Raw genomic sequence first — 123,770 nt, 5'->3', positions numbered from 1 at the left:
GACCCCAAAAGCCTTCTCACTGGCAAAGGCCTACAAAATAGAGGAAGGGACCTTAAGTAGCTCCTACTCTCTCCTTCCCCACTGTCCCCCAATTCTGCGGCAGGGATTATAAAGAAGAACCTCACCTCTTTGTAGGCCTGCAAGTAAGCCAGCACCTGCAGATAGTGGTGCCGGAAGCTGGGCTCCTTGGGCACACTGCCAAAACAGAGCAAGGCTGGCTGTGTCAAGTTCACCATCAGCCTAGGGAAACAACGAAGGAGGAAGAAGTTGTTCAGTTTCCTCGCCAGGCACAGACACCAAAACCCATCCGATCAAACAGCAAATGCTGGCACATGGTGAAAGTGAAAAAGCTTGGGGTGCAACCACCTGATAACGGCATCAAAGAGAGCCTTGTCCTGGCGGTGTTGGGTAAGGATGGGTAGAAGGTCACTCTGCAGGATCTGGGCGGCCCCCAGCTGCTGCCGCACATCTCGAGTCTCATCCTCGTGCCTCAAGTAGCGGATCAAATCCTTCACACTCTCTTCAGGGACAGAACAAACACTTACATGGATCCCTGGAAGAAGCTCCGCCCAGGCCCAAGTGCTTTTTATACACATGGCTTGAGAAATTCAACAGAACTCAACTCAAGCAAGTTTTTGTACCTGTTTCCTCAAAAAGGTACTCACCTAAGCAATCTGGTTCCTTGTGGTAAGTGTCTCCCTCCAAGTACCCAAGGGCACTGCATGTGGCTAGAAGTTCGCAATTCATCATGCATCAGTGGAGCAGCCAACAGAGAGGTTCGGCAGGTGGAGGCAGGGGAGATTAAAATGGTGAGTCCTGCAGAGACAGGGAAAGGTAGCAATTATAGGATCCTCTCCATGAAAGGGCGAGGGGAACAGAGCAGGGCCCTGATGAGCAGAGTATTCTGAACTAGGTCTTCAAATGCTCCACTTCAAAAGAAAAATAGTTCTTTATTGATTTCAGAGAGAGAAAGAGACAGAAACATCAATGATGAGAGAGAATCATTGATCGGCTGCCCCCGCTCGTTCCCTACTGGGGATCGAGCCCACAACCTGGATATGTGCCCTTGACTGGAATCGAACCTGGGGCCCTTCAGTCCAAAGACCAAGGCTCTATCCACTGAGTCAAACCGGCCAGGACTCAAATGCTCCACTTTTGTCAGAACCAAAAGTGCTGTTCCCAGTCCCAGGGAAAGCTTTTAGTTAAGGTTTCTATCTGATCAAAACCCAAGAGGCTCCAAGCCTAAGCATTAAGCACCTGCCCCAGGCTCTCACTTGGATCTGAAACCATAGAAACAAGAAACAGTATGTTTCAAAGTCAAGGTAACCTAGTAGAAAGAAAGGTTGGTTAGAGAAAGGCACCAATTTGGAGACTTTCACCCTAGAGAGCTCTGCAGCCTTTTGGAGGAAGAGGGGAATGAACTTCCCTCTCCCTTATAATTGCCAGACCCAGTCCCCTTCCACATCCACTGTTACAGCTCTTATATGCCACAGAAAACCCGACTCGTGCCACATAGTGACCCCACTTAGGATCTGACTTAGAGGCACTAGAATACATAAATGAAGCTCCTTCACTCTCCTCCCCAAATTTACTCTTTTTTTAAAAAAATATATTTTATTGATTTTTTACAGAGCGGAAGGGAGAGGAGGGATAGAGTTAGAAACATCGATGAGAGAGAAACATCGATCAGCTGCCTCTTGCACGCCCCCTACTGGGGATGTGCCCGCAACTAAGGTACATGCCCTTGACCGGAATCGAACCTGGGACCCTTGAGTCCGCAGGCCGACGCTCTATCCACTGAGCCAAACCGGTTTTGGCCCAAATTTACTCTTAAGTTTTGGTAACCTTCGTAGGAGCCAACATCTAACGGGATCGCTGAGGAAAAGAAGGGACTGGGGAAGTTTCCTGTCACCGGCCCCAGAAGAACCAGCTTCCTTTTCTGAAGCATGCCACTTTTTAAAAATTAAGATCCCTAAACCCTCATCAGATAATCAAGTAAGCACAGGTCCAGAACCCTGGATGTTTTAGAACCTGACACTAACAATGCTGACACACACAAACACATTACATTCTTGACCCGCTACCCGGCTTCTGTGGAAATATCCATCAATATGTCCCCTTGGCATAATCAGTCATGCTGCTCTTAGCCGTGGCAGCTTCCTCTACGAAGACCATTCTCTGTTCCATACCCCGCTCCCCCACAGGAAATGGGTAGTGTCCAAAGGAGTATGGTTTAATGCCTAATGTTATCGCCCAGATGGTGTGTAAGTGGTCTACTGTTCCAGCTGCCTGCCAGCCCTCTACCCTTACCTAGTACTAATCTACTTTCTGACTGTTCAGTCCAACAAGAGTGAACCAGTAACACACTCAATGAAAGACCAGAAAGACTAAAGGGAGACTTCCCCTCAATGCCCTTTCTCATGGGATCTGCAGGCCCTGGGACCTGGGCAATCTCTGACTCTCCTCAAGACACCTCCAGCTTTTTCAGACAGACCACTGGTACATATACAGTCTCTCTCTCTCTCTCTCTCTCTCTCTCTCTCTCTCTCTCTCTCTCTCACACACACACACACACACACAGAAACACGACATTGAAGGGCTTCCCTGTCTTTCCAAGTGGCATCCTAGGAAGCTGACAAAAACAAACAGCAGTGCTGGTTATAAATATGTGGAGTCAGCACACCTTCCTCAAAATAAGACACAGCTTCCCTCCTGCTATAGGCTGCCTCCTCCGCTGTAGACCAATCCTAAGTACAGATTAAATGTTTGTAAAATTGGCCCCAGCTACCTGTTAGCTGGCTACCAAAGGAGGGGGAGAGGAAAGCAGATAGGGAAGGAGCCATCCTTGCACATGTGAGAAGGGAAGAGGTTCTGTAAGAGACCCAGGACTTCAGGTTCTAATCCCCTGCAGTTTTTAAAAAATATATTTTTTTTATTGATTTCAGAGAGGAAGGGGGAGAGAGATAGAAACATCAATGATGAGAGAGAATCATTGATCGGCTGCCTCCTGCACACCCGCCACTGGGGATGGAGCTCACACCCAGGCATGTGCCCTGACCTGGAATCAAACTGCAACCTCCTGGTTCATTGCTCAACCACTGAGCCACGCCTGCCAGGATCCCCTGCAGTTCTGACAAAACCAGAGAGCAACAGGAAAAGCAGAGGAATAAATGGGTCTGGTGGACCTATTGTAAAACTTCCAGGCCAGGGGTCAAGAGGCAAGCTGGCAGTCTTGTGCTTATTCATTAGAACTGGAATAAAAGAACTCCCAACAGGAGTTTCAGCCCTCCCTGGTGAAAACACTACTAAAAAAGGGACAGAAAACTTACAGTTTACTCTCTTTCATGCAGCTAAACAGAAGCTCCTCACCTAGTGTGTCTGGTGGATTCCTCTCCTAGATCACTGATTATGTCTTTTATCTACATCACACATACCCACCCAACCCACCACTTCTTAAATCCATGCTTGGTTGCCTCTTCTGACCATCTACTCCTCACTCCCCAGGAAAATAAAGGTACATATTCCAAGACATAGAGCCTCCCATGCTCTCTATATCTCTGCTCAGTTTATTCCCTCTTCCTGTGAGGTCCTCCTTCCTCCCTTAACTCCAAAAGTTCTAAGCCTATCTGACCTTCAAGATCCAGCTCAAATGCCATTCCTTTTTCGATTTGTTGTTCCACTTATTTATGCATTTATTGGTTGTTTCTTGTAGGTGCCCCGACCCAAGAAAAACTCTTAAATGTTTCTTGGTGTAACAGAAAGAACAGTACAATGGTGGTGGTGGGGGGAAGGGGGGTCAAAGTCCAGGCTTCACCGCCTACCTGCCTATTATTCACCAAGTTTATCTTGGCTTCCTCATCTGAAAAATAAGGGAAAGGTTACTGTGGCAGCCATGGAGATGCCTGCTCAGACTTTTCTTCAAGAACGAGCTTGCCATTCAGCTGCAAAACATAAGGCTAGCTGACAGCACCTCCAGGACCCACCTCAGCCCTACTCTTCCCTGGCAGCCCCCAGCTAATGACGAAGCTCAGAAGTATAGGGCCTAGCAATTTCTGTCCAACAAGGACGCCAGACAATCCTTGCTTCAGAGTTTCCCATTGGGTTGGCTGAGCCTGTGAGATCTGCCTTGTAGTATGAGGTTTTCCCTGCCCCCAATCTTACTCCCCTTTTATGGTTACTGTATTGTGAGAATTCAATTAATCTACATAAAAGCACATTGTAAACTGTGATGGATAATACAAAGTTAAATTAAAAATCAGTGGTTCCGCCCTAGCTGGTTTGGCTCAGTGGATAGAGCGTTGGCCTGCAGACTGAAGGCTCCTGGGTTCGATTCTGGTCAAGGGCATATGCCCGGGTTGCGGGCTTGATCCCCAGTGGGGGGCGTGCAGGAGGCAGCCAATCAATGATTCTCTCTCTCCCTCTCTGAAATCAATAAAAATATCTATTTTTGAAAATCCGTGGTTCCCATGCTTAATGTTTCATGTACCAGTATATATCCCCCCAAACTGGGAAAACTATCTTATCTTGACTGATAATAGGGATATTAAAAATATAAACACTTTTTAAAACCCCCTCTAACATCTATTAACACCATTGTTTCGTAAAAGAAACACTTTAACATAAAGTATATATGATACAATCCCATCTATGTCCTTTCTTTAAGGTGTATGATAAACAAGTTTTCATGAAAAACTTCCCTAGCCCTGGCCAGGTAGCTCAGTTGGCTAGAGCATTGTCCCAAAGCACCAAGGTTGTGAGCATGATCCCTGATCAAGGCACATATAACAGTTAACCAATGAGTGTATAAATAAGCAAAACAACAGATCAGTGTTTCTCAGTCTCTCCCTCTCTCTCTGAAAATCAATTAAAAATTTTTATAATACAAACAAAAAATAACCCTACTCAAATTGCCCTTATTTTTCTCATTTCACTTCAGAATGATAGAAATGTTATTATAGAATAGTACTGTTCTTCTGTCTGGCATTTAGGAATTAATTTTTTTTTATAATTAGGTACTATTTATAGAATGAAAGTCAAACCAGCCCAACAAGAGGACAAGGTTTCCTTTTATTTTGTTTATTGCTGCAGTCCTTACGCCTAGAATAGAGCCGGACATACAGAGAACATGTAATACTTATTTTCTGAATGAATTCATTGTGAATCAACGTATTATCATGAGTCATATACTCTTTGGAACCAGTGAGCCCATTTCAGGGACTATAACCCAAGAAAACAATCCAAAAAAGAAAGGAAATCACTTGTACAAAAACAAAAATAATACCTCTTCCTAGTGCACTCTAGTTTATAAAATGCTCTCATAGCATTATTATACTTTGACTTGAATCTCACAACAATCCCAAGTGACAGATTCAAATATCTCCATTTTACAGATGAAGAAACAGGCTCAGAGAGAGAATAAACACCCCAATAAGATGTTTATAGATAAGTTATCTTTAATGGTAAAGCCTTGGAGACAACCCAGATATCCCAAACCTGGGGAACATCTAGGAAAACTTTGGACTATAAATAAATAATATGTAACATAAAAACCAACTATGCAAATTAAAACTCAAAAGCCTATTCTAAAAAAGGGCATATGAAGTAGAATGTTCACTATAACCACATAAAAACATGAATGATCTGAAGCAGATGAGGGATCTCAGAAATTACTAGTAAAGATATAGCTTGTATTTAAAAATAAAGTTAATTCATTGTTTTAATTCTTTGGGTGAAATGCTACTTTCCAATAAAAAAAGCAAAGGCAGCCACTGCTGTATTCCCAAGTGTTCCCTCCCATCCCCCTTCCTAGCCCAAAGGTGGGCTGGCAGATTGAGATATTATCGTTCAGTTCTTCTACCCATAGAGATGCAGAAACCAACTGAGTTTCACTCAAAGCCTATAGTCTCCTTTGGTCTCCCTCCTCAGGCCTTCATCTTTGTGTTTTTATCTCCCACAGTAAATGAGTTTTGAAACAGCCCAAACTCTTGTATTTCTGTGGACATCAAAGGCTAACCCTGATGCACAGACAAGAGAGTGGGGTCTGCCTTGGCCGATGTGGCTCAGTTCATCCTGTGCACGGAGAAGTCACCAGTTCTGATCAGGGCACATGTCAGGTTTCTGACTCGATCCCCAGTAGGGGGCGTGCAGGAGGCAATTGATCTATATTTCTATCTCCCTCTCCAGAAATCAGTTAAAAACCTGTTTCTGTCACATCGATATTTCTCTCTGTCTTTCCCTCTCTCTCTAAAAATCAATGGAAAAATATCCTTGGGTGAGGATTAAAAAAAACCCACTTTTTTTTTAAATGGTGCAGCAGCTGTGGAAAACGGTTTGGCAGTTCCTCAAAATGTTAAACACAGTTACCATATTACATATCACCCACAATCTCACTTCCAGTTATATATCTGAGAGAAACAATATGTCCACACAAGAACTTGCAGTACACAAATGTTCACAGCAGTACTATTTATAATAGTCAAAATGTGGAAAAAAACAAATGTTCATCAACTGATGAAGAAACAAAAAAGTGGTATATCTATACAAGGTAATATTAATGGACAATAAAAAGGAGTACTGATAAATGCTATAACATAAATAAAACTTGAAAACATTATGTTCAGGGAAAGAAGCCAGGCACAAAAGGACACATATTGTATGATTCCATTTATATGACATGTCCAGAATAAGCAAATCCATAGAGACAGAAAGTAGATTAGTGGTTGCCAGGGACTGGGGTAAGGAGAGTTGGGGAGTCACTGCTAGTAGGTATGTATGGGGTTTATTTTGGGGGTGATGAAAATACTTCAATATTAGATAGTGGGTAAATGGTTGCAAAACTCTCTGAATTATATCTCAATACAGATGTTATTAAAAAACACCCCCACACAATTGCTATCTATCTATCTATCTATCTATCTATCTATCTATATAAATCCTTACCCGAGGCGGGTATTTCCATTGATCTCTAGAGAGAGAGTGGAAGGGAGGAAGGAAGGGGGAGAGAGAAACATGGATGTGAGAGAGACACATCGATTGGTTGCCTCCCCACACTCCCTGACTTGGTCCAGGGGATGGAGCCTGCAAAATGAGGTACATGCCCTTGACCGGGAATCAAACTTGAGACCCTATGGTCCTCAGGCTGACGCTCTAATCACTGAGCAAAACTGGGAAGAGCTTCACTATTTAAAACACCCAAAAAACTAAGGACAAAACCTCAGGATAAAGTGCAGCTTTTTAAATTTGATAAATTTCATTTTATGGAAAAACAAACAAACTAATTACACTGCATTTTTACATTTCATCATAGATGACAACTTTGTCAAACATCGTAGACCTAGCAGATGTGGACATTTAAAAGCAATGTTACTAAAAAGAATAAAATAAAATAAATAAGTAAAAGCAATGTTACTTTTCCTACCAAGTACTAAGTAGTTCAGATGAAGCAATATTCATCCGAAATTAATATTCACAGGCTTCAAAATATAAGAACCAAAGAAAAACGAAAGATGAAATATTAAATACACTTACAATTCAAAAGAGAAAATTCATTTATTGAAAACAAAATAAAACCAAAGAAAAAACTCTGCCCCAAACTAACCCTGTTTGAAGAACCAGCTTTGAGAATCACTAGTATGAACAGAATTGAGGATAGTAATAAACTAGGAAAATTCCTTGGCAAGTGGAATGGGGAAATTGAGACAGACAGTTGAACAAACTGGCCTGACTGAGCAATTTACATCAGATACAGAAGGTCACTAGGGCAGAAAGCCCCAGATACTTAGCAATAGGCAAAACTGGTGCCAGACTCACCCCCTGGGCGGCCTTTCCTCCCCTGGCATATCGCAAGAACAAATGGCTGACCTTTCACATCGGGTCATGTGGCTCAAACCCTCCCCTGACCTTTCCTCCTTAGAGATAACATCTAGGCTAAGCATGACAAACTTGCAACTCTTGGGCCTCATGTGGCCCACAATGAGTATTTTTGCAAATAACAGCATGTAAGAAACAGTTTTAATAAAAATTCCATAACTTAATTTTTACAATATCCTGTTATACATAACTAGAGGCCCAATGCACGATGATTCGTGCAAGAATGGACCTTCTTTCCCCTGGCTGCCAGCACCACCTTCGCTCCAGACCGCAGCCGCCTTTCTGCCTTCCCACGTTGCCCAGAGGCCCGGAGTTGCTGGGGTGGTGTGGAACACCCCCGGCCGCTTGGTGCCTGCATATGCAAATTAACCTGACATCTTTGTTGGGTTAATTTGCATACACACTCCTGATTGGCTGGTGGGCATCATGAAGGTACAGTCAATTTGCATCTTTCTCTTTTATTAGTGTAGATTATTAATAACGAGCTACAACGTTCGCTAATGACTGATTACTATAATCGTGTTGCCCATTTCCCTTCTGCACCTAATGCACAGGCGCACCATTTCTCTCCACTAATACTGGCAGCGAATATTTTAGCAGCTGATTGCCACGTCATTAGTCTTGGATTGACTTGTTTGGTGTGGGCAACAGGAAATATTTCGCTTTCGGAGAACAAGAAAAATAGGTTTATGTGTGTTACACTTATTAATTTGTGCAGTTATTCAGTGTCTGGTAAGTTAATATTCAAGAAAAAATATTAATTTTTATTAAAATGTTCTATTATTTTATGTTAATGATCACTCATTTATTTCAGCCCTTTGTATTCAGCATGTCTCTATCGAAATAAACCTACGTTTCTATGAAAATTGAAGGGTTCGTTTTTTTGCAGCCCACATAAACTTAAACCTTGTTTATTTGGCCCATGTTAGCCTTTGAGTTTGACATGCTTGATCTAGGCCAGCGGTCAGCAAACCGCGGCTCGCAAGCCACATGCGGCTCTTTGGCCCCTTGAGTGTGGCTCTTCCACAAAATACCACGGCCTGGGCTAGTCTATTTTGAAGAAGTGGCGTTAGAAGAAGTTTAAGTTTTAAAAAATTTGGGTCTCAAAAGAAATTTCAATCGCCGTACTGTTGATATTTGGCTCTGTTGACTAATGAGTTTGCCGACCACTGATCTAGGCCATCTAGGCCTCAGTTGTATTTTTCTTTTGTCTTCACCCAAGGATACTTTTTTATTGATTTTTAGTGAGAGGGGGAGAGGGAGAGGGAGAAACAGTGATGTGAGAGAGAAACATCGATCTGTAGCCTCCCACATGCACCTGACTGGGGGATCCAACCTGCAACCTACATATGTGCCCTGACTGGGAATCGAACCCACAGTCTTTTGGTGTACAGGACGACGCTCCAACCATCTGAGCTACCTGGACAGGGTAGCCTCAGTTGTATTTCAGCTCCAGGTCCAGAAAAGCAGCAAAACCAGATAGGACCAGCTGCAGTGAGTAATGACCACCTGGCCTGGCACTGACCAGTTAGTGGAGACCACGACCCTGAAGGGGCACACCTGGAAAAGACGATGAATATTCCATTGAGATCTCCCCTGAAGCCTGCCCTAAAACCTCCACCTTTGGAAAGCAGATAAAACCCCTCAAGACAAAGAAGCCAGCGAGTGCCCTCCTTTGGAGTACACCCACTCGAATCTCCTCTTTGAGTGAATTTCCTTTCTTCTAAACTCTAAGGATCCCCATGAGACTTGTAACCATGGAGCAATGTATAGCGGCAGCTCCTGCCAGGCTAACTCCTGAACCTGTCCTCAAGGCCCCCATTTCTCCGACTCTCCAGTGAGCCGACAGCAGCCCTGCCTTGGCTCACTTCTTTCCCATAACGTTTCTAGAGCCAAAGCAGCCCCACCTAGGCTGTCTCCTATTGCTTCTGCTAGCCTAGGCCCTTGTTTCACTGTCCCCAGCCTTAACAAACATCCTCTAAAATCACCTGACTCACGTGAAATCTTTCCTGCAGGAAGTCAAGAACCCACACACTGCTGGCCAGCCTGAGGCAGACTCCCTCTGGGCCTGCTCCCCTTCTGGTAACAGAATGACCTTTGAATTTTCAGTTCTGTCCAGTACTGAGTTGGTAATCTTGAGCACATGGCTTAACCTAAACCTCAGTTTCCTTATCAGTATGCTGAGAAAATAAATGGGGAAGTTTAAATGAGATCATGGCAAGCAGTGCTACTTCAAGTATGGTCTGCACACTATTGCTGGTCCAGGCACTACTAGCAGTCTGCAGCAAGTACGAAAACAAAGCATAAGCATTTAGAACATTTAACAACTCAGTAATTTAACAGAGTTGGTGTTTGTTGAATCTAATAATAAAGCCTATATTTCTGCATTTTTTTTTCATACAGAAAGCTAGAACAGTTTTTCTAGTAATTTAATTTTTCTAGTAACAGTTCTAGTATTTTATAAAAGTACTTTATATGTCAATTATATCTCTATAAAGCTGGAGGGGAAAAGTACTGATCTGCAACAACTTGGGGGAAGGGAACCCTACCTGATCCTTCATCAATATAGCTTCAGAAGCACTAATATCCAGCACTTTACTGAGTGGTGAACACAAAGGAAGAGCTCTCAATATTAATTTCCTCTTCATCTACTGACTCGATGGCCAGTCACTAAATGCTTACGGAAGAGCCTTCTAGGCAAAAGGTCATGTTGTGCAAGTGCAACGGTGGTGCTGAAAACTTAACTGCAGAATAAACCCCACATAACACAGAAGATACGATGTAAAAGACTTGGTGCAGGCTGTCAATAAGTGATATTGAAAAAGAAATTCTGAAAAATGAGGGCTCTTTTCAGGATACAGTGGCCAAGGAGATTTTGTCAGAGGAACTGTGATTAGAAATGGACTTTTGAAGACTGCACAGGATTCATTCTAGGAAGCTGGGAGGAGGTGAATTTAGGCAGAGAACTGCCAGAGCAAAAGATGAGAGAGAGAGCTGCTATATGAGCAGAAGGGTCAAACAGGAGAGCAACAGAAAGGGAAGCTTGAACCTGCTTTATGGGAAAACCTTGTCTTTGTCTATCAAGTCAAGGATTTAGAACATAAACGAGGGAGTCACTAAAGATTTCTGAGCTGAAAAACAAAATGATCAAATTGGGGCCGGACAAAGCAGGGTCACATTTTCTACTATTGTATCACTCTCTGTGGTCTCAATCTGCTTTTTTTTTTTTCACTGCACTCACCCTGCAATAGATTCCAACCTCAGATAAATGCAACCATATGCTTTCTAGATTCCTAGACTCAACTGTTGACACTGATTTGCTGAAGAAAACCATACACACCAAACCCATAGTTTCCAACCTGGGCAGGGCCCTCAGCCTGGCCCAGCAAATCATTTTAGTGTTCCTGTTCCACTCTTCTTTTTCCCAAAGAACAGCTGTTTCTAACTTTCACCATTATCCTCAAGCCCCTTTACTCCACTGCTTCCGACACCTCTTACCTGGTCTCCCTACTCTCTTCCTCTTAGGAACAACTGAGGTCATCAGACATGACCTCTCTCAACTCTCTCCACCTAAGCCTAAAAACATAATACGTATTTCAAATGCCCACCCCGACTTCTTTGCTTCTAATCTAAGCCCTCCATTTGCATGACTGATAATCACTATTCTGTCCCTTAGTTGGTTGCTCCTCATTTCTCATTTGTTACCAATCTTCTCTTTATATTGACCCCATCCCCATGAGTTGCTCAGAGATCTTCTATCTTAGGGAGAAAAAACTTAACATAAAACAAAACCTTTCTGCCCAGCCAGTGTAGCTCAGTGGTTGAGCGCTGAACTATGAACCAGGAGGTTACAGTTCAATTCCCAGTCAGAGCACATGCCCAGGTTACAGGCTCGATCCCTAGTGGAGTGCAGGAGGCAGATGAGTCAACTGATGATTTTTGTCTCAGCATTGATGTTTCTATCTCTCTGAAATCAATAAAAACGTATCTTAAAAAACATACACCTTTCTTTGACCCCATACTGGCTGCTCCTCAAGAGCTGGTGTCCCACAGGTCTGCACCTTTATAGTCCTTTTCCTCACTTTACACAGCTTCTTTTCGCAAACTCACCCTCTCCCACATCTTCTACTACCATCTCTGAACCATTAGCAAGCAAATCTGTATCTCTTACCCCTGAGCTCTCATGGTGACAATCCCACTAATGAATAGCACTGTCTACCTGTACATCCTGTGTATATCTCACACTCAGCATATCCAAAATTGAACAGCCACCCCCCCGCCCCAAATTTGTCTCCACATATGTTTGGATCCTTCAGCGGCTGACACTGTCTACTCAGTTATTCACAGAAGAAACCTAGGAGTTATCCCAGATACCTCAGGTCACTGACTCAGGCCAATTCTTCCTTAAATTCTCCTATCCGACCTCTGTCCATCCCCATACTCAGGACCTGAGCTAAGACCGTCGGACCTGCCTTACTTCAGGTCCTGAGTATCTCTTGCTTAGATTATTCAACTGCTTCCTAACCTCTTTCTCTGCCTCCAGTCTTGTTCTCTTCAGTCTACCCACAATATGGTTACCAGATTTGGCCATATAACCACCTTGCCTAAAATCCTCCAATGGATACCTAAAAAACTTCAGAGTGATTGTCTCTGGAAAGACTGGGGGTGGGGAGTCTGCAGAAGAAATATTTACCTTTCAAACAGTAGTGCATGTCTACCATTAACATGCACTACTCTACAAAACAAAATTTCAGTGGCTGCTGATGCTTACAATACGAAGTCCTTCATGATCTACCTACTTTTAAGCTTCTCTCTCAAGTCATTCCTCTGTCTGGCCCTGGAGTCTATTCACTCATCTTTTAAGACTCTGCCCAAATGGCACCCTGTCCTGACTTCTCCAGATAGAATGGACATCTTCTTTTGTGCCACTTAATAGAGTTGCATCATGGCATCAGCTCATGTTGTACAGAACGCTTAAACAGATTATTGTTAAAATGTCTGTCTCCCTCCATTAGCCTTAGATGCCCTAAGAGCAGGAACTGCTTCTTAGTCTCCTTTGAATTTGCAGAGTTTAGTTTCTGAATCAAAATTTATGGGGGCAGAGAGGCTTGGATAAGAGTGTTTTAAAAATGCTCATCAGCCAAAACCGGTTTGGCTCAGTGGATAGAGCATCAGCCTGCGGACTGAAGGGTCCCAGGTTCGATTCCGGTCAAGGGCACGTGACTTGGTTGCGGGCACATCCCCAGTAGGAGGTGTGCAAGAGGCAGCTGATCGATGTTTCTCTCTCATTAATGTTTCTAGCTCTCTATCACTCTTCCTTCCTCTCTGTAAAAAATCAATAAAATATATTTTAAAAAAATAATAAAAAAATAAAAATGCTCATCAGGTGATTCTAACTCGATCCCCCTTAACAACTGCACTATAATATAAACTCCTTGAGTTCAGCACAATGTAGATGCTCAATATATGGTTCCTCATCTGAACCCAAGTAGACAAGTCTCAACGGTGCAGAAGGAAAGGTTAGGGCTGAAGTTGTGGAAGTATCAGGATGTATCAGGATAGTGTGTGAAGTTTGGAAGTAGATGAGCTTACTCAAGAGTTTGGAGTGAGGAGTAAGGAAGCCAAGGCAGACTTCTTTGTCACACTGTAACTGCAGAGGACTCATTTACATGTGTTTTTCCTTCCAGACTGTGAGTTCCTTAAAGGCAGGAACTCTATCCTATTCATCTCTCTGTCCACCTGGCACTGAGCACACTGTACAGTGCAAGGTACATGTTAGGAGCTCAGGAACATTTTACTGAGTTGTATCAGAGGTACAGTACTTAAAGGACACAAAGATGTGACTACTTTGGCCTGGAAGTGCTGGGAATAGAGGTTTTCAGAGGGATGACTGAGCTCAGTCCTGAAAGAGAAGTTCACTTGGCAGAGAAGTGGTCAGAACTTCAAGTAGAAGGAACAGCAGCAGCATAGGTACCAAGGCATGAAAGGGCACAATGCAGGCACACCCTTCCCACGTGGCTGGGAGTCAAGTGCATGAGACAGGAAACATATTAGGGAGCTTTGGAAAATGAGGCTTAGAGGGTCAGGGTCAGGGTCAGGGCCACACTGCGAAAAGCCATGGACACCCACCTAAGAATGGAAGCCAGGCTGTGGGTGGCCTAAGAGGAGTTTTAAATTTAATCTGAAATGGCCAGATTGACTTTTTATGAAGATAACTCGTGGCAGCATGAAAGGCAGAGTAAAGAACTGAGAGACTCAAAGGAAGGAGCTTAATTAGTGGCTGGCGCCTAGTTAACAAACACACGCAGAGGCAGTATATACCCTCCTTAAGTTTTACACCCAAGGGAAAGCAGGGGAGGGAATAAGAAATCCATTCTATAAAAACCAAGATATAAGTCAAACGACCTCTGAATTCCGCTCTCGCTCACCACCAAGCTGCACACCTGTTTTTCGGGTCTGAACTAGATAGGGCGTTCCGAAGTGGAAATGCCCAGGAACCTCTGTTCTACCTTCGGGGTTCCAAGCCCCATCCCATCCCAGTCCCCCCCCGCACCCCCCCACCTCCCCACCCACCCACGAGGACCAGGCTGTGCAGAGTGGCGCGGGGAGAATGAAGGAGCGTCCCCGGCGAGTGGGAAACGCCTTGGCATCAACCTAGGACGCAGGGTGGGAGGCTGCGCGTGCGCACCTAAAGCGTGCGCGCCCCGCCCTTTGCCTTTAAATCCGGTGGCGGGAAAGGGGACTTAGCACCTCCCGGAGTGCCCCGTAGCTTCGCAGGGACGCAGTTCTCATAAATCCCTCTAACCCACATATTCACTCACCGGCTCCCTACCGGTCCTCGGGATCCCCGGGGAGCCAGCGGCCCTCGGCCAGTCTTTCCCGCCACCTAGCTCGGTGGGACCAATCTCCGCCGGCGTGCGGCACGGGGCGGGGCTGGCCGGGCTGGGCTGGTCCAAGGGACCCTAGCAACCGGGGGTGGGGCCTGATGACAAAGTAAGGAAAAGGGAAGGGAGTACAAGTAGTTTTATCTGAATCGATCCTCTACGTTGCACCTAAAGTCACAACGCAATTAATTTTCTGCTGAATTAAGATAACAGGAATCAAAGTCCGATTAGATGTAAATTTACAAACATTCTTCCCCTTCTCCTAGGCAAGTGGATTATTCCAAAGTCTTATATGGCTAGTTAGAAAAGTTGGGCTTTATTTGGGAAGAAGAGCAGAATTGAGTTACTGGGAAGAGGGGTCTTTTGCGGGGCTCGGGTGTCTGTCTTGCTGGAGGTATAGGTTTAAAGCTAGCGAAGTATGTAGGAGGCGCCTAAAAGAAAATCAGCAATAAATATTCATTGGTCAGTTGAGGGTCTCTTCTGGCCTCAGCTGAGATGAGTGTATTTTGCCAACAACAAAGGTAAGGCTCACACAACTAATTATCTCCTGAATTATTAACCATTTGAATAGAATGAATTAATTTCTGGTATATGAGAGATGTTAGAAGAGATTTGATGAAGATGAAAGTACAATTGAGAGAAAAGTGAGAAGATGCACACAAAAAGGGAAATAAAGAAGACTATAAAACTAGTGATAAAAGCAGAAAGGCCATTTGAAGAGTCTATTGATCTGCTCTAAATTATAACTCTGAGGGTGGCCTTGGGGAAAGAAAGAAAAACAAAAAACTGAGGGTCAAAGCCTCTCCCTCCTTCACCGCCCTTCCACCGATGCCTTGCTCCAGGCATTAGCTGGTCCAGTTTCTGACTAGGACCTCTCCTGGGGCTTAAGTACCATCTGCCCTGAGGCCCCGCTGGGTAAGGCAAGTAGAATAGTTAAATTATTTAATTTATCTAGATTGTAGGCTCCCACGCCTTGGGCCTGGTTGGTGAGCTCGCTTGCCCAGGGTCTCCAAAGAGATCCATCATGCCAGAATAACACAAAGCACAGCCAGTGGATGTAGACAGGTTTATGTGGCTTAACAGAACGGCTCTAACTCAGTGTTCACTTTTCTCAGAGCTACTGCCCCACCCAAGGTCCTGGGGCAAGCATCCCTGAGGTAACCTGGCTACACTCTCCCTTTAACTTCCCCACAGCTATCTGGTACAATTGCATCCTGAACTGGGGCTCATAACTCCATTTCCTCTCTTCCTGCCCTGCCCCTTCTCCCAACCTCTGGAATGCCTTGTGTCCTCCACTTCTCTCCACCTGCCTCCTCTGAGGAGTACTCCCTGCTTCCCGGCTCTCTCAGAAACCTAGAACCTTATACTTGATTGGCATGACCAGAAACTTAAAGTCTTGGCTTCCTGTGCTCATCACACTGAGAGGAAGGTATAGGATGATACCTCTTTTCCCTTCCCTACTTCTCCTGCCGCCGTGCCCCAAAACACAGCCACGTTCACTCACATTCATACACACACAATCAAGCACACACAACGGCAAAGAGAGGTGGATGGGGAGGAAGGGAAGTTTGCACCGACCAGCTCATGAATGCAACTTGAAAGATTTCACACAGCAAAAGGCAAAAAAACAACAACTCACACATAAATTAAAAAATAAAGAAGTACATGGCCCTCCCCACAGCCTCTTTCTTCATCCAGGGGTGTCTTAGCCCCTCCACATAAACTCAGAAGCTTCCTACTCCCTCTGTTCAGCTGGAGCTTTTACAGGGCCTGGGTCTTCAATTCAACAGGTTCCCCTGTGCCCTCTGGTTGTGCATTGGAGTCCCTGGGCCTGGTGCCCTTGAGAACAGACAGTCTCTCGGAAACACTCTTGAGCCGGGGGAAGAGGAGAAAGTCGTAGAGGAGACTGCCCAGGCCCCCTCCGATGATTGGGCCCACCCAGTATACCTGTAGGAAGAGGAAAGGAATAATCAGGCTTGGGGAGAGGACCAAGAGCAAGGCTGCTCCTTTCTCAACTCCACAGGTAGAAAACAGATGTACTATCCTAACTGGTTTGGCTCAGTGGATAGAGCGTCGGCCTGCAGACTGAAGGGTCCCAGGTTAGATTCCTGTCAAGGGCATGTACCTTGGTTGCGGGCATATCCCCAGAAGGGGGTGTGCAGGAGGCAGCTGATAGATGTTTCTCTCTCATTGATGTTTCTAACTCTCTATCCCGCTCCCTTCCTCTCTGTAAAAAATCAATAAAATATATATATTTTTTAAAAAACAGATGTACTTGGGTACATACTTGGGCACTATTTAAAGAGAAGTCAGTGTTTGTTTGTTTTTGTTAATCCTCACTCAAGGATATGTTTCCATTGATTTTTAGAGAGAGTGGAAGGGAAGGGGAGAGACAGAGAGAAAAAAGTCAGTGTGAGAGAGACACATCATTGGTTGCCTTCCGCATGCACCCCGAGGGGGCCCAAGGATCAAGCGTGCAATACTGCAACCAAGGGATCTGTGCCCTTAACCTGAACTGAATCTGGGACCATTCAGTCCGCGGGCCGATGCTCTAGCCACTGAGCCAAACTGGCTAGGGCTGTTTGTGTGTTTTTAAACTCTAAACTGTTCCACTGTCTGCACTTCAAAATTCACCATTTCTTTTCTGACTCATAAAATTATTCCTTTATCCCATACCTTCTTAACACATGTATATTCTCTATGTTGTTATTCGTTGGTGCTAGTTTGCATATTACTTTGAAAATTTTTTAAATTGTGACAAAATGCCCACATAACAAAATTTACCATCTTAACCATTTCTTTTTTTTTAAATTTATTTTTAAAAATAACTTGATTTCAGAGACAGAGAGAGAAAGACATTGATTTGTTGCTCCACTTATTTATGCATTATTTGTTGCTTCTTGTATGTGCCCTCACCAGGGATCAAACTCACAACCTTGGCGTATTTGGATGACACTCTAACCAACTGATCTAGGGCCCTTAACCACTTCTAAGTGTGCAGTTCAGTAACATTAAGTATATTCACATTGTTGTGCAACCAATCCCCAGAACTTTTCATCTTGCAAAATTGAAACTCTACCTCCATTAAACAACAACTCCCCATTTCCTCTCTCCCTAGCCCCTGTCAACTATCAATTTGCTTTATTTCAATGAATTCTACTACTGTAAATACCACATATGGGTGGAATTATAAAGTATTTGTCTTTTTGTAACTGGCTTATTTCATTAAGCATAATGTCCTCAAGGTTCATCCACGTTGCAGCATAAACAGGATTTCCTTCTCTTGTAAGGGTGAATACTATGCCATTATATGTATACACTACATTTTGTTTATTCATTCATTCATCTGTGAGGGACACTTGGGTTGCTTCTACTTCTGGTTATTGTGAATAATGTGGCTGTGAAAATGGGTGTACAGCTTTGAAAAAAATTATTAGAGGTTAAAGTGAAAGAATTTATTAGTGAAGCTGTGAGACAGAAAGTGAGCAGCCTGAAAACGTTTTTGAATTATTTTCAGGTTTTGTCTGTCATATGGCCAAACAACACAAACAATCCATTTTTACTGAGGACTTATTCCATACCAGATTCTGTGCTATAACTTTCACACTTACTTTTCATAACACCTTGTTTTATAGTAAGGAAATGGAGGTGCAGAAGGATTGTGTTCTTGCCATGGTCACCCACAAGGCTAGCAAAGTGCTAGAACTGGGATGAGGCCCAGGCCCATTTGTGCTCAGGCATATCCTGACCTCTGAGAGTAGGAATGTTTGTCTTCCTGTTCAGTTGTCTGTCCTGACAGTGCTAGTTTTGGAATACAATGGGTACTTAGTAAAATTCCCTAACTAACCAGTGAAGGAACAATATGAGCAAGAGCCTCTCTTTCTGGCAAAATAATGAATCCTGCCCACACAGGCATCCCAGACTCTGTGACAGCCCGTTTAGCTGAGTGCTGGTAGAGCAGTCAGCACACCCAGATGGAGAGCAGGAGCCAAACCTGGAACCTGCAATCTGCACCCATCCAGGAGGGCTTCCGCATCTTGCTCCTCTCCCCTCACTCACCCAGTGGTTGGTGAAGTTTCTGGTGAGAATGGCAGGAGCAAAGGAGCGGGCAGGGTTCATGCCTGCACCAGTATAATACATCTGCAAAAGACACAGTTGTAACTGAGACACTTGCCCCACTCTACCCAGCTTCTCTCCCCGCAGCTCACATATCCCTGAGGGCTGGCACCTGCCTCTAGCCGCAAGCAGGGAGTCCCACAGTGGAGTGAAGGCACTGATGCCCCATCTGGGGATAGACTATGGATCCATCAGCTAAGCCCACAAATACCCACAATGCATGCATTTCTACCTTGGGTTCAAGAAAGACCAGTTACGGCAGTCACAAGGGAGAGTAATAAGAAGGATTGATTCCTCTGGGCTGACTGATACAGAGGGAGGTGAGTAATGTTCATGTTTGATAGTTAGGTGAGAAAGGTTTCGGGGCCCTGGAATCCTTAAATGAGTAGTTGCTTCCCTCTCCTACTTACCCCAAAGAGGTGCCCCAGGGTGAGGGAAAAGCCAACGGCCAGGGCCACGGAGCCCAGGCGGCCATTCCGCCTCTCATCGTATGTGGCAAAGATGCAGAGCACGAGCTGCAGCGTCAGGAAGATCTCCACTGCGGTGGCCTGGCCCACACTCACCCCAGGGTGCAACTAGGCAAAGGAAGAAGAGAGGAGGTTCATTAGGGCTGTCACAGCATTACCTCCTCAAGATTTCCCAGGCAGGACCCACCATCCTTCCTTTGATGGCATCAGTTTCCTAGAGATGAAAGATGATAGTAACTATTGTTTTCTAATTTCTCCTAACATTGGAAGTAATTGCACCCGGTTTTATGGATGCAGAAACTGAGGTCCCATAGGTAAAGTAAGTCCTCAGGAACCTGCAAGGAATTGGAAGGAAAGCTGGGACGGGAACTCAGGTTCCTTGATTCACAGTCCAGGGCTCTAGACTCTTATCCCTCCAAAGCACCTGATGATCCTCCCCACCCTGAAACACACACACTCTCACACACACCATGTCCCAGATCCCTGGGGTACGGATCCACCTGTACCAGGCAGGGAATCAAGGCCCCAGGTTCCCTCAGCCCCACTCAGCTGATCATTACCGTGTTAAGTGCTAGGTTTCCGCGGACAGCAGGTGGGGTAACACTGTACAGCATGGCAGCCCCCACCACAGCTCCCAGGAGTTGGGCTGCCATATAGCAGAAGGCACGGAGCAGGGACATCTGGGAGCCCACAAGGAAGGCAAAAGTGACTGCAGGATTGACATGGGCTCCACTGATGTGGCCCACAGCCTGCACTAGCGTAGCCAGGGCCAGGCCAAAGGCCAGAGCCACCTGCAAGACATGCAGGGGTCCAGGGCCCCAACGCAGTGAGGCCCCCAGCCCGAAGAAGACATAGAAGAGGGTGGCAAAGAACTCAGCAAATATGGCCCTCCAGAAGGAGGCTGTCTGCAGCTCCCACATGGCAGAGGGGATAGGTACAATGCCTGGGTCCCTGATACCTCCTTGGCCTGATTTGGGTGGAGAGTCCCCTTTATAGAGGACTCTGAATCCCTGGGAGGGGCAGGCTGAAGTAGCTGGCCCAGCCTCTTAACCCTTTCATAGCTGCAGAGGGCTGGCCCACTCTCATGCCTCTGATATAGCTGCTGGGCTTTCCTCTCCCTCCTCAACTGGGAGGTGAGCAGAGCCATGGGTGTAAAGGTGGCAGTAGGGTCAGGGCTGGAGAGGCTCTGAAAGAAAAGGACCAAGAATGGGGGGAAGATCCCTTTATTTTCATGTCAAAGTTGGGGTTCATAGTCCTGATTGACATCTATATTAGAACATTGATCAACTCTGCTTGGAAGGGCAGGCAAGCTGAGTTCACTTCACGGAGTATGAGAATGTGCTCCTGGGGGCTTCCAGACTCCTCTGAGTCAGCCAGGAGTAAGGGTGAGGGTGGGGGTCAGGATTGGGGTGCAGCAGGGATGTTGGATAACTGAAAAAGAATTCTTTAGTTCTCTGGGATTAGAGGGCCTTCTTCTATTGGCTGGTTTGGGCTGGAATCTGTGCACCCTGCAGCTCTGGGACAAGAATAGTTCTGCTGTGTCTGGCTTTCTCAGAGCCTGGGTTCCCTACCCCCAACCCATGCCAGCACCTTCCTTTCCCAACCCTCAGCCTGCCTTTCAAGCACAGAGACAGACAGGGGGAAGAAGCTATCTTCCATGGATAGGTTGGAAGTGAGGTTGGAGGACTGGGGAGAGGAAAGGGTTAAATCCCAGAATCAGCTTTCACTTCACCTTCCCTGACTCACAAGGCCTAGCAGGAGGTACAGAAAGGAAAGAAACAGTCATGGCTATGAAGCAATGGTAGGGTTTAATGCCTCCTAATATGGCTGTGATCAGGACACTGGAGTCCTAAACTTGGATTCTTTGGGAAAGGAAGGGGTGGGGATACATAGGGAAACAGGCTAGTCAAAAGAGAGGAAAGGACAGGATGGAGAAGGGAAGCTTGAAGAAAGAGGTCTAGTTGTGCTCGAGCTTGGTGAGGGTCTTGGAACCTAGAAGTGGGGGTTGTGTGGTGGTGAAGGCAAAATGAGAACACTAGTATGCTTCACTATCTCCACATTGTAGCAAGTCATAGAGGCCACAAGCTTTTCTCCTGAAGCACCAGAGGAGAACAAAACTTTGAAGGCTAGGCCTGCAATATTGGTGCTGAGCATGGGTCCCATCCAGTACACCTGTGGGGAGAGAGGAGGAACACAGATCAGGCCTTTGCTCCTCTCCTCCTCCTATATCCAGCTTGGGGATGGACAGGCAGGGTTACAACAAAGGTGGAAGTTGCTGAGAACAGGTTAGAAGGCACCCAAGGGAACTGGAACTTCCAATTTCATGGAAGAGGAACAACCTATCAGAGTGTCTTGGAGTCTCATCTTTTATGAGCTTCACCGATCTCCTGACTTCAAGCCCTGTAACCCTTTGCCCAGTGATGCTCCCAGATGCCAGTCATCACTGCTGAACCCAGAGAGTGAACAGGGTTCGTGTTGCGTCTAAAAAAGGACCCTGGCCTTGCTGGTGTGGCTCAGTGGTTGAGTGTCGACCTATGAACCAGGAGGTCACGGTTCAATTCCCAGTCAGGGCACATTCCCAGGTTGCGGGCTCGATCCCCAGTAAGGACCATACAGGAGGCTGCCGATCAATGATCCTCTCTCATTGAGGTTTCTATCTTTCTCTCACTCTCCATTCCTCTCTGAAATCAATAAAAATAATAAATAAACAAACAAATAAATAAGGACCCCTGGATACGAGAGAGGTAGTACACATGGTATTAAGAGCAAAGACTTTAGCAACAGATACTTTGGTTTAGATATGGGGCAGAACTAGTTATGACTGCTGGTGGGATTGTGAATTGGGATAACCATTTGGAACACAGTATAGCAACCTCTTGTAAACAAACACATGCTTTCTGACTCGGGAATTTCACTGCTCACTTATATACCCAAGAGTAACCTTTCTATACCTCCACCAGGAGACATCCACAGAGCAGCACTGTTCACAACAGCAAAACACTTGAAGTAACCCAAGTGCCCATTGACAGGAGAATAGATGAGTAAACAGTGGTATATTTACACAATGGAAATTATTCAGCAGTCAAAATGAGTGAACCCCACAGTAACACTCAATAATAGGGATGAATCTTAGCAATAAAATACCAAACAAATAATAGTGCCAGCAGACTATGCATGGCATGATAACCTTTTTGTAAAGTTAAAAAACATCTAAATGAAAATATGCTTCTCAGAATACTATAAATGAGATGAAACTACACAAAAAAGAAAACATATATGTGTGCGTGTGTGTTGATTTCTGTGACTATCAAGGTTCTAGTTTTACTTGTGGGTGGATGGTTAATAATGATGAGTCAGTATTATCTTAAAAAGAAACCAAGTGTGAGCCATATATAGGCCAACGAGGAGAGGATATCATAAACAAAGAACTATTCTGTACACTTGAAATCCATTAAGAACAGCAGCAACAACACAAATCTTGGCTTTACCACTTTCTAGGTGAGGAAGCTATACCCACTAAATATAAACTCCAGGGAAGTAGCGATGTGTCTGATTTGTTCACCACTGCAAACCCATGCTTGACACATTTATTGAATAAATTAATGTAAGCTCTCTGGGCTTCATCTTATCAAATAAGACAATGTAAGTAGCCCTGGCTGAGTGGCTCAGTTGGTTGAGGTGTTGTCCTGTACACCAAAAGGTTGTGGGTTCGCTGCACAGTGGGGGCATGTGTGGGAGGCAACTGATCAATGTTTCTTTCACGTCAATGTTTCTCTCTCTCTCTCTCAAAATGAATAAAAATATATCCTCGGGTGAGGATTAAAAAACAATAAAGATAATGGAGGTAAAGGCCTAGTATAGTGCCTAACACAGAATAAAGCACTTAATAAATTGGAGCCATTCGACGAGGGTTTTATTCCCAGGAAGGGATTATACCTAACCACTAACTCTGTAACCTCTTATAATAGGAGACAGAGGCCCTGACTGGTTTGGCTCAGTGGATAGAGCGTCAGCCTGGGGACTAAAAGGTCCCAGGTTCGATTCCAGTCAAGGGCATGTACCTTGGTTGCGGGCACATCCCCAGTGGGAGGTGTGCAGGAGGCAGCTGATCGATGTTTCTCTCTCATCGATGTTTCTAGCTCTCTATCCCTCTCCCTTCCTCTCTGTAAAATATCAATAAAATATATTTAAAAAAAAAAAAAAAAAGAGCCCTAACTGGTTTGGTTCAGTGGATAGAGCATCGGCCTGCGGACTCAAGGGTCCTGGGTTCGATTCCGGTCAGGGGCATGTACCTTGGTTGCGGGCGCATCCCCAGTGGGAGGTGTGCAGGAGGCAGCTGATGTTTCTAACTCTTTATCCCTCTACCTTCCTGTCTGTGAAAAATCAATAAAATCTATTAAAAAAAAAAAAAAAAGAGATAGAGGGCAAAGAGCAGCTAATTTGGTTCCTTTATAGACACCAAACAAATGGTTAGATTTCTGCCCTAGCTGCTGTGGCTCAATTGGTTGAGAATCATCCCATGCACCAAAAGGTCGCCAGTTCAACACGGTCAAGGCACACGCTGGGTTTCGGGCCCGATCTTCAGTAGGGGGTGTGCAGGAAGCAGCCGATAGATGTTTCTCTCATTGATGGTTCTATCTCTCTCTTCCTCTCCCTTCCTCTCTCTCTTCAATAACTACAAACATATCTAAAAATTATTACATTTCCTTATTTGATGCTACCAACCTCTCTCCTTTATTCCTCATTAAACCTCCCTCTGGAGGACTGAACGCCAGCCCATTTCCTTTCACACCAGCCTCTCCACTCAGTGGAATGCCAAACTTGAAAACCAGAGATGAACTCTCAAAAACTCACTTGAGTTTTTGCATTGATTTAGATATAATTAGCACACTCAAGGTTTTCTATTAATCTAGCTTCTTAAAACACAAACACAAAAAACAACTGTCTCTCCCTTGAGGAGTAGAATCCAGCCTTCCCCAAGCCCCCTGTTTGGTATGGGTGGGGTTCTTACCCATGCTGGTGCTCCAGCAGTCACTGAGAGACCCACCACCAGGCCGCCTTCCCCCTCTAACCCCCTACGTTGTGGGGAAGACACAGCAAACATGGTGAGTACCAGCTGGAGAGTAGAGAAAAACTCCATACTCAGAGCTTGGTCTAAGTGATCCTCTTGCTCACCAGAGGAGACTAGGACAAGGGGTGGGAGGACACATACATCCTCCCACAGTCCTCAGGCCCCATGATCCATCCACCAAAGAAGCTTTAAGCAAAGGGTCTGCAGCAAGTCACCCAAATTCCTGAATTGCTGAACAAAACCTCATGGGTCTATTTGCATGATATTGGCTCAATGAGAGGATGCACAGAGCAGGGGTGCTCCCTTTTTTGTTCCTTAAAGTCTTTTTAAAAAAATATACTTTTATTCATTTCAGAAAGGAAGCTGGAGGGAGAGAGAGCTAGAAACATCAATGATGAGAGAGTATCATTGATCGACTGCCTCCTGCACACCCCACACTGGGAATCGAAGCTGTCACCTGGGCATGTGCCCTGACCGGGAATCAAACAATGACCTTCTGGTTCATAGGTCGACACTCAAGCCCTGAGCCATGCCTGTGGGGGAGCTTAAAGACTTCCTTAAAGTCTTATCAGCCATACAACTCATTACCTACCTAGTGCTACCCTATTCAGGGAGGGGAGCTGCTGCTAACCTGGTTGACCAGCTGGGTTGCAGCCATCTGAAGCAGCGTCAGGTAGAAGAGGATCAAGGCCAGGATGGCTGCTGTGCTCTGGGTCAAGACATAGGACACTGTTGGAGAGGGTCAAGCCAGTGGGCACAGAACTAACAAATGGGCCATTGGAATCTGCAAAGGAAAGTGTCTTTTAAAAATTGCCTGGGAATGCAGGGGATTCCTGGGGTCAATACTCCTTGGATTATCCAGGACACGCTCCAATTCATTTTGGTATTCTTTTCAGGGTTTGCAAAAATGTTTCACTCTAGGGCATGTGCAGGAGGCAAATGCCCTAGAGTGAAATATTCTCTCTACTCTCTCTCTTTAAAAAAAAAAAAAAAAATTATTGATTTCAGAAAGGAAGGGAGAGGGAGAGAGAGATAGAAACATCAATGATGAGAGAGAATCATTGATTGGCAAGCCTGCAAGCCGGGCATGTGCTCTTGACCGGAATCGAACCTGGGACCCTTCAGTCCGCAGGCTGACACGCTATCCACTGAGCCAAACTGGCTAGGGCTACCCTTCTCTCTTCTTGCCTTAAACATACAGACATTTGTGAAGGTTTTTTCCACTACTAACTATGAAGATGGAGAAAAAGGATTTGTAAAATAACAAACTTGGAGTAGTTACGAAGTTATTTTATGGCTTATAGTAGTAATCATCCTGGAGTCTTATCTATCTCTACACTTGATTGAATTATCTCTTGATTACTAATGATCAGTTTTTCAACCTCTTTATATTCCTGGGGCTAATGATCCCAAGTTTAGTGCCCCCCTTTGATAAAGAAGGCCCCATTTCTCAGTTCCAGAGAGGTGCCATAAGGAGCATGATCCATACTACTAAGGAGCAAATGAGTCTATAAAGCTCAGGGAATTTTCAGGCAGAGCTATTTGTCTTGCATTATTTCTCCACAGTGGGTTCCACATGATTTATTGTAGCTACCGCTGAAGTGTCCATCACCTTCTGAAGCAACTCCTGAGCCAGCCCATATTACCAGGACCTAAAGAATAACCCATGTTTGAGTTCCATCAAAATATCTGCCTTGCCGAAACCGGTTTGGCTCAGTGGATAGAGCGTCAGCCTGCGGACTGAAGGGTCCCAGGTTCGATTCCGGTCAAGGGCATGTACCTTGGTTGCGGGCACATCCCCAGTGGGAGGTGTGCAGGAGGCAGCTGATCGATGTTTCTCTCTCATCGATGTTTCTAGCTCTCTATCCCTCTTCCTTCTTCTCTGTGAAATATCAATAAAAAAATATATTTAAAAAAAAATATCTGCTTTGCAGATCTTATAGGATTGTATGAGGATCAAATGAGATATGCCCAAGCAATATACATATGTTGTTAGCTGCCCTAAATAAAAATATAAATGACCGATTCATGAATTAATCATATATAAATAATTTAGAATTGCCGAGTATTGAACATCCTCTTTAGCGATTAAAATGTGGTTGAAGAGAGCTATGGTCCTGAGGGGCTGAGTGGCCATCCATCTCTGTTTCCACCATGTGAAATCTCTATCCCAGCCCCATTCCCAGAATGCCAGGTCAGCGTGTAACCCAGCTCCATTGTGTTTCAGCAGGACAAAAGCCCCAGCGTAGCACAAGCCAGCCTAGCAGCCCCTCTGGCTAGCTCCTGGGGCCCCCCTTCTCTCTCTTTCTCTGGTTATACTTTGCTGACTGCTGACTCCTGGCAAAGTCAGAATAATAACCAAGCTCTGAGTGCATCATTCCTCTCCCATCCATGGATCAGGCCAGGGCCCCCATATGTTAGAAATAGGGTAATCTGCCCTGGCTGGTTTGGCTCAGTGGATAGAGCATTGTCCTGCGGACTGAAAGGTCCCAGGTTCGATTCCACTCAAGGGCACATGCCCAGGTTGCGGGCTTGATCCCCAGTAGGGGGCATGCAGGAGGCAGCCAAGCAATGATTCTCTCTCATCATTGATGTTTCTATCTCTCTCTTCCTCTCCCTTCCTCTTTGAAATCAATATATATATAGTAATCCAAGAAATAGAGTGAAAATAAACTGGCCCATTCCTTCTCCCTTTCCTTACCTACAAAGTCAGATACAACCCCAAGCCAGGCGACCAATGCTCACTATGGGTCAGGTTCCATTCTAAGCCCTTCATATGTGTTGTCTCAGGTACTGTATTCCTTAGGATTGCACCTTCAATTTTCCCCCACTTACTTAAGTTTACACCCCCTCCTTGAATGACTTCACCTCTCTCTTGAAATTTATATCCACATATCTACAGAACATTCCCCCTGGGTATCCCATAGACACCTCAAATTCAGCTCATCTAAAACTCAACTAATTATCTTTCCCCCATCCAAACATGCTTTTCGAACCTGGAACCCTTCAGTATCCCCTCATTAAATCAGAAACCTATGAATTAACTTTCCTTCCCCCATCCTCTCATCCCATGTAACCAGTCACTAAAGCTCCATCAATTCTACTTCTTAGATAGCTGAGCCCATACCATGTCTCATCTGAGAACTCCAGTGGCTTCAGACCCTGTTTCTAGTCTCATCCCCTTCAATTAATTCTCCATGTTGCTGCCAGCCTTACCTTTATAAAAGTAATTTGTCATTTCCATGTATTCCCTCCAACAGCTCCTGAATGCCTGAAAGATTTTTTCTTTTACTTTTATTAGTAGTATTTCTTTTTTAAAAAAATGTATTTTATTGATATTTTACAGAGAGGAAGGGAGAGGGATAGAGTGCTAGAAACATCGATGAGAGAGAAACATCGATGAGCTGCCTCCTGCACACTTCCCACTGGGGATGTGCCCGCAACCAATGTACGTGCCCTTGACCGGAATCGAACCCGGGACCCTTCAGTCCGCAGGCCGACGCTCTATCCACTGAGCCAAACCGGTTTCGGCACTTTTATTAGCAGTATTTCTTTTATGCTGAATTTACTCCCAGGCTGTAAGTTTTTATTTCTTCAGTTTCTTCTGGGTTATCTTTTTCTTTAATATATTTTTATTGATTTCAGAAAGGAAGGGAGAGGGAGAGATAGAAACATCAATGATGGAGAGAATCACCCATTGACTGGCTGCCTCCTGCACGCCCCACACTGGGGATTGAGCCTGCAACCCAGGCATGTGCCCCTGGCCGGAATTGAACCTGGGACCCCTCAGTCCACAGGCTGATGTTCTATCCACTGAGCCAAACCGGCTAGGGCTGGGATATTTTTTTCTTCTGTGCAACTTCCTCTTCTGGTTTAGAAATAAGCTGCTCTCCCCGCCCCGCACCCCCCGCCCCATCTCAGTGTGGCAGGGAGAGCTCATGTATGGGATAACCTGCCCATGAGCTCTGTAAATTCTGCGTCGCATCTTGGGAGCTTTGTTCACCTGGATGGGCTCAGTGACCAGAGAATCTACATCTAAACCCTAAGTTCAGCATCACTCTATGTGCAGCAAAAGTTCAGCACTCTTTTTGGGCCACTGACCCTGTGTCCAGCTCCATTGTTTGGCCTAGGTACACCTACCAACTCTACCATGGTAACAATGAGACTGCACACATCGCTTCTGTAATGTGACACCCTTCAGATACTTGGTGGCTTTTCAGATATGGATATCCTTGATGGCCTGGGCAGTTTCATGAGTGTCCTTAAAGAGAACACGAAGATTTGCATTTCTTGATTTGCATGATTTTGTGGGGTGTTCTGGGTCAAGTGAATAGCGAACCATTTTCCGGGGTCACCTCTGGCTACTTTCTGGAAGAGCTGAAAGATTCTTATCATGGCATATATGACTCTTCATAATCCAGCCTCAACTTTTCCAACTGCTCTCCTTATCATCCCAGCATGAGACTGGCAATATTGTGCTTCTGTGGCTCCTCAAACATTCCATTCTGTTTCATAACCCAGTGCTTTAGCCTAAACTGTCCCCTATACCTTAAATGTCTTTTCCCCTTTGTTCATCAAGTAAAATTTTATCACTTCCTAATTTTATGCATGGAAATGTTAAAAATTAATTACTTGTTCATTAGCAATGAGGCAGGTAAATCATCTGAATGATGGTGAGTTTATTAGATGGATAGTCCATCTGTAAAAGTGAAATAATGCAAGAGATGACAGGTAAGAAACTATTTGCTTCAGCTCTCACGATCTGAACATAATCCAGAAATTTTCCTCTCATTATTACCAAAATGCAAAAAGTACTGACTGAGGAAGATTCTGAAGGAAATTTATCCTCTACCCATTTGCTCCTAGGCTTAAAAGGAATAGACACCTCGCCCTGCCGGTGTTGCTCAGTGGTTGAGCGTCAACCTATGAATCAGGAGGTTGCAGTTAGATTCCGGTCAGAGCACATGCCTGGGGCTGCAGTCTAGATCCCCAGTAGGGGGTGTGCGGAAGGCAGCCAATCGATGATTCTCCCTCATCATTGATGTTTGTATCTCTCTCTCCCTCTCCCTTCCTCTCTGAAATCAATAAAAAAAATATTTTTAAAAAGGCCTAGAAACCTCTCACATGTTAAGCCAGATGAAAAGGCTGTGCCAGGCTGACCCCTGCTGGAGCCAAGAAACCACTGCACTCCAAGAATATGGGTACAAAATTTTCTCCCTTCATACTACTCATTATTTATTCATTCAAAAACAGTGAACACTCATCTGTACTACTGGGAATACTGAGGCCCTGGGCACAGAGAACAAAGGGCTTAATTCCTATTCTTAAGAATCCACAATCTAATGCATGAGATAGGTAGCTGCCTCCTTAAATGTTCTCTTGACAGCATTGAGGAGAATGAGAGACGACTTAGAAGGCCAATGCAGTACTCCAGGGATTCAATGTGTTAGATATTCAATGACAATCAGTTATGTGAGAGGGGGACAAAGGTCTCAGACTTCCAGGTTTCTGACCTGGGAAACTGGCTGGTTATGGGTGGTAGTTCCCGGAGTCAGAGAATCTAGGAAGTTTATGTAGGAAGACAAAATTAGCTTTAGATATGTTAAAATTGAGGTGATGCCCTGGCTGGTGTGGCTCAGTTGGTTGGAGCATTGTCCTGTATACCAGAAGGATGCAGGTTTGATTCTGGGTCAGGACACATACGTAGGTTGTGGGTTGTTTTTTTTTTTAATATATTTTATTGACCTTTCACAGAGAGGAAGGGAGAGGGATAGAGAGCTAGAAACATCGATGAGAGAGAAACATCGATCAGCCGCCTCCTGCACACCCCCCACCGGGGATATGCCCACAACCAAGGTACATGCCCCTGACCGGAATCGAACCTGGGACCCTCCAGTCCGCAGGCCGACGCTCTATCCACTGAGCCAAACTGGTCAGGGCGTAGGTTGTGGGTTTGATCCCCGGTCTGGGCAGGTGTGGAAAGGCAGTCAATTGTTCACTCTCACATCAATGTTTTCCTCTCTCTCTCCCTTCCTCGCTTTCTAAAATCAATACCCATAATGATAAAATCAGTGAGATTGGGGCGGGGGGAAAAGATTGAGGTGACTGGGGGACATCCAGGTAGAAATGTCCAATAGGCTGTTGGGTATATAGATCTGGACTCAGGAGAGAAGTATAGGGTAGAGTTTTTGAGAGCCCTCCAATAATTGATAGGGGACTCCACCAGAATAGATGAGATACTCAAGAGTATGCATATTGGGGAAGACTTGAGCTGAGATCTTCAGCAGGCTGGGGTTCCTTCACTTGCTTAACCACTTTTGCTTTAAAGCTATAGCTATGACTTCTGGGAAGTCTCTCCCCAACACTCCCTCATATACAAGAAACCAGCTGCTTCTTCTTTGCTTACTGAGCATCCTATAATCACTTCGATCATGGCACTTAGTGCATCCTATTGCTCCTGCCAACATTCTCATCTATCCACCCAGGGGTGGGCAAACTTTTTGACTCGAGGGCCACAATGGGTTCTTAAACTGGACCGGAGGGCCGGAACAAAAGCATGGATGGAGTGTTTGTGTGAACTAATATAAATTCAAAGTAAAGGAGCGGAGGGGAGAGCAAGAGAACCGGATAGAACAGCCGAATCTGGCCCGCGGGCCGTAGTTTGCCCAAGGCTGCACTAGACTGAAGGCCAAGCATGTCAAACTCGAAGGCTAACACCGGCCAAATAAACGAGGCATGCAGCCCGCAGTTTGACATGCTTGCTGTAGACCTTTGAAAGAGGGATGTTTTGTGAAAAAAAAAAAAAAAATGAACGTAGGCAGCAGTAATATCATGTAAAGCCTTATGACCATGGAATTTGCAAGGGAATTTGATGCAGACACATTAAAAGATTTAAGTAGGGGAGTGGTACGATCAAATTTGTGATTTAGAAATATCACTCTGGCCCTGGCTAGTTTGGCTCAGTGGATAGAGCATCGGCCTGCGGACTGAAGGGTCCCGGGTTCGATTTTGGTCAGGGGCACAAGCCTGGGTTGAGGGCTCAATCCCCACTAGGAGGTGTGCAGGAAGCAGCCGATCAATGACTCTCATCATTGATGTTTCTCTCTCTCTTCTCCCTTCCTCTCTCTGAAATCAGTAAGGCATATTAAAAGAAATCACACTGACTGCAGTGTGGACTGAATTAAAGCAGACAGAAAGCCCCCACACTGGCTGGTGTGACTCACACTGGCTGGTGTGACTCACACTGGCTGGTGTGACTCAGTGGGCCTCCAGCAATGCCCCATCAAGGGCACGTGCCTGGGTTGCTGGCCGAGAGGCCTGTGGAGGCAACCAATCCATGTGTTTCTCTCTCCCCACCTCCTTCCCTTCCACTCTAAAAAAAAAAAAAAAAAAAAAAATGGAAAAAATATCCTCGGGTGAGGATTAACAAAAAAACACACAAACAAAATAGTGATGTTTCTGGTTAACTTGGGAAAAACAAATATTGAGTTAAACCCTCCATTCCCAACTCTGAAAATACAAAACCAACATTTACAGTATTTATGTATTTAATATTAACTAAAACAACTGCTGCTTACCCACTGGCTGCTACTTGTCAAGTTGTATTCTAAGCTATTCTCGCATTTAATTTTTCCTAAGGTCTGTTAGCCAGATACTTTGTTGTTGTTGCACAGCACAATGAGTTTTAATGTCTCCCCTTTGGGGGAGGGGAGGTTAGACTACCCACTTTTGGAGATACTCCAAAATTGGTCTGGCATTTTGGTACGGAAAGAATTTGGTCCAATCTCTCGATGGTTTAGGATACCAAAAGGCACATAAAGTTGGCTCTGGGCTGAGGCAGAAGGGGAACAGGGAGGTGGTGCGGGGCAGGTGGGCAGAGCACAGGGGTGGGCCAAGTTCTCGAGGACAGAGGTAGCTGGTCCTGGTGAATGCTGGGCAGCCTGAGGCTCAGGCCGGGTAGAGGCTGCTGCGGTGGCCTTCGTCTGCCCAGTCAACCAGCTCATCGCTCTGGAACCACAGCTGGATCTCCCTCTGGGCCCCCTCCACGGAGTCGCTGGCGTGGATGACGTTCCTTCTGATGTGGAGGCTGAAGTCTCCTCGAATGGTGCCGGGGGCAGCCTCAGCCGAGTCCGTGAGTCCGATCATGGCCCTGGAGGCGCACACCACGCTGGGGCCTTCCCAGACCATGGCCACCACGGGGCCCGAGCTCATGTGGCTGAGGAGGGCCGGGTAGAAGGGCTTCTCCTGATGGTGCTGGTAGTGCTTAGCCAGGACGCTCTCTGGCGCCTGAAGCATCTTCATCCCCACCAGCTTGAAGCCCCTCCTCTCAAAACGCCGGATCACCTCGCCAACAAGCCGTCGCCGCACCCCATCTGGCTTCACGGTCACCAGGGTCCGCTCCCGGGCCCAGGAGGGCTCCCCGGAGCTGGGGCGCACGAGCAGGCTGGGGACCCGGACCCGCGGGCCGCACAACAGCTCCCTCAGCGCTGCGCGCCCTAAGAGGCCGCTCATGGCGCCCGGGCCGTGGGCGCTGGCTCTGTCGGCTAGATATTTTTGTTTTACAAATGAGAACACTAGAGCTCGGAGAAGTGATTTGTCTAAAGCCCTACAGCGGAGCCGGGTTCGAATCCAATTATTGTTTAATTCTAAAATCACTTGTAACCATCTTGCTACATCATCTCTCTAAAGGTCCTATAGTCAGTTAAAACGTGAGCAGCATTCCGTCCCACAGAAAAAACCAATAAACTGTACGACTGCCGCTGACTCACTAAAATGGCGGCTCCCTCACGGACGCTGGCTCTCTTACGTCATTACACTGCGCGACAGCTTCCAGCGCACCGAGTGCGAGCGAAAGAAGCAGGCGGGCCGAGGGAGGGGTCTCAGATGGGGAGTCGTACCTAGTTCTTCCGGGGCGCAAGATGGCGCTGCCCTTCGCACGTTCGCCTTGCCTCTGCCGCTGGGGAGCCAAACGATTGGGGGTTGCTGCCGCAGAAGCCCGCAGAGGTAGGATCATCTCCTTTTACTCCCTTTTACCTCAAAACGGTTTCCCATAGCTTTTCCATCCCCCACCTGCGTTGGTGTTGAGATTCCAAACCTAGGACACTATCTGGGTTCTTTAAAAACCTAGGGCTTTGCCAACCCGAGCTTTTTGGCTCCTTGGGCTGCCTATATAAAGCACCCCGCTTCCTTGCCCGCTCGGCATGCTGACTCTTCCCTGCTTCTTCGCGATCTCACGACGGCCTGCTTCAGATGGTCTATATGTCTCTCTCTCTAGTTCCAGGGTTGTAGCCCCTGTCATCACCCAGTCTCTTTGCTCTGCCCGCAGGCATCAGTTTCAAACTGGAAGAGAAAACCGCCCACAGCAGCCTGGCACTCTTCAAAGATGACACAGGTGTCAAATATGGCATGGTGGGATTGGAGCCCACCCAAATGGCCCTGAATGTGGAGCGTTTCCGGGAGTGGGCAGTGGTGCTGGCAGACACAGCGGTCACCAGTGGCAGGCACTACTGGGAGGTGACAGTGAAGCGCTCCCAGCAGTTCCGGGTAGGAGTGGCAGATGTGGACATTTCTCGGGATAGCTGTATCGGTGTCGATGACCGTTCTTGGGTGTTCACCTATGCCCAGCGCAAGTGGCACACCATGTTGGCCAACGAGAAAGCCCCTATTGAGGGCATCGGGCATCCAGAGAAGGTGGGGCTGCTGCTGGAGTATGAGGCCCAGAAGCTGAGCTTGGTGGATGTGAGCCGGCTTGCTGTGGTCCACACCCTACAGACAGATTTCCAGGGTCCAGTGGTACCTGCCTTTGCCCTTTGGGATGGAGAATTGCTGACCCATTCAGGGCTTGAGGTGCCTAAGGGCCTCTAGTATATCCATCGCTGGAGTTCCTAATCACACTCTTGGCCAGTATCCTTCTGAGAGTGTCTGGAGCCCTTTAACTTTGCCTCAAGCAACCTCTGGCTCCCACAATTCAGGTCCTCTGTATAGTATCTTAGTCATTTCCCTCTCCCCTACCTGTGAAAGCTAGGCTACTGCCAATCTTCCTAGGCTACCGTGAATGTATTTTCCTTGACTTGCTTCCTTGGGTCCCTCCATCTTCCTGTGCCCAGGCCTTTCTCAGACTGTATTCAGTCCTGGGGCCTTACCTTTCAGCTTTGTTTGGATTTATTCATCACTATGATACCTTTCTCTCCCTTTACCCATGTGTAACTTCTGTTTGTTCTTGGTGTTCTACTGAGTCTCTCCACAGTAAATCCTTTCTACCTCTGGCTGGAGGATTGGTTCAGTGACTTGGCCCTTTCTCTAAAGCACATACAGAGTCTGGGCTCTGGCTCCCTCGGGAAATGCTTTACTGTCAGAGTGAGAAGAGAGCCCCCCTTCCTCAGTACCTCAAAGCTGGACTCTCAGCCCCACACAACTGCAGCTATCCTCACCATAAGTCCATCTGCCTTAACCTACGTACCTCTGACACCTGGACAATCCCTTGTAATCATGGGCCAGTTACAACCACTACCAAAGGGAAAGAGACACTTGGGGGATATCAAGGGCATTCGTGCTGGAAACTTTATTCTTGAGAAGTTCAATCTTCATTTCTGCTACAGTTGGAACTTCCAGAGGGAGGAGAGAGACCTGAGGTCTTGCACAATACATTTTTGGGCCTGCTCAGATCCAGACCCTCACCCTCCCACCGCAACCTTGGCAGCAGAATACACTTAACCTAAAGCAGTCTTAGGGGTTGAGGAAAACCTGGTGGGATGAGCATGTATGTGAAATATATATTTCTCTGTTTGACCCTGTGGCTCCATCTTATTCTGTCTTTATGATGGTGATGCAACTGAATACCTCCTGGGGAGAAAGGACTGGGTTTAGCAAAAATAACCATTTGTGTAATTAAAGTTTATTTAAGCACAAAATACTTTCTCTGTCTATAAAATGTCTGTTTCCTTGCCAAGGGGGACAGATCTCTCCAGACAACTGAAACCAGGTGCATAGCTCTGTGGATAAATACATGTGCATGGTGGCTAGAGCCCCTTCACCCAAATGTCTCTCTCTTTCTCTCTCATGATGGTTTCTTCAGGGAGAGGAAGAGGACCTGGGTGAAGACCTGGAAAGATTTTGAGTGGGCGAGGCAATTAGGCTGTACCTTGAAGAAGCCCACAGTCTCCGTGGATAGCTCTTCTGCAGGTATCCACCTAGGCACTTCTCTATACGCTGCCAAGGGAAATGGGGTATTTTGACTCTCACAGAAAGCACTGGCCTGTCTTGGTCTGCACTGAAGGAGTGCAGCTCTCTCTGGTATGTTTGGTGGTTATGGGTTAAATGTGTGGCCAGTTCCTGCTTTTTCTTGAGCAGGGATCATGTGTGCTCCATGCTCACACCATGCTCTCTAAGTTCTCTTTAGACAGAGCCTCAGCTGCTACTTCAGCCTGGTTCTCATATGGTGTGTAGGAGTCCTGGTAATCTTGAAGCAGTTTCACTACCTCCAGGTGATTGAACTGCACAGCATCGTCCAGGGGAATGTTGCCCCACCTGAGAGGAACAAAGACGACAGAGAAAGTGCCCTGGTTCTATACATAACAACAGTGGCTACCCGCACCCCCTTTTAGCTTAATCCTACTCACCTGTCCTTGACAAAAGGATTCACTTTGCAAGCCTCAATCAGAAATTTAACAACTTCAATGTGTCCTAGAAATATGGGCAGAAGGAAAATGAGAGGGTACAGATCCTGAACCTTTTGGTGACAACAATGGTGCAGACCCTTGGCAGCTGGAGTTCTGAACCAATAAGGGAGGGGAAAAGGCCTCTTCCCATTTTGTTCCCTGCAGTACCCAATAATAGTCAGCCTGCAAACAGAAGGGTGTCTGGACAAAACAAGTGACTGCTCCTGTAACCTTGAGGGCATACCCAATGAGGGGGGAGGGTACTCTTGGTAGAAAAGGAAGGGTCTTCCGATCTACCTCCCCTCTTATTTAACCTTCAGATACCTTCAGCTGCAGCAACATGCAGGGCTGTGCGGGAGTCATAGTCTTTCTGTTCCATGTCCATGGCTGACAAGGCAAACCTGAGGGTAGTGGAAAGCAGCTGGAGTAACCCATATCAGCTTAGAATCACTCATGTCCTTTCTGAAGTGGGGTCAGACTGGCTAGGTTCCAGAGTTTATGCCAAAATCGTAGGCCTCGCACAATGTGTTCTCTACCCAGATGAGACTGTTACTCCCACATGTAGCCACCCAGTACATATTTGCTGATGTTGTAATCCATTTAAGGCAGGGTCCTTACCTACCACCTCTGCTCTTAACACCCAGGTTAATCATAACAGTGGCTACCATTAATTAAGGTCTTAACATATAGTAGGCACTGTACTTTGAAAAAATGTTCATTTAAGTGCACTGTGTGTCCATTGTATCTGACTCTAAAGCTGAAGCACTGAACTATTTTGCTATGATAACTCCTCATGAGATCTCTGACCAGGAGTATTTTATTGTGTTTATTTGGTCACAGAAGTACCTTCGAAGAGCTGAGACATCTCCACTATAGGCAGCAAATAACAGGTTTACCACAGTCTTGTTCTGGAAAACAGATCATACCCTCTTGAGATTAACTGTGACTTTGAGCCCACCCATGCCCAGCTCTGCCCCATGACCCTCCTCCCTGGATGCTTAGCCAAGGGTATTCTGAAATATTCTTAGACGCCACCTGGGGTTTTCCTTACCCTAACTTCTCCCCCTTCACGCCGTGGGTCTAACTTTCGAGCACAGTGTCTCAGGTTGTCATAGTTGTGGAAATTGAAGAGAGACACCAACTTCTAAAATTGTAAGGCAGAGAGATTATTTACTTACTCCTTGCTCTTAGTAGGAGTTAAAAATTGCTTTAGTTGCTCATTCAAGAATATTTGGTATTATGTGCAATGTAACTCACCTGGCAGAAACTGATGCCCCTATGGCTGTTCCCCAGCTTGTCCAGTGGAGGTGAGAGACACATCATTCCCATGACATTGGGTACCACCAGGAGGATGGCTCCTGACACAGCTGACTTGGCTGGCAGGCCCACCTTGGGGACAAAGTTGAAACTGAGGATGAGCTAGAGGTGTCCCAAGTCTGGGTTAATAGTTTATCCCAAATGACTATGTGGGCAAGGTCACACCCATCTCAACTTTTTGGCTTGTTAATTAGCTTTTCCTACTCCTGTCCTCCCCTACCCCCCTTTAAATTCATGGCTTCAGTAAGGAAATATTTATTGGGTATCTACTCCATGACTGATGCTAGAACTAGGACAAAGCCTGTCATTCTGATGATAGGAGGTAGACAGTAAATAGGTAGACAAATAGACAAAAATAATCACAGCTTATGATAACACAGAAGAAAAGAAGTAAGGTGATGTGATAGAGAAGGAAGTGGGAGGGGCACCACCTGAGGATAAAAGTGGTCAGAAAAGCCTCTCTCTGGAGGTGACATCTAACCTGAAATCTAAGAAGCACCAGCCATGTGAAGGGCCACAGAAGATTGGTCACAACATCACGTGTTTACGTGTTTGAGGGACTTTATGTGTTTGGCAAACCCCTAAGGATTCTCAGCCTAATCGCCTGGCTGGAAGTTAGTGAATGGGAGGCAGGTACAAGCTTCCACCTCTCCACCTTAAGAGACTCAGTATCCTCTCTTCTTGGCTATGGGCTTGTGGCAAATGGATGGAAGGGCCAGAAACACTCACGTGGAAGGCAAACTGGCCTGAGAAGTCATACATGCCGCAGGAGTGCATGAGGCTGAGGGTGTTGCGCACTGCTTCAGCGCTCAGCACGCTCTCTCCTGTGATGGGGCAGATCCCACCATTGGCCAGGGTGGCTGCCATGACACTGCCTGATTCACAGGTTACCTCCACGGAGCACAGCTATGGAGACAAGGCAGAGGTTGAGGGTGTGGTGTGGACCTGAACACTCTTGATTGTAGAGCAACGTTCTTGGCATCCTGATCTTTCTACACGTTCCCCTGGTGTTTCTGGAGAAGCATCCCTTTGGGTCAGAGCAGGAAGTACAGCCTGTCCTGCTCCCTTGACCCTGAGTTGAGCGGCAGTGTTTTTTTACCTGGAAGTAGAGATCGAGGGCAGCCATCATGTCCACCCCCTTAGGAAAGCACTGCAAGGAAGAAGAGGGGAGAGCATTTCTCTTCAGGCCATCAGTAGTCTTTTTCACACCGCCAGGATCTCAGCCCAAGTCCCCTGCCCGAACTGCCCTTCCCCCAGCCACAGAATTCCCAGGGACTTGCTCTACCAGCCTCTCCCAATTACCTTCTTTTCCTTAAGATAATAGCCGATGGCATAATTCCGATCCCCCGTTTCCTTCTCTGACTGGAATCTGAAGCAAACACCCAATTTAGTACTTGATATTTGAGGGGTGGGTATGAGGAGAAGGGGAAAAAATACTTCCCTAAGAGAGACAGAACTACATTGCACATGTTAAATTAAATCATAAATTTTATAAATTCTCAGAATACTGGGAAACTCTTGGACCCCAGCAAGTACTGGGCAAAGCGTTATTATAAAGTGTAAAAAACAAAACACCCCAAATTGTTTAGCCATCTAGTTTAGAAAAACTGATGAAGTTTTTGGCTTTGAGAGGCTTGGCAAGAAATCCTCACATCACCTCACTCATTTAAGTACTAAATAGAAATAGAGCAAATTCCTTTATAAAGTAAACAAACGCCAATGAAGGGGCTCAGAGGAAGCTGGGAGGCCAAAGTTCCCTTGGGATTTCTTCCTCCTACGGTTCTATCCTCCTGCCCCCCACCCCACACACACGCAATGTATTCAGCCAATCCTGTGAACAAGGTCTTACGTGGCATTGCTGAAACCCACGAATTCATTTCCAGCCATTTTGTTCAGATATTGCAACACCTAGAAGAGAAAAAGAGACATGGGAGGCACCACATGAGTGAGGACCCCTACTAACTCTCTGAACCCTTCAGTCCTTTTCCCAGCAAGAACTTCAGGTGCCTTTCTTCTCTGAGGCCAGCAGATCCCCATAGCTCCGGAAATAAGGCTTCTAGTATGGGCTGGTGCACTATCAAAGGGTTAGAGCCAGGCACTGGGGCAGCTGGAGAGGACAATATGCCATGGAGAAAAGCAGCCAGTTTTGAAACTTACAAAATCAAACTTCTCTGCTTTGTTACAGTCCATCTGCAGAGAGAGAGAGAGAGAGAGAGAGAGAGAGATATCAGTATTCCAAGCCTAGGAAGATGACAGGAGGACCAGAAGGACCCAGTTAAAGTGTTAGTCTGGTTTGCTACTGGGAATGTGTTACATTTTACAATCAACTTTTTTTTCTTTTTCTTTATTTTATTTTTTAAAAAACCACACCAATAAACAGCTAAGACTTTTTTGTATCCATGTAAATTTAGTGACCGTAAAAACAAAATCATTTAGATTTTATTATCAAGTAATGAATACAAATAATCTCATCCCATCTATGAGCCTCACTCATCCTGGAGTCTCACTCCCACTTCCATTCTCAATTCTAACCCTCATCATAGACTCCCACTTTCATTTTCCTGGTTCCAATCCTGTCCCCACGCCCTACCCCATATTCCTGATCCCATCCCCATTCCTTACACCCCATGCTGGATCCTTACTCTATCTTTTCCTGGACTCCCATAGCTATCTCCAAGACTGGAGTGACAGGAATGAGATGAGGGTGTGTGTTGCATATATTATAATATTCAAGTTTATCAATTATGTTGGTAATTGAAATAAAGCTAAAGATTTTAGCTGAAAATCAAGTTCAATAGGGTCTGCTTAGATGGGAATGGAATGAGGCAGGCCCCAGATACAGAGCTATAGATAGAGCTGTCCCAGAGTATCTGCCCAGCTCTCCGGGGAGCCTGGTCTCCTCCCACCCTCATTACTTCCTGCACATGTCAACTACAGTGTCAACATCACAGGAACTCTGACACCTAAGTCCTTGGAGGAAGGGCTCCTAACACCACCTTCTCCAGAAGGGGCTGTGATTGGCTCCAGAGCATTGCTGCCCACATTACTCTCAGGTTGTTACTCAAGCCCTGGGAGACCTACAGCTGACAGGCCAGCCTGACACCTTTGCTCAAGGCCAACTCATAGTTCCAGGTGACGTGAATAGCTACCCTGGCCTGGCCATTCACCCTTCCTTCTGTGTGTCCCTCACCCAGAAGTGGCCAATCAGCACCTAATAGTGTTGTCCTCCCCCTGTGTCTGGCATTTGGCCCTTGGTCCTAGGCAGGGGTCAGGACCTGCTCACTTCTCTAAGGGCCAGAAAGCTCTGGGTTCCTGACTCGTGGGTGGGGGCAGGGGTAAAGATCCTTTTACTAACATCCTCATATGTGTCCTCACTGCCTTCTGGGGATCCTCAAAGGAATCAAAGCCCCACCAGTCTCCCTGGAGAGCTGGACAGATATGAGGGATATAGTGAACAGGGGGTTTAGAGAAGGCTAGGATGGCACTGACCTTGATCAGGGAGCTCACAACAATGGCGCCAGCATTGACCATGGGGTTATGGGGGATTCCTGAGGAAATACAAACCACCCAGTGTCTTTATCAGCCACTGAGAAAAAAACCTCATTTACAGCCTGCCTACTCTGCAGGCTAGACTAGAAAGATTTCTTTGCTGGGGAGGATGGAATGACAGAGCTAATCAGGAAGGGCAGAGAAATAAACAAAAAAGGGTGAGGTGGGGATAAGAGGGGAGCATTATGGCAGTGCTCACCTTCCTCATTGAGGGAGAGCTTGTTGTAGCGCAGGCCACTGGGCTCCTTGCCCACAAACTTGTGCACATAGTCAGTGCCTAGGGTGCTTACAGAGATGGCATAGGTGAGGGGCTTGACACAGGACTGCAGGCAGAAGGGGATCTTTGTGTGGCCCACGGAGTGCCTGGAGGTAGACAGCTGCCATGAGAGGTCGGCCCATGTTCTGCACCCAGGCCCTGCTTCCCTTTTCTCTCACCCAGCATCTCACCGCTGACCATCCACAGTACACAGGGAGACGCCCCACAGGTCTGGATTTGACTTGGCCAGCTGAGGGATGTAGGCTGCCACCTGGTCATGACAGGTAGAGAAAATGGATAGAATAGAGATATGGATGTGAAGAAGAGTAATAGAGCTGCTGAGGTTCAGGGTCAGGAGAACCTTTTCCATAAAGGCTAAAATTCTGTTTTCTCTAGGGCAACAGAGTTCTCTCCTGCCTGTGGTTTTCAGAGACACCCAAGACTTAAGTCCTAGAAGACCTTATCTTTCTGTAGCTCCAATCCTATAGAGAAGGCAGTAAAGTCCATGGAAGGTAAAAAGAAGAGTATTCTGGGATCAGCTTCCCTTTTTGGTTCTTAGGCTCAATTATCCTATAAGTCTCTTTCAAAGTTCTATTGAGTCCTTATGCCAAATGTCCCCACAAAAACTTCAAATCCCCTCACTTGCTTTAGAAATTACATGTATAGAAATACATAAAGCCCTTGTCTCCATTTTTAGAGGTTCTGCTTCTCACCCCTCATCCACTGGATTCCCAGCCCCAGGAAATCTCTGAGAAGCAAGGTATATCTGGCCCAGGGCCCTTGCCCCTCCCTTAGTCCCCTGGCCCTCACTTTGCCTCCAGTGAACTCTCCGGCATCCTCAAAGATGCGATCCACATGGCCCGTGAACTCCTCAAAATCAGGAATGACAAACTTCTTTCGGAATGCCTGGGTCAGGAGCACAATGTTGCTGCTCACACACCTGGATTCCAGACGTGAGTGGATTAGGGAGCTGGAGAGATGCAGCTGTGACTCACTCTGGAGCCATGGAAATTTGGAATAAAGGTGTGAGTGGTCATCAGATTTGGGACCAATACTGTGTGACCTTTGGCACGTCACATTGTCTTTCTGGGTCTTGAGTTTCTTTGCCTCTAAAATGAGGGGTTGGAATAATGTGGAAAGATAGCCCAAGAAAAATAAATACCCAAATAAAATGCATAGTAGGTCATCTTTATATTTTAAAAATCCTAAATAAGCATATTTACATATATTCTTATATGTATGTAAATGCATAGGACATTATCTAAAAGATGCTAATCTGTTTAAATAATGTTTACTTCTGGGAAATGGAACTGAGATTGGGAGACAGGGAAAGGAGAAAATGTATTTCTATGTTGTTTGAACTCTTATACTGAGTATGTGCATACTCATGTGTAACTTGTGTAATAAGTAATAAAATAAAATGAGGGGCTGAACTATCCAATCCCTAAGATCCCTCCCTGCTGTTATAATCTATGTCCAAGAACAATTGAGAGCAGTGCTCTTGTTTCTGGGGCCCTCACTTTTGGAAGAGATCTCGGTCCAAGAGGCCACCACTGCTGGACTCTCGAACCATGCGGCGCATCTGGCTCATGCAGTCCCGGAGCCGGGGATCTGACGTCTGCAGTCCAGTAGCCTTCAGTGCCTTTAGGGTAAAGAAGAAGCTAATAAGATCAGCCACAAGGACAGTAATACAATCCTAATACTCTTTCCCAATGGACAAAAATTAGCTTAACCCCAACTACTACATTCGGTGTAACAAATGGGTTTGCAAACTAAGAAGAAGAAATAGAACAGCTGTGAAGGCTAATGGGGGTTTCCTACCCTTTTTCATTAAGGCAGCTGGTTTCTGAACCCCTTGGGTCAAAGTCCCAAACCAAGAAGATGGGCTGAGTCAGAGGACTTAATCTTCCCATCCTGGGGCAGGGATGGGATTGTCTCATCAGTCTAGGCAGCTACTATTCTTCATCCTCATGAAGCAACCTATTATTAGCTGCCTTGTACTTGTCCTACCGTTTTCCCCACTTTCAAGAGATCCCAAGGGCCCTGGCCAGATAACTCGGTTGGTTAGAGCGTCGTCCCGATACGCCAAGGTTGTGGGTTGGATTCCCGGTCAGGGCACATACAAGAATCAACCAAGGAATGCTTAAATAAGTGGAACAACAAAGTCAATGTTTCTCTCTTTCCCTTCCTTTCTCTAAAATCAATAAGAGATCCCAAGGGATTAGGGTTCTGAGAAACTTACAGTAGTGAACTTGTGGATAGGGATTCGTTCCTGTCCCTCAGCAATGGTGTAGAAGAGCAGATCACCCAAGCGGGACAGCATGCCACTCTCTGACGAATCACTGGGGGCAGAGATAGGGGAGGAGGGCAGGAACCTGAGAACTGATCCTTGCTCCTCCTGGAACATGGGCTTATAAGTAGTAGGTATCTTCATTCTAGGCCTCCTCCCAGAGCTATCTGATCTATCCCCATAATGTCAACTTTCACATCTGTCTTGAGAAGTCTTAAACTTTATTCACAAGCTTTTTGTTGTTGTTGTTTCTGGCCTTTAGACTTTTATTTCTAGCTGCCTTATAGACGTTTCCATTTCTAGATGTTTCCATTTCTAGACGTTTCCATAGGTACCACAAACTTAACATGTCCAAACCTGAGGTAATTTCACCTCCTTCCCTCTGCTCCTCTTCGTAGTGTTACCACTCCTCCAGTTGCCAAGCTGGGAACATGGAACCATTTGGATTAATTCCCATACCTTGCATCCATGTTCAGTTGGTAAACAATGTTGAATTTACCTCCATAATGTCTCAAATAGACCCTCTTTTCTTCTCTTCCCTTGTGCCAGCATGGTATAGTAGAAAGAACCAGAGTTTGCACCTTAATAGTTGTATGTTCTTAATATAGATAGCAAGGTTATTTAATACTACTGAACTGGCTTCCTCATCTATAAAATAAGGGTAGTAATGTCTGCTTTACATGGGTGATGTGAGGCTTCATTAAAATAACATTCCATACATTCCAAAAACTGTCTTTCACGAAGCAGATGCTCGGTACATCATGCTTCCTTATCACCAACTCCTAACCGTACTATACTCTCTTCTTGACTTCCAACCCATCTTCCACAATGCATCAGTCATCTTTCTAAAACGCAAATGTCATTTCACTACTGAAAACCTTTGATAGCTCCCTATTGCCTACAAAATAAGTTATTATTTCCTGGTATGGCATTGAAGGCTCTTTAGAACCTGCCAACATTCCTTTCCTATTCTTCACGGTGCCCCCACACTCCAGTTATGCCAGGTGGCTCCCAAATGGGCCAGGTATTGTCAGGCTTCCTGGCCTTTGCTTATGCTAAAACTTCTGCATGGAATAATTTCTTTATCCTTCATGTTGCACAGTCCTGCTCATCCTTCAAGGTCCAAATCAAATGTTACTAACTCTTTAAAGGCTTCCCTAGCCTCCAGATGCTGCTATACTGCTGGTATGACACAACCCATCATCTTATTGACAGAAGAATCTCTCTTGTTCCACTGTTAGGTCTTTGTGTTTTATGTATTTTTGTCTTCCTAGCATTGAGCAAAGTCCCTAGCACACAGTGGTTCTTCAAAAAGAATTACCTAGTTACACTTATAGGAAGTTCTCTGTTCCCCAAATTATCTCTCTAGCTGGCTTATAACACTTAAGATTCCAGGTACTGAAGATTTCTTGGTCTTCAAGAATTCTCCTATTAATATGTTAACAGATTTAGAGGAATTATTTTATCAGATCATTCCAAATATGACAGCTATCTGAGATTAAGACCCTTAAAAACCCTCTGACCCAACAATTTGACTTCCAGGTATTTATCCTGTAGATGTACTCACATACCTACAAAGTAACATATTCACTGCATTGTTGGTGATAGGTAATACTGAAACAACCTACATGTGTATCAACAGGGAACTGGATAGGTAAACTATAGTGTATGTATATCATAGACTATTGTGCAGTGTTAAAAAAAAAAAAAAAAAAAGCCCTGGCCAGGTAGCTCAGTTGTCCTGATACACCAAGGTTGCAGGTTTGATCCCAGCTCAGGCCACATACAAGAATCAATCAGTGAATGCATAAATAAGTGGAACAACAAATTGATGTCTTTCTCTCTCTCTGACCTCTCTAAAATCAATAAAAAAAATTAATGAGGGCATACATAAATATTGATTTAATATTAACTAAAGGAAGCAAGCTATAAAACATTATTTTTAGTATGGTACTATTTATGTTTAAAAGGGAAAAGTATATATATTTGCTTTTTCAGGCACAAAATATTTCTGGAAGACTGATTTATCTCTCCCTAGGCAGATGAAGCAGGTGCTGGAAAAGGGGTGGGAGGGATATTTCCCACTATATATCTTTTTGTAAATTTTGAATTGTTAACTATATGAATATGTATATTATCTATTGAATAAGATATGTGTGAATATGAGTATATTCTCTGTTGAAACAATGCATTAAAAATAAAACAATATATTAATAATCAAGAAGTTTGGCATAGACTGGCATGTGTGTATATGTATTTTGTTCTAGGAGAAATACTAAGAGAGGGGGAAGTTTTCCTGTTTCTGAGGAAATCCAATTGTCACAACAGGCATAGTGCCTATAGGGAAGTGAGGATTCATGTGGTGACAGAGAAGGGAGGAAAAAGATACCTTAGGAATAACTCAAGAAGGGAAATACACAGGAACACTTTGAGGGCAGGTCTTTCTGCCCGAAGCTGAAGGAAGACAGGAAATGCCATCCTACTGAATGGGTCTCAAGCCTTAAATAAGGCTTGCCCTGGTTGGTGTTGCTCAGTGGTTGGAGCATCGGCTTGTGCACTGAAGGATTTCGGATTCAATTCCCCGTCAAGGGCACGTACCTCGGTTTGGGTTTGCTCCCTGCCCCCTGGTCAGTTGGGGCTCATGCGGTCCATGTGTCTCTCTCACAAAGATGTCTCTCTCTCTCTCTCTCTCTCTCTCTCTCTCTCTCTCTCCCCCCACCCTCTCACTCTCTGAAAGAAACCATGGAGAGAATGTCCACAGGTAAGGATTAACAAAACAAACCAAACCAAAACAAACAAAAAAAATTGCACACTCTTTGACCCAGATATGGATTGATCTACAACATAATGTTGAGGGGGGAAAGCAAAATGCAGAACAATGTATATAGTATGACACCATTTGCATGAAAAAGGGAAAATTATATTAACATGTATCTGCTGATATATGCAAAAAATATCTCTATTAGATTATACAAGATATCTCTGGAGAGCAAACTCTTCTAGCAATTTATTCTAAGAAATAATTGAACAAGTGCACAAGAGTTTGTAGTAACTAAACTGAAAATTGGTTAAATTATGATACTTCATACAATGAAATCTTAAAATGGCAAAATGGCAGCCATTAAAATAACAATACATACACACATTCAATGATATTGAAAGCTGTTTAAATGGAAAAGATAAGTTACTAAATAATATGAATGCCATGGTCCTATTTTGTTAAATTTTATATATACATATATAGGATATATATGGACATATATGACAAAATTAATTGGGAACTTAACTTTTGATGTTCTATTTATCTTGTTTTTCTTTTATAATAAAAACAATAAAGCTAAATATTAAAAAACAAACAATAACCTGAATAATGGTATTTTCACTTTACTCCCCTTTCTCCCCCAACACAAGAACCCTCCCCCTCATGGTGTCATTCCCAGAGCCCATCCCCTGCAGTGCTCTCAGCTCCTTCTGCCCAAGGGAGCATCAGTCCAAGGCCATTAGCAAGAAGTCCCTGGGAGCACAGGCAGCCATAGGCAGGAGGACCAAGCTTTCTAAAAACACCCTTATTCACCTGACTCAACTGGATAAGGAAAGGGGGCAGGGACCAGGGTCACCTCTTGCTCCCCATCCCACAGAAAGTGTGAGGGTGAAGGAGGTTAAGCCTTGGCTCTATCCCACCATCATTTCTCCCATGGCAATTATTTGGGGAAAGTTGAGTGGGGGAATAGATCAGGGGAGAGAGGGCTTATTCTTTAAAGTTGAAATGTTCCATGTCTCCTTGAGAAGAGGCTGATGGAAAAGTACAGCATAATAATTATTAATAATAAATACATAAACAAATAATACCATATTGGTCAGAACAGGGATTCCAGTGGTGGTGAGGTAGGGCTGTGTGTCTGGCTACTTTAATTACGTGTGTATATCTTTCTTAAAGTCATCAGTAGATGTCAATGACAGGGGAGATGGTCCATTTCCTGTTCTTGCTATAACAGAGCAGGGACTACTTGGATAGTGTCTATATTCACTTCTGGGGAGGGCAGTATTTCCTGTTCTGCCTCTGTCTGTGTCTCAGAGGACAGAGGCTCAGCCACCAAGTGACCAAGTGTTCCTGGGTATTGGGGGTTAGGGCAGAATAAGAGCCCCAAGGAAGGAGAGAGAGAGAGAGAGAGAGAGAGAGAGAGAGAGAGAGAGAGAGAGAGAGAGAGAGAGAGAGCCCTTTAAGATCAGTAAGCCCGAGAAACACAAATAACAGATCTGATGGGCTCTAGTTTCAGAAATCTGCGTTTTATGCGCGCCCCCCCGCCAAACCGCCACTATTATAAAGATTTTCCCCATTCAACAACCAATTGGAAAAACACCCTTATTCACAGATTAGGGAGCCCTGGTAATGCACACACCCAACACTTACGCAAACGACACACGCACGTACTTGCGCACCAATAATACACGCGCATCACATATTATACGCCGAGAATACGCCGAAACACAGACACCCCACACTGACAGACCCCACACTGACAGACCCAAGTACAACAGGACTCGAGGGGAGAGGCTGTTGCGTACCCACGCATCCCCTAAAATACACACGAGAAGGAGAGAGAGGATGAGGCTGGGTGGTGCGCACACAGCCCCGCATTCAGACACGTGCACCGAGAAACACTCCGCGCATCTAGGTTCCCAGTTAGGTACGCACCTTGGACAGGCACCATCCCGAGGACCGACCTGACCAAACGCTCTCCCGGGCGGACGGCATTTTACTGCCCGAGCGCGGCGGACCCAAAACCCCAAATCTAAAGGAAAAGGCATCGCAGGCTAGTGAGCGAAGAGAGGAGAGGGAAGATGAGATGCGCTCCCGAGGAATGGGACTTGGGAGCTAGTGAGTGGGAGCCTGTTCCCTACCCGTCGCGCAAGCCTTACTGATCCTGGTGCTGCGGCTGGTGGCTGTGCGGCGTCTCCCTGCCCTGCGCCGCGGCCTCACTGAGGTGGTGCCGGACGCCCCCGCCAAGGAGGGGGCTCCGGCTCAGGTGACCCCAGTCTCCCCTCCAGCAGTGACTGCCGGCCCTGCTCAGCGCATTCTGCAGAGCCTTCATGGAGCGCATCCCCCCAGCACGTCGCCCGTTCCGGCAGAGCGCCCAGGGCGTCTGAACCGTGGTTGGGAGGGGCGGAGGAATCGGGGACGAGGATAGGTGGGGGGAAGCTCTGTGATGGAGTGTGAAGCCCGGGAGGTGTCAGAGAGTTGGGGCCTGGTGGGTGGGATTGTAACAGGAGGAGGCGCTTGTCCCTATAAGGCTCGAGCCACTGTCAGGTGCACCCAATACCCACTGGGCAGGGGATGGGTGAGAGGATCCCGGGCGAGGGAAGAAAACGGGCGGAGGGCGTCTCAGTGCGTGGGGAGAAGAGGGCGGTGCCTGAGAGCTGGGATGGACACGGCCGAAGTTCAATCATTGAGGAAGCAAAGGACTTGGGGGCGGGGAGAAGAGGAGCTTACCCAATGAGTGCAAGGAGGTGGGCCGTCCGAAAGTCTGCGGCCTCCAGTGCGCTGCCGCTCGCCCAGGTCCGCAGGCGGTGCGTGCAGACGCGGAGGGCGGGAAAAGCGTGGCTGGGCGGTCGCGACGCCCGGGGAGCTCGGCTCTCCGCGAGGACACGGCGGGGTCGGAGGGATGGAGTTCTCAGAGAAAGAGGAGAGTGACGCCTCTCTACACTCGGATAAGAGTGAGCCCTGCTCTAGAGGCCACTTAGTGACCCTCGACGTTCGAAGGCCAGAATGGCCCGCAGTGGCCCTCGTAGTGCCGGCGTGGAGGCCAAATACTAATCTCTGTCAAACGGCCAGGAAATAGCCCGACCAGAAACAGTTCCCAAGGTACTTTAATGAGGTCATGAGGCTGTGAAAAGCTCACCGTGGTGCTTGCTAAGGTGCTTGGGTTCTCGTATCTATATCATTTGGTGGCTGTTTAGGAACTGGGTATTCTTAACTCTGAGACCTTAAACGTTTTATTTATTTTATTTTTTATTGATTTCTTACAAAGAGGAAGGGAGAGGGAGAGAGAGAGAGAGAAACATCAATGTTGAGAGAGAATCATTGATTGGCTGCCTCTTGCACACCCCCTACTGGGGATCCAGCCGCAACCAAGGTACATGCCCTTGACAATGGAATCTGGGACCCTTCAGCCCGCAGGCAGACTCTCTATCCACTGAGCCAAACCGACTAGGGCAGCCCTTAAACATTTTATAAACCGCAAAGTAGTTCCAAAATCTTAGTTATTTAAATTGCTTGCCCCTGTGTTCCTCAGGGGCCAAAAAGAAGTGATGCACAAAAAGAATTTTGAAAATTCAGCACATTTAGGAATTTTACCATTTGCAGCTAGAACATTCACCTGTATCTTCACAAAGCTTAACACAGCATCTATATTTAGTAGGAACTCAGTGTAAATAAGAGCTACCATCTAGTGTTTATGGTGTGCCCATCTTTATATAATTTATCTCATCCTCTTACCAGAAACCTACAAAGTAGTTATTCTATTTTGAAGATGAGGAAACGAAGACTCAGAAATTATGACTTACTTGAATAAGATAACCCAGCTAATTAGTAGGGACAGGAATCAGACCCGAGTCTCTGACGACAAGGCTGTCTTCATGACGCAGCTTTTACCAAAATTAATTGTGAGATTGAATTATTCCAGGAAATGACTGCATCCCTAAAGGAAGCATTTTATGTGGAAGCATTATGATACAGTGCTGAGAGTAGTTTAGAGGCTGGCTGTATCACAAAATATCAGTTTTCATTTTGGGATTAAAATGAGCATCAAGGGTAACCATGGGGAAATGAATATCAAAGCCACACTCGGGTGTATTCTGTGGAAAGGCAATTCTTTGCCTTGGTTAGGGTTGGGGGTTTATTTGGTTTGAAACCAAATGAAGTGACCTTTCTTTGTTTGTGTTTGTTTATTTTTCTCCTCTGTAGTCATTTCCTATCTGTTCTCCGATGGGCATGACTCTAATTCAGGAACCCCAGTTTGCCCTGGGCTGGTTCATGCATGGTTTTCCCCATTAAGTAATTTAAGAAAGTTCTGGGTCCTAATACTTTGTATAAATTCAAGCCAGCATTAGTTTTTCCAAATGTAACAAGCTAATCTTACCCTTGTTTCAAAAAAATGTTATTTCTCTGAAGCTTTTTGAACTGTCAAGAGAAAGATACCATATCTTAGGGGATTTCTAAACATTAACCAGAAGTTATTTGCTTCCTTTTATTTCCTACTCCTGCTTTTTTGAGTTAGCCTGAATTATAATCAGTAATTAGTTCCTCACTCTTTTTCTCTCCAGTTCTCTCCAATAATAGGAATCGGTTGGGCAGTGAAGAAAACCTTCCCCATAGAAGGGGAGGTTGTTTGCATAAAGACCTAGCCCCCAGCTGAACTTTGGCCTTTGGACCCATTCTTCTTTTACTACAATATTGCTGCTTTTGCATGAGGATGGAACATGAACCAGTGACTTGGGAGGCCCAAAGCACAGTGTGAAGTATAAGATATTGAAGATAAACAAGTTTGTCATCCCAGGTGGCTAAGCTTGGCAGTGTTCGGTCCTTTTTTGGGTTTCTGATAGAAAAGGACCCATCTAGTTAAATCTGTGCAAAAGTATTAGCCAATTATGACATGGCCAACTATAAACGAGGCTTTTCATAAATGAAAGAAAACTCTTTCATGCACCTCTAATAGGTTTTTAGTTCAGTTCCTGGCTATGCCAGAATTTTGTGGAATATGGGGAGAATTGGTTTTAATGATTTTGAATTCTTAAATCAGAAAAGCTAAACCCTCTTTGGTACAACATTGGGAACTTGATGTTTGTGTTCAGAGAATATTTACTTGTTATGACTTATTAGAGGCTCATTTGTTCAATTACCACAGGTGAAGGATTATTTCACCTAAGTTATTTTTTTCATTAATTTTTGTTCTGCTAATGTTACTATTGGTGTACACTCCTTTCTGTCTTAGTTTCTCCATTTGTAAAGATAATCTGTTTTTCTGGGTAAAATATAAGTACTGAAAGCGCTAACATAATCATCTGCCATTCATTCAGTGGATATTTTTCATTGGCTTATAGTGTGCCAGGCCCAGAAATGAAAAGTAAAAGAACAGTTTCTAACTGCCCAGCCAGGGTCGCTCAGTGGTTGAGCATCGACCCATGAACCAAAAGGTCACCAGTTCAATTCCTGGTCAGGGCACATGCCCAGGTTGCAGACTCTATCCCCCTAGGGGCATGCAGGAGGCAGCCGATCTCGCATTGATGTTTCTATCTCTTTCTCCCTCTCCCTTCCTCTCTCTCTAAAATCAATAAAAACATATTAAAAAAATAACAACAAAATAAAAAACAGTTTCTGACTATTGGAAGAAATGAGAAAGTCAGTGTTTAAAATTCCTAATGAGCCCTGGCCAGGTAGCTCAGTTGGTTAGAATATTGTCCCGATATGCCAAGATTGTGGGTTTGACCCCTAGTCTGGGCACATATAAGAATCAACCTCTTTCTCTCTCTTTCTAAACTAAACTATATATAAAAAAAATCCTAGCCGGTTTGGCTCAGTGGATAGAGCCTGAGGACTGAAGAGTCCTGGGTTTGATTCTGGTCAAGGGCATGTACCTGGGTTGCTGGCTCAATCCCCAGCCCTGGTTAGGGTGCTTGTGGGAGGCAGTCAATCAATGTGTCTCTTTCACATCGATGTTTCCCTCTCTCTGTCTCTCCCCCTTCCTTCCACTCTCTCTAAAAATTAATGGAAAAATATTCTTGGGTGAGGATTAACAAAAATAATAAGTAATTAAAATAAAATTTATAATAAAAATGCTAAGATGAAGACATATTCAGAGGAAGACATTTACCTAACTAGGCTCAGGGTAAAGGACAGCTGAGGAAAAGGGGGAGGGGCCTAAAGGAATGTTGGGAGATGGGAGCCAACTCTGAAAGGATGAGAGATGTTTGCATGGGGATGAGGATAAAAATGTTCCAGACAGAGGTCTCTGCAAGAACTAACAGCATAATAGAAACATCTGAGGGACTCTAGATCAGTGTGGTTGGAATACAAGTTTGGTTGGGTGTGAGAATGTGAACCAGTGAAGATGAGGATGTAGGTGAGGTCTGCATTATGACGAGTTTTCAACACAATGATAAGAATATTCAACTACATCTAAAGGCAGCTCTGTAGTCAACCTTTCAAAGCTTCTCTACTTCACTTAAGCTCACCATCCCACTGCTTCACAAAGAAGCCCTCAATTTCCTGCTGTTACTTTTATAGCCCCTGTAACTTCAAGTACTATTGACGAGGAAGCCTTTCTTCACTCTCAGGTTGATCTCTCCACTTACTTTGCTCTACTTTTCAGCTTCCTCCCTAATGACTCTATCCGTCAGCATTTAAATATGCTCAAGTCTCTACCATCTTAAACAATCACTATATTTTGACTCTTTGTATGAGTGTGATTACATTAAAGTATACATCAGTTAAGCAGCTTTATGCAATTCAGATTTTCCATCAATATTGCTCTCTTTTAAAAAATTGTGATATAATTGATATATTTTTACTCTTTTTAAAAATATATATTTTATTGATTTTTTACAGAGAGGAAGGGAGAGGGAGAGAGAGTTAGAAACATTGATGAGAGAGAAACATCAATCAGCTGCCTCCTGCACAGCCCCTATTGGGGATGTGCCCACAACCAAGGTACATGCCCTTGATCTAAATCGAACCTGGGACCCTTGAGTCCCCAGGCCGACGCTCTATCCACTGAGCCAAACTGGTTAGGGCATATATTTTTACTCTTATTTATATTCCTTCTACTACCAAGTTTTTTGAAACAGTCATTACACTTACAACTTCTTTCTCACTTCTCATTCATTCCTCAATAATTGTGAAACTAAGTGATGCTGCCGTTATGTTGCTTGGGTTTATGGGCTTTAAGGGATTCATTGGAGTTGAAAATTTAAATATATTAACCAAGGCCACCAAATAGATTAATATATTTTAAAATTGCTAAGTCATCATTAGTAAGCACATGTATTTGAATAGGATTCAGATTCTGGCTAGAGCACTATGGTGCTGGTGCACATGTTTAAACTTGATATTAGACCTTGATGGAGTAAATGAAATTTCATGTAAGTTTGAATGTATCTATGATATATTCCAGTATGCTTTCCTAAACTCCTCTGGCTTAGTAATTACAAAACCAAATTTTTAGGGCTGAAAAAGCATAAATAGGAACATGTGAAAAAAAATCACAATATATCATCACACTGGTTAAATTTATGATACACTTTCTATTTTGTCAAACAATGTCTCCTATAATTTACTTTCTCTGATGGCCATAAGGCTAGATTAGAGCAAATCTGAATCATTATAATATGCTATGAGCTTGTAGATTTTGCCAGAGTCCCTAAAAATATTTTTAAAAACTCTTTGAAGACTAAAACTAATTTGAAAGAATTTGAAATAACAAAAAGAAAAAAACCTTCAGATTGTGGTTGATAGCATTTTAATACTTTTTTTTAACCTAAAGTATATGAAAGATGTTATACGAATCTTGTATTACCATATAGTGAACAAAATTATTCTCTAAAAGACTAGCTAAATTAATTTTTAACCACACTTATCTACATTCCACAAGCCATAATTTCTCAAGATCTTATGTAATTTGAAACTTTTTTACATCATCCACTTTTGCTAAAAGCTGTTACAACCCTGGCCAGCGTGACTCAGTGCTTAGAGTGCCGGCCTGTGCACCAAAGGGTCTTGGGTTCCATTCCTAGTCAAGGGCACATATCTGGGTTGCAGGTTTGATCCCTGGCCTGGTCTGGGAGCATGCTGGGGAGGCAACCAATCAATGTGTCTCTCTCCCATTGATGTTTCTCTGTTCTCTCTACCTCTCTCTCTTCCCCTCCCCCTTCCCTTCCACTCTTTCTAAAAATCAATGGGGGAAGAAATATCCTCTGGTAAGGATTAACAACAACAACAAAGTTATTGAAATTTTTGGATAAAGCAATTTTAGTTAATCAGGTTATTTATATAGTAACTACTACTTAGGTAAGAAATTTTCAGGGTTAAGTATATTTATTCGTTTATTTGCTTTTATTATTCCAGTCCAGTTTAATTTAATTTGGATGAAAAAAATCACAGTAAAAAGTACAGAAGGTGCCAAATAAATATATAATGTAAGAAATGATTACTTGCTGTTTTGTGAGAATTATTAAATACAGAAATTGGAAAAAAGTAATATTTTATATAAATTGTCTGGAATAGTTACAATACTGGTACTTGATTTCAGATTTTTCTGAAGTATATCTTAGTTTTGTTTTGCACAATTCTCATTCCTCTGTAGCAAAATTAAAATGATTCTAAAACTATTTAAGAATCTAGAAACAACCCTAGTGTCCATCAGTAAATGAGTGGATAAAAAAGCTTTGGTACATTTACACCATGGAATACTATGCAGCAGTAAAAAAAGAAGGAACTCTTACCCTTTGAGGCGGCATGGAGGGATCTGGAGAGTATTATGCTAAGTGAGATAAGCCAGTCAGAGAAAGACAAGTATCTCATGATCTCACTCATATATGGACTCTAATGAACAAAATAAACTGAAGAGCAAAATAGATTTAGAGACATAGAAGCATGGAACAGACTGTTGGATATCAGAGGGAAGGTGGGGGTCAGGGGTGGGAAGAGATCAACCAAAGAACTTGTATGCATATGTGCATAACTCATGGACACAGACAATAGTGTGGTGAAGGCCTGGGGTGGCGAGTGGACTAGAATGGGTCAATGGGGAAGTAAAGGAGACATATGTAATACTTCCAACAATAAAGATTTTAAAAAACCAAGGAACTCTATAGGATCACAGTGTTTAACAGAATTTTCATACTCAGCATACAAGCTCAAGAAGAGAGGAAAAATAGGTCATAAAATGATTAATTAGCCAACTTTTACTGGGACCATTTTCTTTTACAATTGTATTTATTCATCTGGTTCAAAATTCAAAAGGTACAAAAAGGGCATTTAGTGAAGTAACTACTGTTTCTGTTTCCTAGACACCCACTTTCCTTCCTCAGAGGTAAACACTGTGATTGGTTTTCTATATATCCTTTCAGATATATTTTATTCACTACTAAGCAATTATATATTTTCTCTTTTACACAATTGGTAGCATACTATGAGCATTGTTTTGTATTTTTTTCTTTAAAACCTTTTTACTATACATCTGGAGAACCTTCCAAATCACTACATAATGTAGTCTTCCATTGTCAGGATATATCATTATTATTTTAAAAGTCTTTTATTAGTTAATATTTGTGTTGTTTTCCACCTTTTGTCTTAATTAGAGTGACCATATTTCCTGGCTTGCTTGGAAAGCTACATGAATAAAAGAGAAATATGCAAATTGACTGTACCTTCGTGACATCCACCAGCCAATTAGGAGTGAGTATGCAAATTAACCCAACAAAGATGGAGGGTTAATTTGCATACACTGGCGCTGAGCGGCTGGGGCGGGATGCTTGCATCATCAGCAGTGCAATGACACAGGCATTCCATACCGCCCCAGCAGCTCCAGGCCTCTGGGCAGCGTGGGAAGGCAGAAAGGCGGCTCCGGGTCGTAGCAAAGGCAGAAAGGTGGCTCTGGGCCAGAGCGAAGACAGTGCCAGCAGCCAGGGGAAGGAAGGCCCATTCTTGCACGAATCTTTGTTCATCGGGCCTCTAGTATTAATATAAATATTAATAGTGCCCTCTTTCTCTTTCAAAACTGTAATTTGAACAATATGTTTTATGGTTACCATGGCTATTACAGTGCTGCTGCAGTGAATAAGTTTATATATCTTGTAGTTTTGCAGCTTGCAGAGATAACTGTAGGATAAATTCCTAGAGGTAGAATTTCAGAGTCAAAAGGTGTGTGTGTGTGTGTGTGTGTGTGTGTGTGTGTGTGTATTTATTTATTTGTAATTTTGAGAGATGTTGCCAAATTGCCCTCCATATTGCTCATACCCTTGTAAGAAAGTACTTGTTTTTTCCGCCCTCATCTCAGGTGATTTTGTTTCTTTGCCATTCCAATAAGTGTAAAATGGTGTTTCAGTGTTGTTTTTATTTACTTTTAAAAAATTATGAATGAGGTTGAGCATCTTTTTATATATTTAACAACCATCATGCTTCATTTTTTATGTATTCAAATATTGGTTATTAGAGTTTTGATTTGAAGGAACTCTTCATATATTTTGGAAATTAGCCTTTTGTGAAATGAGTTGCATATTTTCTTCCTTCTCCTGCTTTATAATGTGACTTTTAGTTTTCCTTTTGTGGTTTTTGCCATGTAGGTATTTTTTATCATTATGTAGTCAGATTTCTCAATTTGTATTTTCTATTCAACGAATATCACCAAAATCCATTATTCAACTGGAAATTCACATTTAATTTTTCATTTTCTCATCCTTCACATCCTTTAATAGATCTCAAATAAATTCACTTCTCCCCATTCTCATTGTTACTATCCTGTTAAACAACTAATTTAGATCTCTCCTATCAGTTTCACTCACTTTCAAGTTTAGCCACAAGTGATCTTTCAGAAATGCAAATATGGTTATGTTATATTTTTTATAACCCACTAATGATTCCCCAACTCTAACATAATTGAAAATACAATAAAAAGTGAATTTGTGGTTGGGGATATGAGAGATCAAGACAGTCAGCAAAGGTGTTACTCTTGACTATGGGGAAAATTAAAAGAACAAGAACTGAAGAACCTAGAGTTCAGAGGCAGGGCTTTTGTTTGTTTTATATGTATGTGTGTTTTTGTTTTGACTTCTAAAAGTAATTAATGTGCTGAGGAGGGAAGCCAGTAGAGATGAAAAGGTTGAAGATAGTAGAAGAATATTACATGCTAAGAACATTGGGAGAAAGTGTGGTAGAAAGCTGGGGACTAAAAGAGGGCAGTAACTAGTGTGGGAAATATCTAAGAGCCTGCTGAGATTAGAAGTTTTTTTGTTTTGTTTTTAAAATATATTTCTTTATTGATTTCAGAGAGGAAGGGAGGAGGAGAGAGAGACAGAAACATCAATGATGAGAGAGAATCATTGATCGGCTCCCTCCTGCACAACCCCCACAGGGGATCGAGCCCGCAACCCAGGCATGTGCCCTTGGCCGGAATCCAACCTGGGACTCTTCAGTCTGCAGGCTGACGCTCTATCCACTGAGGCAAGCCGACTGGGGCAGATGAGAAGTTTTGTAGTAGAAACATTTATACAGAAAAAGATGCAGCCAGTTTTATGTGGGAGTGCTATGAAACTTTCAAAAAACACATAATCCCAAACTTGTGTACTTTGTTCCAAGAAATAGAAAAAAAAGGGAAACTTCTTTTATTTAGTATAAATTTTAAAACAAAACCCCATAAGGACAGCATAAGAAAGTAAATTATAAGACATAAATGCAAAAGTATATATCTCAAAGATGCTAGAATGGATTAACATTGGGAAGAAATATGCATAATTTATCACATGAACAGGTTAAGAAAGGAAATCTATTTGCTCCTCCTGATCATTGCAGAAAAAGTATTTGATAAAATTAAATACCTATTCATTTTCAAGGCTCCTAGCAAGAGAAGGAACATTCCGATAAACCTGATACAAGCTTTATCAGGGAACAGGCCTGATATCAAAACTCCATTAAATATTTTATTGGAGGTTTTTTGTTTTAAAATAAATCTATTTTTTAAAATACTTTTTTTTATTGATTTCAGAGAGGAAGGGAGAGGAAGAGAGAGATAGAAACATCAGTTATGTGAGAGAATCATTGATGAGCTGCCTCTTGCACACCCCACACTGGGGGATCGAACCTAGAATCCAGGCATGTGCCCTGACCAGCAATTGAACTGTGGCCTCCTGGTTCATAGTTCAACGCTCAGCCACTGAGCCACGCTAGCCAGGCCTTATTAGAAGTTTTATTGTCCAACTAGAGGTCCGGTGCACGAAATTCGTGCCCTGGGGGGGGCGTCCCCTCAGCCCAGCCTGCACCCTCTCTAATCCAGAACCCCCAGCAGTTGGACATCCCTCTCACAATCCTGGACCACTGGCTCCTAATCGCTCACCTGCCTGCCTGCCTGGTTGCCCATAACTGCTCCCCTTGCTGGCCTGATTGCCCCTCACTGCCTCTGTGTGCTGGCCTGGTTGCCCCTAACTGCCCCCTGCTGCCGGCCAGGTCACCCCCAACTGCCCCCTCCCTGCCAGCCTGGTCACCCCTAACTGCCCCCCTCCCCGCTGGCCTAGTCGCCCCTCACTGCCCCCCCTGCCAGCCTAATCGCCCCCAACTGCCCCCCCTGCTGGCCTGGTCACCCCCAACTACCCCCCGCACCAGCCTGGTCACCCCACGCAGCCTGCTGTTCAGTTGTTTGGTCGTCCCTCACTAACCCCCCTGCCGACCTGGTTGCCCCACGCAGCCTGCTTGTTTAGTCGTTTGGTCGTCCCTCACTAACCCCCCTGCCGGCCTGGTCGTAGGCAGCCATCTTGTGAGGGTGTGAGGGTCAATTTGCATATTACCTCTTTATTATATAGGATAAGACACGAAAAAGAAATAAATGGTATAAGGATTATGAGAAAAGAAAAAAAATTGTCATTATTTACAAATGATAGTTATGAGGAAAATCTAAGTGAATCATAGGTAAATTGTTGGGACTAATAAGAGAGTTTAACAAGGTTACCAGATAAAAGATCATTGTCCATAATTAAATAGTGTTCCTATACTGAAGTAATAATTATGCTTACTTTTTAAGTTGCATTGTGATAACGTTAAAAACTGAGAAGTACATATGAGCAAACCTAACACAGGCTGCATAAGAATTTTATGGTGAAATTATTAAATGGAAAGGTATACTTTATATTGCAAATTCTGAGATGGCTCCCATGATCCCTGCTGGGTAATATTCATGCCCTTGTGTAATCCCCTCCTCTTGAGTATGACTGGACTTATGAATTGCTTCAAACAAATAGAATATGGCAAAGGTGACTCTCCCTTGTTGACTCCATGTTGTGAGCGCCGTGAGGAGAGGGCCACATGGCAAGAAACTGAAGGCAGCTCCCAGCAAGAAACTGAGGCCTTCAGTCCAACAGCCTGCAAGGAACTGAATGCTGCCAAAACTCATGTCACAGAGGGGCTCCTTCCCAACCTGGAGCCTGAGATGAGAACTCAGCCCTGGCCAATACTTTGCAGCCTAGATAGGCCATCCCTAAATATTGGACCCATAGAAACTGTGAAATAATAAACGTGTTGCTTTACACCACTAAGTTTGCAGTAATATTGTTATGCAGCAATGGATAACTTATAGACATGTTAAGTGGATGGAATAACTCAGTGTCAAAAAATGGAGGTTCTCCATAAAGTAATTAAAAAAATATTTTTATTGGTTTCAGAGAGGAAGGGAGAGGGGGGGAGAGAGAGAGAGAAACATCAATGATAAGAGAGAATCATTGATTGGCTGCCTCCTGCATGCCCCCCATTGGGGATTGAGCCCACAACCTTGACATGTGCCCTTGACCGGAATCAAACCTGGGACCCTTCAGTCTGCAGGCTGACACTCTATCCACTGAGCCAAACCAGCCAGGGCTCCTTAAAGTAATTTATAAATTTAACACAATTCCATTAAAAATCTCAACAGTATTTTGCACAGAATTTGCATGAATCCTAACATTTTTGAGGAAGACAAAACAGCTAAGAGAAGCCAAGATAATTTTGAAAAAGAATGGCAAAGGGACTGGACTTCCCTACAGGATATTGTCAGAACTTTATAAAGATATACCATTTTACATTCCTACAAACAATGTTTGAGGCTTCTAGTTTCTCTGCATCCTCATCAACACTTATCATTGTCTTTTTTTTTGGTTCATTAAAAATTTTTTTTGATTGATTGCTTTTAGGGAGAGAGAGAGGAGCATCAATTTGTTGTTTCACTTATTTATACACTAGAGGCCCAGCGCACAAAATTCATGCGGGGGGGGGGGGGAGTGCCCTCAGCCCAGCCTGCACCCTCTCACAATCCAGGACCCCTTGGGGGATGTCCCTGTGGAATTGGGCCTAAATGGGCAGTTGGACATCCCTCTTGCAATCCGGGACCACTGGCTCCTAACCGCTTGCCTGCCTGCCTGCCTGATCGCCCCTAACCACTCTGCCTGCCTGCCTCATCATCCCTAACCACTCACCTGCCTGCCTGATTGCCCCTAACCACTCTAACTGCCTGCCTGATCACCCCTAACCCCTCTGCCTGCCTGCCTGATCGCCTCTAACCGCTTGCCTGCCTGCCTGCCTGCCTGATTGCACCTAACTGCTTGCGTGCCTGTCTGATCGCCCCTAACCACCTCTGCCTTGGCCCCTGCCACCGTGGCTTCATTGGGAAGGACATCTGGAATGATGTCTGGAAGGTCGTTTGGCTGTCCAGTCTAATTAGCACATTACTAGTGGTCCGGTGCACAAAATTCATGCACATTAAAAGGGGATTTATTAGAGGAAATAATTTAATATTCCTATTTGCCCTTTCTCTATAATAGAAGTATCAGAGATGAAAGAAAATTAGTAAAATGTATATGAAAACCTTCCTCCTGTCAGAGTCTGGGGCGCGCCACTGGACCCAGAGTCAAGTCCCCGCCCACCCACATGCACCTCAAAATTGCATGAGACCCAGACCTCGCTGCACCCCCCCCCCCCACTGGGCTAGATCCAGACCCGGCCAGTCCCACCCTTGTCAAGCCCAGCCGGGCAGGGGGCATAGCCTCAGGTCCTCTGGCCCAGCGCCAGGATGGGGGCGTGCCTTGAGGTTCCCCGTCAAGCTCCACCAGGTGGGGGGCATGGCCTGAGGTCCCCTGTCAAGCCCCACCAGGCAGGGGGCACAGCCGCAGGTCCCCCGGCCTGGCACCGGGAGGGGGGTGCAGCCTCAGGTCTCCTGTCAAGCCCCACTGGCAGGGAAGCACAGCTTCAGGTCCTCCGTCAAGTCCCACTGGGCAGGGGGGCGCAGCCTGAGTTCCCCCGATCCAGCACTGGGTGCACCTTGAGGTCCCCCGTCAAGCCCCGCTGGGTGGGGAGCATGGCCTGAGGTCCCCTGTCAAGCCCCGCCAGGCAGGGGGGTGCAGCCTCAGGTCCCCTGGCCTGGTGCTGGGGTCGGGGGTGTGGCCTGGTGCCTAGGTGGGGGGCACGGCCTGAAGTCCCCTGTCAAGCCCCACCTGGTGGGGAGCTCGGCCTGAGGTCCCCCAGCCTGGTGCTGGGGTGGGGGAAACAGCCTGAGGTCCCCTAGCCCAGTACCAGGATGGGAAGCGCACCTTGAGGTCCCCCGTCAAGCCCTGCTGGGCGGGGGGCATGGCCTCAGGTCCCCTGACTTGGCTCTGGGGCGGGGGTTGCGGCCTGAGGTCCCCGGCCTGGCACTGGGGCAGGGGGCGAGGCCTGAGGTCTCCGTCAAGCCCTGCTAGGTGGGGGGCATGGCCTGAGGTCCCCCGGCCTGATGCCAAGGCAGGAGGCTTGGCCTGAGGTCCCCCAGCCTGACGCCAGGGCGGGTGGCACGGCCTGAGGGTCCCCTGTCAAACCCCATGGGGGTGGGGGAGGGCATGGCCTCAGGTCCCTAATGATTGCTCATTAAGGCTCCTTAAGGGAACTTGGCCTCAGCTGTGGGTGCAGCCATCTTTGTGACGGAGTGATGGTCAATTAGCATATCCCCTCTTTATTAGATAGGATGCTTTTATTATTATAGATTCATTGATTGATCCTTGTATGTGTCCTGACCAGAGATGGATTAAACCTGAAATCTGGGCATATCAGTATGTTCTAACCCAGTGATCGCCAACCTTTCAGACCTCACGGGCCACCACTGGTTGGTGACCACTGTTCTAACCAACTGAACACCCGGGAAGTGTGTCTTTTTTATTATAGCCATTCTAAGGGGTGTATAGTAGTATCTTTTTGTGGTTTTATATTTTAATATAGTTTATTGATTTTTTACAGTGAGGAAGGGAGAGGGATAGAGAGTTAGAAACATCGATGAGAGAGAAACATCGATCAGCTGCCTCCTGCACACCCCTTACTGGGGATGTGCCTGCAACCAAGGTACATGCCCTTGACCGGAATCGAACCTGGGACCCTTGAGTCAGCAGGCCGACGCTCTATCCACTGAGCCAAACCGGTTAGGGCTCTTTTTGTGGTTTTAATTAGCATTTCCCTAATACCTAATGATCCTGAGTACCTTTTCATGTGCATATTGTCATTTGGATGTCTCTGGTAAAATGTCTATTCAAGTCTTCTGTCCAATTTAAAAGTGGGTTATTGTCTTAATATTGAGTTTATAAAACTTCTTTATATATTCTAGATACAAGTCTTTTATCAGATACGTGATTTGCAATATCCCAGCCATTGGCTTGTTTTTCATTTTATATTTTTTTTCATTTTTATTTTTTTTTAATTTAATAAATCTTTATTGTTCAGATTATTACAATTGTTCCTCTTTTTTCCCCCCATAGCTCCCCTCCACCTGGTTCCCACCCCACCCTCTGCCCTTACCTCCCACCCCACGGTCCTCATCCATAGGTGTACGACCTTTGTCCAGTCTCTACCCACACCCTGACACCCCTTTCCCCCTGAGAATTGTCAGTCCACTCCCTTTCTATGCCCCTGATTCTATTATATTCACCAGTTTATTCTGTTCATCAGATTTTTTATTCACTTGATTTTTAGATTCACTTGTTGATAGATATGTATTTGTTGTTCACAATTTTTATTTTTACCTTTTTCTTCTTCTTCCTCTTCTTAAAGAGTACCTTTCAGCATTTCATATAATACTGGTTTGGTGTTGATGAACTCCTTTAGCTTTTTCTTATCTGTGAAGCTCTTTATCTGACCTTCAATTCTGAATGATAGCTTTGCTGGGTAGAGTAATCTTGGTTGTAGGTTCTTGCTATTCATCACTTTGAATATTTCTTACCACTCCCATCTGGCCTGCATAGTTTCTATTGATAAATCAGCTGACAATCGTATGGGTGCACCCTTGTAGGTAACTAACTGTTTTTCTCTCGCTGCTTTTAATATTCTCTCTTTGTCTTTTGCTCTTGGCATTTTAATTATGATGTGTCTTGGTGTGGTCCTCTTTGGATTCCTTTTGTTTGGGGTTCTCTGCACTTCCTGGACTTGTAAGTCTATTTCTTTCACCAGGTGGGGGAAGTTTTCTGTCATTATTTCTTCAAATAGGTTTTCAGTATCTTGCTCTCTCTCTTCTTCTGGCACCCCCATAATTCTGATGTTGGTACGCTTGAAGTTGTCCCAGAGGCTCCTAACACTATCTTCACATTTTTGGATTCTTTTTTCTTTTTGCTTTTCTGGTTGAGTGTTTTTTGCTTCTTTGTATTTCAAATCTTTGACTTGATTCTTGTGTTCCTCTAGTCTGCTGTTAGGTCTCTGTATAATATTTTTTATTTCAATCAGTGTATGTTTAATTTCTAGTTGGTCCTTTTTCATATCCTCAAGGATCTCGCTAAATTTATCGGACTTTTCTAGAAAATTCTTGAAAAACCTTATAACCGTGGTTTTGAACTCTATATCCAGTCATTTGCTTTCCTCCATTTCTTTCATTTGTGATCTGTTTCTTTGTCTCTGCATTTTCACTGATTCCCTGATTTGGTAGAGTAGCTTTGTGTGCTAGGTGTCCTATAGGGCCCAGTGGCTCAGCCTCCCCAGTTACCTGAGGTGGACACTGTTGGTGCACCCCTTTGTGGACTGTGTGTACAGCCTTGTTGTAGTTAAGTCTTGATTGTTGTTGGTATCCCTGGGAGGAATTGACCTCCAGGCCAGTTGGCTGTGAGGATCAGCTGTGTCTACGCTGGGAGAACTTCTGTGCTAGAGACAGCCTTATGAGACAAGACTTGCAAAATTGCAAAAGCCTCTATGCTCAGCTTGGATGGGGCGGAGTCTCAGGGCTGAGCAGACAGCCTTGGCTTCCCGTCAGCCCTGCCCTATGAGGCCCCTGGGTCTCAGTGTCCCTTGGTAATCGCTGCAAGCACCTCTGAGAGAAAGCCACCCTCGAGTTTTGCCCGCTGCCAGACAGTCCAGTTTCTCCCCCGAATGAGTCTGGGTTCCCAGATTCTCGCCCAGAACTGGATTTCAGTGCAGTCAGGAGCTTCCACTTTCCTCCCGCTAGAGAAAGTCAGCAGCACACTCAGTAGTCAGTCCTCTCTGTGTGCACTTGCGCGTGCGCCTCCAGACCTCTACCTTTTGCATCTCCCCTGAGTTTCCGTGTGCTCCTCTCTTTTCCCGACAGCCCAGACTCCCCCCATATGAGTCTGGGACCCCAGGGTCTCACCCAGAACTGGGGTTCAGTGCAGTCGGAACTGGGGTTCAGTGCAGTCGGGAGCTTCTGTCTCTCTCCCGCTAGAGAAAGCTAGCCAGGCACTCAGCTGCCCGTCCTGTCCACGCGCATGTCTTCGTACCTCAGCCTTTTTGCAGCTCCTCTGAGTCTCTGTGTGCCCCTCTCTTTCCTTCTAGTTGTAGAATTTCCACTCAGCCAGCTTTCCTGTGGTTCTGGATGATGTCCGTTCTGTCTTTTAGCTGTAGTTTTGAAATTGTTGTGCGAGGTAGCAGTTTAGGTGTTCACCTATGCCGCCATCTTGGTTTCTCCTTGTTTTTTATTTTCTTAATGGCATCTTTTGAAAGTCAAAAGTTTTAAATTTTAATGAAATTCACTTTATCATATTTTTCTTTTATGGCTTATGCTCTTGGTGCTGTGTCTAAGAACTCAGCCCATCATGAAGATTTTTTCCTATGTTTTCTTCTAGAAGACTGTAGTGTTAGCTTTTAGATTTAATTTTATGATCCATTTTGAATTAATTTTTGTGTGTGGTATGAGGTAAAGGTCTAAGTTTTGTTTTGTTTTACATGTGGCTAGCCAACGATCTCAGCACTATTTGTAGATAAATCCTTTCCTCATTGAATTATGTTGAAAATTAATTAGTCATAAATATAAGGATTTCTTTCTGGTCTCTCAATTTTGTTCCATTGATTTTCATTCCTGTCTTTACACCAATACTACTTCTCTTATTTACTTTAGCTTTATAGTAAGTTTTGAAACCAGTTCATATAAATCGTTCAACTTTGTTCTTTTTCGAAGTTATTTTTGTTTTACTAGGTCTTTTGCATTTCCATTTACTTGTCAAATTCTGCAAAGAACTGCTAAGATTTTGGTAGGAATTACATTGAATATATATCAATTCGGGGAAAATTACATCTTAGCAATTATTTCTTTAATTTCTCTCAGCATTGTTTTATGATTTTCAGTGTCTTAAGTCGTACATTTGTTTTGTTAAATGTATTCCTAAATATCTAATTCCTTTTAATACTATTATGAATGGAATTGTTTTCTTAATTTCATTTCAGTCTCTTTATTGCTAGTGTATAGAAATACAGTTGATTTTTAAAAATTTATTTAAAAAAATTTTTTTAATGCTCAGCTGAGAATACTTTTACCCCCATTGATTTCTGGAAAGAGTGGAAGGGAGGAAGGAGAATGGGAGAGAGAGAGAGAAAGAGAAACACTGACCTGAGAGAGACATATCTGCACATGCTCTTACTGGGGCTGGGGAACCTGCAACCGAGGTACGTGCCCTTGACCAGGAATCGAACCTGCGACCCTTTGGTCTGCAGGACGGAGGCTCTAACCACTGAGAAAACCGGCCAGGGCTACAGTTGATTTTTGTATGTTGATCTTGTATCCGATGACCTCACCAGACTAGTATATTAATTCTAGTAGTTTTAGTGTGGATTCCATAGCATTTTCTACATATACAATAATCTTGTTTGTGAATAAAGACAGTTTTACTTTTCTGATCTGGAATTCTTTTTTTAAATATATTTTTATTGATTTCAGAGAGGAAGGGAAAGGGAGAGAGAGATAGAAACGTCAATGATTAGAGAGAATCATTCATCGGCTGCCTCCTGCATGCCCCCTATTGGGGATCGAGTCCACAACCCGGGCATGTGCCCTGGACTGGAATCGACCCCGGGACCCTTCTAGCCACTGAGCCAAACCAGCTAGAGCTGATCTGGAAGTCTTTATGCTATTTACTTTTGTTGTTTATTTGTTTTCTTTTTTTTTTTTAATATATTTTATTGATATTTCACAGAGAGGAAGGGAGAGGGATAGAGAGCTAGAAACATTGATGAGAGAGAAACATCGATCAGCTGCCTCCTGCACACCTCCCACTGAGGATGTGCCCGCAACCAAGGTACATGCCCTTGACTGGAATCGAACCAGGGACCTTTCAGTCGCAGGCCGACGCTCTATCCACTGAGCCAAACCGGTTTCAGCTGTTTTCTTTTTTTAAAAAATATATTTTATTGATTTTGTAGAGAGAGGAAGGGAGAGGGGGAGGGATAGAGAGTTAGAAATATTGATGAGAGAGAAATATTGATTCAGCTGCCTCCTGCACACTCCCTACTGGGGATGTGCCTGCAAACCAAGGTACATGCCCTTGACCAGAATCGAACCTGGGACCCTTCAGTCAACAGGCTGTTGCTCTATCCACTGAGCCAAACCGGTCAGGGCTGTTTTCTTTTTTAAGAGTATTGTCTAGAACTTCCAGCATAGTTGAACAAAAATAGTGAAAGCAACCCTAGCTGGTTTGGCTCAGTGGATAGAGCATCTGCCTGCGGACTGAAGAGTCCCGGGTTCAATTCTGGTTAAGGACACATGCCAGGGTTGTGGGCTTGATCCCCAGTAGGGGGCATGCAGGAGGCAGCTGATCAATGATTCTCATCATTAATGTTTCTCTTTCCCTCTCCCTTTCTCTCTCAAATTAAAAAAAAAAAATACATATATATATGTATGTATGTATGTGTAAAATAGAACAGACACCCTTGCTTTGTTCCTGGTTTTAGGGGGAATGTAGTCAGTCTTTCAGAAGTAAGTATGATGTTAACTGTAGGGTTTTTTTTTTATCTGTTCTATATCAAATTGAGAAAATTTCCTCCCATTAGTTAGTTGAGAGATTTTATCATGAATGATTATTAGGTATTGTCAAATGCTTATTCTATATCTACTAATGTGGATTTTGTCCTTTATTCTATTAATATGTCATATTGCATTACTTTGATTTTTGGATATTTAATCAGCCTTACATTCTTGAAATGAATCATAGTTGATCATAATGTATAACCTTTTTAAAATATATTTCTGAATTCAATCTGCTAATATTTTGTTAAGATATTTTACATCCATATTCATAAGGGATATTTGTATATAGTGTTTTTTATGATACCCAGTCAGCTTTTAGTGGTTTTAGTGACTTTTGATAATCATTGCCTAGATCAGCTGTGTCACTAGGGGTTGCAAAGTGCTGCTGTTCTGTCATTCCTTTTTTGTTGTTGTTAACCCTCACCCGAGGATATTTTCCCATTGATTTTTAGAGAGCATGGGTGGTTGGGAGGGAAAAAGTGGTGGGGGAGAGAGAATGAGAGAGAGAGGGGGGAAGAGAGAGAGAGGAGAGAGAGAGGGGGAGAAAGAAACATCGACGTGAGAGAGACACATTGATTGGTTGCATAAGTTGTTAGGTAATTCCTCTAAAGGTGATCGGTTAGAGTTTTAAAAATTTAGCACTAGCCGGTTTTCTCAGTGGATAGAGCATCGGCCTGTGGACTGAAGGATCACAGGTTCGATTCCAGTCAAGGGCACATGCCCAGGTTGTGGGCTTGATCCCCAGTAGGGGGCGTACAGGAGGCAGCCAATCAATGATTCTCTCTCATAATTGATGTTTCTATCTCTCCCTATCCTTTCCTCTCTGAAATTAATAAAAATATATGTGTTGTTTTTTTTTCTTTATAGCCAAAGCAGAGCCATTTATTTGAACTTCCAAAATAGCATTGAGCCTAAAAGCTTGAGATAGAAAGGTACCACCTTGGAATCATTGTGGTCCAATACTCTTTTTTTTTTTTTCATTTTAATTTCTTTATTGATTGAGGTATTACATATTTGTCCTCATCCCCCCATTACCTTCCCAACTTCCCCCCTACTCATGCCCTCACCCCGCTGTTTTTTTTGTCCACTGGTTAGGCTTATATGCATGCATACAAGTCGTTTGGTTGATTTCTCCCCTTTACCCCCACCCTCCCCTACCTTCCCTTTGAGGTTTGACAGTCTGATCGATGCTTCTCTGTCTCTGGATCTGTTTTTGTTCATCCATTTATGTTGTTCATTATTTCCCATAGATGAGTGAGATCATGTGATATTTATCTTTCTCTGACTGGCTTATTTCACTTAGCATAATGCTCTCTAGTTCCATCCATGTTGTTGCAAATGGTAGGAATTCCTTTTTTTTTGAAGTAAAATAAAATAAAATAAAAATTTATTATACCCAGCCGGTATGGTTGAGCATGGACCTATGAACCAGAAAATCATGGTTCCATTCCTGGTCAGGGCACATGTCTGGGGTTGTGGGCTTGATCCCCAGTGTGGGGTGTGCAGGAGGCAGTCTTTCTCATCATTGATGTTTCTCTCTCTCCCTCCCTCCCGCCCTCCCTCCCTGACCTCCTTGACCTCCCTCCCTCTCCCTTCCTCTCTGAAATCAATAGAAATATATTTTTAAAATTTTATTACGAAATTATGAACTTCAATAACTTTGATGTGTTCACATTCTTTGCAATTGTTATTCTTTTGGATGCTTAAATTATCCCATCTTTGGCAGTGGGAATCCCCTCTAATTCACTCTTAAATTTCTTGACACCACCCTAGTAGTTTTGTGGGTTTTATTTTGATGATTGACAGATTCTCTTTTTTTTATTATTGATTTCAGAGAGGAAGGGAGAGGGAGAGAGAGATAGAAACATCAACGATACGAGAGAACTGAACAACTGCCTCCTGCATGCCCTCCTCTGGGGATCAAGCCTGCAACCCTGGCATGTGCCCTTGACTGGAATCGAACCCAGGATCTTCCAGAGTGCAGGCCGACTCTCTATCCACTGAGCCAAACCAACCAGTGCGACAGATTCTTTTATTAACAATAAAAAACTTCACATTTGTTACAAGAGAAAAATAAATGCTTTAATGAATAATTAAATGAAAGCTAGGAGCTCATAGGATTTTTAATGTGTGCTAGGTTTGATGTATATCTTAGGAGAGCTTGCTAGAATCATTAGGGTATAACTGTAAAAAAGTAATTTACTTAATAGCTTTCCCAAGTAGTAGTTCCCCTGAAAATAAAACAGAAAGTAAAATTTCTATTTATGTCTACATTTATTTATTTACCCGGGTGTATGCCCTGACGGGAAATTGAATCGTGACTTCTTGATTCCTAGATTGACACTCAACCATTGAGCCACACCAGCCAGGCTATACCTACATTTAGATATGACTCACAACACATATCAATCTTAATTTTATGACTTTGATATTACCTCTTATAAGGTACTCATTAAAAATTCAAATCTCATTTTGAGATCATTAATTTGAGGTATGCAGTAAAACAACCCAGCAGTTTTTGATAGCTTCCTTACCTACTAGTATGAATATGCCTTGGGTATTGTCTTTTCTTAATTTTGCCATTGTATCTTTCGGATATATTCCTGTGAGTAGAACTGTTAGGTTGGAGGGTAAAAGCATATGTAATTTTGCTAGATAGGGTGAAAAAAAGGAATTACGTAATCTTTCCCTTCCACAAAAAATATATAAAAGTGCCATTTTAACACAGTATCTCCAACAGTTTGTTGTTAGGCTTTTGGATTTTTGCCAGCCTGATAGCCAAGAAATAGCGTGTCTCCATGTAGTTTTAATTTAGCATATTTTTATGTTCAACAACACATTTTAACACGTTATGATAGTGAGCCGACATTGACATATAAACATATAGGCCATTCGCTGTCTAAAATTTAGTGAGTTGGCTCTGACCCTCAAGCTGCAGGTATTTACTTAGATTTGTAGTAAGGAATAAGACAGAATATCTCATACTTGTAAAATGCTTTGTAATCAACAAAGTGCTTTTAATCGTCATTATCTGATTTGACTGTCATGTGTAGAGGTTCAGAACAGTCCTCCCCAAAATATGCTACTTTGGCATGTGAATTATTTTGAGCTGAAGGCAATCAAGCCCCTGCAGGCTCACAAGAAATGTTTAGTTCTCCCTTAAAGAATTTAAATTAGGGGCCTTGCCCATAATTAGAGTTATCAGCAGAAATAATTTTTTATGATCTACCTATAGGGCAGGGCAAACTGTCTTAATTACTGAACCTCTGCTTTTCTTATTGTCCTGCAATGACCTTCTCCATTCTGAAGCCCAACGTGATCCTTAGCTTAGAATGTCAAATATAACACATTTTCCTGTTCTGTCTTTGAACCTCTTGTGTAGGTGGGGTCTCTGATTCTCTCTGTATGTGGTGTTCCCATGCATACGTATATATTAAATTTATTTTCTCTTATTAATCTATCTCATGTCTATTTAAATATTAGACCTACTGAAAAATATCTAGGAGGATGCAGGGACATTTCTTCCTCCCCGACACATGATAATCTCTGAGAGAGGTCAGATACTATGTTCATTTTGTAGAAGAGGAAACTGATATTTTATTTAAAAATCTTTAAAAATTATTTTTATTGATTTCAGAGAGGAAGGGAGAGGGAGAGAGAGTTAGAAACATCAATGATGAGAATCACTGATAGGCTGCCTCCTGCACATCCTTGCTGGGGATTGGGCCCGCAAACGGGCATGTGCCCTTGACTGGAATTGAACCCGGGACCCTTCAGTCCGTAGGTCAACGCTCTATCCACTGAGCCAAACCAGCTAGGGCAGGAAACTGACATTTTAAAGTATTGAAAATTTCCAGTTTAATACAGCAAATGGTAGAGCTAGGTTTAAATTTCAAACTTCTGATCAGAGTACAAATTCTATGCTTTGTTTTCCTGTTACAGTTTTTGCTAAAAGATACATGACCTATATTACCCAGGAGATGGCAGTGTTCTCCTAATATTCATTGGGAATTCGCTTTCCCATTGGAGATACTTAAAAGGAAGTGAAAATTGTATTCTTTCAGCTAACATTCCTGAGCATAAAGTATGTTTAGAAGTTAAAGATAAAAAGATTCGTAAAGTTGGTGTTTGCTTCCTAGGAGCTCACAGTCTGGGTCCAAGAGGTGGGGCAATCAAGCAGAGTTAAAAACATAAAAATTTTGGACAAAATGCCAAACGAGCTAGGGACTACACATTTATTTTTTAAAAAGTAACATATTTTGTTCAACAGCTTTTGTTTTATTTATTTATTTATTTATTTATTTATTTATTTATTTATATTTTTATTGATTTCAGAGAGGAAGGGAGAGGGAGAGATAGAAACATCAATGATGAGAGAATCATTGATTGGCTACCTCTGCATGCCCCACACTGGGGATCAAGCCTGCAACCCCGGCATGTGCCCTCACCATGAATCGAACCGTGACCTGCTGGTTCACAGGTTGATGCTCAACCATTGAGCCACACTGACATAATTAACTTTTTTTTACCCTTCAAATTCACAATTAACTTTTGACATCAGTTCATAGTCTGGGTCATTTTACCTCTATGGCTGTCAACTTGGACAGACTGCAAAAACCTAGAGTTTTGTATTAGTTCATGTAAAATAGAATTTATTTGGTACTGTCTACTTTTAGAGCAGAGAAATGGTGTAAATCTTAGGATGCATGAAAATCCCACCTTTTTTCTTACATACATTTCTATTTCTTAGAGTAATAGGACTCTAGCAAAAAGGGAGTTGAGGTCTCTTGTATCTAGTATGCTTTGGTGTTCTGTATTATTATGTTTTCTTTTTTTTCTAGAGAAAGAGATGGTTCATCAATTTCCAAGAGATGGAAAGTTATGAAAAGAATTTCTGAATAATCAGATTGTTTGGAAGGCAGAGAATGAAAAGAAATTTGATTGAAACTTCTTATTCGGTATTTCTAGTTATAAAGTTTAGTCTGCCTAGTTCTCATATAATCTTTTCTTAAAAAAACATTTTTTAATCTTCACCTGAGAATATGTTTTTTATTGGTTTGAGAGAGAGGAAGGGAAAGAGAGAGAGAGAAGCACGATGTGAAAGAGAAACATCGATTGTTTGCCTCCCTTATGTGCCCTGACTTGGAATTGAACCAGCCACCTTTTGGTGTATGGAGCTACACCCCAGCCAACTGAGCAACACTGGCCAGAGTCTTTTAAAATAATGGTTGGCCTTCGTCCTGTGCACCAAAAGGTGGCTGGTTCAATTCCCGGTCAGGGGCACATGCCTGCTTTTCGGGCTCCATCCCCAGTATAGGGCATGCAGGAGGCAGCCGATTGATTTTAGGCTCTCAAATCAGTTTCTCCTTTTCCCTCTCCCTAAAAATCAATAAACTATCCTTTAAAATTTTTTATTGAATTTATTAGGGTGACATTGGTTAATAAAATTATATAGGTTTCAGGTGTACGATTATATAATACAGCATCTGTATATTATATTGTGTAGTCACCACTCCAATTCAAGTCTCCTTCCATCACCATTTAGCCCCCCTTTACCTGCTCCACCTCCCCTCTCCCTTTCCCTCTAGTAATCACCATACTGCTGTGTGTCTATGAGTTTTTTTCTTTCTTTGCCCAATCCCTTCACCTTTTTCACTCAGCTCCCCAAGCCCCATCCCCTCTGACTCGTATAATCTTTTGGATGTAACTAAGATACTAGTTTTTGGAAATGTTCACTTCAGATCACCAAATCTGGGTTTTTTAGTACTCAGAGGGATACACACTGGGGACAGCAGAGTAATTAATCATAATGGAGCTAACATCTATTGAGTGTTTACCAAGTACCAGGCACATTTATTTGTTTGTTTGTTTATTTATTTATTTAATCTTTTGTTAATCCTCACCCGAGAATATTTTTCCATTGATTTTTAGAGAATGGAAGGGAGGGGGAGGGGGAGGGGAGAGAGAGAGAGAGACATTGATTGGTTGCATCCTGCACAAGGCCCCAGGGATGGAGCCTGCAACCCAAGTATGTGCCCTTGACCAGAATTGAACCTGGGACCCTTCAGTCCACAGGCCAAAGCTCTATCCACTGAGCTGGTCATTTGCCTAGGGCTCATATTTAATTTTTTGAGGAAACTCCATACTGTTTTCCATAATGGCTGAACCAGTCTGCATTCCCACCAGCAGTGTAGTAGGGTTCCCTTTTCTCCACATCCTCACCAGCACTTGCCATTTGTTGATTTGTTGATGGTAGCCATTCTGACCAGTGTGAGGTGATACCTCATTGTCGTTTAATTTGCATCTTTCTGATGATTAGTGACTGAGCATTTTTTCATATGTCTCTTGGCCATCTGAATGTCCTCTTTGGAGAAGTGTCTATTTAGGGCCTTTGCCCATTTTTTAATTGGATTGTTTGTCTTCCTTTTGTTAAGTTGTATGAATACCTTATATATTTTGGATATTAACCCTTTATCAGATGTATCATTGCCAAATATGTTCTCCCATACAGTGGGTTCCCTTTTTGTTTTGTTGATAGTTTCTTTTGCTGTGCAGAAGCTATTTATTTTGATGTAGTCCCATTTGTTTATTTTCTCCTTCTTTTCCTTTGCCTGAGGAGATGTATCCACAAACATATTGCTATGAGAAATGTCTGAGATTTTGCTGACTATGGTATCTTCTAGGATTTTTTATGGTTTCATGACTTACATTTAAGTCTTTTTCCATTTTGAGTTTATTCTTGTATATGGTGTAAGTTGGTGGTCTAGTTTAATTTTTTTTGCATGTATCCATTTTTCCCAACACCATTTATTGAAGAGACTGATTTCATTGTATGCTTTTGTGTTCTTTGTCAAATATTAATTGAGTGTAATGGCTTGGGTTAATTTCTGGGGTCTCTGTTCTGTTCCATTGATCTATATGCCTGTTCTTGTGCCAGTACCAGGGTGCCTCTAATTTCTGAGCCTTTCTGTAATTTTATTATTTTTTTATTTTAAAAAAAATATATTTTATTGATTTTTTACAGAGAGGAAGGGAGAGGGATAGAGAGTTAGAAACATCAATGAGAGAGAAACATCGATCCGCTGCCTCCTGCACACCCCCTATTGGGGATGTGCCCATAACCAAGGTACATGCCCTTGACTGGAATCGAACCTGGGACCCTTCAGTCCCCAGGCTGACGCTCTATCCACTGAGCCAAACCGGTTAGGGCAGCCTTTCTGTAATTTTAGAGGAGAATCATCTTTTTCCTTGTTTTCTTCCTATTAGGTTTTAGCTTTTTTTTTTTCTTTTCTAAGTTATATATCATTTATCTTTCTGGTCTCCAGCATCTAAAATGTTGGGATCTGTTATCTGTTTTCTTTGTTTATGTCCTTTTCATACCTCTAAGGTTTATGACTTTTTTATACCTTTTATAATAATTTTAGTGGGATTTGGGAGGCTTTAGAGAAAATTACATATATTCAATTAAAAATCTCCTATTCACTCTTCATCTCCTTCCAATCTGGCTTCTGTCCTCACTGTCCCACTAAAACAGGTCATCATAATCATCAGGTAATTTTTCCTCTAGCTTTAATCAGATATAATTGACATATAACATGTGTAAATTTAAGGTGTTGCAATATAATGATTTGATACATGTACACACTGTGAAATGTTTACCACACTGAGTTAACACATCCTTCACCTCACGTAATTATTTTGTTGTTGTTTTTGTTATGGTGAGTCATTAAAGCTCTACTGTCCTAGAACATTTCAAATATACAATACAATACTGTTAACTATAATCACCATGCCGTACATTAGATTCCTGGAACTTATTCATTTTATAACTGGAAGTTTGTACCTTTTGATCAATATTTTTCCATTTCCCCCACCCCTCAGCCCTTGGCAACCATCATTCTACTTTGAGTTTGATGTTTTTAGATTCCACATATAAATGAGATCATACAATATTTGCTTTCTCTGTTTAACTTATTTCATTTAGCAAAATGCCCTCCATTTACCTTATTTTTTTTATGTCTGAAGTAGAGGCCCGGCCCGGTGCATGAAAATTCATGCACTGGAGTGGGGGGGGGGGTCCCTCAGCCCGGCCTGCCCCCTCTCACAGTCCGGGAGCCCTCAGGGGTAAGAGGTGACCTGGCGATCAGGGGAAGGCGACGCGCCATCACACCTCTGCTGCTGCCACTGCTGGCAGTGCAAGCCTCGGCCGGCCCTGGTTACCTGAGCCTCTGGTGGCCCTGGGCAGCTGGGCAGCCGCCATCCAAGGCTTGCCTGCACCTTGGGCCGGCGCTGGGTGGCTGGGGGGCTGAGCGGACTGGGCGCTGCCATTTTGTGGCTGTGGGCACCGCCATCTTTGAGGGCAGGGCAGTCAATTAGCATATTCCCTCCTTTTTTAAAATTTATTTTTATTTTATTTTATTTTAATAAATCTTTATTCAGATTATTACAATTGTTTCTCCTTTTCCCCCCATAGCTCCCCTCCACCCGGTTCCCACCCCACCTTCTGCCCTTACCTCCCCACCACTGTCCTCATCCATAGGTGTATGATTTTTGTCCAGTCTCTTCCTGAACCCCCCATACCCCTTTCCCCCTGAGAATTATCAGTCCACTCCCTTTCTATGCCCCTGATTCTATTATATTCACCAGATTATTCTGTTCCTCGGGTTTTTAATTCACTTGATTTTTAGGTTCACTTGTTGATAGATATGTATTTGTTGTTCATAATTTTTATCTTTACTTTTTTCTTCTTCCTCTTCTTTAAGAATACCTTTCAGCATTTCATATAATACTGGTTTGGTGGTGATGAACTCCTTTAGCTTTTTCTTATCTGTGAAGCTCTTTATCTGCCCCTCAGTTCTGAATGATAGCTTTGCTGGGTAGAGTAATTTTGGTTGTAGGTTCTTGCTATTCATCACATTGAAAATTTCTTGCCACTCGCGTCTGGCCTGCATAGTTTCTGTTGAGAAATCAGCTGACAGTCGTATGGGTGCTCCCTTGTAGGTAACTAACTGTTTTTCTCTTGCTGCTTTTAATATTCTCTCTTTGTCTTTTGCTCTTGGCATTTTAATTATGATGTGTCTTGGTGTGGTCCTCTTTGGATTCCTTTTGTTTGGGGTTCTGTGCACTTCCTGGACTTGTAAGTATATTTCTTTCACCAGGTGGGGAAGTTTTCTGTCATTATTTCTTCAAATAGGTTTTCAGTATCTTGCTCTCTCTCTTCTTCTGGCACCCCCATAATTCTGATGTTGGTACGCTTGAAGTTGTCCCAGAGTCTTCTTACACTATCTTCAACTTTTTGGATTTTTTTTTTGCTTTTTGCTTTTTCGGTTGAGTGTTTTTTGCTTCTTTGTATTTCAATTCTTTGACTTGATTCTTGTGTTCCTCTAGTCTGTTTTTGGGTCTCTGTATAATATTTTTTATTTCAGTCAGTGTATGTTTAATTTCTAGTTGGTCCTTTTTCATATCTTCGAGGGTCTCGTTATATTTATCAGCCTTTTCTAGGAAATTCTTGAAAAGCCTTATAACTGTGGTTTTGAATTCTATATCCAATCGTTTGTTTTCCTCCATTTCTTTCGTTTGTGATCTGTTTCTTAGACACTGCATTTTCACTGCTTCCCTGAGTTGGTAGGGTAGATTTGTGTGCTAGGTTTCCTATATGGCCCAGTGAGTCTGCCTCCCCAGTTAACCTGAGGTGGACACTCTTGGTGCACCCCTTTGTGGACTGTGTGTACAGCCTTGTTGTAATTAAGTCTTGATTGTTGTTGGTATCACTGGGAGGAATTGACCTCCAGGCCAGTTGGCTGTAAGGATCAGCTGTGTCTATGCTGGGAGAAGTTTGGTGCTGGAGACAGCCTTATAGGATTAGACTTGCCAAATTGCAATAGCCTCTGTGCTCAGCTTGGAAGGGGTGGAGTCTCAGGGCAGAGCAGACAGTCTTGACTTCCCATCAGCCTTGCCCTTGCGTGTGTGCGTGCCTTCAGACCTCTGCCTTCCCCGGCTCCCGAGTCTCCGCCCGAGAGTCCAGATTCCCCCCACAAGAGCGTGGGTCCCCAGGGGCTCGCCTGGAACTGGGTTTCAGTGCAGTCAGAACTGGGGCTCAGTGCAGTCAGGAGCTTCTGACTCCCTTCCACTAGGGAAATCCTGTGGCAACCTCCGCAGCCTTTGTGCACACTGGCACGCGCGCACCTTCAGACCTCTGCCTTCCCCGGCTCCTGAGTCTCCGCCTGAGAGTCCAGATTCCCCCCGTAAGAGCGTGGGTCCCCAGGGGCTCGCCTGGAACTGGGGTTCAGTGCAGTCAGAACTGGGGTTCAGTGCGGTCGGGGGCTTCCTTCCCCCTTCCGCCAGAGAAAGTCAGCCAGGCTCTCAGCCGCCCTTCCTCTCTGCGCGCACAAAGACCCTTTGCCCTACCTCCAATTCTCTGTGAGCTTTTCTCTTTCCTTCTAGTTGTAGAATTTTCACTCAGCCAGCTTTCCTGTGGTTCTGGATGGTGTCCGTTCTGTCTTTTAGTTGTAGTTTTGAAATTGTTGTGCGAGGCAGCAGTTTAGGTGCTTACCTATGCCGCCATCTTGGTTTCTCCTCAGCATATTCCCTCCTTATTGGCTGTGGGCGCCGCCATCTTTGAGGGAAGAGCAGTCCATTAGCATATTCCCTCCTTATTGGCTGTGGGCGCTGCCATCTTTGCAACGGCGTGAGGATCAATTAGCATATTCCCACTTTATTAGGTAGGATAACATAACATTATCTATACTAATAAAAGGGTAATATGCTAATTAGGGCAGATGTCTTCCGGATGTCCATCTGGACAAAGCCACAGTGGCTGCGAGGCCCAGGGCTCAGGTAGCTGTGGGCTCAGGCAGCCTTGAGCCCTGGCAGCTGCGAGGCCCAGGGCTCAGGCCTCACAGCTGCTGTAGCTGGCAGTGGCAGCAGCAGTGGGGTGATGGGGGCGGCACCTTCCCCTGATCAACCCGGTCGCCTCCCGCAGAGGGAGGCCAGACTGCAGCTTAGGCCCGCTCCCCGTGAGGAGTGGGCCTAAGCCATCAGTAGGACATCCCCTGAGGGCTCCCGGACTGTGAGAGGGGGCAGGCCGGGCTGAGGGACCCCCCTCCAGTGCATGAATTTTTGTGCACCGGGCCTCTAGTCCTATATAATAAAAGCCTAATATGCAAATCAACTGAATGTCGGAACAATCTGTGGAACAACTGGTAGCTATGATGTGCACTGACCACCTGGGGGCAGATGCTCAATAAAGGAGCTGCCCCCAGCCTGCAGGCCCCAGGCCAGCCAAGGCAGGTGCCAGCAGGGCCCCCCAATCACCCCACTGGTTGCCCCGCAGAGGGAGGTGATCAGCGGCGGTGGTGGGGGGTGAGGCCGGCAAGTAGGCAGTGCCAGGCTGGTCAAGGCTGGTGCCAGTGGGGGGCCCTCTGGTTACCCCGCTGGTCGCCCCACAGATCCACCCTGATTGCCAGCCAGGCCTAGAGATCCTATCTGTGCACAAATTTTGTGCACCAGGCCTCCAGTGTGTGTGTGTGTGTGTGTGTGTGTGTGTGTGTGTGTGTGTGTGTGTGTATCACATTTTCTTTACCTATTTATCCATTGATGGGCACTTAGGTTGTTTCCATGTCTTAATTAGTGTGGCTAATACTGCAATGAACATGGGAGTACAGGTACCACTTAAGATAGTGATTTCATCTCCTTAGGATATATACCCAGAAGTGGGATTGCTGGGACTGATGAAGTTCTAGTTTTAATTTTTTGAGGAAGCTCCATACTGTTTTTATTTTTATTTATTTTTGTGGGTGTGGATGTGTGTTTGTGGATGTGTAGGTCCAGACTGTTTTTAATTCTACATTCCCACCAATAGTGCTTCAGGACTGCCTTTTCTTCACATCTGTGCCAGCATTAGTTATTTCTTGTTTTTGGTTTTTAAAATAAGTCATTCTTACAGGGGTTAGGGATCAAACCTGCAACCCAGGTACATGCCCTTGACTGGGACTCGAACCTGCGATGCATTGTTGTGTGGGCTGATGCTCTAGCCACTGATAACACCAGTTTGGGCACAAAGGAAAAGTTTCTGACAGCAATTAAAGGTACTTCTTCAGTGAACACATGAGTGATAAGACAGAGAAACAGCCTTCTTGCTCATATGGAGAAAGTTGTGTTCTAGATAGAAGACCAAACCAGCCACAGCACTCTTTTTTTTTTTTTTTTTTAATATATTTTATTGATTTTTTACAGAGAGGAAGGAAGAGGGATAGAGAGTCAGAAACATCGATGAGAGAGAAACATCGATCAGCTGCCTCTTGCACACCTCCTACTGGGGATGTGCCCGCAACCAAGTTACATGCCCTTGACCGGAATCGAACCCGGGACCTTTCAGTCCGCAGGCCGACGCTCTATCCACTGAGCCAAACCGGCCTTGGCAGCACTCTTTTTTTTTTTTTTTTAAATATATTTTATTGATTTTTTACAGAGAGGAAGGGAGAAGGATAGAGAGTCAGAAACATCGATGAGAGAGAGAAACATCAATCAGCTGCCTCCTGCACACATCCCCACTGGGGATGCGCCCACAACCAAGGTACATGCCCTTGACCGGAATCGAACCTGGGACCCCTCAGTCCGCAGGCCGACGCTCTATCCACTGAGCCAAACAGGTTAGGGCCAGCCACAGCACTCTTAAGCCAAAGCCTAATCCTGAGCAAGGCCCTCACTTTCTTCAATACCATGAGGCTGAGAGAGGTGGAAGCTGCAGCAGGAAAGTTTGAAGATAGAAGTTGGTTTATGAGATTTAAGGAAAGGAGCCGTCTCCGTACATAACAGTGCAAGGCGCAGCTCTGGCCCATGTGGCTCAGTTCGTTGAGTGTCCCACCCACCGAGAAGAGAAGTCTCCCGTTTGATTCCAGGTCAGGGCGCATGCCCAGGCTGGGGTCTCCATTCCCAATAGGGGGTGGGGTGTACAGGAGGCAGCCAATCAATGATGTTCCTCTCTCATCCATGTTTTTCTCTCTCCCTCTTCCCTTCCTCTCTCTCTACAATCAATAAAAACATATATATACGCATAAATATATATATAATTTTGAAAGTACAAGGTGCAGCAGCAAGTGCTGATGTAGAAGCTGCAGCAAGTTATCCAGAAGATCTAGCTGAGATAATTAATAAAGGTATCTACACTAAACAGTGGATTTTCAATATAGACTAAACAGCCTTGTATTGGAAGAAGATGCCATTTAGGACTTTCCTAGCTACAAATGCCTGGTTTCAAAGCTCCAAAGGGCAGGCTGACTCTCTTATTAGGGGCTAATGTAGCTGGTGATTTTAAATTGAAGCCAATGATCATTTACCATTCCCCAAATCCTAGGGCCCTTAAGTAGATTTATGCCAAATGTACTCTGCCTGTGCCTTATAAGTGGGACAATCAAGTCTGGATGACAGTATATCTGTTTACAACATGATTTATTAAATATTTTAAGCCCACTATTGAGAGCTACTGTTCAGAAAAAAAGATTACTTTCAAAATATTACTGTTCACTGACAATGCACCTGGACACCCAAGAGCTCTGAGGAGATGTACAAGGAGATTAATGTTGTATTCATGGAACACAACATTCATTCTGTCAGCCCATGAGTCAAGGAGTAATTTTGATTTTCAAGTCTTATTATTTAAGAAACAAATTTCAGGCCTGGCTACTGTGGTTAAGTATCATCCCATGCACCGAAAGGTTGCCAGTTTGATTCCGTCAGGGCACATGCCCAGGTTGTGGTTTTGGTCCGGGTCCGGGGGTGGGTACGGGAGGCAACCGATCGATGTTTCTCTTTCACATTGATGTTTCTCTTTCTCTCTCTCTCTCCCTCCCTCCCTCCTTCTCTCTCTCTTCCTTCCTATCTAAAAATAACAACACACCAATTAAATAAAGAAACACATTTCATAAGTCGATAGCTGCCATTGTTAGTGATTCCTCTGATGGATCTGGGCAACGTAAATTGAAAACCTTCTGGAAAGGACTCACCATTTTGTATGCCATTAAGAACAGTGCGATTTATGGGAAGAATCAAAATATCAACATTAACAGGAGTTCAGAAGAAGTTGATACCAACACTTGTGATGACTTTGAGGGGTTCAGGACTTCAGTGGAGGAAGTAACTGCAGGGATGGTGGGAAAAGAAAGAGAGCCAGAAAATTAGTAGAGCCAGAAGATGTGACTGAATTGCTGCAATCTCATGATAAAACATACGAGGAGTTACTTCTTACGGATGAGCAAAGAAAGGGGTATTTTGAGATGGAATCTACTCCTGGTGAAGATGCTGGGAAGATTGTTGAAATGACCACAAAGGATTTAGAATATTGTATAGTCTTAGTTGATAATGCAGTGGCAGGGTTTGAGAGGATTGACCCCAATTTTGCAAGAACTTCTACTGTGGTTAATATGCTATCAAACAGCATCCCGTGCTATAGAGAAATCATTTGTGAAAGGAAGTCAGTCAATGTGGTGAACTTCATTGTTGCTTTATTTTAAGAAATTGGCCAGCCACTTCGGGAGCCACAGGCTTCGGTGCAGAGATGGCCAAGTCCAAGAACCACACCACGCACAACCAGTCCCGAAAATGGCACAGAAACGGCATCAAGAATCCCCGATCACAAAGATATGACTCTCTTAAGGGGGTAGACCCCGAGTTCCTAAGGAACATGCGCTTTGCCAGGAAGCACAAGAAGGGCCTGAAGAAGATGCAGGCCAACAATGCCAAGGCCACGAGCGCACGCACTGAGGCCATCAAGGCCCTCGCCAAGGCCAAGGAGGTCAGGCCCAATATCCCAAAGGGCAGCAGCAGCAAGCTCAGTCGACTTGCCTACATCGCTCACCCCAAGCTTGGGAAATGTGCCACATCTCCAAGGGGCTCAGGCTCTGCCAGCCAAAGGCCAAGGCCAAGGCCAAAACCAAGCTCCAGGCTGCGGGTGCAGTTGCAGTTCAGGCTTCTTCTCCCAAAGGTGCCCAGGCCCCCACGAAGGCTCCACAGTACAGGCCTCTGTCTGCCGACGTGATGTGAGGACAGAAGGACTGGTGGGACCTCTGGGTTGCTGTCTGCATGGAGCTGGTGTCCTCCTTTGCTTTTTGTACAAATAAACCTGAGGCCGGATCTGTCAAAAAACAAAAACAAGAAATTGGCACAGCCACCCCAGCCTTCAGCAGCCACTACCCTGATCAGTCAGCAGCCATCAACACTGAGGCAAGACCCTCCACCAGCAAAAAGGTTATGACTTGCTGAGGGCTCAGATGAAGCTTAGCATTTTTCAGCAATAAAGTATTTTCTCATTAAGGTATGCACAGTACATAATTTTTTTAGACATAATGCTAGGCACACTTAATAAACGAGAGTATAGTGAAAACATAACTTTTACATGCACTGGGAAACCAAAAAATGTGTGCGACTTGCTTTATTGCAGTACTCACTTTATTGTGGTGGTCTAGAACCGAACGAACCTGCAGTATCTCCAAGGTATGCCTGTCCTGATAAAGGTGGGGAATACCTGCTTTAACATATTTTAGCCTGAGTAAAGATTTAAAAGAATCTTTTTATTGATTTTTTAACATATGCTTTTACTGATTTTTAGAGAGAGAGGAAGGGAGAGAGAGAGAGAAACATCAACATCGACCCGCTGCCTTCTGCACCTCCCCAGCCGGGGATAGAGCCCACAGCCCACAACCCCGGGCATGCGCCCTAACTGGGAATCGGACCAGCGACCTCTTGTTCATGGGTCAATGCTCAACTGCTGAGCCACACCAGTGGGCAAGACTTTAATTTTGCAGTTTGCTAAAGGTCAGAGGCATGAAATATAAAAGGCATATTTTACATTAATTGATATTCTTTGGGGGAAGATTTCTCTCTTTGATATTTATGGTTCTCTTTTCTTCTGTTACTAACCCAATTCCTCACTACCACCACCAAAACGAGAGCACTGCCGTCTGGTAGAAAGCCATCCCTGAGTTCCTGCCCCGATGCCAGACAATCCAGTTCCTCCCCATGTGTCTCGGTCCCCCAACACCTCCAGGCGGGCACTGGAGCTCAGAGGGAGCAAGTCTAAGTTCATGCTGGGGCCTTTTAAGAGGGACCTGGGTCTCCTGCAGCCACTGTGTCTTTGTGAAGGAAGAAAGATCGCGTTTGCCAGTATTGCCAGCAAGTCACTGGAAGCCAGGAGAGCGGCCTGGAACCGGTTCTCCCTTGCAGCTCTCGGAAGGGACCAACCCTGCTGCAGTCCTTGATCTCGGACTTGTAATTTCCAGAAGTGTGAGGACAATATGTTTCTGTCACTTAAGCCACTCTGTTTATGGTACTTTTGCTACAACAGCCCTAACAAACATATAAAGATTTTGTAGCGCTTTCCCTGTCAAACACCTTCCAGTTGCCAATCACACTTCCTGTATGGAAGACTTAGCTGAATGAAGAAATGGCGAAGTGCAAGACTCCCTGTGATAGTGGCAGAAATAGAATGTTGGGGGCCAGTTGTAATTGTAAGAAATATTAATCATGCTCTGTTAACCGTGATTGCTTTGTTCTGATTAAAGAAAGCACATTCTAACCTGGCTGGGAGTTGCATGTGGGACCTGGGAGCTCAACTGGAAATGCAGTCCATCCTCCCCATCAGGAAGTTGCCATTTATCATGGAAAGATTAACAACCTTGTTGCAGAAACCAGAATCACCAGCCCTTTGAAGACCCATTGCCCTTTGCATATCACTAAGCCCTTTAAAGATCCCCAGCCCTTTGTATGTCACTAGCCCTTTGAAGACCTCCAGCCTTTGCAGACCCGCAGACCTTTGCAAATCTCCAGACCTGTAAACTGCCCATTTGGCATGCGTTTTGCCTACTTCCCCGTGTAATCTTTGTCCTACCCAATATAAGCAGCTGGCTTATGGTGGGTAGAGAGCAGATTTTTGTGGTTGACCTACTGCCAGCAGTATTGGAATAAATGCTCATATATGATTCAATCCTGTCTCTGCTTAATTGGTTCAAGTAGTGACAGGCAGCGCGGATCCATTGACTGTCCCTTACACCTGGACCAGCGTTACCTGGGAGATCCAGGAGTTGGCACCAGGAGGATACCAGAGTGCCTCCCACGCCCCTGGATCCTTCACAGTGCATGCTGGGTCTTACAGTTCTGGCCTGCGGAGTCGGGGCCAGAAGCTTCAATGCTTCCTTTCCCCGCCCATAGTCCCACAGACTGCCAATCCAAGTAGCCAATAGGTGGCCTGACTGGCGATTTCTTTTATCCCATAGGCTTAAGAACTTTGCAGCCGGCCTGGTAAATTTGCCAATTGCTCCAGCCTCCAGTTTGCTTTGCGCATCTCCATTGCGTGCGCAGAGCCGTGAGCTTGGGAGCTGAGGGTCTGAGACCATGGGACTTGGATCTGAGTAGCACTTAGGAGATGCTGTGCAACCGAGTGAGTGTGCCCCGGTGGCCGGCGGGGGAGTGGGGTGGTTAGCGATTTGTTACTCCTTCCGTGAACTCCAGTCGGGGAGGGTGGCGGGCCCGGGGGGGGGGGGGGGAGTGGGGGCGTGACCCCCTGCCCGCTTCCCACCCGGGAATGGACCGGTCACCTCTTTCACGTGGCGAGGTAACCTTCCTTAGTCCTGGGCCTGAGATGACACCCCCCCTCTCCCCGCCCCAGCATCTTCCACCTAGGTCACCAGGTTCTGAGAAAATAACCCCGTCCTGCCGGGCGCCTAGCACCCTGTAGTGTGCCTAGGAGGCCGTTTGTTGACTCAGATGCGGAGGAAGCGCACCCCGCCTGGGTTGTGTGATGGAATTATGCCAGACGGCTTTTCTATACAGTTTCGCTCAACACCTCCGCCTCCAGCTGAGCAACATTTTAAACTAACCCTTTCCGGATGCCCCTTGTCATTCCCCAGGCAGGTTCACTGTCAGCGGTTCAGTTCCATCCAGACACCGTGGCCTTCTCTGGAGGTGCCCAAAGCCAAAACTTGACGCTAGCCTTTCAGAGGTTTCAATGGAGTAGGCGGCATAGCTTGTGGTTAAGAGCACAGTTTAAATCCAGGCCCCAGGATGGCTGAGTTAATTTCTCTTTGCCTCAGTTTCCTCATCTGCACCTGGGTATCCTTGAGGTTGAGGTGAGAATTAATGAGATGCCTCACCTGGGCATGGAATAGGACTTGGTAAATGGGAGCAGCTCCCTAACTTCTTGCACTCTCAAAAGAACAGGCACCACTAAAGGAGGGCAGCGGGGCCTCTAGTCTGGTGGGTGGAGTGAGGGAAGTATTGGGGGAGGGAAGGAGATGAGCTCCCTTCTCTGTTGGTGGGATTTTGGGTGCTCTGGGTTTGTGCACAGGGTTTGACACGGGCTGAAGACATTTTTGCTACTCTTCCCATTAGCCTCATTCTTGGTACACTGATTCTTCCTTTCTTAGGGTCACCTTTGTCCTAACTTATGGTGCCCTTCTTAAAGCTGAGCTCTGCTAAAAACTAACTTCCCTGTGTAAGATCCTTGAAAGTCTCATGAAGATCCTTGAGTAATCCTATAACTGTGGTTTTGAACTCTGTATCCAGTAGTTTGCTTTCTTCCATCTTTCATTTGTGACATGTTTCTTTGTCTCCACATTTTGGCCGTTTCCTTGTGTTTGTTCCTGTGTATTGGCACCAACTTATTCAGACTTGCTTCCTCTGAGCTCCAGTGCCCGGAAGCGTTGGGGGACCCAGACACATATGAACTCTGTATCCAGTAGTTTGCTTTCTTCCATCTTTCATTTGTGACATGTTTCTTTGTCTCCACATTTTGGCCGTTTCCTTGTGTTTGTTCCTGTGTATTGGGTAGAGCTGCTAAGTCTCCTGGAGTTGATAGTGCGGCCTTGTAGCAGGTGTCCTGTAGGGCCCAGTGGCTCAGCCTCCCCAGTCACCTGAGCTGGGCACTCCAGGTGGGCCCCTTGTGGGCTGTGTGCACAGTCTTGTAGTTGAGACTTGATTGCTATTGGCATCACTGGGAGGAATTGACCTCCAGGCCAATTGGCTGTGAGGACCAGCTGTGACTACAGTGGGAGAGCTGCTGTGCAGGAGACACCTTTATGGAGCAGGAGTTGCTTCATTGGGGCTTTGGTGCTCACTGAGTCTGACCCTTGAGTGTGTCACTTGTGGATGTGAAGAGTTGTAATCTGATATGGTCTGAAGCTGTCCACTGGGTGCAGGTCTTGGGCCTTTTATTGATAGGTTTGGGGCAGCTGCAGCTTGTTTGAAAGATTTTAGCAAAGTCAGAAGCTTGAGCCATGACAGGCCTTTCATATGGAAAAGCTGCTGCAAACAGCTTGGGTGGGGCTGCAAATTGGATGGGGCTGGGTCTCAGGGAATCACCAGGCAGAGTAAACAGTGTGATCCAGGTTGATGGGGACTGAGATATGGTTGCCAGTCAGGCCTGGGACAGGGAGGTCTGGGCATAGGAACAGTGACCCCTTCCAGCACTCTTTGGGGGAAGATTTCTCTCTTTGATATTTATGGTTCTCTTTTCTTCTGTTACTAACCCAATTCCTCACTACCACCACCAAAACGAGAGCACCACCGTCTGGTAGAACGCCGTCCCCAAGTTCCTGCCCCAAAGCCAGACAATCCAGTTCCTCCCCATATGTGTCTGGGTCCCCCAACGCCTCCGGGCACTGGAGCTCAGAGGAAGCAAGTCTGAATAAGTTGGTGCCAAGGCTCTTTAAGAGGGACACCTGGGTCTCCAGCAGCCTCTGTGTGTCTCAGCTACAATCCCCACTGGTCTTTACAGCCCGAAGTTATGGGGACTTCTCTTCCCAGCTCTGGGACCCTGGGTGGGGGTGTGGTGTGGGGCTGGGACCCTTTGCTCCACAGGGTGACCTCTGAAGCCCATGTGGGTGCCAGACCAGCCCGCTTGGCACCTTCACCCCTCTTACTAGTCTCAACATGCTTTCTTCTTTACTTCTCTAGGTATAGGACTTCCATTCAGCCAGCTTTCAGGCAGTTCTGAATGATGGTTGTCCTGTATTTTAGTTGTAATTTTGATGTGGTTGTGGGAGGCGGCGAGTGCCAGCATCTACCTACGCCACCATCTTGGTTCCCCTCCTGAGCTGCTGGTTTTTAAGAAATGAAGAGAAAACTGGTTTTGTATTCTCACCTACCCAATAATTCTACAGAAGTTTTCTTAAAAAGAAGGCATTGCTTCTCTGCTCCCCTCATGGGGCATTGCAGCTCAAGGAGAGAGAAGGTTGTGGGGGCCTCTTGGAGAAAAACAGTCTGTGCTCCCTACTTTCTTACTGACTCCCTTGGAACGCAGAACGCCTTCCGTTCACTGGCCTCTTGAAGAGGCAGTTGGATTCTGTGTTCTTTGGCGTGAGGCCTGGGGTCAGCTTGTGTGTAGCTCAGGGTGGCTGTGTCTAAGCCCTTGCTCACCCACGGAGGAAGAGGAGAACCCATAGGAGAGTCAGAGCAGGGCTGGGTTTGTGAAGGTGGCCTGGGGTCCTGTGGCAGCTGCACTTTCTCCCTGATCTGGGAAGGCAGTTGGCCATGGCTTGTCACTTTAAGCCCAGAAAAGGCCATTTGTATAGAGGACTGTTGATATCAGAATTGGTTTGGAAGTGTGGACTTATGGGGACAGGGTGCTGTGGGTGGGTAGAGGGAAGGCACTTGAAGAGTGTGAGTAGGACAGGCCCTTCTTTTTGCAAAAAAATGAGGCTAGTGGGTTGGCATTTGGAATTCTGCATCTCTGGGGAATAACTATGAGAAGGGAGGGGCCCTGATTCAGGCACTTGGTGTCTTGTGGTGATTGGGGGATGGGCGCAATGGCCTGGCAGTCTCTCCCTGGAGAAGGTTCCAGCTCCCAGGCCTGAGCCCCTGTGCCTCTTGTTTTTGTTTTTCCCCTGAGACAGAGCCACCATGGGGACGACAGCCCCAGGGCCTGTTCACCTGCTGGAGCTGTGTGACCAGAAGCTTATGGAGTTTGCGTGCAAAGTGGACACACACTTTGTGTGGCTCGAGGAAATCCAGGAGGAGGCCAGGCGTATGTTCACCAGGTGAGTGCAGGCTGGCAGGAGGCACCAGGGGCTGCCGGCTGCTACAGCTTTGGGGAGACAGCTGCCCATTTCCTGACTGGACAGGCAAGACAGACAGGCTGCCAGGGGTCTCTCCTGAGTGCCCAGTGTGCTGGGGGCCCGACCTAGTCTAATGGGAAGAGGAAGGAGAGGTGTTGGGCTGGGCCTCAGAGGATGGGGCTGTACACGCTCCCCGGCCACCTTGCTCCCCTGCTGCATCTCTGGGAGGACTCACTTGGTGCTAGTCACCCAAAGTTGACCTGTCACTGCCAGGAAATGGGTAGGGGCTGGGCTGGGAAAGGGAGGGTGTCAGTGGTTCCAGGCAACCACAGTTATCACCCTTATTGTACCAAACAGAGAATTCATCAAGGAGCCGGAGCTGATGCCCAAAACGACCTCTCAGAAGAACCGAGGGAAGAAGAGAAGGATTGCTAACATTCAGGATGCAAACAGAAACCCCATCCGGAAAAGGTAGGAGGTGCCGGGGGCTGCCACTAGCCAGGGGAGGGTCAGCTGGGCAGATGGAGTCTGGAGGCTTGGTGCCCAGCAAGAGAGTTTGATTCCCAGGTGTGAATTGGGAGCAGAGGCCTGCAGGAGTGGCGGTGGGTGCCATGTGGGCCATGCTGGGGGTGAATTATTACAGGGAAACAAAGCATGACCCAAGACCTTGGAGTCCAGAGTGTGTGTGTGTCTGTGTATGTTAGGGTCGGGTGGTTTAATCTGGGCCTTGGAGGATGGGAAGGGTTTCCAGAGGTGGGAGAAGAAAGAATCCAAGTTTCTGCTTGGGCAAGAGCCACCAGTTGTGGCCCTGGAGATCTGTTGCTCAGCCCCTGGGCTCTGCTTGTTATGATCCCCATGGAAATGACCGTGGGCTGCAGACCACCAGCAAAGGAGGCTGGGTCTTGGGGAAGGAGATCCTGGGTACATACCCCAGCTCTGCCCCTTAAGCTATATGTCCTTTTGTTAATTTTCCACCTCTCTGAGCCTTATTTTCTTCAAATCTAAAGTGAGAATGGTCCCTGCTTCTCAGTACCGTACTGGCTTGTAGGTTAAGTGATAACATGAGCAAAGCCTGTAGCAGATGCTTGGTACAGTGTGAGCTCAGTCAGTGAGAGGTTCTATGAATTTAATCTTCCCAGCAGTGCGGTGAGCACTGACATCCCAAAGCTACAGGTTGGGAGACTAAGGCTCAGAGAGGGTGGCCCAGGGTCTCATGGCAAGGGGTGGCAGAGCCTGGGCTAGAACCCTGGTCTTCTGCCTCCAAGCCTTTCACTTTATTTTTATTTTATTATTTTTTATTAGTATATTTTTATTGATTTCAGAGAGGAAGGGAGGGGGAGATAGAAACATCAATGATGAGAGAGAATCATTGATTGGCTGCCTCCTGCACACCCCCCACTGGGAATCAAGCGACATGTGCCCTTGACTGGAATCGAACCCGGAACCCTTCAGTTCACAGGCCGATGCTCTATCCACTGAGCCAAACCGGCCAGGGCAGCCCTTCACTTTATATTTGACCTGAGCTGGTCTCCCTGCCTCGTTCCCTCCTTCCCTCTTGGACATTTTTTGTAAAGTGCCAGGAACTTCCCAACAACCATCAAGGGCCACAGCCTCCACATTAGTGGGATCAAGCCCAAGCCCCTGTGTGACACATGAGCCCCAGCAGCCCCATCACTTGCCATTTCACGCCTGAGGGGCTTCATGCCTAAGGGTCTCCGTACAAGCTGTTCCCTCTGCCAGGGATACCTTTCCCCACATTTGTCCCACCTGTCAGGACGCCAGCGCCTTCATGCAGCCAGTCCTGACTCTCGGAGCTGCCTGTCCTCCTCTGTGGCTCCCACTGGGACCATGGTCCTCTGAGCTGGGATCTGATGAGGATAAAAACTGCTAAAGTGACAGAGCCCTTTGTACACGGCAAACACTCTCCTAAGCGCCCTATGTGAGCTAATGAAAGGAACCCCAACCCTTTCAGCTGATGCTATTATCACCCGAGCTGACTGATGAGGAAGTTCCTATAACCTGCCCGGGATCACAGGGGAGGTAAATGGATGAACTAGCACTCCGGCCCAGCTAGTTGTCCCCCGCAGAATGAGTTGACTACGATGACTATTCACATGCCTTCACCTCAGTATCTTCAGACTCAACAGTTTCACTAATAGGAGTGGCCCACAAACATGGTGAAGCTGAGAGCCCCTGCAGGAGGAGAGCGGAACCCACTGGCCCTGGGTAGAGGGCGCAGGTTCGAGAATGGCTTTAACCACAGGAACGTGTGGTCAGCCTCCCTGACCTCAGTTTCCTCATTTGTAAAACCAGAGTGTTGGCCGAGATCTGCCATGCACTCCTCCAGGGTCTCTACCCCAGGGGTTAGAGGCGGCCCTCCTGTGGGGACGATTTTGCTGGGGGGCTCACAGTATCTCCTTCTCTGCTTTCAGCCCCAAGGAGGACCCCAGCAAGGAGGCTGAGCCTATGGAGGAGGCTGGGCCTGAGGTAAGGCAGGCAGGCCAGGGAGGGCTCGAGGGCCTTGGAGCTTGTGCTCTGTGCTGTGAGCCCCAGGTGCAGACTCCTAAAGTCTGATTTTTTATTTTTCTTCTGTTAATCTTCAACCAAGGATATTTTTCCAATTATTTTTAGAGAGAGTGGAAGAGAGGGGGAGTGTGTGAAAGAGAGAGAAAGAGAGAGAGAGAGAGAGATTTCCATGTGAGAGAGACACCTTGATTGGTTGCCTCCCACACATGACCAGGGCCAGGGATCGAGCCTGTAACCCAAGTATGTGCCCTTGACTGGATTAAACCTGAGACCCTTCAGTCTGCAGGCCGCTGCTCTATCCACTGAGCCAAACCGAAAAAAAAAAACCAACTAGGGCTTATTTTTAATTTTAGAGTACATTAATTAAAGAAACAAGGAAGGGCCTAGGATAGTAGAAGCAACAGGAGAAGGACTAGGTGGGGAAATGAGCCTGGGCTGCTTTGGCTCCCTAAGAAGTCATAGAAAAGGGGACCTGGGGACAGGTTCGCGGGGATTGCCCAAGACAAACTGCCCCTGCCCATTGCTGCCCTGGTTGCAAGCCTCGTGGGTAGACCCCTAAAGTCTTGGTTCCTCCCTCAGGTCCCCAAGAATGAAGAGAGTACCTTGTGGCCCCGAGGTGCCCCCAAGATTGCCAGTAGTATGCCTGGCTCGCAGCTTGCGGCCGGTGGCCAGGACAAGCCCTCCGTAGGGCAGCAAGGTGAGTCTTCCTGACCTGCCATGTGCAGACACCTAGCAGCATGTGGGCCTGGTGGCCTCGGTAGGATTTTCTCTCTGGGGAGAGGGAAGCCACATTTTTCTGGGCTATAAGCTGAAGATAAATGAGACCCATCTCCCACCTTTTGGCTGGAGCTGCTGCCAAGTGTCATGTGAGTGGCCTTGGCTGGTTGGTGCAGGAAACGGGGAAGGGGGTGGGGGGAGGGGCTTGAATTGGGGCAGGCCTGGAACGCCACTCCAGGGGGCAGCAGGAGGAGCTGTGTGCTGGGGTCTTGATTTTTCCTTGCCACTGGCTCACTTCTCACCTTTGTGGGTCCCTGTCTACAGAGAACGGAGTGCCACCAGCTCTGGGCTCTGGCATCCCCAGTCTGCCACAGGTGCCTGGGTCCAGCTCACGTCTCCCTGGTGGGAAGAGCACTGTAGTTGCGAGGCCTTGAACTCGGCTTCCCTGTGACCCCGGGTCAGGGACAATGGCCATGCCAGCCACACAGCTCTCTGAGGGCTGCAAGGACCCTTTGGAATAAAGGACAGGGGAAGGATCAGTGCTTTGTCCTGGCAGTGAAACAAAATGGATGGACTGGCCCCCTCTCCCCCCTAAGGGGACCCTGCATAGGAACCCTCCCCTCCTGTCACATCAGCTCCAGCTGAGAGGGCCAGGAGGTGGGATTTGGAAGCTCGTCGTGGGTCTGCTAGAGCTTGCACCTTCCACAGGCTTCTGCTCCTGAAAGGCACCCCCAGCTCTGTTAGAGGTGGCCAGGTCCTGGTTTGTCCTATAGTTCCCATCACAGAGGCCAGGCTGGGGGGTGAGCAGTCCATGGGCCGGGGATTGCGTGCTGGCTCTGGGTGTCCACAGATCTGCCCAGGCCAGTGGTGCTAAGGCTGATGCTTCTGCCATTGGTCACCCTGGGGTCTGCCAGGAGAGAGCCCTGCCCAGCTGCCACCCGTGGGCCCCTTCCGACCCTCCATGCTGTCACTGCTCCCTCACTGAAATCGCTCTTTTCACAGAGGCCAAGATCCATCAAACAGATGGCCCCGAGGAGCCACCCCAGAGTATCATGTTTGTATCTGGGAAGGGGTGTGGGCCACTATTCGGAGGGACCCAGAGGGGCATGAACCTCGAGTCCTCTTGAGGAGGTTGGGCATATGGTCAGGGGCCTGGTGCTCTGACCTAATAAAGGAGGCAGCCTGATGCTGGGGAACGAGCCTGGCCTGGGAGGAAGTGACCAGATCCTAGACTCCATCCTTCTGTGTCCTCCTGGCCATGTGACCTTGGACTGGCCCCTTCCCTTTGTCTGCCTGGGCAGTGGAGGGTCAGTCAGGGGAGACCCCACCTCTGCAGCATAGAGTCCTATGGGCTGGTCCCAGTTTTCTTCATAGTGGTGGGGGTCCCCGGGGTCAGCCCTGTGACACTGCTGCCTCCCTCACCTGTAGGAGGAAGCACAACTGCAGAAGAAAGCTCAACAACAAGGAAGCTGTGAGTGAGCTGGATGAGGAGCAGCAGCTCCACGAGGAGGAGCTGCAGCTCCCCTGGAGCAACACCCCTTCCCCGCCCTGTCCAGCCAGCAAGGTGAGTGGACGTCACCCTGCCCTCAGGGCCTCTGCCCCGCTCCTGAGTCCCGCCCCTGGTCCTGACCCTGGTCCCGTCTGCAGGTGGTACAGCCTGTCCGGACCTTCCTGCACACCATGCAGAGGAACCAGATGCTCATGACCCCGACCTCGGCCTCCCGCAGCAGGGTCATAAAATCCTTCGTTAAGCGAAACACTCCCCTGCGTGTGGACCCTAAGGTGAGGGAGCCCATGCCCCAAGCTGAGCTCTGCTAGAGTGGGGCTGCATGGCTGCAGGCTCCTGGATGGCCCCTAGGCTGCTGGGAGCAGCGTGGGTCTGCGCTAAGGCAGGTGTGATCTGGCACTGGTCAAGGGCCTGCTCGGGCCTCTTCGGCCATGGGCTGCCTCGACATTTGGGGACTGTCCTGACATCTTGGGTTCTGTACTGTGGCCTAGAGGCTTGGCCATCTCAGTGTGATCCCTGGGCTGGAAGTTGAAGAATTGGCTTAGCAGGCCCACATCTTGACCACCCATCCCACACCCCAGTGCCTTGAGGGTTAAGGTATAGGACATACTTGTGACACCTTCACTCGTTGGGGATGAGCCACCTCCCTCCTGCCCATCCCTGAGCTTCCTCTCAGGGTCTGAGCTGAAATTTATTGGGCCACACACCTGAGCTACCACCCTGAGGGGAGGGCAGAGCAATGGTTGCTTGAAGGTCAGATAGGTGACTGAGGGTGGAACTGTCAGCAGGGGCCTCTAAAAAGGAGGCCACAGAAGCTGTTCTCTTCCCAGACAACCCAGAGCTGAACTGGGCCACCGGCCATGAGCAAGGAGCCACAGAGAGCTGGGATCTGCTGGCCCCAGTCATGGCTCTCAGGCTCCCAAGTTGCAAAGCTGCAGCCGCTTCATTGCTAAGTTCCCACTGGTGCTTCGAAGGGCCTCCTACTAGGAGGACTCTGCCCCCACCGAGGGCCCGAGGGCCGCAGCAGCACAGCCGTGGGACTTGGCAGGTCAAGGGGCTTCCGAGCAGTTGGACAGGTGGACCCTGAACTTGTCTCTCCTGCAAGGAAGCTGGTCTCTGGGTGGCCGTGGCAATGGCTTACCTTCCAATATGCCAGCAAGTGGGCAGGGAGCCCTTAATGCCTGTTTCTCTGCCAGGCCCCTGCTAGGCACCAGGGCCCACAGCAGTGAACCAGGCTCAGACTGTTCATCCTACAGGGAACTCCTGTGCCAATCCAGACTGAGTGGGGCCTTGCAGGGCTCATGGGATGGCTGAGAGGTCTAGGAAACGGCCTTTTCCTGCTTTAGGGAGCCCAGGTCCCTGCCCAGGGCATCTGGTGAGGGTAGGACAGTCCTCAGGAGACCAGGGGTCCTCACTAGGTCACAAGAGCCTTGTGGCCTTGGACTAATTTTCTAATCTCTGGGCATAAGATTCCTTGGCGCCTCACAGAGATTAGGTGAACCAGGGAGGAACGTGTCCAGCATCCAGCACCGGGCTTGGCATGAAGGGAGATGGCTCGGTTGAAGCCCCTGGAGCAGGGGTGGGCTAACTTTTTGACTCGAGGGCCACAATGGGTTCTTAAACTGGATCAGAGGGCCGGAACAAAATCATGGATGGAGTGTTTGTGTGAACTAATATAAATTCAAAGTAAACATCATTACATAAAAGGGTACGGTCTTTTTTTTTTTAATTTCAATAGTTTTATTCATTTCAAACATTTTAACAAGAAGAATGTAAACACTAATTATTATAATTTGAAACTTCAAAAAATGAAGGAATCATAGCACAATAACATACCTTATATTGAAGATGGCAAAGGCAAAATAAAATTGCCTAACCAAGGAAAGGTACAAAAGCCTTTAAAATTAAACTTAAATATAATAAAATAATTTAAAACTAAAACAAATAGAAAAGAACAAAATGTGTAAACAGTAAATTAAACATTTTCTTTAGTGCAACTTCCAAATTATGCCCGGGACGTAGATGTAGATGGCAATGTAGACTGGGTTGAAAGGTTTTTGGTCTTTAAAACATCAACTTCAGTGGGAACAGTGTTGTTGGTCTCCTTTTTAGCTAATGCTCTGATACTGTGCTCTCCAGGGGCGTGTCTCCCTACATCACCACGATAACGTGTCTATGCATTCCCAGGGTGATGTCGGGAGACCCGTCGGAGGGCATTACAAGGAGCCTCTGGAAGATTGAGAGGTTGTTCCTTCTACTGAATGGGTGGATATAAATCCGCCCACTCAGAAGAAGGAGCTGCGGCTGTGTTTCCCCGACGTTGCCATGTTAACACTGCTGCTGGTGAAGGAACGGAGGGGAGAGCAAGAGAACCCTCTGCTCTTTCGGCTCCGCGGGCCGGATAGAACAGCCGAACGGGCCGGATAGAACAGCCGAACGGGCGGATCTGGCCCGTAGTTTGCCCACGGCTGCCCTGGAGGCAGAAGGGGCAGACGCTTTTGTTTCCTCCCTCCTTCTGCTTTGGCTGTGACGGTGGCCTCTGGGGAGCAGGGACCATCCAGCCCTCCTTCAAAGGTTGGGGCAGAGGGGAAGTACATTCTAGGATATGAACAACTCTTGTCTTCTATAAAATTCACAGTGCAACAGGATGAGTCTTCTGCCCAATGCTGGGAAATTTTAGCTCTCAAGTTTTGAGACGAAAACCTGTTTTGCTGATCCCTGTCGAAAGCAGGAGTCTGTTGGGCTCTTAGGGCAGGAAACACCTCTGGGCCACTGGGTGTTTCTTCCAAGTTGCTTTCCTCACAGAAGGGCAGGTGGTGTGATGGTTCGAGGACCAGCCTCCTGCTGGTCTTCTCTGGGTCTAGGCCATTGGAGAATGAGAGCCAGCCAAGGGCCCCCTAATCCCGCCCTGTGGACACGGCTGTACTGCTGCAGCCCCCAAAGGCCAGCGCCCTCCTCCCGGTCCTTCCTGTACCTGCTCAGCCTCTGTGGCTCATGGTCATCTCTCTTTCCTTCTATTTCTTCCTCCGTCTTAAAGAAAAAAATTTTTTGTGTTAAAAATTATACAGTGAAGTTTATGTTGAAAATTATACAGTAAAATCTATATTTTGCAAACATTTGAACGTTTTTAGTATTCCATTTTAATTTGTCTGTTGTGATTTTGACTATTTCATTTTGCAGTCTTGTACTGGTTGCATTACATACTTAATTTTCACAGCCACTTTAGAATTGATATCAGTTCGATTGTAATATAGAAATCTTACTACTCTCCCCACTGTGTGCTATTCTTCTCTTACATGTTACATCTTCATACATGGACTACCCTGTGAGACAGTGTCATAATAATTCTTTCAACTGTCAAACATTGTAAAGAACTCTAGAGGAAAAAAATAGCCTAGCGATATTTACCCAGATATTTATCATTTTTCTTTTTCTTTCATTCTTGATGTTTCACGTGTCCTTTTGGTATCATTTATTTTTTGTCTGGAGAACTTCCTTTAGCAATTCTTTGAGAAGGAGTCTGCTGGCAACAACTTCTCTACTTTTTCTTTATTTGAGAAGGTCTCACTTCACTTCTGAAGGACATTGACACTGGTCTCATTCACTCCTAAAGGATAATGCCATTGAATACAGATAGAGCTCTTGGTTAACAGTCTTTCCTTCCAGCACTTTACCAATGTTGTGCCACTTCCTTCTGGCACCCATTGTTTCTGGGGAGAAGTTTTCAGTCATTCAAATCATTGTCCCACCCTCATCCCCTAAGTAATGTCAAATCATTGTCCCACCCTCATCCCCTAAGTAATGTCAAATCATTGTTCCATCCTCATCCCTTTTTGTGGCTGCTTTTAAAATTTTTCTCCTTTGTATTAAGTTTTCAGCTGTGTGGTTATGATGTGGCTAGACATGGGTTTCCTTAGATTTATCCTGCTATGTGGGTTTCGACGAATCTGTAAATTTATAGCTTTTACCCAAATTGGAGGGTTTCCAAGCCATTATTTTCCCACATTTTCCCCTGCGTTGAATTCTTCCCATTATGGAATGATGGCACCAGTGATAGACGCTTTGGTGTCATCTCACAGCTGCCTCAGGCTCTATTAATTTTTCTCCCATATGTTTTCTCTGTGTTCAGGTTGGATACACGTTACTAATTTATCTTCATGTTTGACTGACGTCTGTCTTCTCCATCTGCTCTTGGACCTACCCACGGAATTTATTTCAGTTATTAATTATTATTTCTAAAATTTCCATTTTGTTCTTTGGATCTACTTGCTGAGATTTTCTATCTTCCCAGTTGTCTTGAGAATGTTTGTGATTACTTGTTAAAGCACACACAAAGTGTAAAAAGGTTACAAAGCACAGTAATGAAGTCCCAATCTCGTTCTTCATTGTCCTTTTATTTTATTTTTTTAATATATATTTTATTGATTTTTTACAGAGAAGTAGGGAGAGGGATAGAGAGTTAGAAACATCGACCAGCTGCCTCCTGCACACCTCCCACTGGGGATGTGCCCGCAACCAAGGTACATGCCCTAGACCAGAATCGAACCGGGGACCCTTCAGTCCGCAGGCCGACGCTCTATCCACTGAGCAAAACCGGTTAGGGCCTTCATTGTCCTTTTAAAAGCACTTGAACATAGTTATCCTCAGAGCATACATCCAATTTTGAACCTGTTTTTTGTGGTGCCCTCAATTTGGCAGGGCTAAGTCGAAGGCACTGGTGACACCGGCCCTTGGGAGGCCTTAGGGTCCCTGAGAAGAAACACGGAAGGCCAGGCCTCAGTCTGGGTGGCAGTGGAGGGTGTTAGGGGTGCCTCTGCCCACAGAAGCAGTCTGATGCCGCTGCCCATCTGGCTGGAGGCTGTGGGCCTGGGGGGTTGTCCTGGGCCAGCTATGCCCCTGGCCCAGCACTGGGCTGTCCTTGCTCACACCCCCTCCCACCCAGGAGAAGGAGCAGCAGCGCCTGGAGAACCTGCGGAGGAAGGAGGAGGCAGAGCAGCTCCGCAGGCGGAAGGTGGAGGAGGACAAGCGGCGGCGGCTGGAGGAGTTGAAGCTGTAAGTGGCACAGCTCCCAGCCCCTGTGCAGCCCAGGCCGCGCTGGACCCCCCTGATTGCCCTGTGCTCACAGGAAGCGGGAGGAGCGCCTGCGCAAGGTGCTGCAGGCCCGGGAGCGGGCAGAGCAAATAAGGGAGGAGAAGATAAAGCAGATTGAGCAGAAGATTGCTCCGCAGGGTAAGAATGAGAAGGTGAGAGCCATGGGCTGATGGGCGTCCGGGTTTCAGTGGGCTGTTCCCTGCTGGGGCCCAAGTAGGTCCAACTTGGTGGCCCAAGGATTAGAATTGGACCCCTTGGGAAGTTAGGGGTTTGATGCCCTGGACCCCTCTCGTCTCCATCCAGGGGCCCTGGAGTTTGTTCTGAGCCCAGCTGAGGGTGGGAGGTGTAAGCAGCAGCCCTTAGCGAGTGGGTGGGCTGATGCTCTCGGGCAGGACAGGCACCCAGGTGCCCCCTCCCCTGGCCTGTGCGGAACAAGCCGGGTTTGCAGGGGCATGGGTGCCTGTCACAGTTCTGGGACCCGCTCTGTGGGGTTGAGTGAGGAGGGCTGCTCTAATGGGCAGGTATGGATGGGCTCTACAGGCCAAGGAGGAGCGATTGGCTGAGGAGAAGGCCAAGAAAATGGCAGCAGCCATGAAGATGGAGGTGCGCAGGAAGCAGGAGGAGGAGGCACGGAGGCTCGGGTGTCTGCAACAGGTGCGAAGCAGGTGGCGGGTTGGGCATCGAGGAGGAGGTGGGGCAGGATGGGCACTGCCTCAGCCCCTGAGGACTGCTGGGCATCCCCCGCTTTGTTGGCTTCATTCTGGTGGATCTTGTGGCTTCCAGCCCTGAGGAGGCTCCACAGATGCCTTGGAGATGGGGGTGGTGGCAGTACTGCCTCTGTGTGTCTGTAGAGGTGGCACTTTGAGGGTTAGGCACATGGACTCGAAGCCAGACTTCCAGTCTCAGCTCTCACTATCTTATTAGTTGTGTGACCCCGCACAGATTGCTTGACCTCTCTGTGCTTTGGTTCCTTCAGGTAGCAGTGGTGTCTACTTGATAGGGCTGTTGTGAGGGTGAGATGTTCTACCTACAAGAGTAGGGACCTACCTCTTCCTTGGAGCTGTCCATCTTATGACCTCAGGGAACACAAATCTGTCTTTGGGGTTATAACACGGATGGCTAAATTTGTTGATTATTTACTCAGGGCCAGGCACTGTTCTAGGTATGTGTATAAACTCAGCAACTTTGTGAGGTGTAGGTATTACTGTTTTTGTCCCCATTTGAGCGATGAGGAAACCAAGGCCAGAGGGCTTAAAATGATAGCCCAGCATCACAGCAAGTGCGTCTGGCTCCAGTCTGTACACTTAACTACTAACTCTGCTGCAGCAGCAAAAGAAGTTGCCACAAGATGCCTTTTTAGGCTGGGTGGTGATTTGTGGCTCCTGGGGTGGGGCGACCCTGGCTCAGCCCCTGACAATCTCTGATGCCTCCTGCCAACCACCCCTCCCTCCTTCCCAGACCTCTGGCGCCTGTCCAGCCCAGCCCAGGCCTGGCCTGAGGCCCTGACTTTACTCTGTGTTCACAGGAGGAGGAAGAGCAGCAAAGGAAGAAGGAGGAGGAGGAGGAGCAGGAGCATCTGCTGAAGGCGGCTGAACAGGACCAGCGGAGGGAGCAGGAGCGGCTCCAGGCCGAGAGGTGAAGGAGCCCCGAGGGCTAGGCTGGTGGGCCAGCCCCTGGGGGCCAGGGCGATGTCCAGCCACGTGTGTTTGTGTGGACGAGAGACAGAGTGGTCCTCTAAAGCAGTTCCCCCTTTTCTTGGTCTTTGCAAAAGAGGATCACGCTTCCCTTGGCTCAGCACCCAGAGGTCTGCAGCAGGCAGACCCTGAATGTGGTGTTGGCTCTGGGAGATGGAAGATGTAATGGGCGGGTTCACCTGGGACTCTCTTAGTTCTACCTCCAGCCAGTGTGCTGCTGCCCCCTTGGTTTCATTTTGTCCTCAGCTGACATGGCAGGGCAGCGGGTTGCTCAACAGGACCCCATGGGCATTTGAGTAGGAGTTCTTTGGGTGCATTGCAGACCCTCCCCACTAAATATGCTTCCTCTGTGGTGATGAGAACTCAGACCCCCCCACCCCAACCCCCATCATTTCCAACTGCCTCCCTTGGTATCCATGGCAGCAGAGCCTGGGTCTGCCGCTCTCAGAGGCAGAGGTCTCTGCAGTGGGTTCTGTGAGCCTTATTCTGGGGCCCACGCTGTGCTTGGCTGTGCCAGATCATGGGGATGCCAAGGAGGACAAGCCACAGTCACTGTTGGCCAGGAGAGGTGGGATCTGCGCCTGTGATGGCCCCGCTTGTGTGTAGGTGAAGAGAACTGTGCCCGTGTGTGTACAGAGGTGGGAATACCCAAACAGGCCTAGCAACTGCCTCTCCTGCCTCCACCGCCTGAGGAGCATCAGGCAACACGTCCCTGCCAGTCTTAGGTGGCTTCGGGCCCAGTGAGGAGTGGGGGGTGGAAGCCAGGGGGCTGAACTGCATGAGGACCATCTCCCTGTGCTTTTTAAAAAAAATTTATTGATTTTCTATAGAGAAACAATTGATTTGTTGTTCTACTTATTTATGCATTCATTGGTTGATTCTTGTATGTGCCCTGACCTGGGATCAAACCCGCAACCTTGGTGTATCGGGACGATGCTCTAACCATGTGAGATACCTGGTCAGGACTCCCTGTGCTTCTTGATTGACACAAAAGTGTCCTGGTCCTATGGCAGAATCGGGGACAGGAGTCTGGGCGGGGGACAAAGGCGGCGGCGGGGGGGTGACAGTTGATGTGGTTTTAGAATTGCATGTGTGCCGCCCAATGCCAGGGTCTTCATGGGGGTGACGGTGCGATGGTCGTTAAGGTTGGCAGCTTAGAGGTTACTGAGCTACCCGCTCTATACATGTTTCTTGTCGAATCCTCACTTGAAAGGCCTGTGGCATAGGAACCAGCAGCTCCACTTCCTAGACGGGGGGCAGGTGCAGAGAAGTTAAATGCCTTGTTTAAGTCACGAACTAGTAAGTGGAGGTGGCTCCAAAGCCCCAAAACAGCCCAGCTCTGCTTTACGCCAGGCTTGGGGCCCAAGGTCCACCCTGTGGGCCAGGATGAGCCGAGGTAACCCAGATTTTCTCATCTAATTCTCGTGGTGACTGGAGGAAAGGTGTTGGGATCCCTGTTGTACAGCAAAGGCAGAAGCTCAGACCTAACTAAGTCAAATGGAAGTGTGGGGCCAGATTTGGTGGACTCCAAAGCTGAGTGCTCCCTGCACCCAGCTGGGCGCTTTCCAGCCCTTGGGGCACAGACGCAGCTGTGGACTCTTGGCTGCTGTGCCCATTCTGCCATTCCATCTTCTACAGCCAGTGCCATGGGCCCGGCTTCTCTGGCAGGGATGGGAACTGAGCCAGGGCTCAGCTTCCCGCCATGACAGGCCCTTGCTTGGTCCTCAGGGAACTGCAGGAGAGGGAGAAGGCCCTGCGGTTGCAAAAGGAGAGGCTGCAGAAGGAACTGGAGGAGAAGAAGAAAAAGGTACAGGGGAGCAGGGTGGGCAGTGGGGGGTGGTGGGGCTCGGTTGGGGTTTGTGCTGAGCTTTGGGCTGGGGAGCCCTGATCTGGTGGCTCCTGGGGCGGGAGCTGCCTTCCTTGGCCATGTGGGTTTTGCCTGAGGGTTGGGGAGGGCACCTTCACATGGCCCGTAACCCCTGGCTGGCCACTGGTCCTAGGAAAAGCAGCAGCACCTCCAGGAGGAGCAGGAGAAGAAAGCCAAGGAGGCTGCAGCGGCCAGCAAAGGGCCAAACACGACCATGGACGTGCAGGTGAGGCCAAGCACCAGAGCAGAGAGGAGCCCCCAGCTCTGATTATTCTTTTCCCAAAGCTGGAGGCACAGATCACATCTATTTGTAAGAACCATAAGAAAGAGGAAGGGAGAAACCAAGATGGCGAATAGGTAAACACCTGAACTTCCGGCCTCACACAACTTCAAAACTACAACTAAAAGACAAAACGGACATCATCCAGAACCACAGGAAGGCTGGCTGAGTGGAAATTCTACAACTAGAAGGAAAGAGAAAAGCACACTGAGACTCAGAGGAGCTGCGGAAGTGAAGTGTGGAGGTATGGAGAGGTGCGAGCGGAAAGGGTTGGCAACTGAGTACGTGGCTGGCTTTTTCAATCTGGAGGGAGACACAAGCTCCCGACTGCTCTGAACTCCAGTTCTGGGTGAGACTCTGGGGACCCAGACTCATACAGGGGAAACTGGACTGTCTGGCAGCGAGCGGAACTCGAGGGTGGCTTTCTCTCAGAGGTGCTTGCAGCGATTACCAAGGGACACTGAGACCCAGGGGCCTCTTAGGGCAGGGCTGACAGGAAGCCATTACTGTTTGCTCTGCCCTGAGACTGCCACATCCAAACTGAGCACAGAGGCTTTTGCATATGAATGGCCTGGTCCTTTGAAATCTAAACTTACCTAACAAACTGAGTCAGAGAGACCAAGAACATCCAAAAGAAGGCCCAAGGGCCCACAGCAGCTTGCACTGCTTCACAGCTGGGCCTTATCTGGACACCTCCAAACCCCAAACAAAGAAGGGGAATCTGCAGATCTCTCTGTAGCTTCTGCTGGGTGGCCTCAGGCAGAGGCTAAATTAGCACCTCCTTGGAGATCCACGAGCCAGTGTACGCAGGGGTCAGAGTAGGACCATCCAGATTACAACTCCTCAGATCCATAAGGGACACACTCAGGGAGCAGACTCAGTGTGCACCAAAGCCCCACTGAAGCAAGTCTTGCCTCATAAGGGTGTCTCCAGCACAGAAGTTCTCCCAGGGTAGACACAGCTGATCCTCACAGCCAATTGACCTGGAGGTCAATTCCTCCCAGGGATACCAACAACAATCAAAGCTTAACTACAAGACTGTGCACACAGCCCACAAAGGGGTGCACCAAGAGTGTCCACCTCATGTAACTGGGGAGGCTGAGCCACTGGGTCCTATAGGACACCTACCACACAAAGCCACTCTATCAACTCAGGGAAGCAGCCAAAATGCGAAGACAAAGAAACAGGTCACAAATGAAAGAAATGGAGGAAAGCAAACTACTGGATATAGAATTCAAAACCACGGTTATAAGGTTTTTCAAGAATTTTCTAGAAAAGGCGGATAAATTTAGTGAGACCCTTGAGGATATGAAAAAGGACCAACTAGAAATTAAGCATACACTGATTGAAATAAAAAATAATATACAGAGATCTAGCAGCAGACTAGAGGATCGCAAGAATCAAGTCAAAGATTTGAAATACAAAGAAGCAAAAAATACCCAACCAGAAAAGCAAAAAAAAAAAAAAAAAAAAAAAAACAAAAATATGAAGATAGTATAAGGAGCCTCTGGGACAACTTCAAGCGTACCAACATCCGAATTATGGTGGTGCCAGAAGAAGAGAGAAAGAAAGATACTGAAAACCTATTTGAAGAAATAATGACTGAAAACTTCCCCCACCTGGTGAGAGAAATAGACTTACAAGTCCAGGAAGCGCACAGAACCCCAAACAAAAGGAATCCAAAGAGGACCACACCAAGACACATCATAATTAAAATGCCAAGAGCAAAAGACAAAGAGAGCATATTAAAAGCAAGAGAAAAACAGTTACCTACAAGGGAGCACCCATACGATTGTCAGCTGATTTCTCAACAGAAACTTATGCAGGCCAGACGGGAGTGGCAAGAAATATTCAAAGTGATGAATAGCAAGAACCTACAACCAAGATTACTCTACCCAGCAAAGCTATCATTCAGGATGGAAGGTCAGATAAAGAGCTTCACAGATAAGAAAAAGCTAAAGGAGGTCATCACCGCCAAACCAGTATTATATGAAATGCTGAAAGGTATTCTTTAAGAAAAGGAAGAAGAAGAAAAAGGTAAAGATAAAAATTAAGAACAACAAATACATATCTATCAACAAGTGAATCTAAAAATCAAGTGAATAAAAAATCTGATGAACAGAATAAACTGTTGAATATAATAGAATCAGGGGCATAGAAAGGGAGTAGACTGACAATCCTCGGGGGGAAAAGGGTGTGTGGGGTGCGGGAAGAGACTGGACAAAAATTGTACACCTATGGATGAGGACAGTGGCGGGGGGGTAAGGGCAGAGGGTGGGGTGGGAACCGGATGGAGGGGAGCTATGGGGGGAAAAAAGAGGAACAATTGTAAAAATCTGAACAATAAAGATTTATTAAAAAAAAAAAAAAGAAAGATGAAGGACACAGGTGGCCCAGTAGCTTTTACTCTTCTGGATACATGTGTTTTTCTTATTCTCAAAAAGGAATTTGTTTTAAAAAAAGAAAGAAACTAAACTTTATAAAAGAGTATAAAGTGAAAGAAAGGCACCTCAGATGAAAAGTCTGAGTCTGGTGTGTATCTCTGTATTGTTACATGTATAAACATTATACATGTGCTAAGTGGACACAGGCTATACATACAGTCTGCTCAGGCTGCTTTAACAAAGTACCATAGACCAGGTAGCTTAAGCAAACATTTATTTGAGACTGGGATTCAATGTCTATTAGGGGCGCCTTGCTGGTTCACAGCCAGCTGTCTTCTCGCTGTGCCCTCGCTTGCACCGGGGAAGGGGAGGTGGAGCTCTCTGGAGTCTCTGTTTGAAGGGCACTGATCAAATTCCTGAGGGCTCCACCCTCATGACCTAAGCACCTTCCAAGGCCCCACCTCCTAATACCATCATGTGGAGAGATAGGACTTAATAGGGATTTGGGGGGAGGACACAAGCATTTACTCTAATACATACATTTGGCAGCTAGATATTTTTTTCTCCCCTGTTGTTGTTTTTATATTGTACACTTCTACTTCAGCACTTGTAAATCTCTCATTTTTGACTGTTGTGTACCAGCTAGTGGTATCAGAATTTCTTTAACCAGCGCCTGTTGACAAGCTGTTAGGTGACTTCCAGTTTAATGCTTTACAAACAAAACGTATTATGAGGAAGGGTTTTCAGTGCAGCATAGGTGAGGGTTGGAAAGTGGGAAGTTAGCTGAACGTTCACCTAGATGGATGCTTCAAATCATGGGGTTCCCAGGGGGGTCCTGGGAGCTGTTCACAGGAGACATGCCGACGTGGAAGTACATTTCCAACTACTTTAACATGAAAAAGGAAGAGTCAGGGCTGTGTATGTGGTGTGACTTTTAAAGTGACCCTGAGCCTTTTGATTTTTCCTGTGAAATGAGGGGAGGTGGCCGGGCCCCATCTCCTCGGTGGTGGGAGTTGCAGGCGTGGGGAAGGGGGAGCTGACGCCCTGTTTATTTTTCCAGTCTCCAGCTTGTACCTCATATCAAATGACACCACGGGGGCCCAGGACTCCCCCCAAGATCAACCTGGATAACTATGGGATGGACCTGAATAGCGATGACTCCACTGATGATGAGTCCCATCCCCGGAAGCCCATCCCCTCCTGGGCCACAGGTGAGCAGGGCCCAGGTTCTGGGTCCTCACTTGGGACTTTTGGGGCCCTGGAGGAAGTGGCTTGGCCGATGCGGGTGTTGGGAGGCTAGAAACCTGACGTGTTGGCCTGGCAAGCCTGCACCCAGCCTTGGGACACGCTCAGGCAAGAGTGGGACTGTCCAATGGGCTTACCTTTGGAGCACGTGTTGGACGCCTTTGTTCTCAACAAATGCTTTAAATAGGGGCTGGCTATGGGCACCTGGTGCTGGGAGTTCCAGCTGGGGAGGCAGGAAAGCCCCGAGGTGGGGCGGGTACTTGAGCAGGATTTGACCCTGCAGTTTAGAGGCTCCAGTGTTTAAACAGAAGTGTGGGTAAGTGTGACTGTGGCCTCAGGCCCGGGTGTGAAGCCTGTGGCAGTGGAGCGGGGCTGTGCATACAGTGGTGCTCTACAGAATTTGCAGGGCTGGGGGGTCAGGGCGGCTGCAGTCGCCCTCCCCAGGGGTCAGTGCTCTACAGAAGACAGCTTGCTCTTGTGAGTGCCGCCTCATTTGAACCACACAGTAACCAGGATCTGACTCAAGTCACTTGGGGGTGTCAATTAGCAGGGGTCATTGTAGCCAGGAAGCCAGATGACTGGCAAAGCCACCTAATTCTAGTTGGCAGGAGGAACGTGCAGTGAGAGCTTTATCGGTGTTTGGTGGTGTGGGCGGGAGGAGCAGGGCTTAGAGGAGCTGGCCTGGCAGGAGGTGGGGCATGCTGGTGTGCAGAGGCTGATAAGGGCTCTGGGTGGAGGAGGGGCATGGGGATCCCCAAGGCAGTGACCCGGCCCTGTGTTCCCTGCAGGCACCCAGCTCAGCCAGGCCATCCTCCACCAGTACTGCCACCCCCCGAACCTGCTAGAGCTCTTTGGCACCATTTGCCAGCTTGACCTGGAGGACATCTTCAAGAAGAGCAAGCCTTGCTACCATAAGCGCACCAGCTCCGCTGTCTGGAACTCGCCCCCCCTGCAGGGCGGCAGGGTCCCCAGCAGTCTGACCTACAGCCTGAAGTACTGAGGCAGGCCCGCCGGCCTTCTCTCCCATCGACGTCTGACTCCGTCTCTCCCTCGGTCTTGTGCCCTCCTCCCTTGTGTTCTGTCCCTGAGGGTTGTGCTGTCAATGTTCGGGGCCCCCCGCTGTGTGGAGGCTGCGCTTGGTGTGTGTCTGCGGAAGTGCCAGGCGCAGCCAGGCCTGGCTTGCAGGCAGCGCTTTGTAAATAGGTCGCTATAATTTTAGCCTGGACTTTGACAGGATGTTAATAAAATTTATTTTTTTAAGCCTGCCCTGGGTTTTGTGAAGACCGGGGCCTCGGCAGACCCTGGACCCTGGCCCTGCAACCATGTGTCTTGGGCCACCAGGTGGGCTGGAGGAGCAGAGCACTGTGCCTTCTCCTTGTGCTTCAAGGTCACCTGAGTCCCACCCCCAGAGATAATGATGCGGTGGGTGATTGTGATGCCATCCCTGGGCAACCCTGAGAATCGCTTCCGCCCTCATGATGGTCAGGTGCAGATACTCCCTGTTTTTCTGGGGAGCACCCTGTTTGTAAGGGGCGGGTGCTTATTCACTGGGAGAGACCTGGGGTTGAGGTCGGGGGAACTGGGCTCTTGACACAGCTCAGCCACTTAAGGGCAGTGTCTCTCAGCCCCTTGCTGCATGGATGGTGCCGGTTGAGCTGCTTAATAGGATCAGAAAGGGATGATTAAAAAGGAGATGTCTCTTGAAACTACCTTGAGGCCAGTGCTTGCCAGCAGTTGAGATGTTTCTCCAACAAAACCAGGAAGCTGCTAATGAAATGCTTAGTGCTAATGGAAGCTGGCTCTGGTCCTGCCGAGAGCTGCCAGTGGAGTTCTAAATGTGAGGGCTGGCCCTTACCCTCTGCTGTTTCAGCCCCTGCAGCGGGTCAGTGGGCCAGACCAAGCCACAGCCAGTTCCTGTGTAGTCTGCTTGGAACCCACGCAATAGAAACGCCCATTGTCTCCACTGCTCTGCTGAGGGCAGAGTGAAGTAGCTGCAACAGACCTGATGGCCGCAAAGCTGAAAATACCATGACCCTTTACAGGAAACATTTGCTCCTTTAGAACTAAACAAAGGATAAATTCAAGAGTGCTTTTTAAAAGGAGGAAATAGTGGACATACATGGTTGCCTGAAATCTAGAGGATTCCACTCATGCCAACTAAAACATTTTACGCTGCATTTAAATTTGGTGCACAATTCAAATTTGTTCCATATGTTCTCTGACTAGAAACTTGTGTTGAGTCAACTGGAGAGTGTCTTTGCCTAAAGTCAAGATGTCAAAATATTACTTCCTGCCCTAACCGGTTTGGCTCAGTGGATAGAGCGTCGGCCTGCGGACTGAAGGGTCCCAGGTTCAATTCCGGTCAAGGGCATGTACCTGGGTTGCGGGCACGTACCTGGGTTGTGGGCACATTCCCGGTAGGGGGTGTGCAGGAGGCAGCTGATGGATGTCTCTCTCTCATCGATGTTTCTAACTCTCTATCCCTCTCTCTTCCTCTCTGTAAAAAATCAATAAAATATATTTTAAAAAAAATTACTTCCTGCCCTAGCCAGTTTGGCTCAGTGGATAGAGCGTCGGACTGCGGACTAAAGGGTCCTGGGTTCGATCCCAATCAAGGGCAGATGGCCAGGTTGCAGGGTCGATCCCCAGTAGGGGACGTGCAGGAAGCAGCCGATCCATGGTTCTCTCTCATCATTGATGTTTCTATCTCTCCCTCTCCCTTCCTCTCTGAAATCAATAAAAATATATTAAAACAACAACAAAACCCAAAATATTACTTCCTGCAAGCATATTTATATAATGTTTCAGAAAAAGTTATTACTCAGCAAAAAGGCAGTTCCAGTTCTGCATCCTTACCAGCACTTGATATTGTTAATATTTTTTATTTTAGCCATTTTAATAGATGTGTAGTGAAAATCTCATCATGGTTTTCATTTACATTTCTCTAATGGAAAGATGGATTATTTACCATCTGTGTATCTTCTTTGATGAAGTATCCAAATCTTTTGTTAATTTTTAAAATTTTTGCCTTTTTAATTATTTTTTCTTTTTCTAATGTTTTTTGGTTCATTTTTACATCAGGTAGTTTTCTTACTGTTGAGCTTAGAACCTTTATGTATTTCGGGTACACATTGGTTCTCAGTTACATGATTTGCAATATTTCCTCCTAGATTGCAGCTTGTCTCTTCATTCACTTGACAGTGTTTTTCGTAGAGCAACGATTTTTATTTGGGTGAAGTCCAGTTTGTCAAATTTTTTTTCTTGCATGGATTTTGCTTTTTGGTGACATGTCTAAGAAATCTTTGTCTAGCCTCAGTTCTTGAAGATCTTCTTTTATATTTTCTTCCAAATGTTTTATAGTTTAACATGACATTTAGATTTATAATCTCTTTTGAGTTAATTTTTTCAAAATGTGAGGGTTATGGTTTTTGTTTGGGGACATATGGATGGATGTCTGGTTGTTTCAGGAGCCTTTCTTGAAAAGACTATTCTTTTTCCAATGAACTTCTTTTGTATCTTTGTCAAGAATCAATTAGCCATTTTAATATGGGTTTGTTTCTGGGCTTTGTATTCTCTTCCATTGGTCTATGAGTGTCTCCTTTTGTCAGTAGCACATGGTCATGATTGCTGTAGCTTCTTGTGTCTTACAAACCTGGTCTGTGATTCCTACAACTTCATTCTTGCAAAATTATTTTGGCTTTTCTGTCAGTTTTGCCTTCCTACGTAAATTTTAGAATCAGTTTGTCTACACAAAAGGCCTGCTGGGGTTTTCACCGGAATCAAATCCATAGGATAAGTTTGGGGAGAGTTCACATATCTATGACGGGGAATCTTCTAAACCGTGAATATGACAATGTCTCCATTTATTTCCCTTTTCTTTTCTTTCACCAGCGTTATGTAGTTTCCGCATACGGATTCTTTACAAGTTTTATTGGATTTAGAGCTAAGTAATGATTTTCTTGGAACTATTGTAAACGGTGTTGTTTTCCTAACTTTGGTTTCTACTTGTTCATCGCTGGTATATGGACATACAGTTCATTTTTGTGTGTTGACGTTGTGTCTTGTGATGCAATGAAAGCAGTACTTAGAGGGAGAGTTATAGCCCTAGATGCTATGTTAAGGGGAAAATAGTCTCAAATCAGTGACCCCAGCTTCCACTTAAGAAAAAGCAGAGCAAATAGAAGTATAAGCAGAAGAGGAGAAATAACAAAGGTAGAGCAGAAATCAATGACATTGGAAAGAAAAAGTAACAGAAAAAATGTAACCCCAAACCTGTTCTTTGAGAAGCTCTAGAATAATCCATACACCTGTCCAGACTGCACAGGATTAAAAGAAAGAAATGACCAATGCCGAGAATGAGAGAGGTAAAACCACTACAGGTTCTCCAAATATTATGAACAATTATGGCAATAATAAAATAATAAAATTTACCATATCAATACATGAGGAAAACCATGTGATTAATAAATGCTGAAGGTGCATTTGACAATTTACTAATTTATGATAAAAGCTCTAAGCAAAGCATAATTTAAAGGGAATTTCCTTGGTTAGATAAAGCACATTTAGGAAAAAAAAATCTCTACCCAACATGGTGAATGGATGCATTCCTCCCAACAAGTTTAATGTAAGGATGTCCACTGCCATTGCTTCTGAACATTTTATAGGAGGTTCTAGCCAGTACAGTAGAGCAAAAAGAAAAAGGCACCGTAAATGAAGAATTGCTTCTCAGCTTTTTGGCTAAGATCAAGTGTACAACTATTTTCAGAGATGACTTGTCAAAAATCTGATAGTGTCTACCAAAGGATTAATAAGTGAGTTTAGCATGGTTGCAGGATATAAGATAAATGTACAAAAATTAATTGTATTTCTATATACTTACCTTGAACACTCAGAAATTGAAATTAAGAAACAGTGCAATTTATAATATCCAGAATTATCAAAATCTTAGGGATATATTTAATAAAAGGTGCGAAACATCTGTACAGTAAAACCTATAAAATATTGCATCAACAGCAGGTTGAATAAAGTGGTTTATGAATTTTCAGAGAAGTCCAAATAACCTAAGGATTAGTGAGATGGGCAAGGAAATTGGTGAGCTAATCCTCACTGCAGGATCCTCTAAACCGGTGGTTCTCAACCTTTCTAATGCCGCGACCCTTTAATACAGTTCCTCATGTTGTGGTGACCCCCAACCATAAAATTATTTTCGTTGCTACTTCATAACTGTAATTTTGCTACTGTTATGAATCGTAATGTAAATATCTGTGTTTTCCGATGGTCTTAGGCGACCCTGCTAGCGGTTCTCACAGCACAGATATTTACATTACGATATTTACACTATCTCACAACACAGATATTTACAGAATTGCTTTGTTCTGCTCATCTTTCTGTTGTTACAGCTGAAGGTCTGTGAGTTACATAGCCCGACTCCCTTCCACCTGCCTCCTTAGTGTTGTCAGTCAGTGATCTTTTTTTAAAAAAGAAGAAGAAGAAATTGAACAGATGAAGGAACAAGGTTGAGGCATCAACTAGCGAACTGGATTGAGTCAGAAACTCAGATGCAAGCAGCTGAGCTAGATCTCAAGTGTCATCCACTTCCCCTCCATCTGATATGTCACCACTACCGGACATCCCGACTGAAAGTCCCACTTGGTTACGTTATCATTCACATCAATGCCTGGGCTGGACCTAGTGGCCTCCAAACTGCACAATTGAGCAAGTTTCTTATTTTTAGAAAGTTAGTTGATTCACTTGTTAAAATGGGAAATCTAATAGCTTACTGATCTGTAACAATGATTAAGTATGATAAGTTATGTTTGCACATTGTCTGGCCATTGTTAGCAATAAAAATATCACTACTCTTTTAATTACCAGTATTATTATTAGGTATAGAATGTCACCCAAAGGACCTGTATGCAGGATGACAATGGTATGTTTGCAGTAATTTTAATGACTTTATTTTATTTTAGTTTTTGTTAAACCTCACCTGAAGATATTTTTTCCATTGATTTTTTTAAAATATATTTTATTGATATTTTATAGAGAGGAAGGGAGAGGGATAGAGAGCTAGAAACATCGATGAGAGAGAAACATCGATCAGCTGCCTCCTGCACACCCCCTACTGGGGATGTGCCCGCAACCAAGGTACATGCCCTTGACCGGAATCAAACCCGGGACCCTTGAGTCCGCAGGCCGACGCTCTATCCACTGAGCCAAACCGGTTTCGGCTCCATTGATTTTTTTAGAGAGTGAAAGGGAAGAGGAGAAGGGGAAAGAGACAGAGAAAGAGAGAGAGAGAGAGAGAGAGAGAGACCTATGTGAGAGACATACATTGATTGGTTGCTTCCCTTAGGCACCTGGACCAGGGCCTGGGATCAATCCTGCAACCCAGGTATGTGTCCTTGACTGGGAATCTAACTGTTGATTCTCTAATGCCCAGGCCAACACTCTTACCACTGAGTAACACCAGCCAGGGCTCAATGCCATTATTTTACTGAAAATTATACCCCCACCCCCTGGTAACCACCATTCTACTCTCTGTTTCTATTAATTTGACTGCTCTAGAAACCTTGTGTATAGGAATCATATATTATTGTCTTTCTGTGCCTGGCTTACTTCACGTGGTATACTGTCCTCCAAGTTCACCCATGTTGCCGCATGTGACAGGTCTCCTTGCTTTATAATGCTGAGTACTAGCAACATCCCTCTACATGTATGAACCACACTGTGCTTATCCATTCACCTGTCCATGGACTCTTGGGCTGCTAACAGCTCTTGGCTATTGTGAATTACGCTACTGTAAGATGGGTATGCAAGAATGTGTTTGAGACACTGCATATATACTTAGAGGTTAATTTGGTCACATTGTAATTTTACGTGTAATATTTTCAGGGACTTCCAGACCCATTCTTCAGTGGCTGCACCAACTTATGTCCTCACCCAAAATGCACAAGTGTCTCTGTTCTCCACATCCTTGCCAACACTTGTAATTTTCCTTTTTTGTTAATTGTGTTTTATTATTATTTGGACAGTAGCCATGACAATGGGTGTGAAAAAAACCATGTGATATTGACTTGAGATCTGAGACACAGAAGGCACTGGGCAGAACATGTAGTTGTGTCACCTCACCCACTGGTTCTGCACCAGAGGTCCCTGGTAACAGGGAAACGCTCCTTGGTTTGGCCCATCCTGTCTCTCCAGTCACAAAGCTTCCCCGTCCCACTGGGCTCCACTGTGTGTTTCGGGTAACACGGTTCCCGTGTGTCCTACAAGCCTCGTGGTCTATGGTGTGTTGTCTTCCCTCATGCTGTTCCCTCGGGTCCCTAACTTCCGTCATGTCCAAATCTGTCTGTCCTGAGTGGCTCTCAAGTATGGTCCCTTGACACCGACTGCCTCCTGCATGCCCCTGCGTGCCTCCTGCCTGCCCCCCTACTGGGGATCGAGCACGAAACCCTGGCAAGTGCCCTAACTCAAATTCCAACCAGCGACCTCTTAGTGCAGGGGACGACACTCAGCCAACTGAGCTATACCAGCCAGGGCCATTGGTTGCTTCTTATATGGGCCCTGACCAGAAATTGAACCTGAAAAACCTTGGCTTATGGGGATGACGCTCTAACAACTGAGCTACCCGGCCAGGGTTGAACAAGTATATATATATATATATATATATATATATATATATATATATATATATATATATATATAAATAAAATATATGTGTCTGTGTGTGTGTATACACACACACACACACACACACACACACACACTGAGTGGCCAGATTATTATTATGATCTCTGAACGCATAATAATCTGGCCACTCAGTGTGTGTGTGTGTGTGTGTGTGTGTGTGTGTGTGTGTATCCTATATAATAAAAGGCTAATATGCAAATCGACCAAACTGTAGAATGACCAGTTGCTATGACGCGCACTGACCACCAGGGGGGCATATGCTCAATGCAGGAGCTGTCCCCTGGTGAGTGCCACTCAGCCAGAAGCCGGGCTCACGGCTGGCAAGCACAGTAGTGGTGGCGGGAGCCTTTCCTGCCACGCCGCAGCGCTAAGGATGTCTGACTGACAGCTTAGGCCTGTCCCTGCTGGGAGCGGGCTTAAGCCATCAGTTGAACATCCCCTGAGGGCTCCTGGACTGCGAGAGGGCGCAGGCCGGGCTGAGGGACCCCACAAGTGCACGAATTTCGTGCACAGAGCCTCTAGAGTGTGTGTGTGTGTGTGTGTGTGTGTGTGTGTGTGTGTGTGTGTGTATTAGAGGCCTGGTGCATGAATTCGTGCATGGTGGGGTCCGGCCAGCCTGGCCAGAGGGAGGGGACATGGGCAGTTGGCTGGCCTGCCTGCTGGTCGAACTCCTGGTCAGGGGAACAATTTGCATATTACCCTTTTATTATATAGGACAGCCGTGGGCAAACTACGGCCCACGGGCTGGATCCGGCCCATTCGGCTGTTCTATCCGGCCCGCGGAGCCGAAAGAGAGGAGGGTTCTCTTGCTCTCCCCTCCGCTCCTTCACCAGCAGCAGTGTTAACATGGCAACATCAGGAAACACGGCCGCAGCTCCTTCTTCTGAGTGGGCGGATTTATATCCGCCCATTTAGTAGAAGGAACAACCTCTCAATCTTCCAGAGGCTCCTTGTAATGCCTGCGGACGCGTCCCCCGACATCACCCTGGGAATGTGTAGACACGTTATCGTGGTGATGTAGGGAGATATGCCCCTGGAGAGCACAGTATCAGAGCATTAGCTAAAAAGGAGACCAACAACACTGTTCCCACTGAAGTTGATGTTTTATTTTTTTTTTAAATGTTTTTTTTTAATATATTTTATTGATTTTTTACAGAGAGGAAGGAAGAGGGATAGAGAGTTAGAAACATCGATGAGAGAGAAACATCGATCAGCTGCCTCTTGCACACTCCTACTGGGGATGTGCCCGCAACCAAGTTACATGCCCTTGACTGGAATCGAACCTGGGACCTTTCAGTCCGCAGGGTGACGCTCTATCCACTGAGCCAAACCGGTTTTGGCTGAAGTTGATGTTTTAAAGACCAAAAACCTTTCACCCCAGTCTACATTGCCATCCACATCTATGTCCCGGGCATAATTTGGAAGTTGCATTAAAGAAAATGTTTAATTTACTGTTTACACATTTTGTTCTTTTCTAGTTGTTTTAGTTTTAAATTATTTTATTATATTTAATTTTAAAGGCTTTTGTACCTTTCCTTGGTTAGGCAATTTTATTTTGCCTTTGCCATCTTCAATATAAGGTATGTTATTGTGCTATGATTCCTCAATTTTTTGAAGTTTCAAATTATAATAATTAGTGTTTACATTCTTCTTGTTAAAATGTTTGAAATGAATAAAACTATTGAAATAAAAAAAAAGACCTACCCTTTTATGTAATGATGTTTACTTTGAATTTATATTAGTTCACACAAACACTCCATCCATGCTTTTTTTCCAGCCCTCCGGTCCAGTTTAAGAACCCATTGTGGCCCTCGAGTCAAAAAGTTTGCCCACCCCTGATATAGGATATACACTGAGTGGCCAGATTATTATGCATTCAGATATCATAATAATCTGGCCACTCAGTATGTGTGTGTGTGTGTGTGTGTGTGTGTGTGTGTGTTTAAAATTGATTTTGAGAGAGAGAGGAAGGGAGAGAGAGAGAAAGAGAAAAACATTGATGTGAGAGAGCAACATTGATCAGTTGCCTCCCGTATGGGCCCATCAGAGATTGAACCCAAAACCTGGTGTGTGCCCTGAATGGGAATCAAACCCATGACCCTTCAGTGCACCAGAGGACGTTCCAATCAACTGGACCACACCAGCCAGGCTGAGCAAATACTTTAAATTTTAAATTACTCAGGTGCTGTCAGATGCTAAGGATATGATGGTGTACAAAACTGGGCACAGTCCCTGTCCTCATCAAGCTTGTGTTTCTGGTAAAGCCTGCTAGTGACTAGTGACCTTATAAATAATGCATATCGATATTTTAGAAACTGTTTCTTTTTTAAAATATATTTTATTGATTTTTTACAGAGAGGAAGGGAGAGGGATAGAGAGTTAGAAACATCGATGAAAGAGAAACATCGATCAGCTGCCTCCTGCACACCTCCTACTAGGGATGTGCCCACAACCAAGGTACATGCCCTTGACCGGAATCGAACCTGGGACCCTTCAGTCCGCAGGCCAACGCTCTATCCACCAAGCAAAACGGTTAGGGCAACTGTTTCTTTTTTTAAAATATGTTTTTATTGATTTCAGAGAGGAAGGGAGAGGGAGATAGAAACATCAATGCTGAGCAAGAGAAAAACGGTTAGTTACCTACAAGGGAGCACCCATACGACTGTCAGCTGATTTCTCGGCAGAAACTATGCAGGCCAGAAGGGAGTGGCAAGAAATATTCAAAGTGATGAACAGCAAGAACCTACAACCAAGATTACTCTACCCAGCAAAGCTATCATTCAGAATTGAAGGTCAGATAAAGAGCTTCACAGACAAGAAAAAGCTAAAGGAGTTCATCAACACCAAACCAGGATTACATGAAATGCTGAAGGGTATTCTTTAAGAAGAGGAAGAAGAAGAAAAAGGTAAAGATAAAAATTATGAACAACAAAATGACATCAAATACATACCTACCAACAAGTGAATCTAAAAATCAAGTGAATAAAAAATCTGAAGAACAGAATGGACTGGTGAATATAATAGAATCAGGGATATAGAAAGGGAGTGAACTGAAAATTCTCAGGGGGAAGGGGGTGTAAGGGGTGCGGGAAGAGATTGGACAAAAATCTTACACCTATGGATGAAGACAGTGGAGGGGGGGTAAGGGCATGGGGTGGGGTGGGGAATCAGGTGGAGGGGAGCTATGGGGGAAAAAAAAGAGGAACACCTGTAATAATCTGAACAATAAAGATTTATTTAGCCGAAACCGGTTTGGCTCAGTGGATAGAGCGTCGGCCTGCGGACTGAAGGGTCCTGGGTTCGATTCCGGTCAAGGGCATGTACCTTGGTTGCGGGCACATCCCCAGTGGGAGGTGTGCAGGAGGCAGCTGATCGATGTTTCTCTCTCATCGATGTTTCTGGCTCTCTATCCCTCTCCTTTCCTCTCTGTAAAATATCAATAAAATATATTTTAAAAAAAAGATTTATTTATTTTTATTTTTTAAAAAATATATTTTATTGATATTTCACAGAGAGGAAGGGAGAGGGATAGAGAGCTAGAAACATCGATGAGAGAGAAACATCGATCAGCTGCCTCCTGCACACCTCCCACTGGGGATGTGCCCGCAACCAAGGTACATGCCCTTGACCGGAATCGAACCCGGGACCCTTCAGTCCGCAGGCCGTCGCTCTATCCACTGAGCCAAACCGGTTTCGGCAAAAAAAAAAAAAAAAAAAAAAAGATTTATTTAAAAAAATAAAATAAAAAAAAAGAAACATCAATGCTGAGAGAGAAAATTTATTGACTGCCTCCTGCATGCCCAACACTGGGGATGGAGCCTGCCCTGACTGGAATTGAACCATGACCTCCTGGTTCATAGGTTAATGCTCAACCACTGAGCCACACCAGCCAGGCTCCATTGATTTTTAGAAAAATGAGTGGACGGGAGGGAGGGGGCGGGGAGGAGAGAGAGAGAGAAACATCAATTGGTTGCCTTCCGCACAGGCCCCGACCCTGGGCTAGGGATCGAACATGCAACCCAGGTATGTGCCCTTGACTGAGAATTGAAGGGTCGTACACCTGAGATCCTCTGGTGCACGGGCTGATGCTCTACCCACTGAGCTCACCAGCCAGGGCTCTCTGGTAGGTTTTTTTTTTTTTTAATCTGAAAATGAGAGAGGACAAAGAAAAGGAACTGTCCAATTAATAAATATTCTAATTATTATCCCCACAGTCTCACGTTTTTTGCAGTGTTAGATTTAATCATATGAAATTGCCAGTATTCGACTATTTGAAAAGATTTGTAATTGACCTATTGAAACAGCTATTACATATGGTTCAACCTAATTGTTGAATTTCTATTGGGATCATATGAATTATTTATGTTAGGGATAGCTGAAGCCAAGCAAAAGGAAACATACATTTGGAAAATACAATATAACCATATAATCAATGCAATCTATTCCGGATATGCATAGAATCCAGTCTAGTATTTCTTACTATATTATGCTGATTTTCTGTTGTTTTTTAAAATATGTTCTTTATTTTTAAAATATATTTTTATTAATTTTAGAGGGAGAGGAAAGGAGAGGGATAGAGAGAGAGAAACATCGATGAGAAAAAGACATTGATTGGCTGCCTCCTGAATGCCCCCACTGGGATCTAGCCTGCAACCTGGGCATGTGCCCTGACCCGGAATCAAACTGGGGACCTCTTGGTTCATGGGTCAACGTTCAACCACCGAGTCACACTCAGACTTAATATGTTTTAATTGATTTTAGAGAGGAAGAGAGAGAGGGGGAGAGAGAGAAACATCGATGTGAGAGAGAAACATCAATCGGCTACCCTCCTGCACGCCCCCCACCAGGGATTGAGCCTGCAACCCAGGCATGTGTCATGACCCGGAATCAAACCAGTGCGCTGTGGTGCATGAGATGACGCTCAACCAACTGAGCCACACAGGCCAGGGCTATTCTGATTTTCTGGGCCAGTGATTCTATATGATTTGGTTCCTATATTTCTTTAGTGTCTGGCAAAGGACAAGTCTACTCGAAAATTTTGTTAGGATATTCCCTGTGATTTTTGACCAAAGTATTTGTTGCTATAGGAGAGGAGAACATACTATTAGCTGGTATTGAGTGTGTGAGATAAATAATTCTTCAGAGTTGTCTGTCTTTTCCCTTGTTTTTCAGTGAGTTAAATCAAGGAGTTGAGAGGCCACACTTTCCCAATTTCTAGTTTTAGACCAATTCTGTTATTCCATCCCACATCAGAAGGGGGCAGGGGTAGGCTATTCTTCGCTGATTGATACCGCGCTTTTAAGTTTTCTTGCTTAAGGAAGGCGATATGTTAAATTTAAAAAAAAAAAAAATGTTTTTTTTACTTCTTCCTAAGGAATTATCTCTTTACCATGAAATAAATTCAACCTTTTGGTTTATTTCCATAACTTAGTCTTCTGGGCACACAAATTAGTCAGTGGGAGGAAAGATAATCCACAGAGAATGTTAGTAGCTAAAAAAAAAAAAGTGTCCTTGGCCCTAATATACCTTGTTCAGGTCTCAGCCACATTCAGAGCTTCAGTAGCAAACTGGCCCTGTCTCTGCTTTGAGACACATGTACCACACCAGCCTAGCTGCAGCTGAATGTCTAGGGTCTCACGTATGCAGGTAATATGACCTTTTGAGTTCTCCACTGTGATGTAGAGGGACTAATAGCGGTATGCAAACATCTTTTGACATACAGATTAGGGTTGATCTAGCCACCTCCTTTACCTGAGACACTTCTTTAAAAGTGTTTGGGGGGTTTTCTGGATAAATCACGAACCAGTCTGTGACAAACCAGAGGTACAAATATCTCCAAGAAAAGTTTCAAATATCTCTTATTTTCCTTTTTCACCTCAAAACAACTCTGAGGTTTTAGGCCCCTGGGAACCAAGAATTCGAGAGGCATTGACTAAATGTGGAAAAAGGTGGGCACTAGGATGGGCAAAGCAGATGGGGGCAAAGTAAGCACACTAGAAGAAAGAGGATTTCTCCTTCCTCTCATATACTCCCTGAGTCTCACCACAGAACTCCACTGCCTTCCCTATCACTTCTACAACATTCCAAAATTAAAAAATACACTTACCAAAGCCGGCCATTTGACTCAGTGGGTAAGCGTCAACCTGTTAACCAGGAGGTCACGGTTCCATGCCAGGTCAGGGAACATGCCCAAGTTGCAGGCTTGATCCCCAGTGTGGGGCGCGCAGGAGGCAGCCAAACAATAATTCTCTCTCATCATTGATGTTTCTACCTTTCCGTCCATCTCTGAAATAAGTAAAAATATATTTTAAAAAATACACTTATCAGTGCTCGCTTCGGCAGCACATATACTAAAGGAGTTCATCACCGCCAAACCAGTATTATATGAAATGCTGAAAGGTATTCTTTAAGAAGAGGAAGAAGAAGAAAAAGGTAAAGATAAAAATTATGAACAACAAATACATATCTATCAACAAGTGAATCTAAAAATGAAGTGAATAAAAAAGCTGATGAACAGAATAAACTGGTGAATATAATAGAATCAGGGGCATAGAAAGGGAGTGAACTGACAATCCTGGGGGGAAAGGGGTGTGGGGGGGATGCGGGAAGAGACTGGACAAAAATCTTACACCTATGGATGAGGACAGTGGGGGGGGTAAGGGCAGAGGGTGGGGTGGGAACCAGGTGGAGGGGAGCTATGGAGGGAAAAAATAGGAACAATTGTAATAATCTGAACAATAAAGATTTATTTTAAAAATATATATATACTAAAATTGGAACAATACAGAGAAGATTAGCATGGCTGCTGCGCAAGGATGACCTGCAAATCTGTGAAGCGCTCCATATTTTCAGACCCAGAGACATAGAAACACTGAACAGACTGTCAAACCTCAGAGGGAAGGCAGGGGGGGAGGAAGAGTTCAACCAATGACCTCGTATGCGTATGCGTATATGCATAACCCAAGGACACAGACAGTGGGTGGTGAAGGCTTGGAGGGGGAAAGGGAAGCGAGAGGGCAAGGTGGGGGGGAGGGACATATGTAATACTTTCAACAATAAACATTTGTTAAAAATAATAAAAAATAAAAATAAATACACTTATCAGAATAAAGGATATAGTTTCAGTGTTGTTGGTGCTCTTTAACGTAATTCATTTTTATTGATTTCAGAGGAAGGGAGAGGAAGAGAGAGAAACATGTGCGCTGACTGGGAATTGAAACGTGACATCCTAGTTCATAGGTTGAAGCTTAACCACTGAGCCATGCTGGCCGGGCTAATTAACTTTTTTTTAAAGGATTTTAAATTGATATTTAGAGAGAGATGAAGGGAGAGGGAGAAAAAGGGAGAAACATCAATGTACGAATGAAACATGGACTGATCAGCTGCCTCCTGCACACCCCCTACTGGGGTTTGAGCCCAAACCTGGGACTGTGCCCGTCACTGGCAACTCAGTGGTGCATGGGATGATGGTCCAACCAGCTGAGCCACACTGAGATAATTAACGCTTTTTCTAATTCATAATTAACCTTTGACATCGGTTCACAATCTGGGTCATTTTACCTCTATGGCTGTCACCTCAGACTGTAAAAACCTAGAGTTTTGTATTAGTTCATGTAAAATAAAATTTATGTGGTGTTGTCTACTTTTAGAGCGGAGAAATGGTGTTAAATCTTAGGATGCATGAAAATCCCACAATTTTCCTACATGCATTTCTATTTCTTAGAGTAATAGGACGCTAGAAAAATGGGAGTTGAGGTGTCTTGTATCTAGTATGCTTGGTGTTCTGTATTATTGTGTTTTCTTTTTTTTCTAGAGATAGAGATGGTTCATCAATTTCCAGGAGATTAAAAGTTATGAAAGGAATTTCTGAATAATCAATTTGTTTGGAAGGCAGAGAATGAAAAGAAATTGGATTGAAACTTCTTATTTGGTATTTCTAGTTATAAAGTTTAGTCTGCCTAGTTCTCATAAATATTTTTTAATTTGAATTCTTTATTGTTTAAAGTATTACATGAGTCTCCTTCTCCCCCCATTGACCTTTCCTCAGCCGCTCCTACCCCCCACCCCAGCACATACCCTCACTCCACTACTGTCTATGTCCATTGGTTATGCTCATATGCATGCATACAAATCCTTTGGTGGATCTCTTACCCCCCCTCCCCCGCCACCTTCCCTCATAGGTTGGACAGTCTACTTGATGCTTCTATGTCTCCAATTTGTTCATCAGTTTATGTTGTTCATTATATTCCACAAATGAGTGAGATCATGTGATATTTATCTTTCTCCGACTGGTTTATTTCACTTAGCGTAATGCTCTCCAGTTCCATCCATGCTGTTGCAAATGGTAAGAATTCCTTCTTTTTTACAGGAGCTAGTATTCCACTGTATAGATGTACCACAGTTTTTAATCCACTTATCTGCTGATGGATACGTAGGCTGTTTCCAAATCTTAGCTATGGTGAATTGTGCTGCTATGAACATAGGGGTGCATATATCCTTTCTGATTGGTGTTTCTGTTTTCTTGGGATATATTCCTAGAAGTGGGATTACTGGGTCAAATGGAAGTTCCATTTTTAATTTTTTAAGGAAAAAAATATGGAAGGCTTCACAAATTTGCGTGTCATTCTTGCTTAGGGACCATGCTAATCTTCTCTGTATCGGTCCAATTTTAGTATATGTGCTGCCGAAGTGAGCACTCATATAATCTTTTTTAAAAAAACATTTTTTAATCCTCACCAAAGGATATGTTTTTTATTGATTTCAGAGAGAAAAAGGAGTGGGCAAGGAGGGAAGAGAGAAGAGAGAGAGAGAGAGAGAGAGAGAGAGAGAGAGAGAGAGAGAGAGAGAGAGAAACATGATGTGAGAGAGAAACATTGATGATTTGCCTCCCTTATGTGCCCTGACCTGGAATTGAACCAGCCACCTTTTGCTGTAGGGGGCTACACTCCAGCCAACTGAGCAACACTGGCCAGAGTCTTTTAAAAAACTGTTGGACTTCCTCCTGTGCACTGAAAGAAAGGTTGCTGGTTCAAATCCCAATCAAGGGCACATGCTCGGGTTTCGGGCTCGATTCCCAGTACAGGGCATGCAGGAGGCAGCCGGTTTACGTTAGGCTCTCACATCAATGTTTCTCTCTTTCCCTCTCCCTTCCTCTCTCTCTGAAAATCAATAAGCCATTCCTAAAATTTTTTTTATTAAATTTATTAGGGTGACATCCCATCTAATAAAGAGGGAATATGCTAATTGACCCTCACACCATTGCAAAGATGGCAGCGCCCACAGCCAATAAGGAGGGAATATGCTAATTGACTGACCCACTCTCAAAGATGGCGGTGCCCACAGCCAATAAGGAGGGAATATGCTAATTGACTGCCCCGCCCTCAAAGATGGCAGTGCCCACAGCCAATAAGGAGGGAATATGCTAATTGACTGACCCACTCTCAAATATGGCGGCGCCCACAGCCACAAGATGGTGGCGCCCAGTCCCCTCAGCCCTGCTGGGGCGGCAGGCGCAAGGCAAAGCCGGGCCTTGCAGCGAGCCTGCCTCCAGAGTCCCCCAGACCCCTCAGCCCCCCAGATGCCCAGGGCTTCCCGAGGCTCAGGTAACCAGGGCCAGCTAAGGTTTGCGCTGCCGGCAGTGGTAGCAGCAGAGGTGTGATGGGGTGTTGCCTTCCCCTGATTGCCGGTTCGCCTCCCGCCCCTGAGGGCTCCTGGACTGTGAGAGGGGGCAGGCAGGGCTGAGAAACCCCCCCCCCCCGCTTCAGTGCATGAATTTTCATGCACCAGGCCTCTAGTTGGTTAATAAAATTATATAGGTTTCAGGTGTACGATTATATAATACAGCATCTGTATATTATACTGTGTAGTCACCACTCCAATTCAAGTCTCCTTCCATCACCATTTAGCCCCCCTTTACCTGCTCCACCTCCCCTCTCCCTTTCCCTCTAGTAATCCCCATACTGCTGTGTGTCTATGAGTTTTTTTCTTTCTTTGCCTAATCCCTTCACCTTTTTCACTCAGCTCCCCAAGCCCCATCCCCTCTGACTCGTATAATCTTTTGAATGTAACTAAGATACTAGTTTTTGGAAATGTTCACTTCAGATCACCAAATCTGGGTTATTCAGTACTCAGAGGGATACACACTGGGGACAGCAGAGTAATTAATCATAATGGAGCTAACATCTATTGAGTGTTTACCAAGTGCCAGGCACATTTATTAGTTTGTTTGTTTATTTATTTAACTTTTTGTTAATCCTCACCCAAGGA

The 123,770-nt window shown here is 45.6% G+C and overlaps 6 protein-coding genes across 26 annotated transcripts in view; 2 read left to right on the top strand and 4 right to left on the bottom strand.

The window, feature by feature from the left end:
- TIMELESS (timeless circadian regulator) overlaps positions 1–750 on the bottom strand; it is a gene marked incomplete at both ends in the record, with an annotated part of 14,080 nt that extends 13,330 nt beyond the window's left edge. For all 3 annotated transcript variants that reach the window (XM_080661038.1, XM_080661039.1, XM_080661037.1), the window contains 4 exons: positions 1–30; positions 126–240; positions 367–520; positions 666–750. The exon at positions 1–30 is cut by the window's left edge and continues 33 nt beyond it. In XM_080661038.1, the coding sequence (XP_080517164.1) occupies positions 1–30; positions 126–240; positions 367–520; positions 666–750 (384 nt within the window). The remainder of the gene's footprint in view (positions 31–125; positions 241–366; positions 521–665) is intronic.
- Positions 751–16,514: 15,764 nt separating this feature from the next.
- On the bottom strand, positions 16,515–20,256 carry MIP (major intrinsic protein of lens fiber; the record flags this gene model as incomplete). Its single annotated transcript, XM_080660780.1, has 4 exons — positions 16,515–16,700; positions 18,813–18,893; positions 19,280–19,444; positions 19,897–20,256. 4 exons carry the CDS (start codon positions 20,254–20,256, stop codon positions 16,515–16,517), a joined length of 792 nt encoding a protein of 263 aa, XP_080516906.1.
- An 11,689-nt stretch (positions 20,257–31,945) lies between these two features.
- On the bottom strand, positions 31,946–33,181 carry LOC308243916 (nucleoside diphosphate kinase, mitochondrial-like). Its single transcript, XM_080659826.1, has one exon. The coding sequence runs from the start codon at positions 32,916–32,918 to the stop codon at positions 32,355–32,357; it is 564 nt and encodes a 187-aa protein (XP_080515952.1). The 5' UTR covers positions 32,919–33,181; the 3' UTR covers positions 31,946–32,354.
- Positions 33,182–33,244: 63 nt separating this feature from the next.
- On the top strand, positions 33,245–35,313 carry SPRYD4 (SPRY domain containing 4). The gene is made up of 2 exons (XM_080659825.1): positions 33,245–33,410; positions 33,733–35,313. The coding sequence occupies exons 1-2, from the start codon at positions 33,326–33,328 to the stop codon at positions 34,269–34,271; spliced, it is 624 nt and encodes a 207-aa protein (XP_080515951.1). The 5' UTR covers positions 33,245–33,325; the 3' UTR covers positions 34,272–35,313.
- On the bottom strand, positions 34,950–48,709 carry GLS2 (glutaminase 2). Of its 16 annotated transcripts, none has more exons than XM_080659807.1 (19): positions 48,379–48,709; positions 48,173–48,269; positions 43,429–43,528; positions 42,707–42,828; positions 41,997–42,126; positions 41,378–41,457; positions 41,130–41,293; positions 40,871–40,929; positions 39,539–39,571; positions 39,231–39,289; positions 38,684–38,750; positions 38,481–38,531; positions 38,111–38,287; positions 37,322–37,453; positions 37,116–37,208; positions 36,911–36,972; positions 36,389–36,465; positions 36,026–36,089; positions 34,950–35,933 (listed from the first exon to the last, which is right to left on the bottom strand). In XM_080659807.1, the coding sequence occupies exons 3-19, from the start codon at positions 43,507–43,509 to the stop codon at positions 35,777–35,779; spliced, it is 1,608 nt and encodes a 535-aa protein (XP_080515933.1). In that variant the 5' UTR covers positions 43,510–43,528; positions 48,173–48,269; positions 48,379–48,709; the 3' UTR covers positions 34,950–35,776. The 16 variants fall into 16 exon arrangements, with proteins under 16 accessions (XP_080515933.1, XP_080515932.1, XP_080515930.1 ...); XM_080659806.1 differs by having other exon boundaries at positions 48,397–48,690; XM_080659804.1 differs by having other exon boundaries at positions 48,173–48,291; positions 48,397–48,514.
- A 418-nt stretch (positions 48,710–49,127) lies between these two features.
- On the top strand, positions 49,128–108,339 carry LOC308243914 (inner centromere protein-like). 4 transcript variants are annotated; one of them, XM_080659823.1, is made up of 16 exons: positions 49,128–49,339; positions 84,728–84,891; positions 88,343–88,486; positions 88,862–88,975; positions 90,937–90,991; positions 91,610–91,727; positions 92,750–92,801; positions 93,176–93,311; positions 93,395–93,529; positions 98,197–98,306; positions 98,380–98,497; positions 98,886–98,999; positions 99,871–99,980; positions 101,768–101,846; positions 105,631–105,781; positions 106,604–108,339. In XM_080659823.1, exons 3-16 carry the CDS (start codon positions 88,350–88,352, stop codon positions 106,813–106,815), a joined length of 1,641 nt encoding a protein of 546 aa, XP_080515949.1. In that variant the 5' UTR covers positions 49,128–49,339; positions 84,728–84,891; positions 88,343–88,349; the 3' UTR covers positions 106,816–108,339. The 4 variants fall into 4 exon arrangements, with proteins under 4 accessions (XP_080515949.1, XP_080515948.1, XP_080515947.1 ...); XM_080659822.1 differs by lacking the exon at positions 49,128–49,339 and adding an exon at positions 102,040–102,132 and having other exon boundaries at positions 84,753–84,891; positions 88,339–88,486; XM_080659821.1 differs by lacking the exon at positions 49,128–49,339 and adding an exon at positions 102,040–102,132 and having other exon boundaries at positions 84,774–84,891.
- The last annotated feature ends 15,431 nt before the right edge of the window (positions 108,340–123,770 follow it).

This window comes from Plecotus auritus (genome assembly GCF_963455305.1).
Source record: "Plecotus auritus genome assembly, chromosome: 3".
Lineage (NCBI taxonomy): Eukaryota > Metazoa > Chordata > Mammalia > Chiroptera > Vespertilionidae > Plecotus > Plecotus auritus.
The sequence above is the reverse complement of the archived record's forward strand: the minus strand, read 5'-3'. Positions and strand labels throughout refer to the sequence as shown.

What these genes read in the sequence shown, in the direction of transcription:
- LOC308243914 (XM_080659822.1), top strand. Translation starts at nt 88,350, where the DNA reads ATGGGGACGACAGCCCCAGGGCCTGTTCACCTGCTGGAGCTGTGTGAC. An exon ending in CGCAGGGTAAGAATGAGAAG is followed by an intron (nt 98,498 to 98,885) that starts GTGAGAGCCATG and finishes TGGGCTCTACAG; the next exon opens with GCCAAGGAGGAGCGATTGGC. An exon ending in CATCCCCTCCTGGGCCACAG is followed by an intron (nt 105,782 to 106,603) that starts GTGAGCAGGGCC and finishes TGTTCCCTGCAG; the next exon opens with GCACCCAGCTCAGCCAGGCC.
- SPRYD4 (XM_080659825.1), top strand. Translation starts at nt 33,326, where the DNA reads ATGGCGCTGCCCTTCGCACGTTCGCCTTGCCTCTGCCGCTGGGGAGCC. An exon ending in TGCCGCAGAAGCCCGCAGAG is followed by an intron (nt 33,411 to 33,732) that starts GTAGGATCATCT and finishes CTCTGCCCGCAG; the next exon opens with GCATCAGTTTCAAACTGGAA.
- GLS2 (XM_080659802.1), bottom strand. Translation starts at nt 48,578, where the DNA reads ATGCGCTCCATGAAGGCTCTGCAGAATGCGCTGAGCAGGGCCGGCAGT. An exon ending in TTGTGAGCTCCCTGATCAAG is followed by an intron (nt 39,572 to 40,870) that starts GTCAGTGCCATC and finishes CTCTCTCTGCAG; the next exon opens with ATGGACTGTAACAAAGCAGA. An exon ending in GGGGCATCAGTTTCTGCCAG is followed by an intron (nt 37,209 to 37,321) that starts GTGAGTTACATT and finishes TTACAATTTTAG; the next exon opens with AAGTTGGTGTCTCTCTTCAA.
- LOC308243916 (XM_080659826.1), bottom strand. Translation starts at nt 32,918, where the DNA reads ATGAGCGGCCTCTTAGGGCGCGCAGCGCTGAGGGAGCTGTTGTGCGGC.